This window comes from Diceros bicornis, chromosome 1, assembly GCF_020826845.1.
Source record: "Diceros bicornis minor isolate mBicDic1 chromosome 1, mDicBic1.mat.cur, whole genome shotgun sequence".
Lineage (NCBI taxonomy): Eukaryota > Metazoa > Chordata > Mammalia > Perissodactyla > Rhinocerotidae > Diceros > Diceros bicornis.
In genome coordinates this window covers 25,489,618-25,633,796 of record NC_080740.1, presented here as the reverse complement: position 1 = coordinate 25,633,796, position 144,179 = coordinate 25,489,618, and the positions used below count along the sequence as shown (strand labels likewise).

Genomic DNA, 144,179 nt, shown 5'->3' with positions numbered 1-144,179 from the left:
TACCAAACATTCAAAGAAGACTTAATACCTATCCTTCTCAAACTCTTCCAAAAAATTGAGGAGGGGGGGAAGCTCCCTAACTCATTCTACGAAGCTGACATTACCCTGATACCAAAACCAGTCAAGGACAACACACACAAAAAAAGAAAATTACAGGCCAATATCACTGATGAACATCGATGCGAAAGTCCTCAACAAAATACTAGCAAATCGCATACAACAATACGTTAAAAAGATTATACACCATGATCAAGTGGGATTTATCCCAGGTATGCAGGGATGGTTTAACATTCGCAAATCAATCAACGTAATACACCACATTAATAAAATGAAGAATAAAAATCACATGATCATCTCAATAGATGCAGAGAAAGCATTTGACAAGATACAGCATCCTTTTATGATAAAAACTCTGAATAAAATGGGTATAGAAGGAAAGTACCTCAACATAATAAAGACCATATATGAGAAACCCACAGCTAATATCATCCTCAATGGTGAAAAACTGAAAGCCATCTCTCTAAGAACAGGAACCAGACAAGGATGCCCACTGTCACCACTCCTATTTAACATAGTACTGGAAGTCCTAGCCAGAGCAATCAGGCAAGAGAAAGAAATAAAAGGGATCCAAATTGGAAAGGAAGAAGTGAAACTCTCACTATTTGCAGATGACATGATTTTATATATAGAAAACCCTAAAGAATCCACCAGAAAACTTTTAGAAGTAATAAACGAATGTGGTAAAGTAGCAGGATACAAAATCAACATACAAAAATCAGTTGCATTTCTGTACACTAACAACGAAGTAGCAGAAAGAGAAATTAAGAATACCATCCCATTTACAATTGCAACAAAAAGAATAAAATACCTAGGAATAAACTTAACCAAAGAGGTGAAAGATCTCTACACCAAAAACTATAAAACATTTCTGAAAGAAATTGAAGAAGACACAAAGAAATGGAAACATATTCCATGCTCTTGGATTGGAAGAATTAACATAGTTAAGATGTCCATACTTCCTAAAGCCATCTATAGATTCAATGCAATCCTTATCAAAGTTCCAACATTTTTCACAGAAATAGAACAAAGAATCCTAAAATTTATATGGAACAACAAAAGACCCCGAATAGCTAAAGGAATCCTGAGAAAAAAGAACAAAGCTGGAGGTATCACACTTCCTGATTTCAAAATATACTACAAAGCTGTAGTAACCAAAACAGCATGGTACTGGCACAAAAACAGACACACAGATCAATGCAATAGAATCGAAAGCCCAGAAATAAACCCACACATCTATGGACAGCTAATCTTTGACAAAGGAGCCAAGAACATACAATGGGGAAAAGAAAGTCTCTTCAACAAATGGTGTTGGGAAAACTGGATAGCCATATGCAAAAAAATGAAAGTAGACCCTTATCTTACACCATACACAAAAATTAACTCCAAATGGATTAAAGACTTGAATGTAAGACTTGAAACTGTGAAACTTCTAGAAGAAAACATAGGCAGTATGCTCTTCGACATCAGTCTTAGCAACATCTTCTCAAACACCACGTCTGACCGGGCAAGAGAAACAATAGAAAAAATAAACAAATGGGACTACATCAAACTAAAAAGCTTCTGCACAGCAAAGGAAACCATCAACAAAACAAAAAGACAACCTAACAATTGGGAGAAGATATTTGCAAACCATACATCTGTTAAGGGCTTAATCTCCAAAATATATAAAGAACTCATGCATCTTACCAACAAAAAAACTACCAACCCAATTAAAAAATGGGCAAAAGAGCTGAATAGACATTTCTCCAAAGAAGATATACAGATGGCCAACAGACACATGAACAGATGTTCAAAATCACTAACTATCAGGGAAATGCAAATCAAAACTACAATGAGATATCACCTCACGCCCGTCAGAATGGCTATAATTAACAAGACAGGAAACAACATGTGTTGGAGAGGATGTGGAGAGAAGGGAACTCTCATACACTGCTGGTGGGAGTGCAAACTGGTGCAGCCACTATGGAAAGCAGTATGGAGATTCCTCAAAAAATCAAGGATAGAACTACCATATGATCCAGCTATCCCATTGCTGGGTATTTATCCAAAGAACTTGAAAACACCAATTTGTAAAGGTACATGCACCCATGTGTTCATTGCAGCTTTATTCACAATAGCCAAGACTTGGAAGCAACCTAAGTGCCCATCAAGGTACGAATGGATAAAGAAGATGTGGTATATATACACAATGGAATACTACTCAGCCATAAGAAACGATGAAATCCAGCCATTTGTGACAACATGGATGGACATTGAGGGTATAATGCAAAGTGAAATAAGTTAGAGGGAGAAGGTCAAATACCGTATGATTTCCTTCATTAAGTAGTAGATAATAACAACAATAAACAAACACATAGGGACAGAGATTAGATTGGTGGTTACCAGAGGGGAAGGGGGGAGGGAGGAGGGTGAAAGGGATAATTCGGTACATGTGTGTGGTGATGGGTTGTAATTAGTATTTTGGTGGTGAACATGATGTAATCTATGCAGAAATAGAAGTACAATGATGTACACCTGAAATTTTTACAATGTTATAAACCAATGTTACTGCAATAAACAAAAAATTTAAAAAAAAAATAGAGACTAATATTTAAAAGAACAAGTAAAGCTTTTTGTAAAACATAAAATATTTGTAGTAAAATCAATTCAAAGAAATTTAACTCATGCAGATTTTCTTTCAAACTCTTCAAAGAAGGAAAATGTAAATTATACAAATAGAGGGAAATATTTTTCTAATGGGTAAATTTGTTAAAATTAAGACAAAATCTTGAAATTTTTCTAACAGCATATTTACCAAAAAAAAGAATATTTAAACTAAGTTATTTTAATTTATTGAGACTAGCACCTATGCCTTGATTAGCTTCTGTCTTACTAAGATGAAAACATTTTCCTAAAACTAGTCTGATTCCCATGAATTCAATGCATATTCATTTTCATTATTACATTTAAGTTACGTGGTTTAATCTCTAGCAACACAAGCCATTTGTTCACACATATACAAAATCCTATTTACTCACCTAAGTACATTTTCCTACTTATTGTGTTTATTTTATTTATTACCTGTCATAATGATATCCTGGAACTCATAAAAATCACACATCTGTTTTAGCTTTTTTATTGTTTTTCAATGCATCCATTTACTGAGTGCCAGAAGACTGAATAAAATATGTAAACGAAAAAATAATTTTTATGCAAAAAAAAGAAACTAATCAAAGGATTCCATAATTTCAATTTTCATACCATGGCAATAACTGCTCCCCTTTTGCTCGTCACAATTTATTTACTGCTATTTTTTGGTGCAAGTATTTTACATATATTCCATAATTTTACCCTTACAATAATATAACATAATAAACACGCTATAAACATTGTAGTGTGAAAAAATTGAGGCTCAACAAGTTCAAATGGGAAGTATGGAGTAAATCAAGCGTATAATTCCAGGTTTGGCTGACTTTACACACACACACATATACACAGACACACACACATGTTACTTCAATGACATATGCATTATATGTCTGTCAAGATTTAGCTCAAGACACAGAAACTATTCCAGATGTTTCAATAAGAAACCATTTAGTAACAATAATTAGCCTTACAACATCACTGGACATGCTGTGGGAGAGGTAAGTGGCATTTGGATATTGTCAATATCCAATATCAACATTGACAATGCAATAGTGAACTAGCAGGATGCAAGTCCTCCTGCTGTTCCTACTGCAGCCACCACAACTACCACACACTCATGGAGCCTGTGACTAGACTCTGGAAGATGGAAACTGGCTATTGTCAACTCTCATTTCCAACCTGGGGTGCCAGCTGACACAGGAACAGCTTTGGTCTCAGCCGTCTTTCAACTTCCAATTCTGAAAGAATAAATCTCACTGGCAGAACCCTAGACACAAAGGAATCTGGGAAATACAGTTTTTAACTTTATATCCTCAGTGATATCCAGGAGAACACCAAGTGGGTGGGAATGCTGAATTATAATGGTCCTTATTGAGTACCATATGGTATGTATTTTTTTAGGTGACTTTCTTAGTCCCAGAGGATAGCGAACGCAAGTGCAGCATAAATTCTGGTACCCTATTAGGTGTTCAATTTTCTTTGTTGGAATGCGTGTGTAAAAATAAACATTAGGACTGTATGACAGAGACAGAATTTGAGACCGGCATGTATACTGTATGTTTGAGTCAAGGTTTTTTATATTGTGTGCTGAAACATGGGAGAAAACAATCAGCATATGCCAACAAAGAAGCAAGAAAGATATCCAATTCTTTTGTGCACCTCAGATATTTAATGACTAGAACGTATTTATTTTTGAGGAAAAGCTGATGTTCAATTAGTTGAAGAGAGTTTTAAAGGGGAATAATCTATTGGAATTGGGAGATGTACTCACTTTTATTTAAATTTGTTATTTAAGATTCAGGAATGTTTTAGTATCCTCTCCATCATGCAACACTCTTATAGTTGTCACCTGGGGATGAAACAATAATGCCTTTATTGTTCTAGAAGGTGTTTCATCTTTTGACTACTTGATCATGTATAATCTACATAATTTTGGAGTTCGTTTAAATGATTGGTACAAAATATGAGGAAAAAATCAAGTTGTATGGAGAAAATTTCACAAGCAACCCAGCAAAAAGAAAAAGTAATTTCTAAAGGAAGAAGAAACAGCTTGAAATTAGATTTCTCATCTGCAACACTGGAGGCTTATAAGACAAAGCCACACTAGGTACAAACTGCTAAGAAAATAGGACTGCAGCCCAATCTTATATTCAGCCAAACTATGGTTCAACCATCAGAGTTAAAATATTTAACACTATGTCGCCCATATACCCAATCTTAGGAAAATACTTGAAAAAGCACTGTAGTCAAAATTTAAATAATTCAGAGAGAAGACCTCATTATGGAGGAAATGAAGCAAGTAAAAAGAAAAAAGGTGAGTAATGAATCAGGATTATACGTAGTTAAATCTAAATGGCTGATAATGATTATCATTGGAAATTTAAGGACCAAAAATATATTCTAGCAGAAAAGAATGTTTTTAAAACTAGATGAAATCATATTCTTTCCCATTTGGAAGTTATTTACTTGGACAATTAGTGAAGAGAAACAATTAATTATTGGTGATTTTAGTCTAATGAATGTCTGTTGATCTCTCTACCCAATATCCATGATAACAACAACTTGAATTCCCTTTGGAGAACTATCATAACCCTGCAAATACAGACTTGTTGAGAATGACAATCAAAATACAGCATATATTTTCACGGCCAACTAATGGACACGTGATCCAAGCACACCAATTAGACACTCTCTTCTCGGAAATTATATTTTGAACAACGTCTTAAAATATTTGACAATAATTTAATCCTCTGACAATACCACAAAGATATTACCATGTATGCCAGCTTCCAACATTCCCAGAGCCGTTGTTTCTAATGCCTGATTATTCAGTTTCCCTCCTCTGCTTTTGACTCTGTGGACAATCCTATATTCATCCAATGAATTTATTTATCTATTTAAATTAGCCAGAGGTGGTTGCAATTGTTGCAATAGAAATAATATACTAATCAACTTATTATGATAGAAAAATATCAGAAAGCTTAGTAAACAATTATACATATTATGAATATACAACAATTTTTAAGGGTGATATAAATTATACCCTGATTTCTAATGTTTAGAAGGTTTCAAAAAGATAGTTTATGCATCCAAGTTTGACAAGAATATTTTCATGATTATTTTTAATTGTATCAAATAAATTATCAATCACTATCACTGGAAGTTTTTAAAAGTAATGCTTGTTTCAAACTCTGAGCATAAGAAAAATGTTAATTTTGATTATTTTTCAAATTATTTGCATAAATGAGACTTAATCGATAAAAGGCCATTGCAGGCTATGCAAAAATGTAATTAAATTTTTATAGTTAAAAGAATGGGTAGGGATAATGATGATTATGTGATATGATGGAGGTGTTAGTTAACACTATGGTGGTGATCATATTGCAATATATAAATGTATCAAATTAAAAAAATGGGCAAGGAAATATTCTTAAATATTTAGTTAATTTATTTTATTTCAATTACAGCATTTAAAATAACTAAGAGATAGCCACTAGGCATTTGCTGAGTCTTAGCTGTGGTCATTGTGTTATAACCCAGTGGTTAAGAACATAGGTTTTGGGGTTAAATATCTTCAAGATTGATTTTTAGCTCTCTCTTTCACCTGTGTGAACTTTGGCAAGTGACATAACTTCTGTAATCTCCAATTTTCTCCTTGGAATGCAAAATAATAGTAATAGGAGTAGATTTGTGAGAATTAAATGAATTATATATATGTAAAGGGCTTAGCACAGTTTCTGGCATTTAGAAATTAAAAAAAATGTTTCCAACAAAACTGTTATTGTTATTGGGATTGCTGTTGTTGTCATTGTTGGAGAAATTGCAGGCATCTGATTTGATCTTTCTTGGTAGATTATGCCAGAATAAAAAAATATACAAGGCCAATATAGATTTATTGACATGACACAACTGTAAATTTTAATCTGAACTTCCCCATTTATTTGCAAATTGATTTAAAAATATTCTTTTTACCAGCATGTATCTAAATAAGAACTTCTTTATGAAACTGTAAGCAAGGGTAAAGCATAAAAGTGAAGGTATAAGAAATGGCTCCTTCACTCCTGTAAGTCAATTTGAAACAATATCAACAAAAGAAACTTGTTTTCCACAAAGAATCAGAGATGGGTTTATAAGAGACACCACTCTCATATTGTGCAGAGTATAACTTATTGGTAACAAAAGTGGCTATCTATTAAATCATTGCACTATACCACAATAGGTTAGAATGGAATAGAAACATCACAATATCCAGTCCAAACCAAGAAAAACTTTAATCTTTACAGTCAGGTGGAATCATGTGGAATAATGCTGTAACATTACAACCATAGCTAATCACTGCTGGAAAAGAAAAACTATCTCTTTTGTTAATCAGCCAATGATCATATTAGTAACCACAGGAACTCTTAGTGAAGTATAGTTTGGAAAAAAGGTTCTTATGCAGAACCACAAAAGTCATTTATCTGCTACATTACATTGAAATGTAAAATACAGACTGCAGTTGCTACATGGTATAAAGGCTTTATTTTCATCACCATTAATTTCGTTAATTTCAATCGTATTGTATAATGGGTTGATAATGATAACTGAAGATGTTTGATCTAAATCCAGAAGACTCAAAGACAATGGCTAGAGATCAGAGTCCCAAGGTCAATATTTTTGTAAAAAATCCTATTTTTGAAATGAATCCAGTGGTTTCAATACAGAAAAATGTTGCTGAAATTTGAATAATAATCCACAGCAGTATAATTCCTCAGGATCCTAACTTATAGCTCTTTAGATTCACTATCACTATCATAATTTTAAGATGAGAAAGGAGACAAAAAATTAAGGACATGATGATAACTTTCAGAGTTCATTAATTTTCAAAATATTGCTAGAAGTATCCTTTAGCAGACAAAAGAAAATTGAAATGATCTTAATAAGAGGAAACAGAAATTGATACAATTGAGTAACTTGACCATGAACTGAGTGTTATATGACTGAGTTGGCCACATTTAAAAGCATGAGTTCAAAGCAGACCAAGGGTTCTGATAAAAATCTAGGGAACGTAAGCATGGTAGAGTTAAAAAGTGGCACAAAACTTCTGAGAGAAGCAATATTTACACTACAGCTTCCTTTATTCAAATGAAATACTAGTCGAAAATCCCTTTACCTCACTCACAGCCACCAAGGTTCTCTGAAGCATACTGTCAAAATGTATGGAAAATTGAAAAAAAAGAAACCAAAACTCATGCAAACCTACATCACATCTATGGCATTTGAAGGCAAAATGGTGTAGATATTCAAGCCAGAGCCCAGGAGGCCTGTATTCAGATCTTGGCTTTCTCACAGGCAAGGTGTCCAACCTCAGTGAGCTGTTTCTCCATTTGAAAAAAAGGGGTTAATATCATCTAGTTTGAAGGGTTATTGTGACAATTAGTGATAATGTCCATGAAGTGCCTACCACAGTCTCTGAATACAGTAGTTGCTCAAAAAAAATGGTAACTTTTGTTATTACATCTGAGTTTAAGCCTCACAAAGTACACATTCTTTTTGAAGTCATTGTTTGGTAGGTAGAAGTTTATTGCTCATTTTTGTAAAGGTTGTATATGCTATGTTTGTGTGTATACATAAATTATAAATATAGATATATACACCTATGTTATAAACCTATGCTAGGAAACCTGTTGATTCACAATGTCCTAAGACTGAGTACCTTTATAAATAATTCCTAAAATATATCTCACTGTTCTTCATTTACCGCCATTCATCCACTGCCTTTTTGTTATTCACACTTCCAACCAGGAATACATGGGCAAAATACATGCTTCTAAGCGTTATTTTTTTCCCAACTTCTTTTCAGAGGATTCAACGAAGTTTGATAATATGAACAGCTCTCAAGTGCTCGAGTTACTTAACTCAGAACCTGTTTGGAAAATGGCCAGTATGAATAATTCTTCAACATAAATGCTCTCTTTTTTGTGTCCGACCATCACTGAAGCACTTAGAGTTGTGAATATTTTATATATAAAGAGTGATATTTTATGTCCGAAAGGGTACAGTTAAATTTCTGATCGCATTTTTAACTTGCCCCCAAGAAGGAGGATTCCAATGGAAGGAAAACTGTTGATGAAAAGGGAAATTGTCCCTACACATGAGACAGAAAATCTAAACCTCTCAAAATGACCCCAAATCCACTATGACCACTTAGCTTGCCTATATAACATAGCAGAGTTCTAACGTTTTAAAACCAAAATTTAGAAATCATCAGCTTCTCCCTGTGGAATAAAATGAAATCAAAAAGACACTTAGAACAAGGCCGACTCTGTGCAGCTAACTAGGACCTTAAAACAAATGGAGTCCAGCGGCCATGACAGGACCAGGATGCCGCCACACACTCTGTTCTCGGAAAAACCACAGAATGCGCTCTTAAGCTTTTTGACTCTGCCAAAGTTCCTGATTTTACAAAAGTCCCTGACAGCCGCCTGGACCTAACCAATAAAACTGTGACCCGCGCCAACCAATCAGGACTAAGCTGGCTTGCAATTCTTATTTGCACAAGCAGACCTGGCTTGCATCTCTCATTTGCATAAGCGGACCTAAGTGGAAACCTGGGCAGGCACTGGGAACCTGGGCAGGAACTTTTTCCATAAAGACAACCCCCTTTCTTTGTTCTCCCAGAGCGTACTTTCAGTTTGCTGCCAAAGGCTGTGTCTCCCTGGTTTGCCAACTGTATGAGCAATAAAGCTTTCCTAACTAAATGCTTGTGTTCCAGAGATTTTTGTTGATATCCCTCAGGTGGTTTTCAACTCTTAAGTTAAGAAGTAAACCTAGTATAAATCCACCGTCTATTCTGTACTGTTCCATCATGCCCTCAAACAAGGCATAATATTATTTATCAAACTTTGATGCAAGTACAGAGTATGTATATAAGAAATCTAGGAACTCTAGTACAAAATTAAGTGAGTTACTTTGCCTGATTTATTCTCAGTGAAATAATCCTAATGATCATCTTCTTTTTCTGTATTAACTATCAGTTTAATATGCCGTACTAAAACGTTTGCATGTGAATTAAAGTAAAGCTAAGAAGTGTATAGTTTCTGGGACATCCCTAAAACCCATATATGAAAGTATAGGCATTTGCCCCATCTTTTCTTTCGGCAACTCTCAGTATCCCTGATTTCTCAAATATTATTTAGAGTAACCTATGGCATAGATTCACTGTGGCTAATTTCCCCCCCACCCCCCACCGCAGGTGTAAGCAAAAACAAAATGGACAAAAGATAGGAAACAATATTTTTAGACATTCAGTACATCAGATAGAGGAAATAATAGAAGGAAACTCTTTTATCATCCCAGCTTTCTGCTTGGAGGCAGTTCTAGACCATAGTGCAAGGAAGATGATCCCAAGCAAAGCATGTGAGTATTGCTGAGCTGAAGAAATAGTTTAGAGTCTGAAGATGATGAAGCAACTAGACATTGCAAGACAGAGAACAGGAGATGGGATAGTTATGCAATAAGAGGCTTTAGGAATCTGCATATAGATACAATTAAGTGATCTAGCCATCCACCTTAAGAAGTCAAGAGAAGACAAGCAGGCAGGAAGTAATAATGAACTGAGTAGAAAAAAAAATGAAAGAGAGAACGGAAAAAAGAAGGGAAAATTCAGAGACCAATGTTAATTTTTAAAAAAATTGCTATAAAGTTGATAAATTTCTGGCTAGATTTATCAAGGGAAAAAATAAGATAAATTAACAATATAATGAATAAATGAGGAGACATCGCTATAGATTCCAAAAACATTAAAATTTTAAGGAAATATTATAAACAATTTGATTCCAACAAATTTGACAAAATTTAAGATTTTCTTGAAAAACACAAATTATCAAAAGAGACACAAGAAGAAACAGAAAACAAGAATAGTGCCATGTCTATTTAAAAAAATAAATTCGTAGTGTAAAAACCTTCCTACAAAGAAATCTTCAGGCCCAGATGGCTTCACTGTAGGAAGTGAAGGAAATTATAGGAAATGATACAAATCTTTCACAAATTATTTCAGATACTAGAAGAGGAAGAAACGCTTCCTCAGTAATTACACAGCATTTGATAATTGAAAACACTCAATTACTTTTAGTTCTAGATCAACCAATGATAGGACGTGTATGGTGGGTATTTTTTTAAAGTTTCATTTTCAACAGCCTAATATTTATTTTTTCACTGTAGACAGAAAGTTACAAATTCAATAAAATAGAGAATAATCACAAAAGAAGGAGAGAAGACATACCTAACCCCTGGGCCCGAAGTCTTTGGAGCAAATTCCACATTCAGTAAGATAATATATTTGAATGGGATGCTTGATTAGTAAATTAACCATAGTAAGCTCACAGTATTCTTTAAAATGTTATCTCCCTTTTTCCCAAAGGCATACCTACATGAAAAATACTGACAATTATATTAAGACTGTTAGTTTGAATACTAATATGTTGTGGCTTCCTTATACAGTTGAATGTTATTTAATGCCGGTGCCTTGACCTGTAAAGCACTGCACTGAATGCTACACACCACATGCAGGGCATTGGTACAATCGTGCTCTACCTTTGTCTCTAAGAGAGATCAACTGGCAGATCTTAGGAAAGTAATTTAAAATCTCTATGCTGAAATGATTTCTTGGCAAAGTGCTCTTGGTGGTAGTCTTTGGGAGTGGAGTGCAGGAAACCTGTGAGCCAATGAACATAATACTAATCTACTTTCTTTGAAAAGAAGATTGTAAAAAAAATAAAACAATGCAAAATGTTTTTTTCTTAATAAAGGTATAAGGTGAAACTTTGGAGTGGAGGTCATCCTATGAAATAAAATTTTGAGTAAAAGGATAATTATGTTGTAAAAGAAAGTGAGTGAAAAATTTGAATAATAAAAGGAAAGTATATTAATATTAATCTCAATTTTGAATTAACATATAAAAATCAATAGGAACTATATACAATAATCCAACCATCATTAAAATTTGTTTTATAATTGTATTTAAATCTAAAATCATATTAAATCTGAAATTATATTAAATAGTGTAATAAGAAAAGAACTTTGAATATTCCTTCCATTTTACATTTTGTAAGAGTATACACTATGTATGTATCATTAAGGCTGTTTGCTTATAGTATAGTATGAATCACAGATTTAGAAAGTTGTGGAATTAATATGATTAATTATCCTAATAATTTAAAACAGCATTTTGCATCCTAAAGTTTTAATTAGTTGACAATTTAATTGTCACGTGACAACTAACCAACTTAATTGTCAAGTTAGCACGTTTTGTTTGGAAACTTGGAGAATGACTGCAAAGATATTTTAAGTGTAAACAGAATGATAAAATTGATAGCAATTTTATAAAAATATTAAGTATCCTCTTACTTATGCATTTATCCATACTGCCTTCATCCAAAAAGGTTTTAAAATGGCTTGTTAATTATATATAAAGCTGAAAGCAAGTTAGAAATTGTTTGAATGCAGAAAACGTTTAAGCACTTTTTATCTTATCTCTATCACTGAAGTCCTTCTAACCTCACTGTGACGTTGTAGAACTTGTTCTCCAGGCCCAACTATACTTAAACCATTAGCAAAGTCTGAAGCCATATGTTTTTATTGGGAGAAACCAGTTTGCTTTTATTAAAACTCTAACAGTGATTGTGAAATAATGTTGATTTCTCTAACATCAGAGAATTTCTGGGGTGTGTTAAATGCTTTTATGTGATTTGTCCCTCTACTCAGCCAGAAAAAAAAACAAGAATTGATTTAACAGTGAAACTAATGTGAACTATTCTTAAGAGAATTTATATTGAGTCTTGCAGACCCCCGGTGACCATTAAGTCACATAATGGTGCTATTTACTAAAAGTAATTCAGTGACTTAAAAGGGTCTGCTGAATTATAAGTCAATAACTCTGCAAGTGAATACACACATATTTGCATTTATTTTGTTTTGGTAAAAACAAAAAATAAAAAACAGAGAAGTATTGTGGAATTGATATACTTACATGTATTACAATTTATAACTAATTGCCAAACAACAGAAATTGAAAAAACTGTTCTTGAACAGTTAATTATGATTTGTGTATGTTTTCCCTAAGAGAAAGTTTGCTGCTCAGCCAGTTGCTTCTATACACCTAGAATCCCTGACCTATCTTTCTCTAATGAGTTTCTCAGATTTTTTTTTCAATGCTCACAGTAAGCGTTTTGCACTATATGGTACAAAATAGCAAATCCAAAGTAGGCAGGGCAAAGTAGCTGCATTCACAATTCACAACAACTCTGAAGACTACCTTTCCACCTCCCTATTTATCTCTGTCACTGGAATTCAAAAACTGCTGTGTTGGTTAGGAAAGGCCAAGAAGAATTATCTACTGATTTATATCATCTGTACTGGTAATAAGCTGAGAAATTACTCCACAAAAAGCTTAGATAAGTAGGAGAAAGCTGGATATCTCTTCTCAGTAATGAATAATCTATAAGTTCACATCCTTCTAAATCATGAGATGCTTATCAAGCAATACTGCCACAGACATTGTTGAGCCCAGCATACACCAGCCCTCAGATAGACAGAATGTAACTGGAGAGCCGTTAGCTAACTTCTTCCATTGATCCTCTACATTTCATAGACAGTGCTTGAAAACAGACACACACCGCTGAAAAGCAATCACATAGGCAATCAGAAATAACTATAATTTTATTCAAGATAGCATGAAGATATGTTCTGGTTTACCAGTTTTCACCTGTTATTCCAAAATCCCATCTTGTTGACTAATTTTTGTCCTAAACAAATGTAGCATGATTTAAACATCTATCTAAAACACAAAAGAATTTTTGGAAATATTTTTATTTCCTTTGAATATGTTGATGTTTTCTGAAATGTATGTAGAGAAACCATATAGAGGTATTTAAACAAAGCAAACAGTATTACACAGCCAAATGGGTGATCTTTCAGAATTATCACAGCGTAAGATTGTGTTGGTAATGGAATTCAAGTCAAATGATGGACTAAATATGTACTGAACTGTCTGTTGCTCAAAATTTGCTATGGTGTTCCTTTATGTTTATCATTTCTTAAAAATTCCCCAGAAGCATTAACCGTAAAAGTAAAAACAAGTATTATTATGTAAAAAATGAAGCATTTCTCCTTAACCAAAGGCAACATAAGTAAAGTTAACAAACATATGAAAAGATTACCAAATGATAAGTACACTTGTCTGAAATTACAAAATAAAATAATAACAGGTGCTGGTAGAATATAGAGAAATGGAAACACTCCCTGCTAGTAAGAGCATAAATCAGTGCAACTATTTTAGAAAGATTTCTGGATTTTCTTTCTAAGAAATTTGATTGATGTAAGTAAAATTGTAAAGCAAACTAATATATTTTTCAAGTATATTCTTATTGAAAGATATACTTTAAATATAGTAATATGATTTCTCATGTGGTGTATGGAAAGGAATAGTACTGGGGAAGAGAGAAGAAGAGGAACAATAATTAAACACAATAAAAAATGTAACATTTTATATATTTATGATAATGATATGCCATGAACTGAAGAATTTTATTAACTACTCTATGTAAGAATCATAATAAACAAATTAAATATAAATAAATTAAACACTGATGTTAAGTCTATACAAAAAAGTTTCCAATAAAGGACATCTACTAAAATAGAGAAAGTCACTAATAGAGTTTAACTCGTTAAAAAAAAAAAAGCATATTACCTAGCCATAGATGTCACCCACTCTAAGAGACAACTTGTAAACTGAAAGTAAGGAAAGTTGGTAATAACTGGGTACATTGCACGTTTGTGCTGAATAAAAGCTTAACTGAAATTTAATAACCTCATTGTAGTCTGTATGAAGACAGAGTGAGAAATGTAGTTTTGAATCTAAGAACACTATGTGACAGTTTGTCTCTATGGTTACCTGGTAGAATTGGTGCCCTGAGCAACGTCCATGTCAGAAGATATGTCAATCCTTTCAGTGATGGTGGGACCATCAAACCATCGTGGCTCAGTGGCACTAGCCCTTAAAATCACACCATTGTTTTTATTTGCTCTATTTCCACACTAGCCCTGTGATTAAATTTCTCATGTAGATTTACCAACCAATTCTCTCTAATTTATCTGTCTCTTAAGAGTTGAGTTAGGATTTTGTGCCTCTAAAACTCATCAGATATGCATGTCATGACAAGAGTCATCAAACCGACTCAAGTAGACAATAAACACCCTATGGAGCCCATCCTAAGTAATGTGCGTGACTCTGTCATTTTGTGTGTGTAGATACACCAAACTCTGACTTTTCATTCTATTATAAAATAATTATGATTGCAAAACACTCAGACAGTACAGAAAAAGATAAAAGATAAAAGCTAAGTACCATGAACCATAGTGACCATCAATTTCTATGTATATAAACCTTCAGATACATAACAACTGATACTGAAAAATGTATACGCTCCACATATTCGTCAGACCTATTAGCTGTTAGTTCTTCCTAAAGCAATATATAAAAATCTGCAAGGCTTTTTTTAACAGTTACATAACATTTCCTTTTATAAAAATTCATGACACGGAAACAATATTTGAGTTTGAAATTTTTAGTTTTTGTGTTTTGTTTTCATTTGAGTTTAAAGTTTTTCTTTGTTGGCTATGTCAGAATTATAATTATAAAAACTTTATATTTAAAAAAGAAAAAAAAAAAGCTTTGTATTTAGCTTCAGGTTGTGGATGTTTAAACGCTCACTGAAGACTCCATGATTTTCACTTAGCTTACATCTTTATAGAGACTGCTTCAATACCTTGTTTGAAAAAAAGAAAAATAAAGTATATAATGAGAATTTTTCTTTTTAAACATGCCAAGGACACTTTAAAACACACACCACACACACAAATTTCTTATCTTAGAGTTTTATAGGTCAGAAGTCTGGTAAAGTTCTCACCAGGCTGAAATGAAGATGTCAACAGAGCTGTATTCCTTTCTGGAAGCCCTAGGGGATAATACGTTTCTGTGCTCATTTAGGTTGTTGGCAGAATTCGGTCCCTTGCCATTGTCAGGTTGAAGTCCTTGTTTCCCTGCTGGTTGTGAGCTGAGAGTCATCCCAGGTTTCAGATGCCACCAGCATTCCTCAGCTCATGGTCCCTTTCCTCCATCTTCAAAACTAGCCACAGTGGGTTGAGTCCTTCTCATGCTTCAAATCTCTCTTGCCTCTTCTTCCACCATTAAATCTCTTTGACTATTCTACCTCCCTCTTTTGCTTTTAGGGGCTCTGTGATTACATAAAATCCGCCAGGATTATCCAGGATAATCTCTTTGTTTTACGGTGAGCAGATGAACAACCTTAGTTCCATCTGCAACTTTAATTCTCTTTTGCCTTGTAACAAATATTTGGGGTGAAGATTATGGAGGCCAAAATCTTGTCTCCACACCCTGCTTACCATCACTCCCAGTGACTCTTTTTGTGTTCCTTGTCCCTGAATCGTTGGCCTTTGTGGATCTAGGGGAGTTGTTTTCCAGAGGGAGAATATTTTCAACAGAGTTGACACCCAGATTCCCATAACGATGTAAACACTGTTACCACTTGGTCACTTTGGGATCCTGTGCAAAGAGACCAGCAGGCAAGAAAAGGAGCCACCATCTTGGCAGCAGTAGTTGGCCATGATGGTTGGGAGGAGGTTGGGCTGCTGTCACACAGGGAGGGCAGGGGAAAATATCTTTCAGGGTACATTCTTTTACCTCCTTGTCCAGTTTTGACCATAAATGGGTAAATACGACAAGGTTAGTATGAGAATGACATTGGTTCAGAGACCTGAGGGATGAGGGTCTGATCAGACTATCAGGCAGACCTAGCAGAGTTACTAGGGGAGAATGAGAAGAGTCAAAGTGTGTGGGATGCAGCAAAAGTTGTTTTTAGATAAGGACACTTTTTTTAAAAAGTTAAAAACTTAAAAGACAACTAAAACTATTTTAAGAAAGACCTAGATTATCAAGATGTACCCAGCAATATTTTTGAATAAAAATTAATATTAAAATAAATTATAAGGATAATTAATAATATATAAAAATACTCTCTCAATACATTCTGGGATGCTGTACAAGTAATAAAAATGAAAAATAAACAGGCAAAATGCCCAGTCTAGCAAATATATTTGAAGCAATACTGAGGGATTAAGAAAAGTTCTATAAATGACATGCTAGTGAATAAGGAAAACACCCGTGGTTATCAATACCAGTGGAGGGGGAACACATACACACACATGCACACTTTTTTGGGCAATGTCCACAAGCCAATCCCTTGGTAAAAATCAGAGGAAATCTTCATAGGGTCTTGCTGCATCATAGACAAGCTGCTGACACCGATCTAATTGAAGAGAATAACTAAAATGAGCTAAGAGGAATTACTTTTTATTTGCAGTGCCAAAATTTTTATACATCTTTCTCTCTTATTCAATTATTTATCTGCTGGATAAAAGTGGTATGCACACTTGTCACTAAAATTCAAAACTTTATCTGAGACGATAGTGAGATGATATACCACTGTAAAACATGCCTGCACCTCACATATAGTAAAATAATATAAACAATTCAGAATTATTTTGGAATAAAAAATCTGAACCAAATGGTCAGCCATGGTCATTATTTAGTCATCTGCTTACAAAAAATAGGCTATTTTGTTTCAAAATTAAAGTTTTAGTTTGAAAACTAGATCTGCAGTAGTCTTATTCTCACTTTTTCGGAAGAGAAAATATTTCATTGGTGGGAATTTCTTCATTAAAAAAAACTAATCTGGGCTTCAATACGTTATAAATGTAGGTTGAGATGCGTACAACAACAGTATAATGTTATTCTAAGAGCAGACTGCAGAACCTGACTGTCTCAGGTTGAGCCTTGAAGGCTGGGGTTGAGGTTGGCAGAGTTTCTTTCTTTGGGGAAGGAGAGAAGAATAAAGAAGGGAGGAGAGCAGTTTTGGTGTGAGAGCAATGGAGGATATATGAAATGAACAATATTTCCCCTTTAGCATGTTTGAGAAATATAAATAACGAACGCAAGTTTTTGAAATTACCTTGGACTACAAGATTGCATTCTTTTGACACCAACACCACTCTAGACTGAGCCAGAGTGATTGCAGCTTTATAATTCTGACTCAGACACACCCCTTCACACACACTCAGGGAAGAGAGACAGAGATAGAGAAATATAGTATATATTACACAGCATATATTTAATATAGCATATATGAAGTCTATATCATTCATGTTAAATAAATGTATTAAAAGCTAAAAAGTAAAAGGACATTAACAAAAATTTTTTTGTATGATAAAACAAAGAGAAAAAATTAAAAAAAAAAATCCCAAGTTTTCGAAATTGGGTTTAATTTCCAAAATGGCAGTGTTTACTTGGAAATTACTAGATTAAGTTTCCTCTTTCTAGGGAAAATAAAGATTTAATAGTTATATAACTATTATTTCCATTATATAGAACTAAAGACTATTACATATTTGAACCCCTGAGTTTGTGCTACTGTAATTTATTATGAGATATAAACTATGACATGTAAAAGGAATTCATCTAAGTTTCAGAAGGATTATTATGCAAACCATAACTTCCCTGCAAAATAAAACAAAAGAAAAACTCCTATACATAGAGACAAGTTTTCTAATCTTGGTGATGTGTAGCCTATCTCTGAAAGTCTGACTAGCTAACAGAACAGAATGTCTTGGTAGAGAAAAAATAGTAAAATCTAAAAAAATCATTTCAGGTTGTAAGTTTGGTGACTTTGGGCAAACTGGAAGAGACAGTACTTGGGGGAAAAAGCAAGACTGAGGGAGAAGAACCCATAGTCATACAGCAGACACTCAGGATGGCCTGGAGCTTTCAGGACCAGAGACTGCAGAGCCATGTGGAGTCCACGAGAGCAGAACCTTAGCCAGTACTCACATCCCTCTCAGATCTGGATGACTCAGCACACGAAGTTTTTTACTATAAACCTTAGTCTGAAGAAGAATTTATGATGATATAAGGTCATTTTTCGAACCCCAAGAGAGAAAATAGCTTGATATGTGGCAAAAGATTGAGGGTCAAAGTATATATTCGTACAAAAAGCAAACTTGGATCTCCCTCTATCCTTTGGGGCTGTAGAGGAAGTGGATGTCAGGAGATAAATCTCAATAATTTTAAGAATTCTGGGGTAAAGATAAGTGGTGTCTTGTATACTATGTGAAACTTGAGGAAACAAAACTAAAACAAAATCAAATAAAGCAAAAGCAAATAAATAAAAAAGTGTCACTCTCTACATACCTCCACCATCATTCTCTTTTGAATCTGAAATTGCATGAAAGAATATTCCCAAGTACTCTGCATCCCCAAGACTGTGGCTGAGAGTAGAAAAGTAGGCATGAGGAGAACCTCTATCGGATAAAGGTAACTGCACGGACATGGTGACCAGAGTATAAACGTGAGGACAGTTCAACTGTTGGGATGTAAGTCCCTGCCCCCATCACTCACCTTCCAAACCCAGAAGAGAGAGAGAAAAAATAAGAAGGCAGAAGGGAAAACACTGAATTGACTGGTTATCCAACTACTAGAATAGAGAGAGAGAGACTGGGAGGGAGAGGAAAGCAGAGACAGAAACAGACAGACAGAAATGCTTTTACTTTAAGTTGGCACTAACTTTCTAATAAAAGCAGAAATTGGGACCCAATACCTAAATATAGTTATGAAAAATAAAGTTTTACTTTGGCAATTTTTGTTTGCAGACTGAACTTTGTACCTGCTCTACCAGTGAAGACATCTCAATACAATAATGAGCATCTCATGATATGAAGTTAGTACCATTATATGACAGCAGTACTCACAAATCGTTCCTCATGTTTTCAGAATGTTTGAACAAGAGAAAATGCCAAGGAAATAAGCCTAAAAGAAGGAGAAGGAGAAAAGGAAATAGTTCTCTGTGAGTATTTTAATATGGAAATAGGGTAACTTGCGAGATGGTGGAAATGCCATCCATGTCTGCTTGAGGAAAAGGAAAAAAAATGTATACGATAGTCACTACTTAGACTGCAGTTATCAACCTTGTAGAAGGAGAGGGATTAAACTAGATGATTTCTCAAAGTACAATCTGGGGCTGTCATTCTATCCTTCTATGGCTCTTTGATGTCAGAACACAATTCAGAGCTTTTGAAGTATATTAGAAAACCCAGTATAACTTGCTGTCTCCTGGGCCACAAGCCAGCAGAAGTCTTATGAAAGAAAGTGTCGAGGATGATATTCACTAGGGATGCAAAAATTACCCAAAGAGGTAGATGAAAGAGGGAATAAGATAGTAAAGGATACATTAGGAAGGGAAGTAAATTGTGGAGATGTAAGAAACTCAGGCAGAAACAACCTGAATTAAGATGGCATATATGAGAAGTAGTGCTTATCTGGTTTTATTCATTTCAGATACCTGAATTTTGAATGTTAATTATGAAGTATGTTTCAGATATAGCACAGGAAACTATAAAACTGTCTAGAGGAATTTCTTAAAACAAAGGACTACAAAGAAAACAGCTTTATTGAGAATATCTGAAATCCTGGAAATAACATTGTGTGTATGGGTGTGTGTGTATGATAAAATATGAATACAAATATGGAGACAATGGCATCATTAATCCTTCAAATAAATATTTATGAGCACCTACTATGAACTAGGCACAAGGCCATATTCAGAAAATAAATTTGTAAACAAACACTTCTTTCTCTTCCCAAAACATACGGTCAATGCTGATCACATGTATCCCCATCCTTCCCCTCACTGTCTGTACCGCAGTGGGACTAATGCTCACTTCTCCCTAAGGCAGCTCCTCCCTGCTCCCATGTCACCAGGCCCCAGTCTGAGTCCTGCCACAGAGAGGTAGTGGTGGGAGGTAGGAGGGAGAGAAGGACGGAGAGAGAAGCTAGGGCATTCCTTGCCCTCTCTCTATGTCTGGCCACAATTCTGCGAGTGCCTGCGTCTCTTTAACAGTTCCCACTTCTTCCAGACGGCTATTCTGCATGTGGTCCCATATAAGACCATGGACTCATTGGACCATCCCATCCATGTTTTCAGCTTCCATCTGGTCATCTTGGATTTTGGGCTCTCAGAGTACCACGTTTTCCTTTCGTTCCTCAAGATTCCAATTGCTGCTAATATCTTAGTAGCCTTATTGTCCTCTGTTTGGCTTCTCCACTCTTCCAAAACCTCTATTAATTAAACTATGTCATGTAGACTCTGTTTTCCTGAGTTAACACCAACTGATCCACTGACTCATAGAGTAATTAAATTAAATTGGATTTTAGAAGACCTAGGATGCTACGGACACTTATCAGTGGGGATTATCTTATTCTTAGATCAAGGAAATGTCTCTCAAGGAAACTGACATTTATGTTGGGACCTGAAGATAAGTGGGCATCAGCCAGTTAAAAGGAAAGGAAGATTTCAGACCTGGCAATAGCATCCTCAGAGTTACCATTTGTGTGTATGTGTGTATGTGGTGAGAACACTTAAGATCTACTCTCTTAGCGAATTTCATGTATACAATAGATTATCAACTATATTTGCCATACTGTACATTAGATCTCTAGAACTTATTCATCTTATGAGTAAAATTTTGTACCTTATGACCACTGTAGGAGAGGAAGAACAATTCCCCTACCCTCCAGGGCCTTCTGGCTGCTCTGAGAATTAAATTGACATGAGACAGATTAACAGGAGAAAATCAAACAAAGTTTAATAACATGTATACGTGGGAGAAACCCAGGAAAACTGAGTAACTCACCAAGACAGTGAAAGCCACCACCTTACATACTATCTTCAGCTAAGGACAAAGGAGGATGCTGGGGGCAGTGGTTTGGGACTACAAAGGGGAGGAAGGCAATTCACATGCAGATGGAAAAGCGAATGTTTAGTGAACAAAAGTTTGCTGGGCCGTCTATAGACAATATAGACAATGTGATGAGAGAGAGAGAGAGAGAGGGAGAGGGAGGGAGAGGGAGGGAGAAGGAGGGAGAGGGAGGGGGAGGGAGGGAGACGGAGGGAGAGAACTTTGATAAAAATGAGCTTAGCAAGGTTCCTCCCAGTCTATCATACCCAGAGTTATCTATGGTGATAGCTCTTTCCTGGGACAGGCCGTCTACGTTAAATTCTCTTAGACAGGGGAAAGATCAAAGTTTCTTTCTGAGTCTTTTGTCCTTAAAAATAATCAAGCCAAAGAGACATATTTTGGGATGGCAAATTCTGATCCCCTACACCAACATTTCGCCATTTCCCCCACCTCCTAACCGCGGCAACCAACATTCTGTTCTCTATTTCTCTAAGTTTGACCTTTTAGATTCCACATGTAGGTGATATCATGTAATATTTGTCTTTGTCTTTTTGTGTCAGGTTTATTACACTTAGCATAACGTCCTCCAAGTTCATCTATGTTATCAGAGACGGCAGGATTTCCTCCTTTTTTAAGGCTGAATATTATTTAAATTTAGCTATCAGGTTTCAAGAATTCTGGAGATGTAGGACAGGACTGGCAGAATGCTAGATACAGTGTGAGGTAAGCAAGTGAGGGGTTCAAACAATGAGAAGTGGGTAAGGAATGGCAGGTAAGGAACTGCATTCCACTCGCTGAAGTAGTGGAAATGTTAACCCATGTTACTCCCCATAAAATCCCCATTATAACCTTTTCTAACACTCATCTTTAATTTTCGTCCCCCAGATATCTAGATGGCTCACTGCACCACTCATTCAGGTGTTAACTAAAATATCTCCTACTCCTTTCATCATCCTATTTAAATCTCAGACTCTACCCAGCATTAGCTATTCATTTACCTGGCTGTATTTTTCTCCTTAATGCTTATCATCAGAATGAAGCTGATTTTACTCCATGTGTTTTGCTGCTCTGTTGCCAGCATCAGAACAGTGGTAGAAAAATATAGTAGGAATTTAATAAGTATTTCTTTAATTGAATTCAATTAAATTATCCCAACTCTGCTGATCTTTTTTCTTTGGACAATGATTTTGTGAGCCATCATCACTAAATACTTAGCCTTTGAAATAATAAAAAAAGCACAGTTCACTTTAAGTAGAATCTACATCAATTTATTTCCACAGAGACTCTGTTTCCCTCTGAGATGTTCTACAATACGCTGACTGACAGCTTTCCTTAGTTTCCACAGGAATAGTGTCTGTCTGCTTAGGCTGCAGCTGTCTCTATCCTGAAATTCTCTACTTACTTCAGGGTCCTTTGCCATGTTAAGTGTGAGGGCAAAAGAAAAAGACTTCTCTCCTGTGACGTTTGAACTGAAAATGGGCTCCCTTTCTTATATGGGACCTTAACATTTCCTGTGTAATCCCAATAAATATTCCCTGGAAGCCCTTTTTGTATAATCAGTTTACATGTTCCCTGCAAAATAGACCCAGAGACAGAGATGTGTATGCAGAAATTGTGTTGGGCCATGTTTTCAGGGACAGTATCTGTGAGAGAATGCACGAAGCAGGATTGGGAAGAGAAAAGGGAGGAATTGGATGCAGTAGGAACAGAAGCTTCAGACAATCCCACAGGAGATCTGAGATGGGGATGATATTCAGAGAAGTCCTGAATCAAGGCACAGGCGCTAGCCATCTGTAGCCCCGCGTTAGCCATCATTGGACACTGGCCACTTCCAGGAAGGGATCGTCAAATCTTGGGTGGCTCAAGTCCCTTCAGACAAAGGCATTTCTAGGGGAGGCACTCAGCTGCCAGCGGTCATTATGCAACACTTTCTAATGGAATGAGTGCCTCCTGAGGGCACACCCACCATCCACCACAAACTTCCTACTCATTTATGGGATTAACAAAAGAAGATAAGACAGAAGGAAATTAGAGGTACCAGAAAGAACAAGATTCCTTTCTTGGAGGTAAATAGAAGAATGGATATAAAATGAAGCAAATGGATCTAGGAGTTATAATAATTAAAATATATAATAATATTTTGTCATTAGATCTAGGAGATATAATAATAGTTGGCTAATATTTGTGTCTGATCTTAGAAAACATAAAGTTTTCTATTGAAATAAGCAATTATTAGTATGGTATGTGTTAAATAATTAATATATATACTTTTCTTTACAATCATTAATGATACTTTTCTTGCAATTATCATTGTCTTATAATAGTCATACACATTTATCATGAAAACTTTAAAAATATTAAAAAAGCGTAAGAAGGAAAATAAAAACACATAACCCCACTACCTAGATGATGCTTGTTACCATTCGGTTATAATTCTTTCAAGGTTATAACTAGCAGTCTCTCTTTCTCAATTTCTACACATACTATATGTACGTATATATGCACACACTACATTCACTCACACTATTTTTATCATAGGGTACATATTGTTCAATAACAACTGTATTTTACTTGATATATCATGAACATTTTAATAACTTCAATTATTATAAAATACTCTTCTACTGGTCATACATTATTCTATTACATAGATACATCTTAATTTCTGTATTTCACAAGGCTACCAAAATTCATTTAACCTATGAACTACTGCTTTTAATGTAGACAGATAACATTTTAAACTGTTATTTTTTCTTAAGCCTTTGGCAAGTTTTCCGGAAACCCAGTTACTGCAGAATATATGACAATATATTTTACACGACATGTTTATAATTTCTCAATATGTTCCTCAGCATGTAAGGAGGCTTTGAAGCAGAATATATCTTTGAAGGTAATTAACACATTAAAATATTGAACCACTTAAACATATGATTATTTGTATTGTTTATATTCTGTTGAATCCGATTTTGCATTATTAAAGAAACTGAACAATTACTATCAACTTCCCTAAGAGAGAATATGCACCACTTTAATCTTCATTCACATAACTGAGGATTATTAGATATAAAGTTCCTTTTGCTTTGTTTAAATACTTCCTTTAATAAAAAATGCACAGTATCATTTAAATATCTAATCCTTGGTAGCTTGTCAGCACCATGTATTGCTATTGAAAGCACATTAACGGGGGTAATTAAAGAAATTGGTGATGCACTAGATAGGAATTCTTAACATTCTTTTACAGTAAACTCATTTTGTGTAATAATAAGCTTTGCCATTACAAATGAAATGCACCACCTGGCACAATTAGTGTTATGCCTCTTATTTTTTTAGAATATTTCAGAACTGTAGTACATTATGATTTGCGTTGTTAGAGCTCAAACAAAATGCTAGAACTTGATTCAGAAAATGTCTTTCATACCAGGGTCTGAGGTTATTTAATATATCATATTCCAGCTAGCTATGAACTTTTCAAAGACAGCACAGTATTGGTAAAATCATGGCAAAAGTAGCTAAAACTTTAAGGTAAGAGGATGTGACTCATGTAATCCAGTGAAAAATTGAATGTTATATTAAAATATAACCTCAATACAATTAATCACATAAGTGTATTAAACTACCTAAATGCAAAGTTTTATAGATTATCCTTCCAACACACCATGGGAAGATGGGAGGAAATCTAAAAGGAGTAGTCTATTCAATGGGCATGGTCTTATTAACTAACTTGAGAACAGCTCTTGGTAGGATGAATATAGCATTGCAGCAGTTAAATTTAAGACAATGATGATTCCAATAAAACAATTGTCAAAAATACGTATAGTCAATCTCTCAATTATGAGGTAGGTTAGTAAGAGTATCTCATTCTCTACCTCCCAAATTCCACTAAAATCGTTATGTAACATATAAATGATAATAAAAATCGCAAAACCTCTGCAATCTAAAGATAAAAACAGGAACAAAATAGTGTCTATATTTCTAGATCTATACTAAATTAGAAGCCCGCAACTCTCAGGCAGCACTTCCAAAGTATGCAGATGGACACCACTCCCCACCCCCCCGGCCCTTTCAAGGAAATACTGGGAGATGGGGGATTTTTTTTTTTATTATTGAGGTTAAAATGGCTTAAAACTTTGTATAAATTTCAGATACCCATTATTATATTTCAGTTTCTGTATAGACTGCATCGTGCTCACTGCCAACAGTCTAATTTTTATCTGCCACCGTACATATGTGCCCCTTTATGCCTTTCGCCCTCCCCCTCTTCCCCTCTGGTATGTACTAATCTTTTCTCCTTATCTATGTGATTGTTTGTCTTCCACATATGAGTGAAATCATATAGTGTTTGTCTTTCTCTGTGTGACCTATTTCGCTTAGCATAATACCCACAAGGTCCATCCATGTTGTTGCAAATGGCATGATGTTGTCTTTTTTATGGTTGAGTAGTATTCCATTGTATATATATATACCACATCTTTATCCATTCATCTGTTGATGGGCACTTGGGTTGCTTCCACAACTTGGCTATTGTGAATAATGGTGCAATGAACATGGGGGCGCATAAATCTCTTTGAATTGTTGATTTCATGTTCTTTGGATGAATACCCAGTAGTGGGATAGCTGGATCACATGGTATCTCTATTTTCAATTTTTTGAGAAATTTCCATACTGTTTTCCATAGTGGCTGCACCAGTTTGCATTCCCACCAGATGGGCGCTTTTGCCTGCTCCCTCCACACTGAGCCCTGGGGTGAAGTGAGGGGGTGAGTAGTGGCTGGGAGTACCTGTGCCTCATTAACAACTGCTCTTTTTGCTATAGTCTTGTAGGTTTCACGGACACCAGCCTCAGCAAAGCTGGCAGTTGGAAGTTCCTTCCCAACTGTGAGGCACTTTATCACAGATGGGGTTTATGGCAAGAGTGTGTCTCAGTCTTTCCTACCTATTTTAACGTATTTTCTTGTTTACTCGTGTGTCCCTGGGAGGAAGAAGTTCAGGAGCTTCCCATGTTGTCACCTTGGTTGAAACCTAAAAAATTTTTTGATTGGCTGGCAGGCATTATAAATTTTAAGTTGTTGGTTACTGAATTTTGTTGTCTGACTTTTAACAATGTTGGGCTTCGCTCTGACAGGCTGTTTTGCATGAAAATCCTTTTGATCAGGGTGAGTCTAGAGGAGGAATCAGCAAACTTTCTGTAAAAGGCCAGACAGTATCTATTTCAAGCTTTGCAGGCGATTTAGGCCCCTATCTCAACTAATCAACTCTGTTGTTGTGGCACAAAAACCTCCATAGATAATATGGAAATGAATGAGAAGAGCTATGTTCCAATAAAACTGTATTAACTAAATCAGGCAATGGGTCAGATTTGGTTCTTAGTTGGCCCCCCGGCCCCTAGTCTAGAGTAATCTATTCTATAAGAGCAGTTCAGCCCAAATACTAGAGCATGACCTTTCTTGCGGCTCTACTAAATGCCCCATGTATTTAATGAGGTGTCTTTACTTTGGTTGATGGGTTTTGGAAGGATCCATGGGTCTGTTAGGTACAGCAATTATTTGGCTTACAAGTACCTGGTAATTATTCTTTCCTCTGAAATTTTTCTTTGCCTACTCTCATGGAGTTTCACCCTACACATGCAGACTGCAGAGGATCCTTATGCAGATTTCCAGAGCTCTTTTTCTTTTTTTTTTTAAATGATATTTATTATTTTTTTAATTGTTTTACTGAGGAAGACTCACCCTGAGCTAACATCCACTGCCGATCTTACTCTTTTTGTATGTAAGTCACCACTACAGCATGGCCACTGACAGAGGAGCAGTATAGGTCCACACCGGGGAACCGAACCCAGGCCACTGAAGCGGAGTGCACTGAACTTAACCACTAGGCCACTGGGGATGGCCCCAGAGCTATTTTTCTATGTAACTCCCTCCTCACTGGTAATCTGCTTCCAATTACTCCAGCCACCTCAACCTCTCCATTCTCCAAACGCTGATTCTTCAAATCAAATAGTCCACACGGGTCTTTTGTGTTGGCCCTCCCTGCTCCAGGATTTAGAAATGGCCTGTAGGCAGAAAGTCAGGGTGATTGAGAGCAGTTACCTCCTCTGTTTCTTTTATTTCACAGTTTTGTGTTGACTGTTTTCCAGTATTTGAAAAGAAATGTTGAGTCTAATTTTCTAGTTGTTTATGGAAAGAAGTAAGACCTTAACTGGAAGCATAAGTCCTCTTATGAAGAGAAGAAATTCGCTACCTATTCATATTTTCTCCGAGGAAAACTGTTGGACACTTCTGAAAAAAAATACACAACAGGTAGATTACTGTTCTTCCCTATAATCTACAAGAAGTTAAAGGGGTGTAGAAGTTTTCCAGTGTTTTACGATGGCCGAGTTCTACTTTTGAAGTATATCTTAGGAACAGTTACTATAGCCAAAATGCTCTTATATATTAAGTTTGTGTGCTGCTTGTTTGGAGCATTAAAACCGCAATTATCTAAAAATGTTAAAAAATTTTAAATTTCATTGCATATTCTGACTGATTCTCCCAGCTAGAAATGTGGTAAGCAGGGAAATTTAAAAGAAAAGTCAAGTTTTAAGAGTGACTTTAGGAGTTTTTGCCTTACTGGTTGTTTTATATCTACATATTGTCACTTTGTTTCTAAAACAGATTATATTATTTTTAGTCTTTTTAATTCCCTCTTCCTTTTCCATTTGCTATTGCTGTTTTGGGATTTCAAGTATTAAACAAACTGCTTTCATTGTCACTTTCTTGAGAGAGATAGCTGGTGTATAGTCATAAACCTGCCCTGGCAATGTAATTAGTGATATAATCTCTCCTTCAAGCAAGCTTTTCTATCCAAGCAGAGAGAATTGAAGGCCCTGGTTATAATCATAGAGAGAAGCTAACAATGTAATCATGGTTAAATTTCTGAAATATACTTTGATTTAATTTGAGTATCCAAGTTTTATCTGGATTATTCAGGGTTCTCAAGAGAAAAAGAACCAATAAGATATATATGGAGAGAGAGAGAGAGAGAGAGAGAGAGGGATTTATTATAAGGAATTGGTGCACACAATTATGGAGGCTGGTGAATCCAAAATCTGCAGTGTGGACCAGCAGGCTCAAGACACAGGAGAGCCAATGGTGCAGATGAAGTGCAAAGGCAGTCTGCTAAAGAATTCTGTCCTGCTCTGGGAGGTTGATCTTTTTGTTTGTTCTATTCAGACCTTCAACTGATTTGGTGAAGCCCACCCACATTATAGAAGGCAATCTGATTGACCCAAAGTTCGTCAATTTAAATGCTAATTTCCTCTAAAAACAGCCTCTAAGTTGACACATAAAATTAACCACCACAATAGCATTTATATTAGTCCCTTAGGCCTTATTTAAATACTGACAAGAAGATGGACAACATACAATGAACATGCTTGATAAACTAACAAAGAAATGCTCGTTTTGTAGGATGTAATGGAGAAGAGGTGTTGTGAGGAAGAGGCAGAGGCTATAGAAGATGCATTAGAATGGGAAACATTCGAGAAGTTGAGATACAGGAAAACAGTAGCATATTTTTTGTTTTATATCATTAAATCTTTAGAGGGTCTACCATTGTCCCAAAGGCCTTACATGCTGGTGGCATATAAGAACAACTGTGAAGACTCATGAGCACTAATGACTTCAGATAATTCAAAGAATCATATGTGAAAACCCTACAATTAGTATGAAAATTAATTAGCAGTTTTAATCACGAAAGGGATAAGAGATTTTTCAACCTTACCCTTTGGTGTAAACATTCCTAAAGAGAAAGCACTATTATACACAACAATAATGAAATAATTAAACTTTGTTAAAGGAGTTCCTATTCTGCCTCCCAATCCACAGGAATCAGATTGATTTTTTTTCCGGGGCAAGGGGGCTTTTTCTGAACCTGTCTCATTGGTCCTAAGGCAGGAGCCAAAGAATTAGTGTCTTCCTGCCTGATTTGTGAGGAATTCACCACAGTTACCTTATTTTCTTTCTTCTTCTCCAGGAATACTTAGAATATGTAAAATTCCTATGCTCCCTTGATATTTATCTTGCACCCTCAAAGCTAAGTGCTTTCTCCAGCGATTAGGAATATTTTGGTTCATCTGTGCAGTCACACTGGGTGAAACTAGGAATAAAGAAGCAGAATCTTGCGCCTTTTGTGTCAAACGCAACACTCTTCCAGGTACTCCAAGATAACGGAGCCACCTCCATTTTCACAAGCTTCTAAAACTTTCGTTCAAAAACTGCCTCTCTTCAATATATGAAAAAATATGAAAACGGCTCTTAATTCATTTTTACTTTTTGTCTTCATTCTTTCAGAATAACCTGTAAAATATTCTTATAGCTCTCATACCACATTTTATTTTTATATCTGGAAACAATACCAAGACCGATGTAAATATCAGAGTGAATAGATGATGCTAGAGTAAAATCAACTAGATCTATTTTTATTAATCATTCAGATGTGCACTTTTAGGCTTTATATAGGAATCTACCCCATGGCAATATGAAAACATTTAGGTAAATGTTACTGAACATTATGTGCAATCATGTGATCCTTCATGAACATTTATATGAATCTTTCATTGCCCATCCAAATAAATGCCACATTGAGCATTCAATATGTTTGAATGTGCAATCTCTTACAACAAAAAATACTTTCTTCAAACCATAATGTTATACATTACCTTACTATGGGACTTTCCATATCATATTAGAGTACGATTCTGCACATATCATCTTGGGGATTTTATGCTATGCATCATGGGATGCTCCTATACAGTGGTGCCTGGATCAAGGGACCTGAGCTTTATTGTCCCACTGCACAGAGAATGTAGAGCAGAGGTGCTTGCCACTTACATGACTGTCTCTTATTTTGATAGTTTCATTTAGACAGTAAATCTCAGTGGCATTAAATGTGATCTGAAAGTCAAATATTGTAAAGGATTTACAAAATTAACAATGGGCTGCTTCAAACAGCAAGACGAACAAAATCCACTTAAAACTATAGATAGCATTTATTTTTTTCTTCATTTCTTTTTATTTTCCGTTAAGCCTTCAAGAATTAAACAGCCCATTTTTCTAAAGCTGACAGAGATATTGGGCTTGCTGAAGTTAGCCTTTGTAAGAAGTGTCAGAAATAAGCTGCCTTTTTGCTATAAAATCCTGGGTTTCTTGAAAGAAATATATCGTCTTTCTCATAGAAATGTTAAATAACAAAACTCAAACATGTGTAACTTAAAATAGCTGTCACATGTGTCACCGTTAATGACAGTACAGAATAAACCTAATGAAACCTGAACCAACTTACTTAATACTTCCAGAAATTATAGTGAAAACAAGAAGGAGAAAAGACCATAAAATCCTTATGAATGCAAAATCAAGAAGGAGTGACCAACAAATACAACGTCATTCTCAATGGATTTCTGTAGTGGATAATATGATGCACCAGTCAGACTCTCCCTGCAGGACTGAGACACTCATTCCTCCACCTTTTGGGAATGCCAGCAGCCGAGTCCCTCTCTAGAAATTTCCTTTAGCTGAAGAGAGCATTTATACTCAAGTCATGTCCCATCCTCAAGTGGAAACCTACCCATTGTCAACTCAACATTAGAGTGTTAAGTCATGTCTCCCTTGTCTCAAGGCCAGGCCACTCTAATGGACCATCCCAACTCCACTGCTTCCCATGAAACTATATAGGTTCATCCTTGTAACTGCATTGAAGTTCAGCTTCTCTCTCTGTCCAATTCCAGAGCCTCTACTCCTACAAAATGTTGATATTGAGAGTACTGCCCAAAATGCTTACCAGATGTAAATCTCCATCTCTGTTTTCCAGAGATCCTGACTTAAGAAAATTAGTGTCAGCAATGGTCTAAGTAATTAGTTTTTAATGTGGGATATTGAAGCTGGATGCCCTGTCAGCAAGCTGGCAAGGAGGACTCCATCGCTGGCAGTAGATGGAGCACTGCAATTAGAGCAGCGCATTTGTTACAACTCTCACCTGTGGTGGATTGCTTTGGTATGATGGTGCAAATGAACACACTCACAGGTGCATTATCTCAAGCTTTTGAGTGGCTGAGGGAAGTATTAGTTAGAGGGAAATCGCATCAGATGTCTCTGACTGAGTGGCTTTGATGCATCAGAGACCAATGAAAGGCTGTGGGTGATTAATCACCAATTGAAGGTGAAGTGTAAAATTCAGAAGGCCTCCTCCTTAGCAGCTTATAAAGAGACTCGTATCTCCTGCAGCTGGAGGCAGGAAAAAAACTGAGAATTTGGCCCAGGAATTAATTATAATAGCAGCAGAGAACCTTCCAGAGAATGTTGAATTGTCAGTCTTTCCAACAAAGGTTGTGCCAGTGATAGATTCCCGGTTGGAAAGAGTGAGACCCTGCGGCTTGAGTTGGGGACATTTGGGTTGATGAACTCATAAACATTAACTCCAGATCCCTTGAATCCTCTGGGCTTGAAGAAGAGGCATGCTTCTTCCTAGTAAGGGCTAGCATGCCACTGTTTCTTGAAAATGATGCAGTGATCACAGCCTCACAAGACATCAGGAATACCCCTCAAAACCTAGATGTAGCTCTGCTTTTAGCCTCCAAGCTGGGGAAGTGCTAGGCATGCTAAGGAAGATAAGGGACATATATCCCCAAGGGCACCTGAGGGGACCTCCCAATAAACATCTAGTAGGTTCCGCAGCTCCTAGTCAATATACTAGGAGCAGTTGCCTCCTGAGAGAGACTTGTTAAAAGTAAAGAGCATAGAGACAATGTTACATGAATACATATAGCTACATAGCCATAAAAACATAAATGTTAACCTGACTGTGTGGATTAAGAATGCTAAAGAATAAATCTGTCCATCAGAAAAGGTTAATATTAAACCAGAAACATCACAGACTAGAAACTTGAAGTTATAAGATTTGGCAGCTCCTCGGCAAGCACAGTCTTATGGAACTAGAGCTTTGACTATCAGCCTTCAAATACATTTAGCCCACTGGCAAACCCATCCCTATGCTGAGATGAATAAAACAAGCTATTAGCTTCAAGGGCTTAATAATGTAAGTCTCCCCTTTGACACATGGAGTACATGTGGAGTGATATATCTGAGTCAGTAAATTTGGTGGCCAGACACTGGATCCTGAAAAATTTACTGTAGAAGAATTGCCACTTTGTGAGGATTTCAACGATATGGACCAGCTAACCTTTCTTTTCTAACAGTATTATTCCTATTGCTTCACCTGTTTTTATTTTCTATGATTTTTTACAGAAAAATATTCTTGACACTTATTCTTTCTTTAAATCTCCTCTCCCTTTGGATCCTGCAGACTTTGTCAGCATTTGGATTTCCATCCACTGCAGATATATGTCTCTCCTCCAGTGTGGATTTATCTCCTGAGTATTAGTCTCTTAATGATTTACGTATTACATCTTTTTGTCTTGTGTGAGGTATCAATGCCACCTTCCAGTGCTAGATCTTATTTTTGCTGCTAAATTTTTGCTCTCTTCTCTTTCTAGTAAGGGCTTTACCCTGCTCATTTATGGATACATGGCATGCAGGGCCTTCCTGAAGGAGGTGCTACTTCACTCTCTCACTGATTTGGGGCTTGGCTACAGCACAAGCTTTAGCCCAAGGAATGTGAGAGAACATAATGTACAGAAATATCTGAGAAGAAACTGTAGAAGGCATCAAGAGTTTCTGCCAGCTTTCTTTTTGGATGTCCTAAATAAGGCTCACTTCTCGAGGCTGGAATCTGGAATGAGAAGACATGTGGAACAGAGCCACAGAAGTTGACCCATAGCCACTGGCATCTATCATGAGCAAGAAATAAATGTTTGTTGTAAGCCACTTTGATTTTGGGGTTGTTTGTTATTAAGTAATAACTAATAAAATTCACCTACTGGATAAGGAAATAATCAAAAAGAAATATTTTAACAGCAAATTTGAATCCATTTTAGATGATGTGTAATATGAGTGAAAAATACACTATTGAAATGAAAACAAAAATAAGATTAAGTTTATTTAAAATTCCTACTAATACAAAATAAGAAAAAAATCTTAAATAAGAAGGCATCTGCAATCCAGAGTTACTAACAAAACGATTTCTTTGCCTTTTGATTGTAATAATTTAGGATTAAGTAACTAGTCTTATGAATGAAATGATCACTTCTGAGCATTTGAGGAGAGATCTGTCCTTCTCCAGCAAGCCCTCACAAGTGAAGTCTGTTTTTCTTTGACATGTCACATAAGTCATGGCCAGTAATAGGGAAGATATCATTTTGGATTCCCCATTACATATACAAAACATCTCTCTATCTCCTTTGGAGCTTATGCCATCGATGGTATCTCCTTCTGCCACCCCTCATGCTGTCATCTACAAATCACCTATTCACTCCCAATAATTAAAGGCCTGCTCTGCTCATGTAATCCATCCTTACTCCTGTCATCATTCTTAGTGACTTTAAATAATCGTATAGATCATCCACCCAAAACCCTAGTCTTTCTCTGCTTCTTGCTTCTCTCACCTCTAGCAAAATTTGATTTCACCTAAACTTAGTCTCCCATTAGTCTCCCATTCCCACAGAAATTCTGTATCTTGCACTGGCATTAACTTATTTTCCCCTGAAATCCAAGTTGCAAGTGTCTCACTCTCTGAGTATATTCTCTCAACTTTTCAGCTCTCTTTCTCTGGTAGCCCCTTAAAATTACTTCTCTGTATTGAGATTTCATCCCATTGGGTTCTAGACTTTATCTTTATGCATCTATTCCCTTCTGTTTTAAACTCCCCTTTATGCCATCCTAGATTTGGTGGTTCATCATTATTTTCATGAAGTTTTAAGCACTTTCAACTCTTGTTTTCTCTCTCTCTGCCATACTTGTCTGGAAAACCTCCACCCTGCTTGAACCCAAGTAATACATTCTGTATCTAAAACCTGTATAACTCAACTCAACCTAAAATAGTCGTGTAACCATATTGACAGGCGTCTGTTTAAACTTGTGAGCTCAAGCCTCAGACAAGTAGCATTGCCTAAAAATAATACTTCGTGTCCTAAATAAGTTTGTTTTCCCAGGCTTTGGTATAAATATTTCAGAAATTTGATCTCAACAAATACCTTCTTATATGGTCTTCTATTTTGCTTAATTTATTATGCACAGTATAATGGCTTCTATGGTTTTCTGTATTTTCTGACATTTCTGCCTAGCCATTTTCTCCTTTTTGGCCTTTGTGCTTGCTATTCTCTCAGTCTATAATGCTCTTTCTCAGTTCTGTGCATTGCTAGCTCCCTGTTATTCTGCAAGTCTCACTTCAAATGTCACCTCCTCAGAGAACCCTTCCCTGATGATCTTATTCAAAGAACTCCTTTATTACCCTCTTTACATTGGCCTGTTGACTCCTTCACAGCGCTAATCACAATATGTAATTACCTCCATTTTTTCCTTTTGTCATGTCTTTCTACATCTAGAAATTAAATTCCTCAAGAGGAAGACATTTCTCTGTTTGTATGAAGATACATTTCTCTGTATCTTCAATGCCAAGTATAATGCCTGGCAAACAATATGTACTCAAGAAATATTTTTTGACTAATGATAAATGAATGAATACCATATGCAAATCACTTGATAACACTTTAAATCATTTTTTTAATCTGTAAAGTGAAAAGGTGATAGTACATGGTTTCCAAAGTCTCCTGTGGGATTCTCGTCCCCTCTTCAGCCCCTTGACTATTAAGTGGCTAGTTGAATCAACTGTTAGTTTGAAGTATCTTTTTACACTTGTTCTGGCATTTGTCATCAGAGAACTGATGTTATAAGGCTAGTGTTTGTGCTTCCCATAGGTCACTTCATCTTCAAAGGGATCTGAACATCCATGGACAGGAATCAACTACCCAAACACCTCTGCTGACCTCAACAGAGATATGACAGGTGTCTGTAATCCCAAGGACACACATTCAAAATTCATGGGTTCTAGGTTAGTCTCCACAGGAAGTCTACACATCAGAAATGTTATAATAATTTATTCATTTCTGAGAATTCCCTGTAAATTTACTCCTCTGTCAAAACCATTTTAAGTGGATAAATCCAATCTACTTTCTTCTCCATATCTCCATCTAACACATGTGGCCAAAACGTAAATAGTTTTGAGGGCCTGCCCACTGGTGTGGTGGTTAAGTTTGCTCGCTCCACTTTGGAGGCCCAGGGTTCGCAGGTTTGGATCCCGGTGCAAACCGATGTACCACTTATCAAGCCATGCTGCGGCAGGCGTATCACATATGAAATAGAGGAAGATGGGCACAGATGTTAGCTCAAGGCTAATCTTCCTCACACATACAAAACTAAATAGTTTTACATTTAGGTCACAAAAGAGGTATAAAATCTCCAGATATTTTGGATCTTACCAGTAGAATTTTAAAACATATTTCTTTGTTTTTCTAATGATAGGATCACAACTGTAACCAATATAAGCTATCTCAATTTGCATAAACTGTGTATTGGTGAGCACATATTTAGCAGCAATACTTACGTCATCCATAGGTATTTACATGAAGTTTTCTGGCAGAATGTAGGGAAATATGATTGTGGTAATGTAGAAGACAGATTAATTATTTATATTATGAAGCACAGGTCGGATGTGAATTAGACTCATTCTCTTTCCTTTATTCCAACAGGCTCCCTTTAATAAGTACCTATTGATTCATTCTCCCAGAACCACTTTCTCCTGCTGACAGATTAGGCATTTCTAGACTTAGCATTCCAAATTTTAGTTCGTAAGGGCTTTATTTAGTTACTTGCTCAACTATTCACTTTACAAAAGCTGAGATTATCAAAATTTCAACCTATTAAACAGGTAAATTGTGAAGTGTGTATCCTTTAATAGAATTATTTACTCAAATGCATGCAGGGACCAAGTAGATAAAATAAATGAATAAAAAATTCTTGAATAAACAAAAATTATGGCCAGAAATGAAACAGCTGCTACTTCACTCCACCTAATTGTCACCATCAGAGTAGGTGAGTCTGGCATTAACAAGTCTTAGGGTATTTTTGAAAAAAAACTTAAAGTACTGGCAAATAATTGTATGCGTGTGTACGTTTGTGGTATTTTATTTAGATCCATTGTGCTGCAAAAAAAAAGTCTTCTGCAGTCTACACCCATCATCAGTTTTCCAGTTAATAAGGACTTCTATATTATTTTTCTTTAAAATCTTCAAATAATAAACATTAATAAATCATTTAAAACGCTTGCTTCACAAAATTCAATTTACATAGAATTGTTCCATGTTATAATATGTATATTGAAACAACATTTTCCAGAGATATTCATTGTATACTATTGTAACTATAAAAGCAATGACATAGATATACATATCTAGAAAGAAATAGATCTACACAAATAATTTTTTAGCCATGAATGATTTATACTACTATTTATTTTTGCTTTTATTATGATGAATTGAAAATAATATAAAAGGATGATGGGTTACATTAAAGAAGAAAAGAAGTGGGTGATTTGTATTGGGCAGTATGAGAAAAGAAAGATAATAAGAGAGGAGAAAGAAATTGACTAAATCAGATACAAGAGAGACTTTTAGAAAGTCCACAAAGATTAAAGAAATTACAACCCTAAATAATAAATTCTCTAGATAGTGATACAGAAAATTTCCTAGTACGTGACCATTGTTCAACAGGAGAACAGCTTGGGGTAATATTTAGCCTGATGATTACTCTCTTCCTACATGACAGTTCCTCCCATCACCACTGAGCACAGAAACACAGCAGAAGGAGAACACAGAAAGAATATTACTAGGTAATAAGGTAGGACATCTAGGACTTCCCAAAATATGCATTGTGTATCTGTTTATTTTAGCATTTCAGGGGTCTGTGCAGTAGGAACTAAAACAGCAAGAGCTAGGGTTATAGAACTAAAAGAGGTAAGTGTTTATAAACAATTAAAATGTGGACTGTGAGCAAGTGAAGTGCCCATTCCAAACTGGGATATATTTGACTCGCAGTAGTTAAAAGATGTCTCAGAGAACATTTCAAATGGATATTACAAATTTAAGATTTACTAACAGTACATAAGAATTGTGTTTTCTAAGGACATTCGTGTTTAAATATAATCAAGTACTAAATGCAAAGGAGAATGTAAACGGCATGGGTTATATAATGGGAAAAAATAGAGAATAGCAATGATGGAATTTTTTCTGTTGTTCCAGAAATTATACTAGACTCATGATTGTATCTTATACCTAAAGTCAAGGTCACCCTTCTTTTGTAAACTTATTTTATTTGGTTATTATGGATTAGAAAAGAAACAAAAGTAACAGAAGGACAATGAATATACAGACAGAGAAGAAACTGTGAAGGTTTTAAGGATATTTACATGGGCAAAATGAACTAGTTTAAAATAAAATTTTAAAAACTAGATATTTTGTCCAGAAAAAAGTAAAAGAGATTGAGTTGCCAAGTGGTGAACAGCTGAATTTTGTCATTCATATGCTTCTTGCTTTTCCTGATCATTGATTCATAGCTAAAAGTCTTTGCATTAATAATTCTCACTATGTTGTAAAGTCATTAGCAAGAACTTCAACCAGCTCATCTGTGATGATTTTACGTGTCAACTTGATTAGGCTATGGTACCCTAGTATTTGGTCAATATATTACAGTCTAAATGTTTCTGTGAAGGTGTTTTTTAGATGAGAGTACTATTTAAATCAATAAACTACGAGGACAGCAGATTATCGTCCACAATGCGGAGGGAGCTCATCCAGTAAACTGAAGACCTTAAGAAAAAACAGACTGAGTTCTCCAAAAAAGAGGGATGTCTGTCTCCAGATGTCCTCAGACTTGAGTTGCAACATCAACTCTTCCCTTTTCCCCAGTTTCCAGCCTGCCAGCTTACACTGCAGAGTCAGCAATTGCCAGCATCCACAATCATGTGATCAATTCCTTAAAATAAATCTCTTTCTATATACACACATGCTATTGGTTCAGTTTTTCTGGAGATTCTTGACTAAGACATCAAGATTCCCTTCATTAAAATGTCATGCATACTAGCGAGGAACAATTGGAATTTGAAATTAAAAAATAATTTATATTAGCATTCAAAAAATGAAGTACTTCACTATAAATATAACTAAATATGTACAAGATCTATATGACAAAAAACTACCAAATCTGATGAAAGGAATCAAAGAAGAACTAAATAAATGAAGAAACAATTCATGTTCATGGAGAGGAAGACTTAATATTGTAAAGATGTCAATTCTTCCCAAATCGTATAAAATGGGAAACTATAAACCTCCTAAAGGTAACACATAAAGAAAATCTAGATGACCTTGGGTTTGATCATGACTTTTTAGATACAACATAAAAGGCATAATCATTGTAAGAAATAATTGAATACTTGAATAAGTAAATAAGCTGCACTTAAAATTTAAAACTTCTGCTCTGTGAAGAGAATGAGAAGACAAGCCGTGGACTGGAAGAAAATATTTGCAAAAGACTAATATGATAAAGGACTACTGTCCAAAATATACAGAGAACACAAATTTAGCAGTAAGAAAATGAACAACCTCATTTAAAAATGGGCAAAAGATCTGAAGAGACATCTCACCACAGAAGATCTATGGATGGCAAATAAGCATATGAAAAAATTTCCACATCATATGTCACCAGGGAAATACAAATTAAAACAACAATCAGATACCCCTACACACCTATTAGAATGGCCAATATCTAAAACACCAGATGCGGGTGAGAATGTGGAGCAACACGAACACGCATTTATTGCTGGTGGGATGGAAAATAGTACAGCCATTTGGAAGACAGTTCAATTTTTTTACAAAGGTAACCATAGTCTTAACACCAATCTTACCAGTAACTGCACTCCATGGTATTTACCCAAATAAGTTGAAAACTTATGTCCACACAAAAACCTGCAGATGGATGCTTCTAGCAGCTTTATGATTGCCAAAACTTGGAAGCTACCAAGACGTCCTTCAGTAAGCATTTGGATAAACTATGGTATATCCAGACAGTAGACTGTTATTCAGTGTTAAAAAGAAATGAGCTTTCAAGCCATGAAAAAAATATGGAGAAATCTTTAAAGTATATTACTGAGTAAAAGAAGCCAATATGAAAGAGCTATATGTTGTATAATTCCAACTATATGGCTTCTGGAAAAGACAAAACTATGGAGACAGTAAAAAGATCAGTGGTTGCCTGAGGCTGGGATCAGGGGAGTGGCATGAATACCCAGAACACAGAGGACTTTTAGGACAATGAAACTACTCTATATGATACTACAATGGTGGATATATGTCATTATACATCTATCAAAGCCCATAGAATGTACAATAGCAAGAGTGAACCCGAATGTAAACTATGGACTGTGGGTGACAATGATATGTCAATGTAGTTTCATTGATTTTAACAAATGTACTGCTCTGGTGTGGGATGTTGATAGTGGGGGAGGCTGTGCGTGTTTGGAGATCAGGGTATATGAGAAGTCTCTGTACTTTCTGCAGAGTATTGCTGAAAACCCAAAACTGCTCTAAAAAATAGTCTTTTAGGAAAGGTCATGGGCCATTAAAATCATACTATGAGACTCCAAGTATTTCCATTTCTTTCCAGCTAAAGTTGAGGGCACTGCCAGCAATTAAAACATGATTTACATTAAGTTAAAGGATAAAGTAGCATTTTAAAACCAGCTGCCATTACTTGCATTATTTATTCATAGGGTACTGTGTAATTGCAGAATTGTGCTGAATAAAGACAAATGAGTTCTCTTTATTGAAGAACATACAGTCCAAAGATATAAGGGAAATTTAGGAACAACTTTAATTTCTCAAGATCATCAAAACGGGCATTTGAATGGAAGGAGGTGAGTCCAAAAGATTCTTGTATGGACAAAACTTCTTACCCAATATTTATGGTTCTTGTACCTAATCGCATAGTGAGAAGAACATATTGTCCTCAATTTGGCCTAAGTGTTGGCATACATGTTTTTTTTACTTGGCAATTTGTTATGAATGCATATTTCATGAATCTAATAATATTAAACAAATGACACTAAATTACACTCTAAACACAAAATTGTTCAAATATGGGAAGAGAATCTCTTGGGTCTAATTGAACCATTATCTGTCATTCAGAAGTGTTCACCTCAATATAAACGGTACTATGCCTAAAGAATTCAGAAACGGCAGCATTATACAATTGGAGAGCTTGTTTTTTCTCTTCTAACATGTAAATTTGTCCTATGTATTCCCATAACTAATTCTTGGTGTGCTTTAGTTTTGCTGTTGGTAGGTAGGCTTGTTTTGTTTTGTTTGGGCCAGATGAACAATTTCCCCTAATTTAACTTAAAGCTTAATACATGAATTAAACACACTTTCCTCTTGAAGATTTTCTTGTTGTGACTTTCCCATTAGAGAAGACAGTTGACAGTGCAGAACCATAGAATATTACGATCACACTGAGAACTTATGTCTACTACTCTCCCTTCTCACTTCCTGTTCTAACAGTACTGAACAACTTCATTTTTTTCCCCTCTGAAGTCACACGTACTGTTTCCTCTGCTTGCAATGTTCTACCCTCTCTCTGCCTGGCTTACTCCTTAACTTTGCAAACCCCAGTTTATGTGTGTCCTCCCCCAGGAAGCTCATCTTCCTTGCTCCCAAAGACTTAAACATTCCATCTGCTTCTACCCACTAGCTTGCCCAAAATGCTGTTGTTGGTTCATGGTGCCATATTGCATCTTGTTGCTTTTACAATCTGTTCCCTCTGAGCGAGTGAACTTCGTGTCTGGTTAGACGCTATATTTCATTCATCTCTGTGTTCTCATGTTCTCACACATTGCTTAGCCCATAGTAATTGCTCAAGAAATGTTGGATGAATTTAAGTAAGTAATGCATATTACTCCATCGCCATCAGCAAGTGGTGTTTTATTTAAAATTCAAAGTATATTTGTTTACTGTTTAAAAATCAAAAGTTGACCTAGAGATTTTAGCATCCTGACCTGCCTAACTGCCCACTCCTTCCCTGTCCCAGTTCCTTTGTAACTTAAATAAGAAGCCATTTTATTCTTGCAGTTTCTGCTAGTTGAGAAGTCAGTGTGACAGAGATGCATTAATGCAGGCAGGATTTGCCTAGACATCAATAATCTCGAAAGGCTCCCAGCAGGCCACTTGTAGTGTCAATAAAGGCTCATAATTACTTGCTCCTTTGAGCATTTTAGATCCAATCCCCTAGTTCGCTCTGCTGCGAATACGAGGCTGGAGAACTGAGAGGTTCTTAACTTCCTAAACCTTAGGCGAGGAAGGGCACACATCGGCGGGACCTCGGGATGCTAAGCAAATGTGTTGGCTGTTAACGTTATTTTAAGCTGTCAGGGGACCGGTAATTCAGAACTCTCCCTTTTGCTCCTCTCCTGCGGAGGATTGGTGGTGGGCCTCTCCATTTCCGGGCTCCAGGCGGTATAAACCCCAGGGGCCAAGAGTGGCTGACAGCTGGAGCCACTGCTCAACCTGAAGGAATAAGGAATTCAACTGAGAGTGGCTGAGGGGACTGTGGGGGCGGGGGGCGGAGAGCTTTGAGGCGGCACACACAGACCGGGGAAATCCTGGCTCGCAGGCACTGTCTCAGTTAGCGGTGCCTTCTGACCCATCCCCACCAGCCCCGCGGCGAAGAGCCAAACCACGGCGCGGTACAACCAGAGTAGCCAGCTTCTCTCCGGGGGAGGGCGGAGACCAAAGCACAGCGGAGGAGTGCTCAGACTGAAGACTCCAACCCAGGACTAGAAAAGTGCCCCTGCCACACAATTCAGTAGAAATAAGGAAAACAGTAGAGGGAGGAGAGTGTGACAATCAGAGGCTAACTACGTATCATTGAGACTTTTTGGAGAAGAGCTTGCCCTTCTTTCCTTTCTTGGTTTCTTCCTATCTTCCTTCCTTCTTTCCTTTCTTCCCATCTTCCTCTTTCCTTCCTTCTTTCCTTCGCACGTGTATGGGTGTACTTGTGTTTAAAAAGGAGGTTCTTGGTGGCTGCTTTTTCTTAGAATCCTGTTTCTCCGCAATGAAGTTTAAGTGGGATTGGAGTTTCTTTGACTTCTGCGTGAGGAGTTTCCAAATGGCAATGAAAGAGTCACATAAATATCCATAAAATTTCTAATGACACCTCTGTCATCACTTGCTTCCTGCAGGATCCTGAGCCAGAGTAGTCATCCACCACCCACCCTGAGTGGGCGATCGGCTAATCGGTTCATGTGTGTATTTGTACTTCCCAGATTGAGCTGTGTATAAAACATCCTCCTCTTCCTTCCACCTCCCTCCCCATATTCTCTACTTGGGAGGGCGGGCATACACATGTGCGCGTGTGTGCCTGTTTGTGCTTGCATGTGTGTATGTGTCTGTATGTTGACCAAAGCGCTTGGAAGAAGCTACCCGTCTTGTAACACACCTCCAGCTCTAACTGAAGCATCTCTCGAGCAGGACGCGTCTCTAATCTGTCCCCAGTTGAGATGCCCTCTCCACGCTGATGCGGACAACCTCGGCGCTCCCCTGGACAGAAAGCTGACGCCTTGGTGTCCAGGGAGGGCGACCTGACTTCCTCCTAGCGCGCTGCGCTCTCTCTCCCCAGGGTGTGCAAGCGCTGGTGCGTGCGAGTGTGTGTGTGTGACTGTGAGCTTGTGAGCTTGTGAGCTTCCTCTCTGGGCACAGCGCAGGCAGCGCCGGCGACGTTCCTCTCCAGGCAGCCGCCAGCAACGCGAGGCAACAGCAGCCTCCGCCTCCTCAGTCCGGTGATTGGCTGGTTTTGCTCATCATTTCCCTGCTAGAAAAAGGGAAGGGCCAGTGACGCCCCCAACCCAGCTGCAGAAGCTGCCGCCACCTCCAATGCACAAGGTGTCTCATCCGAAAAGAAACCTGAGCCCCAGGGAGGCGGCGCGGAGCGTCCCGGGCAAGGCTGGCGCGAACGGCGAGGGACAGTGCTGGGGAGCGCCTGAGGACCAGCGGGAGCTCGGCCGCAGAGGACCCTCGCGACCTGCTCCTGAGATCCCGGCACCACGCTCTCCCGGCATCTTACAGAATTCCCCCCGCGACTGTATCTCCCCCAAACGGAGCCTTTATATCAAGAGAAGGTGAGGGAGCTGGGGCAACCAGGACTTGACCGGGCACCCAAGATGCGCTCCATTAGGAAGAGGTGGACGATCTGCACGATAAGTCTGCTCCTGATCTTTTATAAGACAAAAGAAATAGCAAGAAGTGAGGAGCACCAGGAGACGCAACTCATCGGGTAAATGCAAAGCTTCATTTCAGGATATGACAAAAAGTCAAGCCATAAATGAAATGTGAACATAGACGGTACAGTGAGGGTTGGGATAGTACGTGCGTTGGTATGAGCTTGTGTGTGTTTGGTCTCATGAATTAAATAACAAAGGCTGTTGTTGAGGTGTGTGTGCTTCTCTACAGCGTGTTTTCAGTAGGAGTTCAACTTGCCCTGTGCGGTGGTAGTGACAGTTGTGTTGGCGCCGGGGCTCGCACGCCAAAGGAGAAGTCACTGCAGAAGTGTCAACAAAGAACGTGTGCCCTTGTCCTTTAAATCCGTGGGCAGAACTCAAGCGAGCTGTCTTTATTCACCAGCTGGTTGCCCTTCCTTCTTTCTCTGCCTTATCACTCTATGGAGATGCTAGAGAAAGCTGGCTTCCTGGAAGGCTGAAGTTACAGCCCAGAAAGCAGGAAATGAGCCTCTTCTGTTCTTTACTCTTCTTAGGCTTCGGGTAGATCTGTGCATTTTAGTTTGAATTAGAAACTCCAGTACAAGCAAGGATACTTCCTTATTCGCTCTTTCGTGGGTTAAACGCATGGGCGTCGTGGTTACAATTTTAGAAGCTGGGTGCTGTCGCTTCACACAGACTGTATTTCTGCTGGCTCTTTAGTTTGTCTGGATGAGTTCAGACTCTCCCCCCGCCCCAGTAAGTTCTCTAAATATCACACTTCCTTCCTCCCTCCCCCTGGCCTCTGTGTCTTTGAAGTTTACTCAGGAGGTGCCTGCAACTTTGTGTTGCTTACATAGCTTGGAAGCGTTTTTTGAGAATGTGAACCTGGTTGTCAACTCTGTTCCAAGTCCTGTTTCGGAAATCCTCCCTCATCCGGAGGCGTCCGCTACTGGAAACTCCACACTGACAGAGATGACCGTCTGCTTTTTATTTTCCCTGACGTTTATTAAAACGAAGAGAGAACCCTTGCGTCTATGTGTGTGAAGTGTGTGTGTGTGTGTGTGTGTGTGGCATAGGACTGCTAAAACGCGCGCGCGCGCGCACACACACACAAACTTCACGCACTCCATTTCTTAATATTTGTGCTCCTCCCTAAGTAATGAGCGTTGAAGTGAGCAAGACGCAGGCTTAGCCTGACAGAAGGAATTGCTATATTATAGAAAACTAAGCAGAAATACAGTCGAAAGGGACTGGAAGAGAATGAAAAAGCTAATGAGGAATGGGCTTGATGTTCGTTATACATCACCAAATCTATAAATGGTCTATTCTGGGGGGAAAAAAGCCAAACTGTATGAGGTCCTTTACACAGGGAGTGGGTGGGTTGAAAACACAGCCTAGCTCAATTGTCAGAAAAGAAGGACTTGGGGCAGGAGTGTGGGCATCTCCGCCAAACCTGCGCTTCCCAGGCAGACAAAGGGGTCTTTAGGAAGGTGATGAACCGGCGCGTGGGAGAGAGGCGGAGGCTGGGGCGTGGGAGTCGAGGCTCTTTGTTCCTTTCTACCGGTGGGCTCCGAAGATGAGCCTGAGCCCAGACAAAGCGGCCGAGGCCCGCCGGAACTCAGGGTTCGGGCCCTTGGCTGGGACCCTGGAGAGCAGGAGTGGGCGGGGCGAGCGAGAGGCGGCGCCGCAAGCTGCCCAGGCGCCCTCTCCGGGCCTCCCTAAACCGCCGGCAGGAAGGAGGAGCGCACCCCGCGTCCCTCGGGGGGGATTAAAAGACCCGGGACGCTCCACGATTCACGGGCGACATTCCTCCCGTGGCCCTTTGCTGGAGGCCGCCGGCCGGTGGGCGCTGCCCGGGGCGCCGAGGGAGAGGCGGCGGCGCGGGCGCGGGCGCGGCGGTTGCGCTGGCCCGGCTGGGTTTCGCTCGCACCCTTGTGGCGCTGAGCTGCGGTTTCTAATCTGCTCCTCGGAGAGAGCGTGGGGCGAGCGCCCGAGTTAATCAAACAGGAAGAGAGGTGCGCACCGGGTCCGTCCCCTCCTCCCCGAGACGTGGCAGCGAGGGTGGAGGAATGAGACAGGGGGAAACCTTTATTGCAGGAATCAGGCTCCCTTAAAAAAAAAAAAAAAAAAAAAAAAAAAACAGATTTTTGCTGCTCAGCCGGCAACCGGGCTCCTCCTGTTTAATTAAAACCCGCAATTACAGCCCTGCGGGGCGAGGCAGAGAGCCGGCTGCCGGCGTCGCGCTTCTGCTCGTGCCCCGCAGCGTCCTGGCTGCAGCGGCCTCGCCGACTCTTCCCTGAGACCGTGGAGCGGACGCTGCCCCGAGCAATGCGAGAAGGACAGCTAGTCCCCCTGAGCGCTCTGTCCCTTTTCCCTCGAGATGAAATGTTCAGTGGAAAAGCTTGTGATACTAGTTCGTGATTTCGTTTCAACTCCGAAATAGTGCTTGTGGTGGAGTTGACTCATCAAACGGTCTAATCATATCATTGACTCTCTTTCTACCCAAGCCACGTGGAAGGGCTAGCTTTGAGATGAGTCAACTAGGGAAGCGGTTTGGAGCCCAGGCCCATCATCAAAAGTGAGGTAAGAAAGGCAGTCTCTGACCTTTGGGGGGCACTGCGTGCCTTCCGTGTGGGCAGTAGATTCAGTTAAGGGCCTTCCCTAGTCCTTGTATCTTAGAACATCCCCCTAGATTCATATTTAGCTTTCCTGCTACCATTTTGCAATAGGCAGGCAGTTTCTTTAGCTATTCGACCTCCCCCTCTCTTAACTGGAGTCCCACCTAGAGTCTGTGCACCATTACTCTTCTTATACAATACTGAGCAGTCATTCCACGCAGAAGGGAAAAGAGAGAACACCAACACCATGTCCCTACCAGCCATCCACATTCTCATATCTCCAGAGGAATACCAGCAGCATGTGTTTTATGAGAAATCATTCGAGAATAGGTCAAGTAATTATTAGACATTTAAAATTCCTATTCCCTTCCATGCAAACCTATGAATTGCCTGGTTTGATGACTAGTTAATAAAGTTTAAGTCAAAGGGCATTGGGATATGATGTGGTCTATTCTTGACTGACATTTTTTTCTTAATGGAAAAAGGGCACTTGCCTCGCAGTATGCCCATGATTTTACTGGCTCTGTGTGTGTTCTTTGGGTATAATTGGAAGTGTCTTCACTTAAGGGTCCTACAGATAAAAAGATGTGGGTATGCTCATTTAATGAGATAATGTATTTGAAAGTTGTAACATAGCTTTAATATCATACAAACATTTGTTTTGATTGTTATTCCTTAAAATTTATCGCATACGGTTTTCCTGCTTGACCACAAATGAGACTTTAATTTACTTTCCAAAGTTCATCTAGAGATCTCCTTGTTAATTTGTGTACTTTAGGTTGCCTCACTAAATGACCACCAGAAGTAGTTCTGAAACTTATGATAGAATTGACAGTGGAGATAAGCATTCAGATTTAGAGTATTACCATTGTCAGCAAAGTTACTTCCAGTTTGTTCCAGGGTAGAGCAAACTCTTGTGAATCAGATTCTACACTTTACTTCATATTTACTTTTGGAATTCTACTAAAAACCATAAGAAGTAAGTTAAAGTAGTACATCCCATCTGTATTTTTAGTTGTTAATGAAACTAAGCTTAGGTAATGAAAACACAAAATTGCCTGCTGTTTGTGTTCAGGTTTAGTTTGAGGCAAGTTCTTTTCGTTTAAATGACTTTTATAATCTTATATTAAGGAGGAAATTTAATCTAGTTCAAAGGGAATACATTCATTCCAAAGCCAAGTTATGAAGAGTTTTCAGTGGGGTTGAATGCAGGGCTTTGGGACCTAACTTTATGAAACAAAATTAATCATATTTGTTATGTACTGCAGAACTGATAGAACAAATTGTAGTGATGCCTAGCATCTCGTATTTCAAAGAGAAAAATATTTGTAAAGACTAGTAACATAACTAATCATTAGTTTCTGTCACTGGTATCGCATAGATGCCCATCTAAGTGGGTTTTTCTTAGCTCCATATAAGCAGGAATGCTTTATAACATATATTGCTTATGCTGCCTTATTTCCTTGATGCGTTTTGTAATTTTCCCTTTAGCAGTACATATTGAATCTTCCTATATACAGCCCTATGCAAGAAATGTTTTCAGTGCAGCTGTTTGGCAATCTAGTCTGATCTGGAATGAGAAACTAGTAGGGGGTGGCAACATCCTTCATGCCTTGCATTCACAGGAAGGAAAAGCCTTTCCTAAGACAGAACACCACCAAGGTCACAAGTGAAAAATCCCTTGGGACCCATTTAACTTTATACAAAGAAATTTGCTCCAGAGCCTAAGATTGTGCTAAGCCTGGCCTTCTCACACATGAATTCCATTGACTTCAAGAAGTGTGACTAGTTGTAGTTATTTTAATTCAAAGTTATTTCCAGTGATAAAAGTCAGAAATTTGGCTTTTCACCAATTCAATGACAATAATTCAGAATAGAGTAACATGGTAGCATTTCATTAATATAAAACTGATTTAAACTTTTAAACTCCTTTTTTTTTTAAATCTTAGAGATCCTGAAAAGGCTCCATATAACTAAGTACATCATAGCTATCATTCTGCCGTGTAAAAATGTATCTGTACCTACGTGTCAGTAAAGCAATCTTCCACAGAGATTTAAACATGCCAATCCGTGTATATGTTTACTTCTCATATAAATGTTTATTGGTGGTAAAAATAATTATCATCATCATAGCAGACTGTGGTTAGAAAAAGATTATTTTGACAGTCCAGTTATTAACGAGATGAAGATTGGAAAGATCCCTACTCCTAGAAATGGTGAGGGTTTGTGCCCATTTTTTGAAAGGCACATCTGAAAAAGTGTGAAGGTTAACTTCCATGTATATCCACATTTTCATTCATATGTAGTCATTATCATTAGACATGTAATATAAAAAGTAAATTCCGGGCCACTGAGTAGTAAATTGCACTCTGTGTTTCCTTGCATCCTAAATGACCTCTATAAAGTGATTATCATTAGCCATGCATAGGCATACAATGTATCATTTTCATCAGCAGGATGGTTTAAAATATTAGCTTCTATAGAGTTCTAAATTTCACAGGGAGTAGTTGAATATGATGCTTTGAATTGCTTCATATTGCAACAACATGTTTAAAAAAGAATGCAAACGAAAATACCAAACTATAAGCCTCCAGTTACTGAATTCATCTAACAGCTGTTACACAGGCATGTTTCCATTGATAGTAGGAGAGGATTGCCTACATAATAAACACAGATTTAGACTTTGTGACTGAGCAAATAGTCATGTTACTTTTTAACTATGTTTTTGAGATCCTAAAAAATTAAAAGGTAACATGTAAAGAAATAAATGCACATATTGAAAGGCTATGCCATAAACAGACGGCTTTTTGATTTTTCTGAGTCTGGGTTTATATCTATAAAGTACCAAGAAAATAGTCTATTGAACAATGAGCTGGTTCAGCTATAAATGTCCTGATGGCATAAATGCTATTGTAGGTATCTGTCGCCATCATCACTACCACCAGCACCCCTGCTACCATGCCACATGGTATACTTGCCTGACACTATTGATTGGAGGGAGTAGCACAGTTTATTTTTTCGATGTAGTAGAAAATACCAGTAATAATGGCTATTGAATGAATTTTCTCCTCACTACAATCGTTGTTTCCCCACCACCAACGACTGTCAGGAAAATGTCTCCTTGAGATGTTTTGCGACTCAATGTAATTTTAGAAATTAGTACTTCTATCAATAGTACTTTATAAATTACTTTCACGTACAGAGTCCTACTTAATCCTCACAAAGTCATTGCATATTAGATAATGTTATTGCAATTTTCAAGGTAAGGGAAGGCCACTGTGACCTAGAAAGAGAATATATGTCCTGTCCAAGGATGTATAGGCTAGCAAGTGATAGAATCACCAACATGCCCAGATCAACTGATATTCCAAGGTCTTCTTACTCTAAAACAAAAGCTTTTCCCATTATGTCTATATGCCTTCTGTGAAAATAAAATTACAATCTTGGGAGTCACAATTATACAGATGCAGGAGAATTGGCCAAACATCCTGTCTCTATTGTCTAAACTCAGCGGGGAGGGAGGGGCTTAAGAGGAACAGAACTTTGATGAGAACTTTTTTTCTTTAAATACCACAAAGGCCTTTTCTTTACATGAAAATGGTTTTATTTAAAAAAGAATAAGTATAAATGATTGTCCTGATAAATCATACTCACTTAATCCTTATAATACCTTTCATCATGTCATACCTCTTTTTCTAACATCTAAAAAAAGTTGTATCTACAATTTGTCACCAGTGATCTAAATCTAAATCTCTTATGCTACTTATACAAAATGCTTCTTACTTTCACAAAGCTGGCATTTTTGTTTTGTTTCAGAGATGGTGAACTGTGTTTGAGTCGATCACTTGTCAATAGTTCTGATAAAATCATTCGAAAGGCTGGCTCTTCAATCTTCCAGCACGCTGTAGAAGGTTGGAAAATCAATTCCTCTTTGGTCCTGGAGATAAGGTGAGTTTCTTTAAAAAGGCATGATAAATTTCACATCATGTTCTCGAATACGTTGGGCTTGGCAAACTTATAATGAATGCTTGATTTATAGTTTAAGTATGAATACTTGAATAAAAGAGTGAACCAACTCTACTTAATGTTGCTCACTGAAGGATGTGAAACCATAAAACTGAAATCTTTACACAGTCAGAAATTTAAGGATGAATGTGGGAGTTTTGAATATACCATCTTCATACTAGTCGAATTAAATATTCAATAGAATAATAATATTTAACATACTTTACTCTATTACTCACGATGGACATATATTTTGACAATTATCTTTAACTTCTCTATTAAGTCTTCATACTGTTATTGTGTTTTCTCACACTAGATAAAAATAAGCCTAGTGAACTCCTATTTTGCTGACAGTTATAAGTGAATTTGACTAACTCTATGAATGGATATTTCTATGTGAGCTCCTGTAATAAAAGTCTCAATAATTATATCCGAAATAGGTAAAAATCAGAAAAAAAGCTTTTTAGAGTACTGGTTTATTCTTTGTAAGATTTTGGCATTTTCAGCTGAAATAAGCTCTTGAAATCAAACTCATTGCCTACATATATCCATTATATCTTATTTTCTTCAAATATAATCTTATTACTAATAAGAAAATTAGGGCCAGACCTTTCTAATTACGGAGGAAGCAAGCAGATCATTTTTCTCTATAGTTACATTGCTGTGTTTGTTGGTATGTTTAAATTAGAACATTTCAGTAAATCAGAAATATTTTTAAAAGTTCAAGAGAACAACCATCCTTTACATAATAAAATCATTGCATTTTTCTAATACTGGCAAAATGTTGATTATTAAATGACTCGATATTAGCACATAGATTTTATAAGAGTAAGTTAGTGGTTATGAGGATAAGCTCTTGATCTGTCTGTCTGGGTTTCTACCTACTCACTTCGTGGATCATACCTATGTATAATGTAGATTATAAGCCGCTTGAAGGAAGAATGTACTACGCTCATCTTTAGAGTAAGAATGTATTACAGCAAAGGCACTCACTGCATGTTGAAATATACTTGAAAGAACGTCTGGAAATTAAAAAGAGACGAGTGTCAGGGAAATGCAGGAATGGTTAAAGTATTTTGTTTAAAGCTTTGGTAGTGACTGGAAAGGGAAACAGGAATCAAACCATGGCAATGTCAAGTGGTATATGTTTGGTGGCTTTTTGGTTTAGGGGGAGCTTTGTATATTTGTAGGCAGAGGAGATGAGTAGAGAGTCTGATGATAGAGTTTGTAAACTGGTGTTTTCTGGGTGGAATGTGGTCAGCAAGCAAGATTTATTTCAACTGGTTAAGAAAAAACATTTAAAGGCAATATTAAAAATTAGGAGATTCCTCATAAAAGTACAGATTTTCATATACTCTTGAGAAATTGAAAAATTTGACAACTCTGTACCTGTATTTCTCCTGAGCACTAGTTGGCTGAAGCCAATACTAGCCATGATCTCTCCAGTTTGAGATTTTTACATCTGGGGCTCCCTTCTCTAATAACATCTACCTAGAATCTTCCTCACTATCTCACACCCCTATAACCACATTTGAATTTAGAAACCCTATAAGAGATGAGATAATCAGGAGGAAAAGCTACAGGATGTGGGACTAGTCAGGGTCATAAATACAGGTGTAGTTTAGTTTAGAACAGAGTAAGGATTCATATTTCTTGGAGGTAGATTGAGAGGAGAGAAATATGTGTGACTAAAAAGGGAAATATTTGATGTCTTGAAAGAGAACTTTCAAATTGAATGATTTGGCAAGAAGAGAGCCAATTAGGGAAAGCTATACAGATCAGGTAAAGGAGAGTAATGGAAGAAAGTAAAATAAGAAATTGTGTAGTTTAATTAATATATCTAGACATCCTAAATAACATATCAGATAAAGTCTAATAAGTAAATTAAATAAGTAACTGGCAATAGTTTAATTAATATATCTGGCCATATGTTCCTAGTATCTATACAAAAATTAATACTGTAGATGTGCATGAAGCTACACAGGTATGTTTTGCTATTTTTAAGATATTCAAGCTAAGGATATTAAACACAAATTGACTGAAGAAATTCATTATCGCAACTTTACAAATTAATGACGATTGCATTCGTATCTTTGAGGGTGACCTATTTTCAGTTATAACAGCTGATGATATGAAATGTTAGTACTCTTTTCACATCATTCTCCTTAGCATATAAAGAAGTAAACAAGAAAACAGTGAGCCAATATTGAATAATACTCACAAAGTTGTCACTTCCTTACAAGGAAATAATAATTTGTAAAACCATTATTGTGCAAACAGTTCATAAGAATTATAATTGCCTATAGCAGTAGTGACTAGTGAGCATTAATCAGCTTGACACCTGTAATAAAATATTTAGAATACAAAAATATCTGATTGTTAGTTTAGCTTCTGTTTATCTTGTCATACTGGAAACTGATCATAAAATATTAGTTTGGATTATTATTTTGGATTATTAGATTATATTAATAATTATCCAATTATTAGATTGGATTATTATTATTCTTTGTTTCTTCCCCACATCTATAGCATTTATGAAGAACCATATTACTTTGTGTCTGTGAGTGGGTATGGGCATATTTTACAAGTGTTTTTAAAATTCTCCTTTGAAGTTTTTGATTAAGACATTATAACTAATCATTTTTGATCTTACATTATTGAACCATGCTTACAAATCTTTCTCATTTTAAAAATCTCATTAAACTTATAATGCTCTTGTGACATTCCTAATAAATTATTTATCTATTTACTTTAAAATGTGAAACAGTCACTGAAGATAAATTGTTTTTCCCTACATTTGTAGACATGATTTTCTTTCTTATTACTAATTCTCTCAGCCCTATATGTAATCTGCTACTTTCATAAGCACGTCAAGAATTGATTCATATATATTCATCAAGCAACTGTACCTCTGGGAGTTGTCTAAGCTTGGTTAAAGGCTTCATTTTATTGGTAGTAGTTTGTTCTTTATTATTGAAAGCTAAGAAATGACACATTTGATATGCATTAGATGTTGTGAGTAAATCTGTGAATATAGCACTGAGAGATTATTTGGTCATGTCTAACACTTGTGACTTGACTTTTTTTCCCTTCTTTGGGTTGTTTTCTTTCTTTTTTTCTCATTTTTTGTATGTCAAATAGAAACCTAAACAATTACAATACCAAATTGGAAGTATAGAAATGTACAAGGTCATCAGGACACATTAAGCACATCATAATTAGTCAGGAAAAATATTTTCAACTCTTAGTATCGACATATATCAAAGTTCTTGAATTGATAAGGCTTGCAGGTCAACTAAACGTAATTGCAAATTTATATGTGCTTACCTGTTAAAAAGAATTTGCTGCTGCATGCATTGATTTACTTTAGAAAAAAGTCCACATACAATTCTTCTACTTACTTTGTTCAGTAAGTGACCAGTAGAGCACGTTTTGGTCACACACCTTGTTAGTGGCAGAGGCAAGCTTCAAAGCTAGGCCAGACTATATAGTCTTATACAGAAGACTATATTTAGTACTAAAAATGCATACTATTAAAATGCATCTTTATGAAGTACACCATAGTTTTTTTTTGCTCTAAAATAATAAAACAAGATATTATTCATCCAGTGTTACCAAATGCTGGTCCAAATATCAAATGGCCATCTGAGGCATAAATTAAACAAAAAATGCTTTTCTTCAAGCATTTTGAGACAATTTTGCTTTTTCATTTGGTTGTGTTGAGGATTTTTCTTTTGATACTGGAATATCCTATAACAGCTAAGACCCTAAGCTCAGAAACTCTAACAAGCTACAGGTTTTGTTCTTTCAGAGCTTCGAGGCCTGTTGCCTTATGGAAATAATCTCTTGAGACAAAAAAAATCTGTATGTTCTCTCTGCTTTTTGTAGGCATAATGAAACACTTGGCATTTCTTAAACATTTTTTTCTTTTTAGTAAACAATATCAGCAACAATTGAATTGATTCAGTGATTTTTGTCTGGAGTCAAAAGTTTGCACAAACTGATTCCTAATATATGTATCATAACCTAATTTGCTTCTCATCTTGCAATGCCTTCCAGCTATAAGATTTGTCTTACCATACTTGCTGATGGAGTCAGCAATGTTATTTAGATTAGATTTTAGTTGTCACAGCACGTATGCTTGTTGTTGACAAGAAACCTACAGAGAAGAAAGAGTGGCACCTGGTGATAGGTTAGCTATATTTAACATTTCACAAGTGAAAACAATGTTTAGTAAATAAGTTCTCCAGGACTCTGCAGCTGCTATTTCAAGTGTTGAGTGATGTTGAAAGGGAAGTTCAGTTGAAAATTCGGTTGAAAAGTTTCTGTATAGAATCTATTCCTGTCAGTTTAACAGTCTAAACCGGCCTTTCAGTTTAAGTCAACATTACCTAACAAAAAATAATCTTTATGACTAAGTTTTTTAGTCTTACTGAAAGTGAAACATATTTTCAAATTCTTTCAGTTATCTTTATCATTAAAATAGTTGCTGAATTTACATTTGCTTATCAAATTGGGTTTCAAAAGTTATACTATGCTCACAAAATGACAGTTAAAGACCAGTAAGGAATCTTTTTTGTTGTTGTTGTTCGTTTAAATCACACACAGAAAACGTAACCACCCTGCTTTAAATATCTGGTACTAACCTGACCACATATTAAGAAAACTTGTACTGGCACAGCATGCATATTAAACATTAGCTTTTGTTGATTCATGTTTCTTTAGAATCCAGAAGTTAAGCTGAGTTTTCTTTCTCTCTCTCACTCTGAAGTAATTTTGTGTAACCTGCTCTTTTCATTTACGTCAGTTATCTTCTGAGCAAAAGCATATATGTTCTCCGTGGTGATACTCAGTGTTGTTTCAGTTCCCTGTAAGTACAAAAGATTGTCATGCTTCCAGTGACATTTAGTTAATTATATTCAAGCACTAGTTTTCTTCTTTCTATAGTCTGAACAACAGCTAGACATAGCAAATCCCCAGAACTTTTTATAGTCCATTACATCTATAATCTAAAAAATGCCTACAGCCTGCTAGGGAGAAAAAAGAAAAACTAACCTTTTCTTACTGTTTCTAAAAAATTATTAAGCATTGAATTCAGAATATTCTTCATTCATAGTAATTCTGATCAGTCTTTCTTGCATCCAACAACAGGAATCTTGGCTCAGATAATTTTCCATGCATAGATTTAAGCCCTAAAATAGAAACTAAAAATTTGGTTCAATATAAGATAAAAGAACACACTGGAGACATTCAAGGTTTCCTTTCCCAGCCCCCGCTTTCAGTTTAAAAAAGCAAATACTACACTAACAATCATTCTGAGTTTTGCCCAACAGACGTTCATTTTTATATTTTGATATCTATATGAATTGGAATTTTTTAATTATGTCTTAGAAAGTGCTTTTACTATTTTTACTGCTGCCATTAAAAAGTAAATAAACTACTGTTGAGTCTCTAACACAGCATTGGAAGAACACATACAATAGTATCATCTGCACTTAATAATTATTTATTTTATTAAGCTATTTTCTTCCAAGAGTTAGACGCTATTATATCTTTTGAGAGTTGGCTGAACTTATAGTCCACTTTTTTATATCAATTTTCTCTGAGTGAGCAAATTTAAGATGTTCTATTATACCCAGGAATTTAGAAGATGTATGTTTGAAAATATTTTTGCTGCTAACTTTCCAAATGTGCTGTTATTGGAAAGCCCCTCTTGCAATCAGTTGACAAGCACGTAACTGTTAACTTTTTCATCAGTAAAGGGATTTTCCCTTTTGGATTTTCAAGCTAAAGAGTCTTCTTTCAAATCTGGATCTCTAATCTATTCACATCATGCTTGCAAACATGCTGCTACTTGTGAGTTACATCTTCAGATATCTAAAGCAACCCATTTAAATTTCTCAAAGGAAAATGATAATACTATCTAGTTTGGTGATTTGACCACATCCGTGCAGTCTTTATTTTAGAGGCAGCCTTGTCATTTTCACAGGAAATGAAAAATTTTTGTTGAAATACAGGTGTGAGGCATTACTTTTTTTTTGTCACCGAACAAATAAATGGTAGTTAATAAGTATGGTACAAAAATTTCTATGGATTGCTGCTCTTGGTGTTAGTTGTTAACTTTTGTGAAGAATCATATTATGCTTAACTAATGAAAGACTTCTCAGTTTGCTGCAATTCATTTGCCCTATAGTTGCTGATTTCACTGACAATTCTCTTCTCATGTAATCTGTACTTTTGTTAAGATGAACTGTTATGGTATCTGATAGTATTTCTATTAATTTTTAAATTTTATTCATAGGGCATTTATACAGGTTTTCCTGTACAAATTTCTCTCCTTATGAACCTAATATTCCAAATATTTGAGAAAAAATATCAAAAAATATTTTTTTTTCAGAGAGCTGATGGACATATCCCTTGTGTATAAAATCTGGCCAAATAAAGTTTCAATCACCTGGCTTTCTAATTAGACCACGCATTAAATTGGTACCTATTTAAAAGCAAACTAAAATAAAGAAAACAAAAGGAAAAATGTGATTTAATTATTTCCATCCCTCCTTGCTAGTTACGCTTCTGGCTAGTAAGTGTGATTTGAGGAATTGCCCTTTTGGTGGAGATGGGAGAAGGTCATATTTTGTGCTCAGTAATAAAATTTACAAATTGTGTGATAGAGCTTAAACAATAATAGCACTAGAAGAAAAATATGTCTATCATATCTTGAATGTTATAATAATGGCATTATTTTTAGCACTCTGAAAACACAAGCTTGCAATAAAAGCACTTCAGGAAATAATATCCAACTTCCAACCTAGAAGAGAGCTTTCTCCGATTCCTTCTAGCTAGTCTATATTTGGTAGCTTGAGGATCAAGCAACCCCAGACTTTTGTAGGCTGTGTTCATAGTTTCTTGGGGAATATAATTCTCTCAAAAACTTACTAGTCTCCTGGGCTATTTCCTTGGTAGTTAGTTCCTGGTATAAATAACCCTACCCACCGATTTCTTCTGAACACAGTTTTTCAGCCTTCTGACTCTCCTCAAATTATTCTGCCCCATCCCTCCTTTCCCTCAACTTAAGGACAGCTGCTCTTAAGTCAATTGAATCTCTAGATTTAGTTGGGAAGGCAACTTCCCTCTTGCTGCTGGGATGGCTCTGATTTATAGTTGTATCTCTTGCTAACTGGGGTATGAGAAACATTTGGGAGGTCCCAATTAATAGACTCACACAGTTTAGATTACAGGCTATTGCCAGAGATAGTCCCTTCCATCTCAGCTTGGAACTTGGCTATTTCATGCCTGACTTTGACTCTTTTAGTGCCTTGCTAAAAGGAGCAACCGATATAAAATGACAAACACTTTTTAACTGATTCTCCAAAAGCAAACAGCCTTATTAGCTATAGGGTGTGATTCCCAAATTATCACAGGCAACAGTTTTAACAGATGCTTTGCTATGTCATGCCAAAGGTCACCAGCTTTCCAGCCAGCTATATCTATTTTCTCATTTTCCATCATCTAACTTAGCATATGCATATTCGTATGCATATGTAGCATCTCACATCTGTTATCAGTTTCTTTATTAGATGTGGGATAGGCTAAGCTTTCATAAAAAGGAGACCTTAAAAGACATTGGGTCAAACAAGTTGGAAGTTTATTTTCCTCTCATATAGTCATGTGCATGATCCAATCTTTCCCATTTAAGAAAACTAAGTCACATCACCGTGATTGACAGCCACACTTAGGTTTGGAAACTTGGAAGTGTTCTAGCTGAACATCCATGTATCCAAGTAAAACTTAGAAGATTCAAATACTAAAGCAAGAAGGGAAGAAAGAACACTAAGGAACAATTAGCTGTCTCTGCCATGCATAGTCCAGTGTTCTATCTGTCCATCTTTTCCTCTAATATTAACCATCTTACTTCCTAGATTCTTGAGTTTGGAATAAAACTTTCATATACATATAGTGCTACAGTTTTGTTTTGTTTTTTTGATGAGGAAGATTCACCCTGAGCTAACATCCATTGCTAATCCTCCTCTTTTTGCTGAGGAAGATTGGCCCTGAGCTAACATCTGTGCCCATCTTCCTCTATTTTATTTGTGGGATGCCTGCCACAGCATGGCTTGATAAGCAGTGTGTAGGTCCATGTCCGGGATCTGAACCTGTGAACCCGGGGCCACTTAAGCAGAGCATGCAAACTTAGCATCCAAACTTAACCACTATGCCATGGGGCCGGCCCCTGTAATGCTATAGTTTTAACTCTTCTTCAAATAATTATAATATGCACATAATTTGGATAATGTATATAAACTTCTTGGAAAGTACAATCCTTTTAATAAAGTTTTCCAAAGTATAATTCTAAACAATTTCATGTTATTTCTCTTCATCTTAACTAGACAACATTAAACAGAGTAGATGACTATAGAAAATTATTTAAAACTAGGAGAATATATAGTTATGCAAAGTCAAGTCATGACAATTATATTTTATTTAATAAACTAACTTTTCTATATATTTTGATAGATAGGGGACTTTTTTTCACTCCACAAATAGATATATATATTGTATCTATATACAAAATCATTGAGAAACTATGTGCAAATGATTTTTTAAAAATATCTTCTGTTTTCTATAGAATATACTTAATTGGTTGGTTTAATTACCACCTGAAAATTTAAAATTAGTAATTTACCAATTTACATTTTATCATATGTATTACTTTGTAAGTAATATCATCAGTTCTTGGATATGCTGTCACTAATGGAAAACTTTGCTTATATTTCAAATATAGGAAGAACATTCTTCGTTTCCTAGACGCAGAACGAGATGTCTCAGTAGTCAAGAGCAGTTTTAAGCCTGGTGATGTCATACACTATGTGCTCGACAGGCGCCGGACACTAAATATTTCTCAGGATCTGCATAGCCTCCTACCTGAAGTTTCACCAATGAAAAATCGCAGATTTAAGACCTGTGCAGTTGTTGGAAATTCTGGCATTCTGCTAGATAGTGAATGTGGAAAAGAGATTGACAATCACAATTTTGTAATAAGGTGAGCTTTCTTCTGTTGTTGAAGACTGTAATTTCTTCAAAGATGTTTCACTTAGGAGTTCAAAACTGGCAGAAATGTTTAAATCTAGCATTAAGATTAAGAAGTATTGAAAACTCAAACAAATATTTATCTATGATATCTTTTTCTGTGTAGTATACAAATTTACATTTACCTGGAATATAAAATTAAAAATTATTGTATTATTGAAAGAAACGGTGATCTTATTGTAGCAATAAGATTCATGCCATCTTTTTTTTTAGCCAAATGGCAATTTTATTAGATTTAATACTCACATAGGAAAACTATTTCTCTCAATATTTCTTCTTTATATTCATTTTTTTAATATTAATTTATTCATTCACTAATATAAAAAGTAAATAATTATATTAGCGAATGAATGAATTCACTTAATTAATTATATCCATAATTCTCTTTATATTCATAAATTATATTTATTTATTCATAAAGATTATGAACATTGCTATGCAATGATGTAATAGAGGTAAGTTAATTTTACTTTTTTAATGATAATTATTTAGCAGATTCTAAGAACATATTTTAACAAGTTTATATTTGATATCTTGGGCCAAATTGCCTTCACTACTCTTTGTATGTGGTATTTGTGTATGTGCGTATATTTTAGTTTTTGAGTTTTCTCACATAATTAAACAAATCTGTTTGTTTTTCATTGATGGTCAACAGATGTTTGGTGAGTCATATGATTGGTTAACTTTTAACTGAAAGAAACACAACAGTAGAAATGGGATTGTGATGACGTCATAAACATTCGCAGTTTTTAATTCCCAATTCATATATCTGAATTGACTTTTTGGTTTGTTTTAGTTTTTAGAAAAATTTATTGACTGAATGAAACATGTATATTTAAAAACGAAATAGTGCGATGTAAAGATAGATAGGAAAGAATGCTGATTTGCCATGTTGTTAAATAACCTGAAGTCTTGAAGATGTGCTGGAATCCAGCCTGTGAAAGTATAGATCTTGAAAAAATCTTTTTGAAACATTGTCTTAAAAATAAATATAATTAATTATATATGTATTAATCATAAATAGGCAATACCTTTTTCATAAAACAATAATAACCATGAAATATCACACTAGAACACTATCAGGTGAGTATAATTCATAACAATGAATATAACTACAAATGTTTTACTTTATTATCTTAATTTTTCTCCATTGGATGCAGGGTCAGAGATTGATTTAACATCAGTTGAGACTTTAAAAAGTTGAACTCCTAAATTGATTAGACTGAGAGAAAAACCCTGTCAATCTGTAGATAACAAACAAAATTGTATCCAAAGAGGAGGTAGAAATATGTGATGAGAGAATGTCAATGGAAGCGGAAGTAATGAGCTTCAAACCCTAAAGTCTGTGGGAAGTATAGTTGTGAAGAAAAAGTAAGGCTTCTAGAATTTCTGAAGAGACTAAAATCACAGGGCAGGTAAAATAAAGGAGTAAATGTTTTAGAGCATAATAGAAATTGTTGCAATGTCAAGAAGAGAATTTTAAAAGTTGATTAATATTGGAGAAATACAGGGTCCAAATGTGACTGATTTCTGGTTCCTACGTCCCTCTAAGCTTTAGCATTGGGGCCCATATAATCCATTAGATTTGGCCCCACCTCTGACTCTGAAATTGACTGTAGTGTTAGCTAACACTTCTATCAGATCACATAATTATTGCTTCTTTTTTGTGGTGAAAACAATTAAGATCTATTCTTTTAGTAATTTTGAAGTGTATAATACGGTATTGTTGACTGTAATCACTATGCTGTGCATTAGATGTCCAGAACTTATTCATCTACCTGTTGCAAGTCACTTACTGATTGAGCATTTGCAAATGGGAGAGTCTTTTTAAGAATAGAACTTCAGGAGGTTCTTTATACTTTTCTAAGCTATGATTATTTTAAAAAACTTATTTAACAAGAACACAATAGGGACCAATCCTATGAGTTTATAGTTGTGTTATGGTCTTATCAAGAAGTATATAAAAAAATGAAGATAAGCATCTTAAAGATGCCGTAAAAATTATCACCATAATTATTTTTGTTTTCTTTTCCCCCTATTTTTACTAGTTTCCAAACATAGAGGTTGGATTTTTCTAGATTAAAGTATGTACTAGGGAAATGTAGCCCAAGATTGGGTTTCTGATTTTCCAAGAAAAACTTTAGCAAGAGTCCACTTATCATTAGAAACAAATAATCTCTGCAGAAAAACTGTCTTTGTTGTACAAAAGTTAGTTAGGGAATTCATTCCTTTGAATCTCGTGGACACAAGGGTCTCCAATGACACATCATTAAACCAAATTTCTTGTCTTTCTCATGGCATTCTGGCTTATCATCTGTGTGCCAAATACCATTTCCTTCCTCAATTATGTGTTACCTTTCATTATTGTACATGTGTCTCTTCTACCCAAGAACATCAAGAAAGATTTTCGATTTAAAACTCAATTAAAACCTCATTCCTTGAAATAGTTTCCCATCCACATCAAATTGGTTCCCATCCATATCAAATTGTTGCAAATTTTGGTAACAATCTTTAGAATCTTTCAAATTTCTCAGTTTCCCAGAGATGTATCATATATGTGTCTGCTTAGCTAGAGACAGTTTTGGTCGTTGTTTGCGTATGTAGCCTGTGTTCCCAGTTTGTTTGTTTGTTTCTCACTTTTCCTATTAGATAGTAAGTTTGATAAGGGAGAGATAAATTATGCCTGGTCTGCTTGCAGAGGGTACTAATTAGTTCAGTGACTCCTCAAGGATCAGATTCAGCCAGATATTACTTTCAAGTTGACCTCTAACTTTACAAACCAAAGAGTTATTTTTAGATAAAATCTTCATTCAACATTAACTAAATTTTAAATTTACCTTTATTTTTTTGCAAAGGCTTTAAAGAAATAAAATGCTGTTCCTTTGTTTAATGATGTACCGGAAGGCATTATTACATGCAAACAGGAATCTCTTGCTCCAAACAGTTTCCTACTGCGGGAGGAGGGCAGGGGGACATATACATGACATTATTGTCCTGTGAAGTGTATTTTGGAGAATGTTATTTTTTAAATCCCACACAAATGTTTTAAAATAAGCCTGTGAAAAGTGCCCACGTTGTATGTTTGCACATATAATGGTAGCTATACCCAAATACAGACACACACACACATTGGCTGGCATTTCCTCTTCTAGAAGAGATTCTCTCTCAGTGGCTGTTTGTATCATCAATTAATCAATTAAATCAAATGCTGATATCAGTGGGATATCACACAAAATAGGAGCTCTGATCAATATCACTACATGATGCTTAAAGTAAAAAAATATTAATAATGATAGGAAAATCAATTAAAGCCTAATTTTGATTCCCTAATGACTGACTAAATATTGAACTGATTTGTAAAATCTAGGTCTCATGTACGTACGTATGTACATAAATAACAGAAAATAAACATAAGAGAAATAATTTTATTTCTTAATAAAAAATGCGTAAGATCATAATTCAAATAATAGAGTTATGTCCACTTGATCAGTGCTTTTTGTATGCGCAACCCTCAAGACATCTAGTACGTGATCCTCCAATTAATGAATGCCATGTTGCAAGAAAGGAAGCTTGGCTAAGATAGAGAAACACAGGGGGTCAATCACTCACTCAGGTTGAAAATATCTTACTTCTCTTGACTGGCAATCCTCTCTGATAGGAAAGATTCATATAGGATGATAAAGTTTTTGTGATGTTAAAGATGTTGTCATATGGCTCCAGATGAGCAAAATTTTAACTAATTTAATCTGGCAGTGAAGTGTCAGTTATATATCTTCTTCCACCTTCTTGAGAAGGAAAGAAAATGGAGGCAAAAAAGGAAATATTTTAATTTTCCAGCTTTATTGAGATGTAATTGACATATAACATTATGCAAGTTTAAAGTATACCATGTATTGATTTGATGCACTTACATACTGCAGTATGATTACCACCATAGCGTTACCCAACACCTCCATCAGGTCACAGAATTACCATTTCCTTTTTGTGATGAGAACATTTAAGCCCTACTCTCTTAGCAACTTTCAAGTGTATAATACGATATTGTTAACTATAATCACAATGCTGTGCATTAGATCCTCAGAACTTATTCATCTTCTAACTGGAAGTTTGTACTCTTTGACTGACATCTCCCCATTTCCCTCACCCCTACCCCCTGGTAACTACCATTCTACTCTCTGTTTCTATGAATTTGGCTTTTTTAGATTCCACATATAAGTGAGATTATGCAGTATTTGTCTTTCTCTGCCTGATTTTTTTCACTTAACATAATGCCCTCAACTTCCATCCATATTGTCACAAATGACAGGAGAGGAAATATTATTTTAGTATTACCCGTTAGACCTCCTTCTTCAGATATTGATAGGTATTTTGAATTCTCTGGATGTGCTGCCTTGAAACTAGAGGAAACTATGACTTACCTTTATGTGCTTCTGCATCCATAGAGTAGGCATAGGCCAGGATCTTTACAAAAGAATGTTCTGCAGGGTATATGATTTTATTTCTAACACTCTCTTTTTCCTCTCTGGGATAAGCTCTTCTTTTCTTCAAATAACATCTATGTCTATGGTGTTTTTAAGTAAAGAGAAGTGCAATTTTAGGCCTAACAATAGCGTTGTTTTAATAACTAATAAAAAGACATTCCAGATATTCAGTTGACTAATGTTACACTTATAACATCAATTGTAGTGGTATGTATAGACAGATAGAAGGAAAAATATATGTGATTTTAAAATTATGAAACACTCCTTCGTACCAGTACTTATAGGACCAGTGAATTTAGAGGCCTCCACAAATAATTCCCTAACGTTCTTTTCTCATCAGGTGCCACATTAACTACAGTTCTACCCACTGAAACATATTTGTTTGGTATTATTCTTATGGCCATTTAAAATGAAAATAATCTGTTAAAATGTAAAAATTAAATTGTTCTCTCAATAACTTATTACATTAGTTTATTAATACAACAAACCTTTATTCATACAATAAACCTTTATGGGTGCCAACGATGGGCGAGTCATTAGTGGAGCACAATTATAGAAATAATATTTCTACAATCCTTCCTGAAGTGAGGCCTGGGGATGTGTGGGTCAGGAATAATCACTGAAACAAGAAGTCTCTGAAGGCACATGATAAATTTAAAATATTTGTCTATGGTCAGCTCTATTATTTCAAATTATGCAGAATAATTTACAAAATAATTGCTTTCAGTACTGAATGAGACTGTTCAAACTCAGAATTTACCTGAAGTCTTTGAAATATCTCAGAGTAACTCTAGACAGATAACTAATCTTTAGATATCTGTAGTATATCTTCTTAAAACAATACATTTTAAGAAGATATACTAAAAAGGTATTAGTATAGTACCACGAACTGTCTGACAGCCTGCCATACGCTAACCAAAACACACCAAACACCTGCACACCTTACAGAATTAGCTAAACCCCCAATAGACTCAGTTGCCTTTACAAGATCTGGAATGATATTCAACTCAGTTTAAAGAGCATGGTAATTTCTGCTATAGCTGGATTTTAGGATGATTGGACCCACTTTTAGACTTCACATACAGTTTATGGGATATTCCAAATAGTACCATCTCTGAGCCAAATTTAACTTGAATAATTCTTTTTAATGTCACATAAAGAAGAATAAAGATAATGCTAGAAGCTTCATAATTAAGTTAAAAAACTGGTAAACATGAGAGAAATTATTCTATTGATATTAATTTTACATTTTATATTTGGATGGCCTGACATAGGCTAAATATCAGCGAGAGAGAATCAACGTAGCACAGGAAAACCATTGCTCAATGTAGAGTCCGAGGGTCCAAGCAGAGTCCATCGTAGGTGATAGTGGATGAAGTCGTATGCCTTTCTATACATTACTTTTCCAATTTAGAAACTGAGATTATTGTACAAACTATTTTTCTCTACCTAGAATGTTACAACTTACCTACTCACAGAGCCCACAGAGTGAAAGAATTGCCTCTACAAAATCTCTGCCCTAATTTTAGCCCACATATACTTACTTATCCAAAAGTATGCTGTAAAATTTCAAGAAATTAGGTTTAAAAGACAACTTAAATCATTTATATATCACCATAGGCAGAGGAAAACAGGTAGAGGTAGAAAGCTACCTTTATGCGATCTGTTTAAAAGTTCTTTTGAAGCCTTTCTTGGGTTATTTCTTTTTACTTTATGAAGATGTAAAATTATTGTAACAGTGTATATCTTACATTAAAGAATACTGCTATTTAATGGTGAAAATTGTTTTGGATTTTGCAAAACAGTATTTAAAGTGCTTTTAAAGTTTCCTACAGTTTTTTCAAATTTTTCAGATAATTTTTGCCCATGTGTATTTACAAAAAAGCACATTCTAATATTTGTACTGTCTATCCTCAAGAATTTCACAAGCTTAACAACAGTGATTTTCTAATGAGAACAAAACTCTATTCATATATTTCCTAATATTGATGCTGAGAGATGGTGGAAACAAATCCTCATTCCATCTTCCCTCTTCTTCTCTTCCCTCACCTTGGTGTGGGAAACTGATGGTGCATTTGTTCTGTTCTCTGGGCTATCCAGGGATTGTGGGAAATGTCAGGCAGCCTGTTAGCACTGCTTTTCCAGAGAAGAGAGACTGTGTCCAGCCTGATAACAAGTAAACCTGGTCCCGCACTGTCCTGTTTTTGATGTTATATGGAGAACTCTGGGGGAGGGGTTAATTAACAGTTGCAATTGTCAACTGATATTTTTTGACCGTCAAATGCCACTTCTCATTGTGCTTAAACAGAGATACTAGAAGTAGTGAATATGACTTGAGCGATTCAGAAATGGTTAACTAAGAGTGACAAAACACTGTTCCGTTCTGGCTAGTTGGAATTTAAAATTTAATTTTGCTTATTTATTTTTTTCTTTGTACCTCCCTTTTTTCCATTCTATATTATCCTCATTTTCCCTCTAGCCTAGACCACTTTCTTCTCTTTCCTTCTTTTTTACTTTGTTAACCAACATTATCAGTTCTTGCCATGTTTGACCAATTCCCTCCTAATTTCCTCTTGGTTCATAGTTTTTTCCCTAAAAATTTAAGAACAGTAATGAGAGATCAATTAAAATATCCACTTAAATATTTACATATTGTGTAAGCAAATCTTTGCCACTCAAATTGTGGTTCTGAGCTACCAGCATTGGTATCACCTGGAAGCTTGTTAGAACTACAGAATCTCAGAACTTGCATCAGACCTGCTAAGTCAGAATGTGCATTTGATCACAATGGTCAAATGATTCTTATGTGCATTAAGGTTTGAGACATGCTGGACGTTTCAACACTCCTAGACAATAAGATCTAGGCATGCTGGAACTTTCCAACATGTCTGATTTATTTAGCCTGTATCTTTAGGATTTAGCACCAAAATTGATACAGTGAAGTATATGCTATTTATTGACTGAGTGAAAGAATTAATGTAAGATTTGAGAAAAATTTGGTTTGTGTTTATGTCTTGTTGTCTTAGAATTTATACAACACTGAATTCTGAAGTCAGTATGTAAAAGGAGTCATATAAGTAAAGATCATTGAAATCCTAACAATTAAAAAGAAAATACAGAACTATGAAGAGGAGTAGAGAAACGTCCTAGATATTGGGGATCAAAAAAGCTGGGTTCCTGACAATTATTATAAAAGTAATATTAGACAAATATCTTAGAGTTCTAAACATCATCATTTCCACTGTCCAGTGACAATAATAATAATAGGCTTGTCGTTTCAAAGTGTTTTTCTAAGTATCAGATGGGAAATAGTATAGTAAAGAAATGCATAAACTGTAAAGCTAAACTACTGATGAATGATATTAAAACATATCTTATTTGAGTTAAATGTTGTAGTTGAAAATTAAATTTGTCACTGCATTCCCTAATAGCCACAGCTATTGACTAGAAACGCAAATTCTCATTGTCTGATATAAACAAAAAGACAAACTTTCCCCAAGTTTATGGAATTTATGAAATATGTATATAGTTGACAATGAATAAATTATTAGATAATATGGAATCCAAAGACACAGAGACACTGCTCAAATAGATAGAAGTGCCTATAAAATTTGAGTACATAAAATTAGGAGTAATTGTAGTGAAGATGTGTATTTCCTCAGGAATCTAAATCATAAGTTTTACTTTATGATGATCTAGCTTCCTAAGAGAAGGAATGATATGTTTCACAAAAGAAAAAGATGGAGGAATTGACTTGCCTTGACTGATACAAAGCACTTTTATAACTCAATCAATTTTTGATTCTCCACTGGTGGATAATTTACGGCAAACTTTAAATCTTCCTCTTGACCTTCTGTGAATGCTAATTCTTTTATAGCAAAATAGACTCTTTTCAGAAGAGAAAAAATATGCCTGCTTCTCTACATTCACAAAAATGGCCTTAATTCTTCACCTCCACTCTCACAGCAAATATATTTGTCCTTAACTCAAATGTTTTAACTGCAAACAACTAAGTTTCTGGTAGGGAGCCAAGTCCAGGGCATTAGAAGGATTTTTTTTTTAATTCTTATTGATTAAAATAACCACTTTATATGTTGGAGATAGCAACATTGTGTATATGATATTTGTATGTGTGTGTGAGGAAGATTAGCCCTGAGCTAACATCTGTTGCCAATCCTCCTCTTTTTGCTGAGGAAGATTGGCCCTGGGCTAACATCTGTGCCCATCTTCCTCTCCTTTATACGTGGGACGCCTGCCACAACATGGCTTGGTAAGTGGTGTGCAGGTCCGTGCCCAGGATTCGAACCTGCGAACCCCGGGCCACTGAGGCAGAGCACGCAAACCTAACCACTACGCCACCAGACTGGCCCCTAATTCATACTTTTGATCTATGAAATTTTATAGTTTTATAAAACTATCCTTGTTGTTTCTATTGATTTTAATCAAAAAATTCATGTTCTGAATAGAAATCAGAATTTCCATTTTATTCTAATTATTTATTATTTTTAAAATTTAACTTAAAACTAAATATGGAATTTGTTATGGATTGTGATGTGAGGTAAGGTTCTAACTTTTTCTTGCAATCATGTCACTCCTTGGATAAAAAGATAATTGGATACAAGAGATAATTTTTTTAAAAGAAATGACAATGATGAACTGTTTTAAATTTTAAAACATAGTTTTAAAATGCTTATTCCATTTTCTAAAAATGTAACATTATAAACAGATACAGTTTCTCATCTATCACTCTAGCAAGGATTTTTATGATTCTTAATACTTAGTGCAAAGTTATTTTGATGTTGGCACTCCCACGAAATGCTTTCACAAATGTAAATTGATACAACTTTTCCAAAAATCAGGTTGATAATATCTACCAAGCCTTAAAAATAGCATATTCCTGTAGTCACCATTTCCAGTTCTAAGAACCTACCAAATGTGAGCAATTGTTTTAAGTATAAAAGTGTTTTATAACACACAACAAAAAAGGAGAAGTAGATCATCATACATCTGGGTGATTAGTCATTCAACACATGGAAAAGAGGAATCTAAGGCAAAGAGACCAGTGAGCACAAAGACAAATGCTTTCCATGGTCTTAGGATAAGACAGAGTTTGGAACTACTCTACTATTAGATTCATAATGGGGAACAATGCGGAAGAGGCAGTGGCAAGATACATTGAGCTTAAATAATAAAGGATCATTATGGATTTACATGGCATCCTGTAGTCCAAGAAAGTTGCTTAGAATTTGTTGGTTTGTTGGTTTATTTGTTTGTTCCTGTTGGAATTTTGATGTTGTTGTTATAAGCAGGAGAGGAACATACTTAGAGGTATAGAATCAGGAGCATATTTGCAGATGGAAGAATCATGATGATAAATAAATCAAAGATAAGAAAGAGAAAGGGCACCCAATAAGGAAGACACTAGAGGAGGCAAAATGTGATGAAATCCAAGTCATAGGAGAGAGTAAGATGATAAAGCAAGCTTGGATGGTATGATTCACATTAACGTAAAGCTGTAGAGATTGTCCTTTCCTGACATCAAACGAGCATTAACAAATGGGCAGTGGATGAGTCCTTCCACAGATTTTCAAAATATGTCTTCAGTTTTGGGTTTAAACTATTTGTTATTTTTCAACTATCAAACTTACCTGTAAATAGACATAGCCCAAAATATGTACTCCAAAGCTAAACACGAACAAACTTTTCAGTACCTATTATGTCAAGTGCTACATAGCATAGCTTTGATCTTTCTTATAATTTATCCATTAACACCTTCACTCTTTTATTCACCTATTTAGCAGGAAGTGGAGATATAGAAAGGGAGAGCAAGTCTCTACATTTGAGATGATCACAGTCTAGTGAAGGAGATAAAGTAATGAACTAATAATGTGCAAAGTGCTTTATTAGAAGTATACAGAGCAGTAGTCACTGGTAATGAGACAGAGAGGAGACATAAGCTGGATGGCCAAGAATGATTTCCTGAGAGAAGCAGTACTTGAGTTGAGTCATGAAGACTGAGGAGGTGAGTATAGAAAGGAGAGAAAAGAGAGACCTAGTTCAAATTGGATCTGTGATATGCAAAGGGGCCTGGGCTTGGGAATGCATGGCTTTTCCGGGCCTCTGAATAGTTTGGGCATTCTGGAATAGAAGGTTGTGCGGACCAGTGGAAGCAGGTGAGACTAGAGAGGGAGGCTGGGAGACAGGTAACGCAGGGTCCATTGTGACTTGCTAAGTAGTTTGGACTTAATTTTGCAGGTAGTCTGTGGAGCCACTCAGTAGGGGAATGGCATGGTAAATTTAAATTTCAAGAAGATTTCTAGATGATAGATAAATTAGAGGGGGACAAAAATGGTAATACTGACAACAGTCTAAAGGTGGAGATAATAAAGGACAAAGATAGTGACCGTGAAGATGGATAATGGACAGCAAATTAAGAAAATCTAGGAATGATATGAATTGTATAATAAATGAAAAGTGTTAATGATAATGAACATGAATATGCTATGTTTTAAAATGTGACATTTTTTTGGATGACAGAAAATGAATCTAGAAGAATCCAAATTGGTTCCCATTGGTTCCCCTGAGATAGTTAGGCTTAGGTTAACAAACTACATTTTTCCATAGAACAGACAGTTTGAGTGACTTTCCTGAGTGCACACAGTAAATTGGAGAAGGAAGCAACAACAGAGCTTTTTTTCTCTCCTACTCCAAGTCCAAGACTTTATTTTCAAATAAAGATTGGGAACACTTATCTTTTTCAATTAGAAATAAGAGTCAGTCTGCACTAGATCGAGAGGTTGTACATTTACTCTGCAACATGAAGACCAGTGAGAGATTGTCTTAATTAGCGTACATTTCAAATTTTGACTTAGCATGAAAGACAGAAAAGGGAATGCCATTTAATATCTGATATTTACACAAGGTACCAGCCATTCTTCAAAGTCTAGGCTCACAAAACAAATTGATCAACAAATAAAACCACACACAAAAATGGTACCTACGTGAGGTGATCTATGTGTTAACTAACCTTGTTCTGGCAATCACTTCACTGTATATATATGTATATCAAATCATCATGTGCTACACCTTAAACTTGCACAATGTTGTATGTCAAATTATGTCTCAATAAAGCTGGAAAAATTTTAAAAATCCAAGAATTACAAAATAAAAAAATACCAAACTGACTTTATAGTGTTGAGCAGTTTCTCCAGTTGTGGTCTATGGACCATCTTGTGAGAATTCCTTTCTTTTATCAAGTACTTATTGTGTGCCAAAAGTATGTCTAAGTCAAAATATTCTAAAGACAGATAAGTGAGCAGGAGACTCATGACCTTTTCTCTCAAGGGAGCTAATACCTTAATCAAATGAGATAAATCTTTAAATCAGGTTGATCTGATTTCAGATTCCAGCTTTTCCATTTAATATATATATTTAACCTCAAGTGATTTATTTACTTCTCTAAGCCCCAGTTTCTTCATATTTAATAAGAAGAAAATAATCTCTATCTTCTATCCTTTTGTGGGTGTAGAAATAATATGAGATAATATGTGTGAAAGTTTCTAGTATACATTCAAGTACAAATTACTTACTCAAGTGTAAATCTATCTTCCTTCTGATGGCTTAGGGTTAACATAGTTATAGTATATTCGTGGTGTGAAAACTATATCTGCGAGCTAGGTATACAGAAGATGTAAATATCTGCAGTTAAATGCCATTGTTGCTAAGCAGTCTGTTTTCCTCCATGAAGTGTAATAATACTCACTTGAGAATTCAGAAACCTGGATCCTCCTGCTGGCTTTGCTGCTAAATATAGCCGTGTGACTTTGAATGAGTAATGTAAGCCACTTTGGGTTTCTGTTTCCTGACATGCCAAATGAGGCAGTTGAGCTAGATGGACTCATAAATTTCTTTCTGGCTCTGAAACTCTCTGACTCTATTTTCTTATGATTCAATAGACACTTTGGAATAGGTCTTGTCAACTTGCATTGTTGTTTGAATTTTTTTTCCATCTGGTTGCCAGGTTTTATGAATAAATTTCCTTCTTATCAGTCAACTTGTGGAAATAACTTTTTCCACTTAATACTGCATCCTCTAATCTGGCTTTTTGTTTCCTTTGGTCTAGGAATATTGCCTTTCCTTCTTGATGTATGCAAGCAAATATTGAGACTTAAAATCAGGAGATAAGTATCACTTTTAAGCCAAAGAAAAAGAAGGATAATTTTTAATGATTCATGCAAAGAATTGTAAATGTGATGAGGTCAGGGCCTTGCGAAGTCATGGTGTGTACAGAATATATAAAGAAGAACCAGAGTAATATCAAAAGGGAGAGAAGATGTTTTACATCAACGTCATTTAGTATAGTTTTGGGGAAAGGACCCTGACATTATACTGGGAGATAAGCCCTCCCACTTCCCATATCTACTTCACTGGCAACCACGAAAATTTTTGGAACCACAGAATGCAATCTTTTCAGTATATTATTTGACTTATGCCGTTACTGGAAACTATTTTTCAGAATATTAGCAGTCAGTATGGTACCAAATGTTAACACTGATTATCTTTTAGTGGGATCCTTGAAAATTAGCTTCACTTCTGCTTTTGGTAGTGATCGTTAGTGCTTATGTGTGTGTGTGTATTTCCTCATGCAGCGAACACAAATGATGTCTTTAAATTGGGAATGAAAACAATTTTAATTTAAAAAATTATGTTAAAATTCTAGTGTACGGATGGGAAAGGGGATGTATTGGAAGTTAGGAGAGTTGGGCTCATATTCTAGGTGTAACACTACCTGAGTGAAATTAAGCATGAAATGTGGTGGTTGTTTTTTTTAACAAACACATAAAAATTCAACTTATAGAGTTTTGTAGTCTGTGTTTTTGAGTATTCTCTCATTAGCGGCAAGTGTTGTGTGTGTGTGTGAGAGAGAGAGACAGAGAGAGAGAATATGTATTTTGGATAATCAAAATCATTTGAAACTGCAATATTGTACAATAAATTTTGGATTCATAGTGTTTTAGATTCAAAGTTGGGATGAAATCCCAGCTTTGAAGATTTGTCAACTGAAGACTTTTTTTCCCTCATTTGTAAAATATAATTACTAATACTCAATTATATGGATGTTCTTTAAGATTTGAATGACTTGGGTGTGTATAGTATCTGGCATAAGATAGTAATTGATAGCTCTCACTATGTCTATTGAATTAAATAAATGATCAGACTGATGAACAGAGTCTTGAGTCAAAAGCATGGTGATCCTATAAAGAATTGAGAGTGAGTTTTATACTGTGATTCATTGATTGTTGAAGAAATAAGTTCAAAATTCGAATCCCATAATAATTTTTTGAGTACTGGTATAAGCTTTGGCATAAATGTATGGCTCCTAAACATGATTATTAAAATTTTGTTAACCCATTTATTGGAAGTTTAAAAATAGAAGCAGTAGTTCCATTAATATGTTGTCACATTAATTCAACAAGTATTTCTTCCTTCAACAAACAATTATCAAGCAGCCACTAGATGCCAAGTTCTGAGGGATTCAGTAGGTATTGGGGCTATAAAGGGGATATAATTGGGGATATAAATTACGTGGTATTCTTCCCGGAGTTTGCGGTCTGCTTGAAGAGACGTAAGAGAGGAATAATGAAATAGTACAGTAACAGTAATAATAGAACTGGGAATAAAGCATTGCTGCCAAGGAGACAGAAGGAATTAATTATAAAAATCAATGAAACTGAGTTTTAAGGCAGTTCCATTTGGGATAGAAAAAATAACTCCCTTTCCAGGAATGTCATATTTTAACAAATAGTCGTGCCCTATTCCTTGTGCACATATCTTATCAAGGTATTGTATGGATGTGCTTTTCATGCTTTCTGGCATCAGTGATTAAGATCATTAATAATAATCTCACTCAGTTTTCTAACATATATATACACATGCCTTGCCCTTTACTCTAATTCTTCAAGTTCTCCAGGCAGGATCTTCTACATGTCATCTGAGAAAACTATTAATATTTGGAGTGCTTAATTTGGCGCCTTTTACTTTAAAGGTATTTCTGGTCTATTCTTTAGTTATCTGGTGAGATTTCTGAGTCTTGGACAATTTTAATGTATAATAGACTTAAGCATATCTCAATATTTTATGCAATGTTCAACAAAAAGCAGAACACTATCTTGGTTATGGGAGAACGGGTGTTTCATTTTTACAAACCACAAACTGAAATTGTTAAACTTTAATAAAATAAAGGGGGGAGGGATCCTAACGATTGGAAGAATGCTAAACACTGTAGTTTTTTTTTTTCCCCACTTATCGTGCCTATGTACCAGCTCTTCTTATGGGTAAATTTTGACTTCTGGCTGCTTTAAAAAATCAGAGTGAAAAAATATTAGCAGCCTTTAGAACCTCTCTAGTTTCCTAACTTGTTTTGAATAACAATGACGCCGCTTACAGAAAACACTAGTCACCTAAAATAGGTACACCAGTGAAACAGATCCTATTTCTTGTTTTAGTTTAAATAATTCCAACTTAAGGATGATTTTTTTTTTCAATTTTGGTCTAATTTAGTTAGCACAACTTCTGAGAGTTAAACATTTTAACAACTGCAGTTAAAAATGCAGTTTTCAGCTTAACACATAAATTTATTAGTACCTTTTGTTTTCCTTAGCTCACTTCCCAAAACACACACTGTATCAACTTTCTGTTGGAACATCTTGAACATGTTTAATGGAACTAACATGTTAAAAATAAAAATTAAAGTGATGGTACAGGGAATGTGAAGATCTAGTGCAGAGCTCACAAACTGACAGCCCAGAGGCCCAAGCCAGGTGGCAAATTTGTTTTCTTTGTCATTTATCATCACAAGCCCAGGGTAGGCTGTCCCCTTTAAATGGGGAAATATATAAGCAAAATTACCCGTTTTTTCATTATGTTAACCTCTGGTCTGTGGCCTGCATGTTTTCAGGACCTTGTTTCCAGCATCACCAGTGCTCCTAGCAGACTGATAGACCAAATACCATTGTAAATAGGTTCTCAGTTCACATACACAGAGTAACTCTCATTATTATTATGGTTAGCTCTACTAATTTCATTAAAGATATCAACCCTATACAAGCAACTAAATATGACAGAGTTTCATAAGTGGTAGATTAAAGATATAAGTAAATATTTTAAATGGTGCAGTGGAAGCAATTAGTTCTGACAAAGAAATCGTGTAAAGCATTGCAATAGCTATTAACCTTTGAGTTTTAAGAACAATTATGAGCTTTTCAGGTTGGAGGCTAGAATGTCTTAGAGAGGGAGGTCATTCAGGCAGAGACATCGTCACAAGCAAAGGAACACAGACAGAAAAGTACACAGAGTAGTCTATTGCCATTTGGATCTAAGATAGGCAATGGGCATGTAGAGAGAAAATTCTGGAAAGTAAGAGTAAGCACAAGTTATGAAAGCCCTGGACTGATATCACTAAAGATTTTTGCTTAAGATAGTAGTGTGATCAAATGTGCATTTTAATAAGATAATAACACCCTTGAAACAGAGTATGATAAAGTTGGAGTCGTGTTAAAGAACTGGGTAGAACAATATTTTTCAATACTGTTTAATGAATACACGTAGTAAGAAATACAACTTACATCATGATATTCTCCTACTACTCCTTCCACTGCTACTATTACTACACACACGCAAACTGTGAATCTGAAACAAACATTCATAAAACTATGTGCAAGGACCAATGTCATTTTCTATTGTAATCCATGCTATTCTTTTCATTCTTTAAAAATTGCTGATCAATGACCCCCAATTTAATTAATGATCCACCAATGGATCCAGCTAATAGTTTGAAAAATAATTAATTAGGAAATTATTGCAATGATAGTTCAAAGAAACATAGTGGTGGCTAAGCTGAGGAAATAACAATAGGCATAGAGAAGAGAAAATATATTCAGGAGAAATTTTCTGAAAGAAATTTTCAGGGCTTTGTAATGAATCAGGTATGGAGGATAAAAGAATTATGGAGATCAAGGCCTTTCAGCCAAGTGAAAGTGTGACTTTCTGCTAAAATAGAAATGAGAAAGATCCACTTAAAATAAATATAATGTAATGAATGTGAAGTTGCCTTCGCCTACCTTGTGATATTAGAAAACAAAACATTCATTTTTATCCACTCATGATATGATATTTTTCTAAATGCTTGATTGATACCAGAATGCCTAAATCTTCTGGGCATTATACCAACTCTTTCAGGGACCAAGTGTCAAATAAATCATATATATTAAGTTAGAAATCATTTTTCAACCTTGGATTGTACTTTCAAAAAAACTGTAAGAAAAATATTACTTACAATTTAGAATGACAAATCAAATATTTTTATTTTTTAATTTCTTAAACAAGAAAATTAAATGTCAAAGTAATATTATCATGACAAAGTTGATGGTGTAATCTCTAGAAGTTAGAAAACTCAGATGTGTTTCCCACAGCCCCTGTAATGACCCCATTGTACATAGTTTATTAACACCATGAATTGCAAAGAGAAAAGTTATGGTTTTTCTGCCTTGGTTTTCTGGCATGGGTGATTAAAGTATCAGCCATAATATTTCATGAATGCTGTTTCCTTCTTTTTAATGCACAACATAATTTTTATGGACATAAACTTCCTGCTGAATCAGTCCGTCCCTCTGTAAAACAAGAGTAACTGCTCAGCAACTGCTGATCGATGGAGTAGTCCAGGTCCCTGATTATGACAAGAGTGCTTGAAAATACATTCTAAGAATTCTTGCTTGGTTTCCCACCCCCTTGCCTTAAATATTCCAATCATGAGTTTTTACCCAAGACAGTGAACAGGAAATTTCTCAACAACTGCCAGAATTTTCTCTTCACACTCCCTCAGAAAAATTAAAATGATGATTCTTTTTTTAATTACAAAGATTTAAAGGGTATGCTTAGTATTCATTCTAGATGCAATTTCAAGAAACATGACATTTATAATAATTCAAATAAATATTAATCTTGCTACCATATGTATATCCATATTCACTTTTGTAAAAAAGAAAATCACATGCAAGTTCTTAATTGTGATAAAAGGTGAAATAAATAGGTCATATTTAAATTACTTTGAAAATTCATGTAGTATAATATCAAGTATTTAACAATGTTCATGGAGTTTGTAAACTTTTATAAATATATTGTCAAGCCCAGATAGAGAACAGCAGGTAAAGCTCTTACCTTCTATGTTGCTTAATGCACACAACCATGTGTTGACAACCAGAGACTTTATTTTTAATTGAGAAAAATATATTTGCAAACATATTTTTGCAATTTTGCTTTTATTCCTCCCATCATTCCTTTTACCTCTTCCTTTATTTCTTTATCCTTTTTTGAAAAATAGGTGATAACTTGTAAACTTAGTCACACCACTCAAAATAAAGGGGACTCCAAGGAGAAGGATGATAAATGCCAAATTCGAGCTTATTGAAAATGTGGAAACACAGTGAAAATCTCTGACTAGAACCACCCTTCCTGGTTTCCTAGACTCTTATCTATTCATATGCTAGAGGTAATCAGGAGAGTCTAAGGCAGAGGCCTATGGAGTCAAATTTTAGTCCTTAGCTGAAATCTTGGAATAACTCTGCACTTTTAGACCTTACTTTGTTTTTCTTTTTGTTTTGTTTTGTTTTGTGAGGAAGATCGGCCCTGAGCTAACATCCATGCTAATCCTCCTCTTTTTTTTTGCTGAGGAAGACCGGCTCTGAGCTAACATCTATTGCCAATCCTCCTCCTTTTTTTCCCCCAAAGCCCCAGTAGATAGTTGTCTGTCATAGTTGCACATCCTTCTAGTTGCTGTATGTGGGACGTGGCCTCAGCATGACCAGAGAAGTAGTGCGGCGGTGCGCGCCCAGGATCTGAACCCGGGCCACCAGTAGCGGAGTGCACACACTTAACCGCCAAGCCACAGGGCCGGCCCTAGGCCTTACTTTTAATCCATTGCTTTATATGATAGAAGATATTTGTATTTTATATTACATTTAAATTCATTAAAGTTACTAATAGCCATCCAGTACTCTCTTAATATTTTGAAATAATTTCAGTATCCTTTCATTATTTTAAGAAAGATCTGAGTTCCAGTGCTAAAGGAGATTTATCTTTTCAGCAATACCATTTGTTCATATCTAGTTTTTCATAATGGGCAAACACTTTTTAATAAGAAATAAATCTCCAGAAGAGAAAGAGAAGAAACACCTAAATAGTTCAGTGTATTTATTTCAAAATTAAACTAAATGAGTAGATTTTACTTCTCATTCTCACCCAGGACAATTTCCTTAGTTTAGAGAAGAGAATGTAGTCCACTAATTTTACTATAGAATCTCCACTTGAATTCAGGTGTTCTGAATTTTAGTCCCACACTTTTAAATCGTATCGCGTGCCTCCTTGCCTTGTTCCCTCCTTCCAGCCTTTCCTCCCTCCCTCTCTCCTTTTTCTTCCTTAGTATTTGTACATCTACTTTTTTTTTTTAATTTTTTGTTTATTGCAGTGACATTGGTTTATAACATATAAATTTCAGGTGTACATCATTATACTTCTATTTCTGCATAGATTCAGTGTTCCATATTGTTTGTACATCTACTTTTAATTACCTCATCTTTCTTCCATACTTCACTGGTAGGAAATCTCAGGATCAACCTTTTCTTTTCCTTCGCATTCCTTTTCATGTCTATTTGCTTTGGTGGTTTTTCAGAGGAGCACGACTATTTATAAATCCCTGCCTAGGAGTGACCCTCTGGGTGCTGGGATTGTCATTTTCTCCTACCCAAGACCCCACCTTTAAAGAGAAGTGCTTACAAGAGAGTAAGGAAGAATGAAACCTCCACCTTAGCCAACCAGACCATGTGAATCAATTAAATCAATGAGAAGATAAAAGCCACAGCTGTTATCATGTTCAAATGCAACTGAACTTGTGACCAAGTTCTCTAAATTTGTTCTATGGTCTAGTTCTTCTTTTTCATCCACAGGGATTAAGTGATGCACAATGTTTAAGAGCTTAAAACCTGCCTCTACTACTTACAAGCTATGTAAGCTAGTACAACTTACCACAACTGAGTTTCTTCATCAGTGGGGAAATATAACGCTAGTGCCTGTCTCATGGGATTACTATGAGAATTGCATATGATATTACATGCAAAGCAAATGCAACAATTTCTGGCACATAATAAGTGCTCAATAAAACTTAGCTATTCTTCTTACTGTCGTAATGAATGACCATCGCTACCTTATATATGAACTATTTCAAAGTTTTAATTGTAGAGCCTTAGTCTAACTTCTTCTGCACACCTGTGTCATATTCTTTTTAAGTACACTTGGCCATATCTATGAGCTTCTAAGTGTTCACACTGCTTATGGAGTCAGGTTTGTTTTTGCTAATATTCAAGATGTTTGCAATCAACCTTTGAATCAACCATTCAAGCCCCAGTTAGTTTCAGATGGGGGGCTAAATTCCAGACAAAATGGTTTATTAAATGTGCTATAAATAATTTTTTTCCCTGCACTGTTACTCAATAAGTTCTTTCTGACGTGCTCTTTAATTTGCCTGCCTGCATTTCTTTTGCCTCTCACAATAGGTTATGAAAGAAAAGAGCATGTAAAAAAAGACTAGCATGAGCTAATATTTATTACCAACTATAAGCAAGCAATTCTGAGAGGAAATTCAAATATTTTGTTTTATTTGATTTTCTCAAAAGCATTTCAGTCTAGCCTGTTAATAACCTCATTTACAGAAAAAGTTGATCTCAGAAAGGTTAAGTAACTTACCTGAGGTCACACAGATTGGGCCAATGCCCATGTAGCTACTGCTGAAAAGATGGCTGAGGGCAGAAACTAAGCTGAATACCTTTTACTCCTTAAAGTTTAAGCACAAATTGGACATATATTAGGTGCATATTTAACATTTTATTTGATTTAAGCACAACATGTCCATACCTTGGCATAGTTTTCCCTCCCCCCAAAAAATAAATTATTAAATAATATCTCTGTAGTTGTAGCTGATTTGCCCAATGACTCTATTTTGGTTTCGACTGAAGTATGGGAATGACATAGTCTAGCATATTTCTTGGTATTCAGATCTTTGTCTTCTAGAATGAGTTTGAATTTTTTTCCATTCTGTGATTTCCCTAGAAATAATATGACACTGTTCTTCTCACTTTGCCAGTAACGTAAACAAATCTAGTTTTGTGAAAAAATTTCCTCTTCTGTTTAGTCACTTAGTTATTTTCATGATATGTGTCATTTGTATTTATTTCTATCAAGATGAGGATTTTAATTCTTATCAGCACGCATCAACTGTGATATGTGTGTGTACATTTTTGTGTGCATCCATCTTAGTGGAAATGCAAATCTTAAGCATGATGTTTCATCCCTATTTCTTACACTTTATTTACTACATGATGGTATCCAACATGTAAATCAACTCTTAATCCTGTGCTTCCTATTTCAAAAAGTCACATGAATTAGATATTTAATCCTTTTACCAGAATTTTGAAAATCCTTCCCCTCAAGAGATCTGAGGTGTAAATTTTATTGTTATGTTCTAGATACTTAAAACTCTTTGTTTAATAACTGCTCAGGATGTGGGGAATGTCATGGCTGAGTGGACTTGGATAATATGCTTAAGTCCTGGGAGTCTGAGAGTAACACCTAAGACCAAGTGGTAAAGCGCCCTTTCTCCTACAGAAAGCTTGCGGTGAATGATGAACACTTAGACATTTCCTCTGATTCTTAAAGAAATCACATGTGTAAATAGTGTCCATTAAAGCTCCTGTCCTGGAGTCCTTCTAAAGTAGCTGTGCTTTTCTTTTACTTACGCTAGGTCCTTGGACTTGTTTCTTAACCACTTTGACCTTAGTTCCTCATCTCTGAAGTGGGGATGATATTACTCCTTACCTCAAAGTATTGCCAAAACTATTGGTTTCAGTTCTATTTGAGGCCTACTACCCTCACCTCAAGAAAGTCGGGGAGAGTGATAGGTTGTATGTTTCAGCTTCCCCAAGCAATTTTGAGAGGGTAACCACAAAGCCTAAAAAAGACAGGTATCAGAGAGTCTTTGTTTTCTTGGCTCTTCAAGCTCCAAAGCAGAATGGGAATGGGTAGGAACCATAAGCTTCCTCTGGGGGCAGAAAAGAGAAGAGGCTATCTCTCATTTCATGGACAGTAGACAAATGTTGTTCCATTGGTAATGACGGTTTTGGGCTGAGGGATTTCAGTGTTAGTACAGAGAAACAGACAGTAAGATTGGCCAAAAGAGGAAAAGGATGCTAATCATGTGTTTGGAACTTGTCTCAACATTAACTAATGATGAGAAAGAATAGAGTTTACTCTATAATCTACTCAGTATTGTTTTCTTCTCATTTAATCTACGTTATACGTGTAAAGATGTAATTAACAACCTCCCGTATTACAATGCAGGTATTACTTCAAGGTAACTCAGATGACTAGTTCTATAGCCAGCACAAATGTATAGCACACATGGGATGAATACACATATGGCTAAATTAATGAGCATTATCTTATTGATATTACTAGTAATAACTGTCAAGATTATATTTTGGCCGGATTATATTATTGCAAAATAGCGCAAATGGTAAAATAGCTGGAAAAAGAGTTTTGAGCGTGTGTTATATTTGCCCAATGAACTCGCAAGACATATCTGTTGACCTATTGACAGAGGGACCTCCTAATTGCTTAGACCATTGAGCTATAACCTAAGGGAGATGCAGAGAATATTGACAAATCTAAGAGATATGTCTTGCTAGGGAATTCTATCTGGAGGTGTTATACATGAAATAAGCATTTCTTCCATATGAATTTAAAAAATTCATTTTATATAGCCTTTAAATAAATGAAAATACTTTCAATTCTGCATAAGAGGAATGTTGAGAGGCAATCACATCTAGTGTGAGTTCACAGACGAAATTTCAGAGGTCTGGAAGTGCAAGCGGAGCTAGCTGCATTCCTGCAGGTTTTTAATCAATGATGGAAAATAAACACAAATAAATTGAAATTTGGGCACCTTAGAGTACACAGAGAGTTTGGCCAGAATACCTAATTCTATGTATATGTTTTCTTGTTTTTGATATGCCAAAAATAGTTGGACAGTGCAAAAAAATTAATTTGGCTAAAGAAATAGAGCTTGTTGTTAAACATTCCTATGAACTCAGTAGTTTTGACTCATAAAAATCCATCATTTAAAAATTAGCCACTCTTCAATTTTATGAGACTAAGAATAGCATGTGAAATAATGTGTTACTTCATAAATTCTTGCTACATATTCTGGGTCCTTTTGAATATTATAACCCCTAAGAAGATTTTTAAAAAGGAAGATGAAGAATGTGTGATTGCGAATCTATTTATAATCTTACTCAATCAGCGGCATTGCTACTAGTAACGCTGTGAAGTTCATACCAAGTCTACCAAATTGCTGGAGGGCAACACAGCTGGTTGGTTATTTTGGCTTTCTTAATGCTTGCCCTGATTATGTGGCTTTCAGCTAATTATTTGACTGAATTTCTGACTCAACCACAGAATTAATTTACTGGCCACATATGGACATAACGTTAATCTTTCCTTCCAGTGAAGAAGTAGACATAGTCACTCCAAGGAAAATGAACAGGCCGGACTTCTACAGCCAGCATAGATTATATTTTATGATGTGTCCTTCTGTCGTGCTATTTTCAGTACCTCTGTTTCCATCCCTCACAAAGCCTGATCGAGCCATGCTTAGGTCATGACAACTTTACAGTAAAGCTCATGTAAATTGATTTTTCTTGGATCTCCTGGTGCCTTCTTAGTTAGCTAAATGACCACAGTCTTTTAGCATTCTTTGATTGTATCTACTATGTTGGTTTGTCTTCTAGATCAACTCTATTCTCCAGAAATATTCTTATTCTATGAGTTCTCTTTTGCTTCCAAAGTGGAAAGTACCTGTCTTTCAACACCCAACTTTATTGACAAATATCTTAATAGCTCTTAAAAGACACATGGCCAAACAATCATGTTTAAGAAACACGCTGAGTCAATCCTAAAAGAGTAAGTGTTAGCAAACATGGGAGTGGAGGGGTTTTTAAGTATGTGATAAGAAAAAGTAACGAAAAGCCTAAAGTAATTGATTTTTTTTTCCTGAGAAGATAATTCAATAGAATGGTTTTTTGCTTTCTTTAACTGGGTTGGTTCTGATTCTTTTCATAATTATAGAGAAAATGAAGTATAGATATTGTTTTCTACAGTTGAAATCCTCTGAAAAGAATTGGTGAGGGATTGTTACAGCAGAAAGAGATATGTGAAGCCATCTCCCCTGACAGAAACGTGTTAACTGTAATGTTAACAAGTGTTGTCTATTTTTTACCTGAGGAAGGAGAAGTGTCTCTAACAATGATGTCGAGAATGCGTTTTCTCCACAGTATCCAAATTCATCTCACAATCAGCTTGGTTAGAATTTTAGACTATTTTTAAAGCTGGTGTGGAGTGCATTTTAGGACTTTAAAAATTATCAGGTCCTCAATCTTTCATGAGTTCCACAGGAAGGTGTTCACTTTGGCTTCTGTTCACGTGCAACTGTTCTTTTCCAGGGCAGTCCTTTTCAAAATATCCTTACTGAGATGGTGACAAATAATACGTAATCTCAAATAGTGCATGGATCATGGAGAGAGACAAATAAATACTCTATCATATAATATAATAGGTGTAATTAAAGATATATAATTTGAAAAGATTATTTATAAATAATATGATGTGTTAATTTTTCCTTGTTTTCTCTCAGTAGCTCATCCTAGATGGCATAGATTTTGCGTAATTGTGTGAGATGGAAGATATTTTTTGTGGTAGCTAAATGTTGTCAGAGATCTAGGAAGGAATAAGTTATATTAATTAAGAGAGATAATGAAAGATATACAAGCCAGTATTTTTAATAGCAGAGCACACACTTTACTTTTTAATTAAATTTAACTTGAGAATTTAATTAATGTGGCAAGATGCACAAGGAAGAGAAATGTGAAAACTTTCATAAAGCTGTCAAATCAGCAAAAATGCAGAAAGAGGAAATCAGGTTATTTTCCTTCCCCTTAAAAGGCTGATATAAGGAAAGAAAAAGAAATTCTGTGTGTGTATGTGTTTTCATGAAGGTGTAGACTAAATAGAGTCACATGACTTTTTTCCAAATTAGCAAACTCTTGTTTTTTAAAAATTTAGTTTTTCACTTATCAACTAATTAAAATTTGCCTTTTTTAGCAAGTTAAAATACTTTAAAATAAAAAGCGATTTTTTAAGTCGAGTATCCAAAGACCTATGTGACAGAATCAAAGAAGCATCACAAATTGGTTGAAGATGAAATTCGAAGTGCTTTCCAGAGCTTCCTTGTAATGCAAGAACGAAATCAGGTTACGAGAATAAATTCAGGCCCAGGCACTTTGCGAGGCCCTGGAGTTTCAGTGGAGAGAACAGGACAACAAATTCCGTCCCTCCTCCACGGAGGGCACGAGGCCTGTTAGCAGGGAAACAAATTTTAGCAGGATGTCCTCAAAAGGAACAGAAAGATATTTGATCCTAGGGTAGGGGGCTTTCTGCATTATTTAACATCTCAAAAACACATATTAAATGTGATAACTCTAGTTTTCTTGCTTTTCTTTCCTATTTAGGCCTATAGAAGGCGATTACAAATATGTTTGTGGAAAATTATAAGGGATTATACTTTTCACTTAACCTCGGAGTACAGAAAAGCCATTTACACTTACTTATGTTTATAAAATTGTTGAAATGACTTAAGCCTGACAAGTGGTGCAGATTGGAATATCAAGTCTAGTATGTTTTACTTACTTGCAAAGCAGCATGTGGCTTAGATTGCCTACTGCATGGCAACAGAGCCTTTGCTAATTTACCATCATACATTCTCTGATTAAGAGTTCATATTATGTGGTTTTATGAAGATAACAGCAAAGCGTATTCTTACATAACAGGTTGAATTAATAAAAATGACAATTTGAGCCCTATACTAGGAGTGTACATCCTTATTGAAGACACAGTGTGATGGCCGTGTGATGACTTATTGAAAATATAATTTTACCAGGAAGATGATCTTTTTTTTTTTCCACCTGGTGAAAAAAACATGCTCGTTCTCCATTCTTCTTCGCATGTACACCATTTTAGAAGTGATTGTTTCATATTTATTTTTCATTTATCCATTAATTTTTTCCTCTTCAGGTGTAATCTAGCCCCTGTGGTGGAGTTTGCTGCAGATGTGGGAACTAAATCAGATTTTATTACCATGAATCCATCAGTTGTACAAAGAGCATTTGGAGGCTTTCGGAATGAGAGTGACAGAGAAAAATTTGTGCATAGACTTTCCATGCTGAATGACAGTGTCCTTTGGATCCCTGCTTTCATGGTCAAAGGAGGAGAGAAGCACGTGGAGTGGGTTAATGCATTAATCCTTAAGAATAAACTGAAAGTGCGAACTGCCTATCCATCATTGAGACTTATTCATGCTGTCAGAGGGTAAGTGTCTGGAAAGGACCAGTCTGTCCTTGGCGCAATGGAACACATAACTAAACATTTTCCCTAGACAGGCGGGAACCTCAGTAATCTCCCAATGGATATATGTTTCCATTATTTTATAATGGCTACTCTATTCACCAACTTGAATTTTGTTTATGTACTATATTATTTTAGCTCATTCTCTTTCTCGAAAAAGCAAATATTTGAATTTGGCACTTATTTATGTCTGCTCATGAACAAGCTACTGATTTTTATATTTTGCTGTGTTAAAGAGTAATAAGAATTCATAGTAAAATTGATGAATTTTGGGTAAGAAAACTACCAACAGAAGTGCTAAATGCTAGTGGGCAATACTGTGGAAGCATAAATGGTGGGTGTATTTAAGGAGCAATTAAGCCCCATCTGTAGTTAAGAGGCCTACTAGTGATAGAGAAGGCTGGCTGAGATAATATGCCTTAATGCTTCTCCCCAAAAGTCACAGATGCCATTTGTATGAATCAAGTCACCATTTCCCTTTTATTAACACAAGCTCAGAAGAAAAACCTAAGAAATAGACTCTTGTTTAAAAATGGCAAATGACCAGAAGGCCAAACTCAGTCATGCACACACATAAGTGTGTAAAATACATAACACAAAGATAAGCAATAATGTATTTATTTATTGAATATCTACTGAGTGTCAAATACCGTAGGTACAAAAATGAAGAAGAGCTGATCACTACTTTAAAGGAATGTATAGGCTTTATGGTAGAAACAGAGGCATGTACAAGTAGCCAGGGCGTAAACAAATATAAGGGGGTGTATTGTCAGGAGTGTAGAGTCTGTCCCTAAGGTTAACAAAGAAGTCTTAAAAGTCTAACATTTTAACTAGACTTTAAAAACAAAGTAGCGACTGCCAGAAAAAAAAAAAAAAAAAGAAAGCTAGAGAGAGAGAAAGAGAGAAAGACAGAGACAGGAAGAAAGAGAGAGAGAAAAAAAACCAAACAGAAGGAAATGTAATTGCATCATGAGAGCCAACTAAGGCAAAGAAATAATTAAGTACATGGTAAACTTGTAGAATCATGGCATCCATTGAGTAGTATTGGAATAAAAGTTGGAAAAGTCACTTGTGATGTGGTTGGGATGAGAATCAATTTTATCCTGTATGAAGCACAGTTAGATATGTGAATTTAGGAGAGTAAAGCTTGTACCTGCAGGCGCTGCTTTGGCAAGGAGAGGCTAGAGGTATGAAAACCGATTAGGCTTTTTGATTAACTTACTCATAAGATGATAAAGATGTAGGACAGAATCAGTGGACATGGAAAGGACGGACAGTTCAGGGGATCAATAAAATAGAATGGTTCAAAGGCCTAAAAGAAAAAGCTTTGCAAACCCAGAATTAAAAATAGTTTGCTTCCTATACTGTAATTGGGACTGGGCTAAAGTGTTTTCATTTTGTTTTGTTGTTGAGATATTTCCCTTCAAGGATTTACCGTTTCCTTGTTTAAGTCTGGAGACAGTTTCTTGGATTGTGTTATTTGGCACACAATTAAATTGCATTCTTATAATTAGGTCATGGTTATTCAACATTCATTCCCTTGATGTTTGACATGAAGTTTCAACAAAGTAAGATAAAATAAGTGCATTTGGAGGATAAGTAATTTTTTTTGTTACAAAGATTCCCGATAATTAAGTTTGACTCTGAAAAAAAAAGCAATGAGTTCTTAACAAAAACAAAACGTGATGCGTTCTTAACAAAAACTGTATGCTAAGAACACATCTTATTTTTTGATTTGTCAATGTTGAATATCATTTGATTCAGAGAAACACTTACAGATATCACTCTGTCCTATCTTACACATGCACACACTCTGACACTCACACATATATGCACACTCAAGTGATAGCTTATTAAGATTCAAAACAAATATTTTGAAGCAAGTACTCTTTGACTATAGGAAACTAAGAAGGAAATTTAAGATTATTTTGAATTAGTACTTTTTTTAATAGATTATTTTTAGAGTAGTGTTAGAGTCACAGCAAAAAGGAGAGGAAGGTCCAGAGATTTCTCATATACTCCCTGCCCCCAAGCTTGTACAGCCTCTCCCATTATCAACATCTTGCACAGAGTCATACATTTGTTACAGTTGATGAACCTGCACTGACACATCATTATCACCCAAAGTCCATAGTTTACACTACGGTTCACGCTTAGTTTGTACATTCTATGGGTTTCACAGGTGTATAATGACATATATCCACCATTTATAGAGTACCATAAAGAGAAGTTTTACTGCCCTAAAAATTCTCTGTGCTCAGCCTATTCATCCCTCCCTCCCCACTAACCCATAGCAAACACTGATCTTTTTACTGTCTCCATAGTTTTGCCTTTTCCTGAATATCATATAGTTGGAATTATACAGTATGTGGCCTTTTCACATAGGCTTCTTTCATTTAGTAATATGCAATGAAGTTTCCTCAATGTTTTTTCATGGCTTGATATCTCATTTATTTTTTGGTGGTGTTAGTAACGTAGAGTCTAGTCTGACTGCTAGTGCCCTTGAGTACAGCAGAGCAGAACTCTGCCCAGTCTTTTTGGGCCATCCTCTTGCCTCCTGGTGCTGTATCAGACAATGCTTCACTGCTATTTATAGGACTTTCATGGCCAATTTTTTCAGCAGTGGGTGGCCAGGTCCTTCTTCCTAGTCTGTCTTAGTCTGGAAGCTCCGCTGAAACCTGTCCACCATGGGTGACCCTGCTGGTGTTTGAAATACTGGTTGCATAGCTTTCAATTTCACAGCAACATGCAGCCACCACAGTATGATAACCGACAGATGGGTGATGTGGTTCCATGACCGGGAAATGAACCCAGGCTGCAGCAGTGAGAGTGCCAAATCTTAACCACTAGACCACTGGGGCTGGCTCCTTTCTTTTTGGTGCTGAATAATATTCCATTGTCTGGATGTACCAGTTTATTTATTCATTCACCTATTGCATCCAAGTTTTAGCAATTATGAATAAAGCTGCTATAAACATCTGTGTGCAGGTTTTTGGGTGGATGTAGTTTTCAACTAATTTGGGTAAATACCAAGGAATATGATTGCTGGATCGTTCTTTTTTTCTCCCCAAAGCCTCAGTACATAGTTGTATATCCTAATTGTAGGTCCTTCTAGTTCTTCTATGTGGGACACCACCTCAGCATGGATTAGTGAGCGGTGAGTAGGTCCATGCCCAGGATCCAAACTGGTGAACCCCAGGCTGCCCAAGTGGAACATGCGAACTTAACTGCTACTCCACTGGGCCAGCCCCTGATTGCTGGATCTTGTGAGAAGAATATTTTAGTTTTATAAGAAATTGCCAAACTGTCTTCCAAAGTGGCTGCACCGTTGTACATTCCCACCAGTAATGACTGAGAGTTCCTGTTGCTCCACATCCTCACCAGCATTTGGTGTTTTCAGTGTTCTCGATTTTGACCATTCTAATACGTATGTAGTGATATCTCATTGTTGTTTTAATTTGCATTTCTCTGATGACAAATAATGTAGAGCATCTTTTAATACGCTTATTTGCCATCTATATCTCTTCTTCAGTGAGATGTCTGTTGAGGTCTTTGGCCATTTTTTAGTCAGCTTGTTGGTTTTCTTATTGTTGAGTTTTAAGAGTGTTTGTATATTTTGGATAATTGTCCTTTATCAGATATCTCTTTTAGAAATATTTTCTTCCAGTCTGTGGCTTGTCTTCTCATTCTCTTAACATTGTCTTTTGCAGAGCATGAGTTTTTATTTTTAATGAAGTCTAGCTTATCAATTATTTCTTTCATGGATCATGCCTTTGGTGTAATATCTAAAAAGTTATCACCAAAACCAAAGTAATCTAGATTTTCTTCTACATTATCTTCTAAGAGTTTTATAGTTTTGCATTTTACATTTACATCTGTGATCCATTTTGAGTTAATTTTTGTGAAGGGTGTGAGATATGTGTCTAGATTCATTTTTTTATATGTGGATGTGTGATAGTTCCAGTACCATTTGTTGAAAAGACTATCTTTGCTCCACTTTATTACTTTGCTTCTTTCTCAGATATTTGTTGACTATGTTTATGTGGGTCTATTTCTGGGCTCTTTATCTGTTCCATTGCTCTATTTGTCTATTCCTCACCAACACCACACTGTCTTGGTTACTGTAGCTTTATGGTAAGTCTTGAAGTGGGCTGATGTTAGTCCTCTGACTTTGTTCCTCTCCATCAATATTGAGTATTCTGAGTCTTTTGTCTCTCCACATAAATGTTAGAATTAGTACTTTTGTTCTGAGAGTCTGGTTTATATTTCTTCATTCACTACCATTAGCAAAATGCAAAACAAGAGGCATGGTTGAAATAGAGCATATTCAGTAAATTAGAATCCAGTTAGAATTATATATGATTAACAATTGAGAATTCATATAGGCTTTTACAGATATTTTAAACATAGAAAGTACAGAGCCTTTTAATAATTAGTTCATCAATATTCTCCTTTTATGTTTTGTCTTATCCATTTTTCCTCCATAACCATTGTAAATATAAACTGCTTTACTAATTCCTAAGCTTTTTTTTTGCAAAGAGCAACAAGGCCTAACTTCTGACCACTGGTGAAGGTAATGGTATGCTTTCTTTTGATTACTTTGCTTTAGGTGACAAGACTTACCTTGAAATCTCCAGAAAGATATTATCTTGCTACTTTCCTGCTCATACATCTACATAGTCCCTCCTAAGTGTCAGGTGACTGAGTTCTAAACTGTGGCCCAGTGTATAAAAAGTACTTCTAGAGTTCCCTGTCACCTTTCAAATACATTGGAAATTTGTACACATGGTGTATGTGAAAGGTAATTTCATTTATGGTATTAATGAAATTAGTACATTAATGCATGCAATGTAGCATTGTATCATAATGTTTGTACTCTACAAACCTACTAAAGCTCTGAAAGAAAATAAGAAAGTGTGAACACTGATGAACCGAAGAAGATTCACGTGGTATGAAAGCCAGAGCAAAGTTCCCAAAGATCTGCTCTTTAAGTATGTGTTTTACATTTCTGAAATCCTGTGGTAAACACAGTACAGGGAAATAGTCTAGAGAGTTTCATATCCTCTGTTGATTACTGGAGTTTGTTGTCTCTCACGAAAGGTTTAGAACACGCAATACGTGCATTTTAGGGTACACATAATCACGGTGTTAAAATGTGAAGGCCCTTCCAAGTACTGCAATTACAAGTAGCAAGTTTAAGTGATCTGGAAAGCAAAAGATTCTTGAACACAATGAGAATCATTTAGGTACTTTTCATGTTGTCAATCTTCATTATTTAAACTTTTTCCTCTCTAAAAATTATAATAGCTTACTAACTTTAAGTATCATTTAATTATAGTTTTTTTTTAAAGCTCTAAAAATATAACCATCAATCACAAAACTCAAAGAGATTCTTAGATTATGTTTTAATGTATGATCATTCTTCCCAAACCACAGTAAGTGAAACAGGAAGGAAAAAATATAGCTAGATTCTAATTTTAAAATAGTCTTGCAAAATAATGAAAGCGTAATCTCATGGAGACAAATAAAAGATATAATTATAAATTTAAGAGAATACATGAATGTATTAAACAGGTTTGGAATTGCAAGCTTTTCACTGGATTTTTTCAGAAGCCCCGCGTGTCTACGTATATTTATTATTATTTTGTAATTTTCCTTGTGAAGAATGGAAGAATTTTCACAAGTCTTTAAGAATGAAGAGGGGATTTTGAAATTTTGAAACGACCTGTTGAAACTTTAAAAATGATTGTCTACAAGATAAAAAAGTCAACATTAGTTCTTCATCCATTTATAATAAAATTATCAATGTACAACCTAAAATCTCCTGGAAAAAAACATTTCACCCAATGACATAATTTAATATACAATTTTAAATTATTATATGACATATCAAAATATATTTTTATAAAATATTAGTGTTAGGTAAAAAAATCCTATTTTTATAATTACTATAATTTGATTCATAATAGCCAAGTACTTTTTCAGGAGGTGGGATTTTTATACTTTATTTTCTTATTTTTTAACATTATAAATATAAACTACTTTACTAATTCCTAAGCTTTTTATTGCAAAGAGCAACAAGGCCAAACTTCTGACTACTGAAGAAAAAATGAAACAGTGCAAAAAGTAGATCCTCAGTTCCACTACCAACTACCTAGATAAGAATTCTTAAGAATGCTCCCAAGAAATAGATAGATAGATAAATAAGCATATTTTAAAATTATATTTTATATGCATAAACATATTACATATAAATTGTTAGCTCTAGGTTAGAATCATATGTGCTCGTCTGCAATTTTTTGCGTGTGTGTGTGAGGAAGACCAGCCCTGAGCTCACATCCGATGCCAATCCTCCTCTTTTTGCCAAGGAAGATCGGCCCTGGGCTAACATCCATGCACGTCTTCCTCCACTTTATATGGGACGCCACCACAGCATGGCTTGACAAGCGGTGCGTCGGTGCGTGCCGGGGATCCGAACCCTTGACCCCTGGGCCACCATAGCAGAGCGCATGCACTTAACCTCTGAGCCACCAGGCTGGCCCTTGCATTTTTTTTTTTTTTTGAAGTTTGCACTTTAGGGAGTTTGCTCTTATAGTTCTCTATTCTTTTATCCCTTATCATAACGCTCTTATCTCTATTCAGATATTTATGTTTAAGAGCTTAATTGATTTAAACTTTAAATTTGTTTATAATCAGTTCTGGAAATAATATTTAACCATTTATATTTGAATCCTTTGCCCCCTGGCAATTATCATGACCTATTATTAAAATATTTAAACCAAAAGTAAAATATTTGTCTTAGTTATTTTATAAATTTATATGATCCATTAGTTTTATTATTTTAATTCTACTATAACAAAAATAATGTCTTTAACCTGTTTTGTCACTACATTCTAATTATTAATTTGTTTTAATGTCAATATTCATATAATAGGAACTATACTCTCATTAAATTGATAAGTTTGTATTAATCAAGATTAACACTTAGATTGAAGATTCACTGGTGATTGTTGAGATAGATAAAAGTACATAATGTTCTGTGATGTCACCCTCATAGTTAATAATTCTAAAGTTATCCAACAATTTTGAAAACACACATCTCCCCCAAAATGATTTTTAAGGGATAAATAAATTCAGTTCATGTAGATTTTTAGAGTTTTTATACAAGTTCTACTTGTCACTTTTGTTCTTTATCTTTTGGTGGAGAATACATATGCCACCCTTATATTTGACAAGTCTTCCAAATGTTCTTTATTTGAAGAATAATTTAACAACTTCCCAAAAAAAATGTGCAAATGTGAGGTAAATTGACTACATGAGTGCTTTAAATCTGCTTGAAATTAGGAATTTTCATTTGAAATCCTTGGTATACTCCTCATGACCTACAGTAGTGTTTCTCAAGTTAGAATTCATAGATGTATTTTGTAGGTTCTGAGAAGATGTTCTTATTCTCTTTAAAATGTTACATTAATCCAAACTGAGAACACTGGCTTAGAGAATTTTCAAGGATTGTTTAGGAGTTTGATTTCCAAGGAAGGTCAAAACAAACCTATCCTATTCTGCACGGACAAGACTATTTATATTCTTGGGTCTCAGATTTGTATCCTTTAAAATGTGGGTGTTGATATAGTAATCTTTTAGATTCCTTTGGGCTCTGAGTTGCACTGGTTCTGGACGTGAATTGTTCTTACTCAAGTCAATATTCAAACCACCACAATAAACATTTGTACTTAATTTTCATAAACATCCTCAGGAAAGTCTTCTCTAAATCCTAAAAAAGGTTCATTTAACTTTTTGATCATCACAATAAGTGAGGTAGCTTTCTAAAACATTCCTGCTTTAAAATCATTTCTCTTGAAATTTAAATATTCTTTATATTCTTCAATACCATAATTAAGCTAACCCACCCTCCTCTAAATGTTTCCTGTTGATAGTAAAAGATACACACACACATGCAAACATACATGTATACACACATAAATATGTATATGTACATATATATGTAGATATGTCGATATGGAAGATATTGTATAAATGTTTGTTATCAGGTCATTTAATCTGTTGAATTTATTCTTTCTTTGGATTTCTATAATTCTTAAACTTTTAAGAAAGCATACTCTTTCTATAACGCAAATCATGGAAAATTATTTCTGGAGTAGTGTTTCTATGTTGCATATATAAAAAATAATATATAATATATACTTTAAAAAAAAATAAAAGTTATTTTACCAGCAAGTGGGTTTATTTGGGAATGGCAGAGGAATTGCAATTCAGGATATGCAAGCTATGGTGAAACATGGGCAAGTCCGAAGAGACAAAGGGAAGGTCAGATCTTATTAGGTTTTATCAGGAGGAAATTGGGGAGAGTTGTTATGAACAGAAGTTCATTGGAGAAGAACAGGAGTTTGAGGCTGTGTGGTTTCTCACTGGCTACAAGCAGTGGTTAGTGCGTTGTCTGAGGCAGGGAAGGATCTTCTTTCCTTTTCTTAAAAGCAGGAGATGAGGGGCCGGCCCGGTGGCGCAAGCGGTTAAGTGCGCGTGCTCCGCTGCGGCGGCCCGGGGTTCGCTGGTTCGGATCCTGGGCTCACACCAACTCATTGCTTGGCAGGCCATGCTGTGGCGGGGTCCCATACAAAGTGGAGGAAGATGGGCACGGATGTTAGCCAAGGGCCAGTCTTCCTCAGCAAAAAAAGAGGAGGATTGGCAGATGTTAGCACAGGGCTGATCTCCTCACAAAAAAAAAAAAAAAAAGCAGGAGATGAAATTCCGATGTGATTAATGTCTTCCCTTGTCAAAATAATTTTTATCTTCCTTTTTCTTGCTGGTTATTCAGGCTGCAACAAGTGGTATGTGTGTGCGAGTTCTCCTTCAGGGCTTCCAGATTCCTTTTAAGTGAGGTTTCCTTTATTTATTTTTACAACATTTATGCTATATATATACACACACAGCATATAACAATATTTAATATGCTATTAATATTTTATATACACTTAAAATATATAATATAGAATACAATACACTGTTATACATATATACTCTATAATATAGTATATATATGAACTCATTCCATGCACTTTGCTTTACTAGACCTTTTGCATGTCAAACACAGTACCAATAATACATAGACTTTCCTTATAATGATTATACATTGTTGATTCATATTCAACTTGTCATCACTTGGGATTTTCAAAAATTGGTTTTACCATGCTTAATATATAGTAAAAGTCTCCCGCTTTATATTTATGTTGTTGTTATTTGCTGTGCTGTCTTGAATTTATTCCTAGTAATTTCATTTTGTATTGGGAGGGTAAGTATTCTTGTACACTATTACTGTAGGTGACTAAGTAACTTTTGAATTATTTCCTCTTATTCAGAATATAAGATAATATTCTAAAAATCTCCATATTTCAGGAGCAATACACTTATTTCTTCATTTTTGTCATTAAATAAAGTTATGTTGAACAATAGGATATCACTTAATATACCATCCTAAGTTTCCCACAGTTTTGCTGGATCATTGACCAGGGTTTTCTTTTGGCAGGCAGCCCATAAACTAGCTGAGTACTTAATTCACAATGTAATGATTAGGTCATAATTCCAACCTTGTGGATTTAAATGTAGGAAGGAATAACAAGCCTTGCAGAAATCAAATCAAGTGACATCTCTAGCTCATCTCTTATCTGTGTAGCTGTCATTCTGCTGTCAAATATTTTATTCATCAAATATATCTTTCTATTAAAAGAAAAGAAGCCCACATTAGTTGCTGTGTTACAATGTATGATTTTTTATGTGATTCCTAACAAATAAACAGATTGTATTGTCACACATCTTCCAGCATCAACTTTTTTTCCAGTTTTAGACTGACACAAAAATATCATTTCTCAGAATTCAGTTACTACACTCATCTTTCAGATGTGAAAATCTGTCAGTTTTAAACAAGTGTAAAGATAAAAGGCTATATAAAATTAGGATGATCCTCTGCAGGCTAAATTCATGTGAATGGTGTGTGCTTGCAGAAAAATTTGAATCAGACCAGGTTCCCAATAAAGTCCCCAGTAAAAGTATAGGCTGAAATAGATCATTAGTAGACTTCAGAAAATTAGAGTTCATCACTGTTAATCAAATGGATTGTTTTGGGGTATTGAATCAACTCAAAGTCACACAAGGAAAAGCAATTTTAAAAAACAAATTTGAAAATGAAGACATTCACTACAAATGCTTTCTGAAAATGGCTTACTTATTTTAAATTTAGTCTTATGCCAAAAACACTTCCATATGGTTTCTATTTTGACCAATGAGCAACACAGCTGTAATACTTCTTTATAAAACATGTGTCCTTCTTTATGTTTTTGAGTAGCTAGACACTGCATAATTTATTTTAAACCTCATGATGTTTCCATGATGGAATATTTCCTCGCTTGCTGGGGGCTCTGATATCCACCTTTCTGGCATTGCAATGTTCTTGATGTCTTAATCCGGTTACCCTTCAGTCACAATATTATTTCCTAGTGGCTCCCATCATTCATATTTCACTGTGGAATAGGAAAATATAAATGGCTTATATTTGAGAAGTCATTCACAGGTGTATGGCTCAGACAGGAACATGTGGGAAGCAGAGCTGCCAGGCTGTCCTTGGCCAACATGCTTTCCAGTTCTTAATTGTGTCTCATAGAGACTAAGAGGCTCTGCAACGTATCCAGAATGTCTTTAGAGGAGTGGGGAAGCCTCTCTGGTACCCACTGACATTGACATATCTTGGTTTTTCTCCTTGGTATGCATTTTTATCGCTTCTCCACCTGGGTCATTTCCACTCCTTCATGTCTCAGTTTAAAGGTAAGTTCCAATTGGTCACAATTCCTCGCTCTTGTCCCTTTCTCTGAGACTCATCTGGGCATCTTTTCTCCGTAGTCTCTTCAGAAGGGGGTATATGTCCCTAATAGAACAGTCATTGGGATGTATGATTATTGTTCATTTTGTTCTCTGTCTGCTTATATCATAAATTTCTTGAGAGCAAAGATTGATTTATTCATCTCTTTATATATCCAAGAAGAAGCATTAAAGCCCTGTATTCATTACGGTGGAGGTTGGGGCATAGGTGAAGAATGGAGTCATGAAAAAGAGCAAAGTTGTACTGAAGAAAAACTTTGAAGTTTGGTTCAGAGTTAGTTCTTCAGAGCAATCGAAGAAGCAGGGAAGCAAGCAGAATGGAGGAAAGGATTTTTTTTTTATCGATCTGGGTACCACTGGGAATCATATTCACCATTCGGCTTATGTTGGAATAGAGGGGAACCTGGCCAATAAGGAAGGCTGGAATCTCAAATAATGAGGATAGAACCTGGACAGCTTGTCTTCCCAGCAATTTACTAAGTAACCAACCGGTATATATCAAGAACCAGCTTGTGCCCAGTATACACAGAATCCTGAGCCCAAGGCTTACTAAATTTTACCTGCCTATGATGTTTTTAGAATGTACTAAGCTCTGATTAAAAAGTAAGTGGATCATAATAACGAAGGGTGAGACTTGGGATTATCCAGATCGAACATGTACAAATTCATCCTGGTCACCTTAGTTCCATAATTTAGTAACTTAGTGTTATCTCTTGATTTTTGTCTTCAAAATCTTGAGAGAGAGAGAGAAAGAAAGAGATAAATCTATTAATTTAAAAAATAATATCAATCTATTATGGTGCTTTCTAGAAGAAAAATGGTTATTTTAAACACTTTGGCCAGGGAAAGAAATTGATTTTCATCATTTTTTAATTGCTAGACTGAAATTTAGTATTCAGAGCAAAGGTTTATACTGCTATATTTAAGAGCTACAGGAAAAATTCATGAATTCATTTCATAGGTTGTATTCGTTACATGCTTTTGGTTGTTTTATTGCCTTTCTACTTTCAAGACCCAGTCTTGTATTGAATAGTAGAAAGTACATAAGTGACCTTAGAAATTCCCTTGTTTCTCTGACCTTTCTGGAAAAAAGAGGAACACTGATCAATATGCAAAATACATATTGAATTAATCTGCATAAAGCTATTCTAATTTAAGTCTAGGTGACTAGGCTATTACTACATTCAGAGATTTCTTATATACATTAAAATAATTAGTTATGAATTTAAAATAAAAAGCAAATATATAATAATGAATTTTTAGACAGTGAGCGTGACTAGATACTGAGTTTGCTGAGGAAAGTTATTGAATCAAGTATCCCTTAAATCTTTGAAAATGTACAGTTTCTTATCTCCCTAGAATAATTTAGGTGTGGTTTAGCTTGAAGGAGATAGTTGAGATTAGGTGTTTCTGTGTGATTGATCATAGTTCAGTTAGCTAACTCTAGTTCCTAATATGGTTGATAAGATGGTCACAGCCTCAGGCTACAACTTCCTGATTCTGGCTATAGGTATTTGAAATAAACTCAGGATACTAGTAATATATGAAAAGAGAATAAAGCAAAAGACTTGGGGCTTGATCACTTGAATTTTCATGTGGTAAACAAGTTATTAATAGAGTCTGTTGCATATGTCAAAGACCTGTGTGCCAGCACACCATGATTCCTATTGGCAAGAGATCAAGGAAAGAGCCATCTCTCCTCTTTTTCTCTCTTCTTGACAGCCTTGCCCCTAAATCATTTAAAAATCTGGGTGAGTAACTAAGCATAGTGTACCAGAATAAGGACTTTGACTGTGAAACATTTTTAAAGTCCCTTTAACAATTTCTTTTAGTACTGTGTTTATATAAAAACCAGTAATTGAAAAGCACATTGGCCAGAGGCAGGCTGGAAGTTCTGTTTCCTACAGGTTCCAGTTGGAGCCATATACCTTGGATTGACTTCTCAGAAATAAGACGTTTACATTTGCACGTCCCATGGATGAAATAAGTCAAGAAGACTATTCAGAGAGACAAGAGAAGAATCAAAATTATAGAGCCCTAGTAAAAACCAATATTCTGTGGTAAGAAGGGAAACCACATTGCAGTGGTCTGAGTCTGATACCTCTGCCAGCTTGTTCTCATCAATGCACATCCGAAACAGCCAGGGCTCTTCTCTGTTCCCCACTAATAGGCTGAATGACATTCTCTTTTATGTATTAATAAGTGAATGTGCTCTCCCTTCAAGATAGGGCATTTGTGGTTCAGTATGGTTTCCTGAAGACTATATTTAAACACAATATATGTTTGTCGATATATGTGGGAAATATCGTTCAATAGTTTATTTTGAAAACCAATCAAATCACATTAAATACACTTAACACCTTTTTTTCAGATCAGTGTTCATTGTCACAATCATTTCCTCCAAATGGTATTATGGTGGAGCTGTCGCTGCAGGACCCTAAGGGAAAGTAAAATCCTAAAGTATTTTCTCAGTTCTTAAGAAAGGATAGTTTCTATCATATTGTAAGAATTTTAGCCTTCCAATACAATGTTGTTACTACTTGTCAATAAATTAGGGTTCCGCTTATATGGTAGAATTTTTGTATGTGCCATGAAGGATACCTCATCCCTCAGAAGACCTTACTCCTATATGATTTGAACAGATTTTAGTCTCAGTGAGAAATAACCACCTAAACTTCAAATATTCAGAAATAATAAAATGACTTAGATAAATAGTAAGGTATACATTACTGATAGCTAATGGCAAATAAATTGTTGGGAAACAATTACTTGGGAAAGTAATCCTAAAGGACTGATGAATAGACTTTGGAGATTTGGAAAGTAAGGAGTGGAAAAGATGTGGGAGCAGCAGTGCTGCTGATTTCTGTGCTCATGCTGCTCCTCCCCTGTGCATCTTTATCCAGCTGGATCATGAAGTTAGGCATCACAGTTAAGTTCAGTACCGAAAAATTGTAGGTGACTAGCTAATGCTCTTTATTGGGTAAATGCCTGCTGCGTTCTTGTTTTCACATGAGTTTTCAACACAAGACCTCATTATCTCAGCAATGCTATTATTTAGCTATATTTCCTGATTAAATTTTCATGGAGAGAATATCAGTCAAATGCTAGCATATTAAGAACTCAGTTACAATCACTTAATTCTACCCTGCTTCCACTTTTATCCCCCAAACCATCATCCAGTGACCGTATTGGTGGTCAAATGGAATGTGTTGCAGAGAGAGATTGCGCTAGCAGTTGCTATCTTATCATTAATTTCTTACCAGGAATAAATTAGTTTTGTTTCAGACAGTATAGATGTTCATTATCACACCAAATTGTTTTCATAATGAAAGCATGGTTCCTATTCCTTGTCCCATTCTGTAATTACTCATGTAAAGCACACTCTTGAAGAAAATATTGCCCTTTGATGTCACTCCAGAGATAGTAAAATCAGTGGAAGATTCCATTTCTCTTTCTGTAAAAAAATAAATAAAGTAGCAAAGCAATAGTGTAATAAAATAATTAGCGATTCTTAGGTACTTAGCTTGTATACATTCCATTGAATGAGTTATATGGACTGAGTTTCCTTGGTCTTCATAACAATTTCAGAGAAATTTGCCAAAATTAATTAAGCTGTAGCACCAAGCAGCTGAGTTCAGATTTAGAGCTTCCTTGTTTCAGATATCCAATGATATATGTGCCAGTTACAAGCTGGGATGAAATTAAATAGCTAAAACAATCATGTGACATCTGGATATTCTTTATATAATCTAAAACACAAGGGATTCTATATTACGCTATTAATATATATCTATACATTTTTTGGTGAGGAAGATCAGCCCTGAGTTAACATCTGTGCCCATCTTGCTCTATTTTGTATATAGGATGCTGCCACAGCATGGCTCGATGAGTGGTGCCTAGGTCCATGCCCAGGATCTGAACCTGTGGACACTGGACCGCAGAAGCAGAGTGTGCCAACTTAACCACTACACCACTGGGTCAGCCCCTAATATTTTTCGTAATTTAGTCTAGTAGGAACTTCTTTTGTTTTCTCCCTTTGCTCCAATGGATCTTACTTAAAGGAAAATTATTACTTGCAGCTAAACTTATGATTTTTGCATTTTATCCCGTTGATGATCTTACTCCTCTCAATAGAATTCTATAAACTTTCTGCAGAAATTTTTTTTAATTTATGGGTTTTTTTGTGAGGAAGATTAGCTTTGAACTAACATCTGTTGCCAATCCTCCTCTTTGTCTGGAGGAACGTTGGCCCTGGGCTAACATCCGTGCCCATCTTCCTCTACTTTATATGTGAGACGCCTGCTGCAACATGGCTTGATAAGTGGTGCTTAGGTCTACACCTGGGATCTGAACCCGCAAACCCCAGGCTGCTGAAGCAGAGCACGCAAACTTAACCACTACGCCACTGGGCCGCCCCCGGAAATTATTTTATAGCCACATATAACATTTTTACAATATGACAAGCTGATCTTATATTAAAATATCTGTTTCTCAGTAGTCCTTGAGAAAATTGTATAGTCATTATAAATGTTTGACGGTACCCATTTTAAAATAATAAAAATTAAAGAAACAGAGTTGGGGTGGGATGTGGGCACTTTCCCAAAACTCTTGTCTTTGTTTTTGCTTCTTGGTAGTCATGTTAACAAAAAAAAAAAAGAACTTGATACTTTGTAGAATCCATATGTGTGGTAGTCAAATAATCTATCAGCAGGTCTCCATTAATAAAAGTCACTACTAGGAAGAATCAGTGCTGCTAAGCACTTTTTGTAGTTTATTCAGCTGGGAAATATTTTCTCTTTTTCTTTTTTTCCTAGAACAGATGCCTACAACAGAATCGCTGTCAGTGTCAAAATAAGTAAGCTGATTATTTTATGAGAAATAATTAACACAGAATATGTTTCATACAAATATTTTAGTAATGCACAAAGCATGACATTGCTATCAGATTGGATAAAAAATGAAACAGAATTTTTCATTAAAAAGTTTATACTGGAGCAGCAAAATATTTTAAATCACATAATTCCACATTTGGAAAATATAAATAGATGTGTTTCTGCACATTCACTCCTTCAACAACATTTATAGAGTGCATCCTCTGCCAGGAGCTGGGCTAGGTCTGAAACTGCAAAGAACATAACAAAAGCATGTGCTTCCTCGAGTGATAGAATCGCCACCTTCGTAGTCCAGAGGTTTATGTAAGGAAGTGACAAGTAATTTGGGAATGCTAGCCCAAGGGATTTGGCAAATGCTTGAAATACCACCAGTGGGATATGTGAGCAGGGTATGCCCAGAAGAATTTCCAAGCCGGATTAAAGGTCAGCTAAGACTATAGACCAAGAATTTACAGTAGTGCCTATTCACAAGTTATATCATAGCTATGTACGGCACAATAGTCCTCTTTTGAAAGAACTAAATATAATGACTTCAATACCTTATGGCTTGATTAAAAAAAAAGAATATTAATCAAAGTACTGATTTACAAAAAGCTTCAGGATCCAAACGATGATTCTACATGCTAAAATTTATTCTAGAAAGAGATGGAAGGTGATAAAAGGAAACAGTTATACTACTGCTGAAATGAGTAACCTGTTTAGAAATAATTCAAGGTGACAGAACAAAATTATTTTCAAATATTGATGAATCTCTCTTCTTTCTCCACCAGGATATACGGTGGATTTGACATTTCCCTTATTCTGGTTTTCTTGTTTAACTTGGTGTGCACAGGAACTAAGTCCTTGGCTTTCTCACTGCATGTGAGACACTGAGTATGACAATGAGCAGGCATACTGTGACTGCAAATAGATTTGGTGGAGGGCAGGGACTTAGTGGAGAATAGAACAGGAAGAAACAATTGCGAAAGAAAAAAGTGTCACAGTAGACAAACTCTCTTCATTTTGTTTTACTGTTTTGGATCTATGGAATAGGAAAACTTTGGAGATTGCTTTTCTTATATCTTTAAGTGACCTGGCGACAGAAATGTTACAAGAGCAAACAGGCTGACTGGGAAAGAGACTCAAAGGCAGAGACAAAACTATTCAAATGTGTTGCTGCCCCAACTGGCCAAGAGATGATGGAGGCCATGTGGTTTCCTCACCAGCAGTTAGCATGTTAGGAAATGACTTTGCGATGCCCAAGCACTGTGACTCACCATGACGTGAACAGCTTGGGGAATTTGACATCCACCCTCAATTTGCTGGATCTTTTAAAACTTAGGTTTTATTGGGGACTTTCTAACCAAACTGATGGTTGATGATATTAGGGAACATTTTCACAGCTTGTTCTTTATTCCACTCTAGTAATATATTGAAAAGAAGTTTTGTAGTTCTTTGAAAATCCCCCATCTTTTACCCTAAAAAACCTCTAACATTGCCATGTGTTTATTTATGTTCATCAAGCAACTGTATTCTCTGCTTTGGATTTCTTCAAAAATAGCACAGTAATCCTCCCTAAAATAAGTAGAAAATATTTGAAAATGTTGAAAAAAGTGTGTGGAAATTCATAAAAGCTTAGAAAAATCTAAACAAATTTGACAAGCATTAAAGGTTCTCACATGCACCAGATACTTTTGCTGTGTCTCACTAATAAAACTACATATAACATAATATGAAAGTTCAGGATCAGGAATAGTTAAAAAAAGGTTTTAGGTGTAGTGAAAGTATTAAAATTATATAATTATCATAAAATATATAAATTATTATGCATAGCTAATTAATATATATAGAAGAGATTTTAGTGATCCTTTGACATAATCTAGTTACACCCCTCACTGTACAGAGCAGGCTTTTGAGGCCCAGAGTCTCATCTAAGACCAGACACTTCGTTAGTGACAGAGCCAGAATTGCTGATTCCGGGACCAGCTCGCTTTCCGCCAGCATCTGTATAGAAGAGTGTAGCTTTATTAGTATGACAAAATTTGTGCCATTTTATCAATCCTTTTGATGTACGATTTTTCAAAATAATAAAATCTATTAATTTATATAACTTTGTACCCTTTGACAAAATGAGATTCAGAAAGTGAATGCATTCCTATTTATGTAAGTTATCACAAATCTTGAGCTGTTTCTGGCTTGTGTTTCCTGGCCAGAGATAAAAAGAAGATTATTTTTCACAGATAAGAAGAGGAAACAACTAAATAAACCGTCTATCTAGCTAAGGATTTATACCCCAAACTTCAGATACAAGTTTTTAAGTAATTCTAAAATAGAATTCCAATGTTTTTCATTTTTTTCAGAACTCTAAAAGAGATAACACAAATCCTATAGCTGGATTCTGAAGCATTTCATTAAATTCAAGTTCATTTATCCACTCAGGCTTTCAGCTGACATCTGCAGAGCAAAATCAAGATCTCTTCTAGAAAATCGATTGATGATGTGCCATATTATTTGTAAAGCTTAAACCATCTAAATTTGCAATATTTTATTTTAAATGAAATTTGAAACACAATAAGGAACTTAAAATATGTATTTGGCCAGAGAACAAGTGAAATTTGTATCATAACTAAATAGCAATTCTCACACATTCTAAGTTGGTGAAAGGTTATAAGAATAAAAAATAATCTTCAGTTTTTAGAGCAAGCTTTGTCAGCAGGGTTTGAATAATTTTGCTGGGAAGTTTACTGTGAATGACATAGTGTTGGAATCAGAATGCCACTGTTTCACAATTTGCTGAAATTACCTAATGACAATTTTGTTTTCTATTGTACACATTTATTATTCTATAGAAAGCAAATATTCATGAGGATAGACCTGAAAAAAGTACCAGAAAATATATTCTAAGTAACTACAATGTTGATGACTTATACTTGAGTCTCTAGAATTCCAAAAAGTCTTTATTTTAATTTGGGTTAAACTAATTGCATTCTTATAGATAAATAAGCAAATGACTTGCAGTAGTGTGACTGATTTAATATTGCATTTAGCAGGTTTTTTCTCTAGTGATCCCTGTAGTATTTCAAGCATAATCAGTTACTAATGTTTGGACTGGAATGAGAAGAGTATAGTTTAGATATTATTTCTGGTCAAGACAGATTTTTTAAAATATGTTATTCAGTGTCTATCTGGCACGCACTTATCTGTTTGTTAGCAGTCTAAGTAATATAAGGTTGAATTTCATTAAAATCCCTGATTTCTTTCATTTCTCTTGTGGAAACTGCCATTGCTGTTTCTGTTTCTCTTCATGATTATCGAATAGGGGTAGCAAACGGATAACTAACAATTTGATTCCCATCTCCAGACCTGTTTAACCACACAGATATTTAAAAATGGAGTTTGTTGCCAACACTTAAGTATGAGCTTTAAATTAAAATTTCAATTTGTGTTGATTCTTTAAAAAATCAGAAGACCTGGCAGTACTGGACTTTTATTTGTTCGTGGTAACCGTGAGCCAGGGCTGAGTTGTTCTGCCTTCTATGGTCTCAGCATTGTTATCCACTTCTTCACAATCCGCGCACCCCTTTGTCTCTTTCGTCTTAACTATCAGCCTGACTCATCGTGGTTTTCTGCTTTATCTAGCTCATAACCATTAGTTTCACTATTCTGCCTTTTGGGAGGAGAATGAGGTATAGACTTTTATGGTAATTGATTCAGGCAGTCTTAGAACTGCAGAAGACTTTGCATATCGTCTAATCAAAGATTATCATCTAATCTCATTAAAAATAATGACATTAAGGCATATTTGGGCAGGTTAAGTGACTTACTAAGACTCTCTATATAGTAGCTTCATCTGAAACACATATCTTTGACACCAAATGTCATGCTGTTTTCACTAGTTTAAGAAACTGATTGTGAAATAGTTGCAGAAAATTACACAGCATTTCACCAATGGAGGCTCTTTTCAGGCAGTGTATGCTAATAAATGTTTAACAATCAGCTCTCTGGGAAAACAAACAAACTTGAATTACAGCATTTGCCGATTTCTGTAGTGCAAATACTCCCACCATGTCCAATTTCAAGCTACTGATGAGATGTCAGCCAGCTTATAAGATTCAAGAAAGTTTAACAATGGCTCTTGTGAATCAATAAGAGACAGAACCAGCCTACCAGAATACATGTGTGAATCAAGGAGATTCTTGTGCATAGTACAAAAAAATTCAAGCTGTTAACATATAGGCTTATTAAATGAAATCCTTTCTATCACACTGGCAACTCTATGAGAAATGTCTATCTCATTTACTAGAATATTTTCTTTTTATTCAATCTGTCATCATAGTTTAGATTGGCTAATGCAAATGCACTGACAACAATGATATATACAAAAGCAAAATCAATAACTTTTATATAATTCTTCTCTTTGATATATTATACTGATCAAATATAAGCATGCATAATGGATATTTTATTTAATAATCCCTAAAGTGGAGCCTCTGAATGTTATTGACTAAAGAAAAAGTACTCAAATTCTTTACCTTGCTATTGAGTTTGGCCTGGCTAAATGCTTTTGAATGGCATTCAAATTTTATGATGTTTGTCGGAAATGAATATTTATTCTAAACCTATTATTATTTACCTACATATTCATCGTTTTTTCTAAAATGTAAGAACTCCTAATCTTATTAATAGCAGTTATAACATGGCAAATTCTTATATTCTAATTTCTCTATTATAAATACTTGAAAACATTGTGACAGGAGTTAAAATTTTCCATTTTATTCTAGAAACTTGGTATTTTTGACATTGATTCTCACAGATAAGAAATATGTTTACTTACGTAATTGGAAAAATTTGATTTCTTAACTACTTAACCTAAAAACCAAGATGATATTAGTAAAAATGATAATAACCTATCTGAGAAAGTAAAATTATATTAGTCATTTCCTTTAGCATAACTAAATTATAGGAAGAAAAAATAATTTTTGGTAAAAATTTATACAGAAAAAGGAAATAAGTTTTAATGCTGGATAATACATGATTAAAATATTACAACAAATATATATACATGTTTGTATATATGTGCATATGTATGTGTGTATTCCATTTAATGTACATCTAATTCTATATTTAATTCCAGAACTGTAGTGTAGTATCTTATTGAACTGATTATTAATACAGATTGATTCATTTCTAAATAGAAAAAAAAAGATATATGTATGCAGAGTAGCAGTTCAGATTTTTAGGAAAAAAATTTCATTTCATCTGTAATGTTTTACTATAACTTTCAGTTATCTATTTCAAAGATGTTTTAGTTTAAGAAACTGAAATGCTGTTTCTTCCTCATTCCATAATAAAAATCATCTCATCAGCAAAGAGAATTAGAACCAAATCTTTCAAGACAATACTTGAGATCATACATAGTTCATCATTACTCTATTTTCTAGCAGTTTTAATCTTATAATTGAAAAGAGTGATTTTGTCAAGAAAACTGTGATTTTATAGAGCTGTACTGGCAAAATAAAATATGATTGTTTCATCTAAATCCTCTTAAATTCATTTCTGTAGTTGATTCTTATAGTTGAATGTGGTTCCATTGTAACCGCTGCATCTAAAATATTTCACCCCTCTTGCAGGAGGATGACTTGCCCAGTGCCACAAAATTATTGAGTGTTACAGATGGCAAATCTGTGCCATTTGTTTCCATTAATTGTCTCACATGGGTGAAAGAAGCAATAGGAAAACAGGTAAATGTAAATTTGATTTAGGAAAAGCAAGGAAAGATAAGATTTGAAGATGTACATTCAAATACTAGCAAAAGGTTGCTGCTACTCAATAAATGGCACTTTATGAACCCCATTTATTTTATTTTGTCTATGAAAAGACTGGTAAAATGGAAGAACGAGTATGCGTGCGTGTGTGTGTGTGTGTGTGTGTGTGTGTGTTGGCCTGGGAGAATCATAGCGAAAAGGAAATAAACTCTTTTGCTCAATGGTTTGGGGAAAGTTAGGACTTTGAGTTTGGGGTGAGTAGTCTATGAAAGAAAAAAGAACATAAGAAAAAAGTAAAATAACCAATAAAATAGCCTTTGCTCTAGTATTCTAGAATTATCCTTGGAACAGAATTTGGGGATAGAAATGGGTACATAAGACTAAGATATAAATTGGCTTATTATTTTGTTTTATGTGTTTTCCCCAAATTTAAAGAAAGAGTGTGGTATGGAAAATAAAGCTATAGGAATCTATCTACCTATCGTCGATCTATATTTTTTTCTTTCTTTCTTTGTAAACCAATTCACCACTGACTCCTCAAAGCACCTCTGACACTTATGATGACTCAGATTTTACAAGTGGAAAGTAGAGCTAATAATTAGAATGGTCTCTTATTTTTCTCAGGTATCATGGTGTGTGTGTGTGTGTGTGTGTGTGTGTGTGTTTTAGCACTAATGAGAAAATTCCCTAGACTTCCTTTAGAGCTCCTATGAGTAAAGTCAATAGTGATAATAACTGGCATGGGAGTATTTTTACCTGGAAATTGGAAATTAAGTCTCCAAAGTATTCCATTTTAATGTCGGCACAGAACAGTAGCAATTTTCTCTGATGGATTTTATTCTTTTCCAAGTATCAGTGTTATTCTTATTCTTCCAAATATAAGTAAAAATAGAATCTGGAGATGATCAAATACTTCTCCAGAAATTTTTTTCTTATTATGTGTGTAGTTCAAGTTGATTGTTTAAATTGTTTTTTATTGCTAAAAATTATTTGTTTCCCTTCAGATATGGAATGATAGCTTTGATTTGACAAGTTGAAGTCAATATGGGATTTAACATTTGCCTTAGAAAAGTGAAAGTTGTTTAATTCCTGGTTACACTTAGTAAGGAGTACCATATATTTAACTGAGAAAAGCATATTAACCTTCTTTTCTACATTAGATTTTAGAGGAATTTCTACTTCTCTGTGTTTTTTTTTAATCAGGTAATGCAACACACCTAATGACTAATCTCAAAATAATACCCAAGAAAGCTTAGAAAAAGCAGTATTAGACCCTCAATCACATTTTACTTTTTAGTAGTTTAATTTTTAAATTTGAAATTAATGTAATGCCAACTAAAAATGGCATGGCCAAATTAATAGCATTACTAAGATTCAGCTCAACATAATTTTTAGGGCACAGATTCTGGAAGGAGATTGTCTTTTAATTCCCAGGTCCACAGCTTACCAACTCTGTGACTTTGGGCCAGTTCTTTATTCTTATCATGCTTCAAGTTTCTGATCTATAAAATGGAGTTAGTAAGAGTACCTACCTCATAGGGTTGCTGAGAGGATCATGGGAGTTGCGTGTAAAGCATATAGAACAGTACCTGGCACATTGTAAGCACTAACCAAGGCTTAGCTCTAATTAATGCATCACTAAAAAACAGGTTCAATAAATTACCCTTTGGGTAGTTAAGAAAAGCTCATTTCTCTTTCCAGGTATTCCCCTCTCACCTCCTCCCCCTTTATGCTGGTTTATTTAAATTAATAGCAGTTGCTTCTAATAAAATATGTTAAAATAAATAAAAACTTTGGCTAGAAAAACCAATAGGAGACCCAGCAATTACATCTTTTGCCTTACCCTGATATCAGAAATTCCTCTTCTCCAGATGTCTGAGTTTATCTTCCTCTCTACTTTTGTATCTCTTTCAATTTGGTTTGAAGTCACCTGATGTTTATCTTTCCATTTTGGTGTATATTAAAAATGGAGGAATATGTCTAATGCATCCCCAAAAGGGGAAATACATCCATTCCAAATTTGGCAGACAAAACAGCTCTACATTCGTTGTTGGTAAATCTCTATTGTCTTTTACTATGTTATTTCTGAAATACTAATTGGCAACCACAGCATCCATAATGACTTTTTCCATTTTAAACTTCATCTTAAACTTTTTACATAAGTGACAAGTACAACTTCTGATGAGAATTTGGTATGAATGAATACGAAACTTATTTCAGCTACCAGTAATATCAATACTGCATGAAGCAAATTGTCCAACGTTTCCCTTCTATAGCACCATATGTGTTCCAGTTTCAGGTTGCCACATTTATTGTGACTGAAAAAAAAAAAGCATTTAAAAAAAATTAATGCTGGGCCAGCCCGGTGGCATAGCAGTTAAGTTTGCATGCTCTGCTGTGGCAGCCCGGGGTTCACAGGTTCGGATCCTGGGCATGGACCGATGCACTGCTTGTCGAGCCATGCTGTGGCGGCGTCCCATATAAAGTAGAAGATAGGCACGGATGTTAGCCCAAGGCCAATCTTCCTCAGCAAAAAGAGGAAGCTTGGCAACAGATGTTAGCTCAGGGCTAATCTTCCTCACAAAAGAAATAATAATAAATAATAATGCTTTTTCCCATGCATTTTCCTATTCACTTACCCACATAATTTGGTTGTGTGTGAAAAAAAATGGCAACATCTTTCAAAATAAATAGAGAACCATGCTTGGCCATCAGAATATCTAACATTTCCATGAACAATTGACTAACTCCCCATATGGTAGTCTCTGGAGTGTTTTCTGATACCAACAACCAATTTTCCAATTCTCTGGACACCAACTGGGTGTCTACCAATTTAATTCAATTTTGACACAATCTACCTGGAATTAGCATCAGATCCCACAAGTTAAAGTACACAGTCCCATATGCCTGTCCCCACTTCAGACACCAGTCACAAGTCCCAGGCCACCTGTACTTCTGTATAAATCAAGAGTTCTTACAACCCCTTCTTCAGGTTTGATAATTTGCTAGAACAACTCACATAACTCAGGGAAATGCTATACTTACTATTACTGGTTTATTATAAGGGCTGTAACTCAGGAAATGCCAAATGAAAGAGATACATACGGTGAGGTATGGTGAGGGGGAGTGGGAAAAGGGGGATGACTAGGAGCTTCCAGCACCTTGGTGTGTATACCAACCAGGAATCTCTCTGAATCTTCTTTTTTTTGTTGTTGTTGTTGAGGAATATGCACCCTGAGCTAACATCCACTGCCAATCTTCCTCTTTTTTGTACGTAAGCCGCTACCACAGCATGACCACTGACAGATGAGTAGTATAGGTCTGTGCCTAGGGACTAAACCTGGACCACCAAAGCGGAGTGCACCAAACTTAACCCTAGGCCATTGGCCACCAGGACTGGCCCTTGAATCTCCTTGTTCAAGAGCTTTTATAACCCAATCTCCGTCCCTCTTCCCCTTTCTGGAAGTCAGGAGTGGGGCTGAAAGTTCTCACCTTCTAATCAGTTGGCTTTTCCAATCACCAGGCCCAGTCCCGAGGTGTCTAGGGGCCCCACCTTAAGTCACTTCATTAGTATAAACTCAGGTGTAATTGAAAGGGACTCCTTATGAATAACAAAAGACACTCCTACCACTCAGGAAATACCAAGGGTTTTAGGAGCTCTTTGCCAGGAACTGGAGACAAAGACCAAATATATTTCTTATTATACCACATAATCTAAGAAAGAAATGTCACTTTGTATATTTAATGAAATAACCACTTGCTAATAGATCTGAACCTATGGATCTCTTTAGAATTTGTGATTGAGAACTTTGTGTACAAATTGAAAAGACCAAATTAGTATCATGTCAAGAATGCAAAATTGCTGTAGCTATAAATGTAAGGATAAAATCGGAAGACTTCTTCCCATTTTTCCTTTGTTTTATGGCTTTGAAAAAAATTAATCCAAGAAGGAAGGGTCAGTTTCATCAAGAGTGACAACTTGAGAATGAGAAAAAAAAAATAAGGGCAGAAAATGTATTTTTTAAGCATTTAGAAATTCAAAATCATCAAATTAAAATGTCATAATAATTCCTTCCAGCAACTATGTTTTAATGTCCCCATTAGATACCAAATTGTCACAAATAAGGACATTTCTTTTTTATGTGAGATAGATAGCCATGAGGTTACTGTATTTAGTATCCGAGTGAAGTTTTGAGAAATGCTAAATCCTAAGCTGTTGTCCTCTCTTCCCATGCCCCACAAACTAACAACTGCTCCTTTTGTCACTATCAGACTTCATGTTTTTTTTCCGTTTATTATTCTTTTATTTTTTGACTTTTCTAATTCTGTTAAAAATAGACCTCAATACATTTTATATACATTTTATATACATATATATTTAGATTGTATTTTATAGTAATCTTCTTCATTATTATATGAGTACTCACTTGAGTAAGTTGATTTCCTAAACTTCAATTTTCTTCAGTTCTTTCATCTATTCATTCAACTTTTATTGAATATGTGCCATGTGCTAGGTACTTTGCTAAGTCTGGGGTACAAATTTGGATTAAACAGACACAGTTCTCACCTTCACTTGGATGATTATATCAGTACCAGGAAATTTCAGTACAGTGCAACATGTGCTGTGATAGGGGATGGGAAGGTCATTTCTAGAGGAAGTGAGAATAGGGATTGATGAAAAGAAAAAGACCTGCTTGAGAAACTGATGTTTTAGTTAGTGCCAGGAATGGGGAGGAAGTGTTTCAGGCAGAGAAAATGACATGTGTAAAGACAGATGCCTTTTTTGCAGTCATTTCTTTCTGTAGTATTTTTTGTTATTGTTAGTGCCGTCCAGTCAATTCCAATTCCTAGCGACTGTGTGTACAGTAGAGCAGAACACTGCCTGGTCTTCTTATAGGCAATGCTTTGCTGCTCTTTGTAGGGTTTTCAAGGCCAAATTTTTTGGAAGTGGGTGGCCAGGCCCTTCTTCCTAGTTTGTCTAGTCTGGAAACTCTGCTGAAACCTGTCCACTGTGGGAGACCCTGATGGTATTTGAAATACCTGTGGCATAGCTTTCAGCATCACAGCAACATGTCCTCACGATATGACAACCAGCAGACGGGTGGTGTGGTTCCCTAACCAGGAAACAAACTTGAGCTGCAGCGGTGAGAAAGCGGAATCTTAACCACTAGCACACCAGGGCTAGCCTGTATAGTATTACCTAACACTAATATAACACTCACTATGTGCCAGTCATTATTACAAGTGATTTTCACACTGTGTAAACAACCTGTGAGCTAGTTCTGTTATTACTTTCATTTTCCACATGGGGAAAGTAAGGAAATAACTAGTCAAGTAGTTTGTCCAAGTTTATACAACCAGTGAAAGGCAAAGCCAGACTCCAAGCCGAGCAGCTTGATTCCATCATCTGTACTCTTCCTGTCAATTCCATACTGCCTTTTATAATGGGTATACATGAAGTAAAAATTTAATTTATTGTACTAGGCAGTCATTTTGGAGTCCAATAAAACCAGTAAATTTATTTTAAAGACCAACTTACAATAGCTAAAACAATATAAATCACCAAAAAGCCTGTGTGTCATTTATCAAGAATCAGAAGTCTACAATAGACTAGGAATTTTCACTTGAACAAAGACTTATTGTCTTCTGCTACACGTTAAGTTCCCTGCTAGGTCCCAGGGATATAAAGATCAATTAATTTAATCTCTGCCCACCAATTCTGGTTCTCAATTTTGCCTTCAAGGTGATGTGCTAACCAATAAGTGTGTATAAAATTCATGACACATACAACGAGACAGATGCCTATGTGATGTGAAAGCAGAGTTTGTCTTATTCACCTTTGAATTCATGGCACAGTGTCTAGCACCTGATTAATATGGAATGAATGAATGAATACAATAATGTACTATGAAGAGAAGAATCACTTTCATCAGGTTAAATCATGAGTTATTTCATTAAAAGGAGGCATGCTGGGCCCTGAATAGTGGAATGGATTTCCCTAACGGAAGATGGTGGAGTAGCAGGGTAAATGAAACTTGCTTGACACATCGAGGAAAGGATGAACAAAATCATTAGAGTAGAAAAGTAGATACTGAATAAGAACAACGAGAGAATTTACTAAAGAGGTTGACTAGCGTAAGCTTCTAGAGTAAGCCTTGAATGATGTCACGTCGAGCTTTATTTTGAAAGTGGAGAATCGGTAGAGGTTTGTGAGCAAGAAGTGACAAGATCAGAGCTGTACTTTCATAAAATTAGTGTTGCTTTGGGTAACTGGAACCTATAGGAATATTTTAGAGTGTAATTTGTTACACTGTGTGCAAATTAATGATGGTGTGAAGCAGACCAATAAAAACAAGAAGAGACTGAAAGAGAAAGACGTGGAAGTTAGCTAAGAGTATATCAAATTATTAGAATGCTATAATACGTTTTAGTGCACTAACCTACATTAACTGAGAGAGGGAGAGTCACACCTTGAAAATAAAAACAATTTCCTTCACTTCATTGATGGAAATAGCAGATCTTTCTTCTTATTACAGTTGCAGTGGTCCAAAGCATGTTTGAAAATGAAACATCTGTGATACTGAAATATCTTCAATAACGAAGCATCTGTGATACTGAAATATCCTCAATATTTTTTAAGGAATTGGGAAGGCTTCCCTCAGGCATATGTCCCAGATATACAGTATCATATTTTAGATATAATTGCAAAAGCTGTGGTGCCCCAGCAGAGCCCCGAAAGGAAAAACTACTCCATGTGGAGTTAAGTAAAAAAAAAGATAAAACCTAAAGTGTGGACTGATTTGTATCAAAGCTCTTGCTTTAAATATAAATGAACACAACGTATTTAATTTATCCAAATATAAAGTCCCTGTTCTTGATAGTCAGTATTTACTTAGACATAGATAGTGTTTAAATGGAACTAGATTCTGTTTAGAACCCATAGATAAATTCTGTCTTTTCCAGAATCAATGTTTTAAACAAAGTTATGGTTCTAGATTCTGAGAGTGTACTCAAGTATTTTTCATTTGCATATATAGATTCCCATCATGTCTCAACTCGTATGTCACCCATCCATCACCCCCTCCAAAAAAAAAAAAAAAACCCTGTAGGAAAGTTAGATCAAGAGTCAGATGAGAAGAATTTTTAAAATGAAATGATTTGTTTTGGGCTTCCCCAGAGATGATCAAACATGACCCATCTAGGAGCACTTTATCTAGCTAAGAACTGGACTCCAACTCCAACGGAAGGTTAAGTAGTGGAGCAGAGATAGTGGAGAATGAAGGAAAAATGAATATGATGAACCAGAATGGAACTGGAATGATATGCTTGTGAAGAGTTGTGTGTCTCTGTCCGGGAGGAAGGACAATAGCAGTAAGAATAACTTCATTTACTGAAAATTTATTTTTTTCATTTAATCCTCATAACAAGTAGGTTTTATAGGTCTCTTTTTATGATGAGAATTATTAAGGCTCAGAAAGAGTAAGAAACTTGTTCAAGAATCTAGGTAGGAAGTTGTATAATTGGGGAGTATTTAATGTCATAAGATATAATCTTAGTATTTTTATGGTCACATATCGGAAGTTTTCCTGATCTGGCATCTTCAAGGCATTCCATGCATTCCTTTGTTTGACTTGTAAACAGCTTGCTGGGCGCTCACGTATGGGATGGAGATTATCTGTTTCCCCAGAATGGTAAACCGTATCTGTCCTGTTCTGCACTGGTTCCCCAGCAGGGTACCTAGTAGACAGTAGACCCTCAAAACTAGGTGGTTGCTGGAGGACTGGAGCAATAAATGAAAAAAAGAGAAATCTTTACAAAGTTAATTTATGTAATTTATGTTACATAAGTTAATTTATGTATTATACAGGTAAACTGTATAATGTAACTAATGATCCACTGGTAAAACCAGCAACTTCAATTTCAACTCATACTATTAAAGAGAATTGTCAATGGACACTTAAAGCAAGTCCTATGTATATTCACAGTAGGATTTATTTTGAGAAACTGGGTCTAAATTCTGAGAACTAGTATATTGGTAATATTATATTTTAGCAATTTGTTATTAAAACACTGTACATACAGGCATAACTTAAGTAAATATAATAAAAACTAGTAATTAGATTTGAAGTCATATGCAAGTATGGTTATATAAATAGATGTGATTGTTTACTTAGTCCTCTGTAGAAATCATTTGTCTGTATCTTTTTTGAAATTAATTTTAGTTGTATTTGCACCCATATGTTTTTTGCATGTCTACACACATATGCACATACATGCACACACACACTTAGCCAAATATGATGCAACCATTCAAAAGGATATGTTTGCTGAAAATAATAACAATGAATAATAACAATATTATTCTTAATGAGGTGTCCTTGACTGCTTGCCTAAACTCACTAGTATTATTACAATATATTACCATCTAGAGATATTACAAGACATAAAATAGGTCTACTGAGGGTTTGTAAGGGTATCCTAAATTCAGAAGAATAAAATCCTTGTTTTATATAGATATTTGCTGCATATGCACAGTCTCTAACTTAGAAATGGATTGAGCTTCAAAAATTTGCTTTCTTATTGCCTGTTTTATTCGACGATAAATAGTATAATGCCGGGCGTTGCTCGCAGCACTTCACACACTTTAACTTATTTAGTCTCCATAACAATCCTATAAGGTAAATATTATCTCCATTTTATTGATGGTGGAGTGAGACACAATGAAATCACATATCTTGTCCAAGCGCACACAGTAAGTGGTAGCACAGGGCCTTGAAGCCCATCAGTCAGCTCCAGTGTGCCCGTAACTACTGCACAGGGACACATCTTGCTCGACTCTGCTGCTTTCACTTGCTTGCCTTTTGGAACAGGTCGTCTTATACAACATTTTTATAATTTTGTTGACTGAGACACACAAGCCCCTTATCTTTAATCTTGCACATTCATGGCTAAAGATTGCAAAACTATCACTACTGCACTCTTAATAGTACACCATAAATAGTAAACAGATGAGACTTTATTCTTGTTTAATTGTACTTTAGAAATTTCAGTTTTACTTAGACGAGAATGTGTTGCTAGAGAGAAACATTGAGGTAATTCTAAAGCATATGTTCAAGCATTTTAGAGGTTAAGGACACAAGTAATTTATTATGTCCTTTTTCTGTTTAACTTATGACTTTCCTTTCCGTATTATAGATCTATCACTGTCAATATCCTTTGTTTTTCAACCTTTTCTTTAGTACTCTAAAGCAAAATTAAGGCAAAGAAAAAACTTCAAGTGAATGGAAAGATTTATCAAAGCATTTAGGCAATAATTGGGAAGAGTCAAGAAAAATGGATCAAAGACAATATATGTGCTTATGTTTGAAAAAGGATTAGGATTAAATTTCTAATCCATGAGAGGGAAAAAGACAAAGGAGAGGGCATCAGGGCTAAAGATAACTGCTTTGAAGGGGGATAGAGATGGTGCTGGGAAAGAGTCCTTGGCTCCCAATGCTCTCAGAGGCTCACCAGGTTCTGTAGTTCTCTGGGATCCTATCGGTAATTATCCCGAGAGGGCAGAGCACAGCCGGGCTGTGGGGTGTGAGTGCATACAATGATATTTCTACATGCAGGATAGCCACAATTCATAGGTAAAGATTTGTGACTTGGGAATATTCCTATACCTACAAGTCCATTTTCCCACACCCTCCATAAGATGATCATTACACTGCGTTTGGGGCTTAAATATTGTCTGCATCAGAAGTCATTGGCATTGTGTAGCAGGTCGCTTGACAGGGTTCTGTTCTTTTCGTGACTGTAATAATTAAGTTAATGAAAATTCTTCTCAGCCTCAGACTTGCTAAGAACATTTCACAGGAATCTGGGCCTTTGAAAAAACTGAACTCTTCCCATGCTCAATTAGGGAGTAGTATTAACTGAAGGCTTTTACCTCTTTTGACTTGAATTGGCACCGATGGACTAAGGATCTCCTACACCCCATGCAAACTGCTGAGCCTCCTTTATTAGAATTCTGGAGCTTTCTACCTAGATATTTGACAGGCAAACTGAGGGTTTAGTCATGGGACATGGCCCTACATGTCTCTGGAGTCCCACAAATGAGAAAATCTAGGGCACAATCTCGGCTTTTGGCCTGAGAGGAGCCTTTGTGCAAAGGTGTGCTTAGAAATCTTAAACTTAACCTATGTTTCCATCTAACACAAGAACTTTTGATTCCATTATGAGCCACTTGCAGAGGTTTTCAAAGAGGTATTGCTTTTTGAGGTCTCAGAGATTGAAAAGCAGAGCTTCCCGCCTGCAAAAGGAGTAGCAGACAGTTGCTCTCTCAGGTGCTCTGACTGAATGCTCTGAAAAGATGCTTGCCTGGCACAAAAGAGGGACCCTGGAGGCTGAGGGAACTATTCCTCACGTCAGCACGTATTCATTTATCACCCATCAGCTCTTGAGGATTTTGCGTAGTTGTTGGTTTATGCAGGCCCCAGCTGGTAATGAACTTGAGAAGTGAAAACTCACCCCTAGAAGGAAGCAAGGACTCACCTAGGACAGGTGATTTACTTTCCAGTTAATGGGAGTGGACTCGTGTTTTGTCGTTCAAATCACAGATTTGCTGATGGTGAGGTGTCCCAGAACTGGAAATTAAGGTGTTTTAATTTTTACTTCTGTGTATACATAGATAAATGGATGTAGACATAGATTTCAGTGGGAAACTTGAATCACTTAACCACTGTTTAGCAACAGTGTACGTGGTGCTGATGCTGCACATGGCGTCAGGGAAGAGTGCTCCCATGGAGCACAGGAAGTCTGTGATCTTAAAAGGCACTTTGCACTGTTCTTATAGAGCCACAGAAATTGCTGCCGTGACGGTCACTGCTGTTTAGGGAGCTATTTAGGGAGCAACTAGAGTGACAGAGATACATCTTGGACTTCTTAGAGTGGCCTGTAGCCACACGTGCAGCTTGTCTCTGAAGCCAGGGAGGGTGAGATTAAATACAGAGCCCACGCACTGTGAGAAAACTCTCTGGCATCCCAGCTGCCATTCCGAATGTGAAATCCAGGATATGACCTGTCGAGATTGAGCCACTTCAGCATATTGTGGCAATGCAGCTGTCACTGAGACACATAAGTCTCCAGAGAAAAGCGTTCAAACTGTTTCCATGGTGGAATGAATACAAATGCACAGCTCTGGTCCCATTTGAATGTGATCTTTTCAACAGGATCATCTGCACTAAATACAGAGATGAGTGGAAGTGATCCCAGTACCTCTTCTTATCTTTCATTGCTGAGAAGTTTCTGGAAGCAAACTGGTTCAGTGATTCTCTTGGTCTCTATTTGAGAGGGGCAGGGAATATTTGGAAGCCATACAGAGTTAAGATATTCAGTTGTCTTTCTCTTTCCTCATTGAAGACAAAATTCCTCTGGATCCCCAGAGGTGTTTCAATGAAATGTTTGAAAAAGGGAGCTTTCCATAACCTAGATTTAAAAGAATTATTTCATATTTAGTTCTTGATACTGAACTTATTCTGTTCAACATTTTTATCAATTTATAGCACTAACACCAAAATTTATAATAGAATTTGAAAACTTCTAACTTGTACCATTAATGTCAAGAGAAGCTCATGAATAAGATAAGCGATTATATAAGCATTTTCCTAATACAGAATTAACATACATGGTCCCTCAGGTGTGTCCAAATAGGTGGCAATAAATCAATTTGAGAGCCAATTTCTTTTCTTTTAATTTAGTATTAAAAGTTCCTGAAAAGTAGGAAACAGGGTCAAGTACCAAATTCACTGTTGAATTTGATAAATTGTTGATAAAAATGGTTGAAATACATCTCATAACAAAAATTTCTCATCTTGGGCAGACATTTATCAGAAATTGTGCAGATATGCAATGTCAATCAACAGGCTTCCTTCTAACAGTAAAAAGGAAATGAGAGAAACATTTGATTCAACTAACACTAGTTAAAAAAGTCTTGTGATCCCAAATTATTTTTGATTTCAAGGCAATATTGTCAACTATGTATTCTGATATTTAAATAATTATAATATACCTATGGGATGTTTGTGTATATATGTATATATATTTGCATAGCAAACTAGAGAGATATATTTACGTATGCATTATATATCTTTATTTACATATGTATTTGTACATATTAACGTATTATATATAATTGTATATGTAAATATAATGTGACATAAACTATATATTATATAGCCATACTTAATAATATACTTATAATATAGAGATTCACTTTATTAATTAGAATGAAATGTCCTATTTCCTAATCATACCTGTAATAATTTTTCACTTATCTCAGAAACTCTTGATTCCAATAATTCATTAATTTCTTTAACAAATATGTTCATGATTACTACATAAAATTGTTTAGTAGATTAGTGTTTCTAGTTTGTGTGTATATAAAGTCAGAACTTGTCTATCTTAAAATACCTGAAAGCCATCACTGAACTGTGAGGTAACCTTGAGACTTTCACACGTGCCATTTCTTCATTTTACTGTGACAGATTTTTTTCCCCCAAACACCTATCATATTCCCCAGATGGCTTAGCCGTCATCACTGGCAGATTATGAATAATGTTTTAGGTTGAACAGATGCAGGCAATTTGTAATTTTTCCCCTTTCTGAACCAGCTTTGTTTTGATGGATCATCTGGAAATTGAAACTTACATAGAACTTCTGTTTGAAAAAGAGCAACGTTTTCCCACATTGGAATATGTAGTCAGCTCTTAAATATGGACAAGATAGGGAGCAGGGAAACTGGCCAGAGTGTGTGACAGTAAAAACTGGAAGTAAAAACTGTAACGCTAACATAGCGTTACAATGTAGTTCCTATTTCCTTCGTTTATAGAACCACATATAAAAAATAGTTTGAGGTCATTCCATACCAAAGTTTCATCACATTTTGAAAAGAGGGTTTTTAACTACTGTATATATCAAGGTGCCCGTGTTTCTCTCTGGTCAGAATACTTTTCAAAGAATTAGAGTCCTGGAAATGCAGAAAGTGCTGATGAAATATTGAGAGAAGGAGATGAACTGTTCTTTTGCAAGGATTTGTTTATCCCGCCAAATTATATTTTATATAAATTATATAAACTATATTTTTGACCTTAATATAGCCAACTTAAATTGAGCCTTACTGGCAATTCAGTTTCAGGGAAAGCTCTCTACACGCTATAAATTAGTCAAATGCTCTTTTGTTTAAAGAAAAATGACAAAAAATCTACCTAAGGCAGATAGATCTTAATTCTGTAGCTATAAATTAAACATTTATTTATACATTGATATTCCATTTGTAAACAATATAATTTATTTTCCTTACCATTACCAGTTGCCAAACCCAAAAGACCACTTATTGTCTATGGTTCAGTCACTGCCCTGCACTCCAGAGCCTGTGTCTCACCTAATTCTTGCCATGAGAAGAACAATCATAGCGAGCATTTTTAGCTTTCTTTAAATTAAGGTTTATGAGACCAAACTAATTGGCAACTGGTTTAGATTAGATAACTCTGCATTCTTGAACACTGAAGAATTTGGGAACTCCATGTGCTACAGAAATGCAAACTATCAAAGACAGCCATCAATGCACTTCTTATTTCTGCATTCATTTCCACATTTCAACATCACTGACTCAGAAAGTTTAATGTTATTAATATTTTTAGGTAGAATTCATAGACCATCCTCAAAGCTTTTATAAACTTTGCCGTCTCTTGAAAACCATGAAATCTCATGCCCTTTTTAAATTATATTTGGAATTTCAAAATAAATTCGATAGTATGACTTAAACCCAATCTAAACAACTATAATATTTATTATGCTTCTTCTACTTCCACTCCACTCCAGAAATCCACCTGTATCCCCTTCTTCAACAAATAACCACTGGTTCTAATAAGCTGGTAAAAGCATCTTATTTACGAAGTCTCTCATGTAGACGGCCATTTTGAGGAATTCATTAGGTAGATTTTCTTATTTACTTAAGGAATTCTACAGGATAGCCTACATTGGCTTTTTTTTTTTCTCTTAGATTCTATAATTTAATGTTCCTCAGATATATAGTTCAGTCCCTGAGTTCCTGATTTTGCCTTCATACACAATTGTTAGGCCAAAGATGAAAAGGCTTGTTTCCATGCCTGTACTAAATAAAGGACCCTCCCGACAGCTCTTACAGAGTGCCCGTGAATTTTAATGATTTGCAGCATTTTTGGTGTTGCATTTCATTTATCCTCTTTATTTGAAGGGGTGAATATTAAGACAGCAACTGAGACATTTTAGAGGTCTTGTATTAGTTAAGCAAGACCGTTAGAGATTCAGTGTGAGATTTTGTAGTATTTTAAACCTAATCACTCTTATTCCAAATTTAAATGCAATTTATTCTCCAGTAGTGTATACTCCTTTTCTGAACCTGTGTATTCCCCAGATTCATCTCCTGCTTTCTGCACTCCATCCATGTTTCGTGCATTAAGGAAGTTTACAAATGAAGTTTGAGTCAGCATACAGAACAATATTACGTGAGTGTACTAACACAAAGAGAAGCAGATGGTCAAGAATACTGTACACGTGCTTTGTAAGCCAACTCCCAGATTGCCCCTCTTGAGATTTTTTTTTTCCTAAGTAGAATCAATCATCAGACAAGTGATTGAGATGCTTTATTATGGAAATATTCCTCTTGAACAACAAACAACAAAAAGCCATTTCAATTACATTTCATTTTAAAGAAAGTTATGTTTCACTCTCTTGATAAGTTTATTGTTATGAAGTCTGAGCTAATTATCTCCATCAACTTATATTCTTATTCAAAGAGTCTGGAAAAAAAGTTTTGTGACTCTCATTCCTGAATTTCTATTATATCAGTATAGCTAAAAGAAAACAAATCGTATGAAATAAATGGTTGTCTTTAGGCAGTGCCTCTAAATTTCTGTGAATTTCATGATTGCTGTATTCAGTTGAATTGTATAGTTCACATTCTAGATGGAAACTTAATGATCATTTCTCCTTGCCTTTTAAAATTTATGAAGTTTAAAAGAAGTAACTATTGGGTTTTTTGTTTGTTCGTTTGTTTTGTTTTGTTTTGCTAGATGATTTTTAAGCGCTAGTTGTATAATGCAGGCAATAATTCACAGTTCTTTAAACCAAAACAAGAACTAAACTAAACTGAACTCAGATTCACCAGTTGAGTTGAGTGTTATATAGTCACGTGTACAGGTAGTGTGATTGACCTTTCCTAATACAATTGCATCAGCATGATATATTGTTTCATGTGCATATAAATTAATAATTCACAGTGAACTGTTGTTTGTATCATATCATTCAATTCCTCCAATATTCACAGAAGGTAAGATCTTTTAGCTCAAATTTATAGATCAGGAGACTGAAACACAGACATGAGAAGGAGCAGCAAGTCTCAGAAAGCAAATGAGAGGCAGAGCTCACTCTCTGAAAGCTAACTGCATTCTAAGCCCTAGGATTTTCCGTTGACCAAAGCTGCTCAACTGTACAACACAATAAGGCCAATTTTACGCTTGTTTCTGAATTAATTTTTTCCATTTCTTATTTTGAGGAATGCTATAATATTGAAGAGAGGATTCATATAACTGATGTATGTATAAATGATATAGGTAGAGAGATGATAGATATCTTGATTTTAAAATTCTTCTTTAGTTTCTTTAGGGTTATAATTCCCTATTCCTTAATTTTTGAGAATTGTAAACGATTTATAACATTAAAAGAAAATAATATATTTGACTCAGAAATTTATCTCCTTACCAATGTGAGGTATAAATGCTCAATATTACATTGTTTTATATAACAACTTTATGGCTATGTAATTCACATACCATATGATTCACCTTTAAAGTATACAATTAAATCCATTTTTAGTATATTGACAGTGTTATGCAACTATTATCACAATCATTTTTAGAATATTTTCTTCACTCAAAAAGAAACCCCATACCTATTAGCAGTCACTCTTTATTTCCCCCCAAACCCCCAACTCCAGCTCTTGGCAACCACTAATCTACTTTCTATCTCTATGGATTAGTCTATTCCAGACATGTCATATAAATGGAATCATGTAGTAACATGTGCTCTTATGTGACTGGCTTTTTTCACTTGCTATGATGTTTTCAAGGTTCATCCATACTGTAACATGTATTAGTATTTCATTTTAATTACCATATAATGTTCCAGTGTATGAATAGACCACATTTTGTTTATCCATTCATCAGTTAATGAAAATGTGGGTTGATTCCACTTTTTGGCTATTATGAATAATGCTGCTATAAATATTTGTGTACAAGTTTTTGTGCAATCATATGTTTTCAATTCTCTTGAGTATCATCAAAGAGAAACAGAGTCAGACGCTGGTTAAAAGTGGTAAAGACAGATTTTATTCAGAAACTGTTGCAATGGGGGAAAAGAGACTTCAGTATAGAACTGAGCTCAATTCCAAACATAGCAAGGACAAGTGGAGATTTATAGCCCAAGAGCAGAGGGAAAGATGGAAAATTAATAAGAGAAGACATCAAAGGTAGGGAGAATCTTGCTAAATAGGCTTAACAAGATTCTGCTAAAGATAGGTGAACTTAGACATCAAAGATGGGGATGAGGAATTTGATCCGCTAACAAGGGTGGTCAGATATCAAGGGTGGAGCTATTCTCACTAAATTTACTTGGCAGAATTCTTGCTAAAACTGGACTCAGCAAGGATGGACACAGAAGGACAAAGTTGAGGCCTAGTTGAGGAGAGGGCTCAGAGGAGCCTAACTAAAGTTTAGTTGAGGAAAGAATCTTATACCTAGGAGTACAATTGCTGCATCATATGGTAACTCGATGTTTAACCTTGTGAAGAACCTCCAGACTGTTTTCCAAAGCTACATGATATAACTCTCCTACGCAGGCATCATCAATGTATGAGTTTGCAATTGTATCTTATTATTATCTGTCTTTTTTATTATAACCATTCTAGTTGGTGTGAAAAAGTATCTTATTGTGGTTTTGACACATTTCCCTGGTGCGTAATGATGTTGACTGTCTTTTCATGTGCATATGGCCATTTGCATGTCTTTGGAAAAATGTCTATTCCTTTGCTTATTTTTTAAATTGAGTTTTTTTTTTTCTTTTTAACATTGAATTGTAGAAGTTATTTGTGTATTTTAGATACAAGTCCCTTATCAGATGTGTGATTTGCAAATAATTTCTCCCATTCTGTGGGTTTTTTCGCTTTTTTGATGGCATCGTTGAAGCACAAAAGTATCTAATTTTGGTGAAGTCTAATTTATTTTTTCTTTTGTCACCTGTGCTTTTGGTCTCATATCTAAGAAGGCTTTGCTTGAGGTCAGAATACTTTACTCCTGTATTTCTTCTAAGAGTTTTGGAGTTTCAGCTCTTAAATTTTGGTCTACGAGCCATTTTGAGTTATTTTTTGCATATGGTGTGATGAAGGGGTCTAACTTCATTCTTTAAACATTGCATTTTAACTGACTATTATGACAAACATCATTATAGGGGCAGGTCTCGGGCAAGGTATAGTTTGTTACAGAATAAGCTGATTTCATAGTACTGTTTTCACTTTCATACTTTTCCATTGCAAAGAATAGTATATTACATAATTTAATTGTCTCTACAGGGGTATTTCTGATTGTTTTATTTCCTCAGAATAGCATGAATATTATTTATTTTAAATATCTACTCATAGCCTTTCATTCAGCAACTGTTTTATAAATGTGATTTATTTTTAAGTGATTATGCCTAACAATTTGTCGAAGAGATCAGCATTAAGTGAGGCTAAAAAAGAGAAAAGGGAGGAAAATTAACATCAATTCCATTAGATTGGATTTCATCAAATAGAGACTGACATCTAGAGGGAAAAAAACCCAAGTATTTACTAATATTTGACTTAATGAAAAATATTCTATATCACCTTATAGCCCTTCAAAGTTTCAGGAATAAAAATTTTAAATTATCTGCTAATTAATCTTGTGGAGCAGAATTATAGCAGTAGTATTTCTAGTGACAGTTAGCTTTGGAATATAATACAGATGCCAAAGCCTGCATTCCTGGCATTGCCTCAGAATATTCCTTCACAGGGCTTTTCCCTCAGCTGGAAATCCCTTTCTCAACTTATATGCTTATAGAAAGCTGTTTATTGAGTGATACATTTATGCAAAGGACAAGGTAATTGTCTAAATGGGCAGTCCCCTCAGCATTGCACCCTTTATGGCAGGAATACAAATAGAGAATAATGATCTAAATTTGCCTAACTTCTCCAAATGCTATTATTTTGAAACTTGCTGGGAAGGCTTCAAAGAATACTTTGAACTTGCTTATGGCTGTCTTGATTCTATTTCTTCACTGGGCTTTGAGAAGATCTCTGATCTTTGACTGATGTTTACTTCGTACATTTGGCTAGCAAGCATTTTATGTTATTGAATGGATTATAGATCGCATTTGTTGGTCCTTACTTCTCTTGAAATAGATTTTAGCACAACTCCTATCTGGAAGGTTAATGTAACCTGACTTATTGATGTAAACTGGGCATATCCATTTGTAAATAGTCCAAATAAAGCTAAAATAAGATCATCAGACTGTTAGAAGAGTTATTTACATTTTGTCATCATAGGAAAATGGACTTTTATTGAGAAACTGCCCTTATGTTGGTTTGGGAATGTGGAAGTATGATCTCTAAGTGCCTCCTTGGAATAAATGTTTATGTAAAGGAAAAGTTTGCATGGATAAAACACTGCTATCATTTTCATCTTCCAGTATCTAACCCATTTTTGCTAAGCTTTAAGATTACCTACCCCTACTTGTTTTTGATTCTTCTTTCTTTTCTTGTAAGACTCCATGTCTTGTGATTAACGAGTTCACTGCTCTCTTTTAACCTTAATAGGAAAAAATGCAAAGTTTCCATAATTTTTGATTTTTAAAAAGCACTCTGAGGGGCCTGCCCAGTGGCATAGCGGTTAAGTTCCGGGTTTCCGCTTTGTTGGCCCAGGGTTCACAGGTTCAGATTCGGGGCGTGGACCTATGCACTGCTGGTCAAGCCATGCTGTGGCGGCATCCCATACAAAGTAGAGGAAGATGGGCATGGGTGTTAGCCCAGGACCAATCTTCCTCAGCAAAAAGAGGAGGATTGACAACGGATGTTAGCGCAGGGCTAATCTTCCTCACACACACACACAAAAAAGCAATCTGATCCTAAGAAGGATCATACACAAGGCACTTGGGCATTAACCTCCTTTAACTCCAGCATCATGCTTCAAAAGAGCATCCCCCTTTCCTTGTTTCCAGTATTTCACCTTTTGAACGTCACCAATTCCTCATTCTGGCAGTTTACATTATAAATTTCAGGTTTCTTTCAGAATTCAATCGGGTTAAAAGAGAAGGTCATTAAAACCTGTGGCATTACATCCGCTTCATTTTTTGCCACAGCCTCCATGCACCAGTTCAAGTTTGTAAGCATTATCTTTGAGAAGTCCCAAAAGATACTTTCTTAAATACAGTTAGAATCCATCTATATATGATAATTATTTTTTTAATTCTCCTTCACCAAAATCTAAGCAACATATGATGTGGTTTTGGAGTGAGCCATTTAAATCTCAGTCAGGTTTCTGACATGATAAATAAAGTCTAACAGATTACATCTGTGTATTTTTGTTTAATTTTTCTCACTTCTCAGCAAGATTCCATTTTCCTGTGACATCATTCTCTTCCATTAGCTATATCTTTGAGATTATTATGGATAATTTTATAATTTTTAGATAATCAAAAATCAATTTATTATGAATTTGTAAGTAGAGAAAATTTTATGTCTTCTAGTTACAAGTATTACAGGAAATTAGAAATGATGCTAAATTTTTCATCAGGGATGATTTTATCGAAGAGCTCTAGAACATTATTGAAGGGGAGTGCTGCTTGTTGTGTCAGATCACACATTATAAAAGTATGAGTGGTTAAATACTACAAGCAAAATGTAAACATTAGACCACTGCTATAGCTGGAGAGTTTTAGATGTAGTAGAAACTGTATTAAGAATCTCATTTTTGGGGCCGGCCTGGTGGTGCAAGCAGTTAAGTGTGCGCGCTCCGCTGCGGTGGCTTGGGGTTCGCCCCTTCGGATCCCGGGCGCACACCAACGCACTGCTTGTCAGGCCATGCTGTGGTGGTATCTCATATAAAGTGGAGAAAGATGGGCATGGATATTAGCCCAGGGCCAGTCTTCCTCAGCAAAAACAGGAGGATTGGCAGATGTTAGCTCAGGGCCGATCTTCCTCACAAAAAAAAAAAAAAAGAATCTCATTTTATTGGTGAGTAAACTGAGGCTGAATAAGTTTAAGTGATTTGTCCAAGATCATATAGTTAGCTAAGGGTAAAATAAAGCCAAGACTCTGGCCTTTCCAATGCTTTCCCACTATGGAATATTGTTACTCAGAGACAGCCAAACCATGAGTATACTCCATTTTATTAACACTAAAAATGTCTAAAATGCCAGCAAGAATAAAATAAGTAAGCAGTCATTAAGTATCTACAATGTATCCAGCACTGTGCTAAATGTCATAAGAGATAAAAATAGAAGCATCATTCAGCTCCTTCTATTTTCATTATATAATAGTGTTGAACTTCTCGATTAGTATGTAGTGAAGCTATCTTTACAAAGACGCAAGTTATACCCTTATCTTTTCTCTGTCGAATGGAGTATACATAAAAACTACCTGCAAATTTTTCTAAGACAGGTTCTTGAATGTTGAATTTTCTTGTACAAACCTTGTGGGACTGTAGGTCAGGAGAATATTTTCTACAGCCAGTGGTGTACTGGCACTGGCTTGTACTGGTTGGCAAGAGCTGGTTGTGCCATCTCCTCTCAACTCAATATTCACTGATGTTAGGTTAGTAGCTTGAAATCAGCCATAATGGGAATATTTACACCCCAGCAGCTGGCAAATGCTACGGACACAACCCTCTCTCCCCTAGTCAGGGTCTGCTCCTAAACATTTATTAACACACCAATGTACAACGCATTGGCTGAGCAGAATTGGACAAGTTATTTTACTTCTTGAGCTATTAACTGCACCCTCTGTGAAGTAAGGGTGATAATATATACTATAGCATATTTCGCAGGATTTTATTAGGATCACGTGAAAGTACTTTGAACCCGTGAGTATGATATAGAATTGCTAATATCACAATAATGAGAGTTATAGGTTCACCAATAAAATATGAGACACTTGGCAAATCATATATAGTATAGGTACATCTACAGTTTTTTAACACTGTATCTACACTCAATCTGACTACGTACCTGGCCAGATAAAAAGAAGAAGGGTGAAATTAAAAGTTAAGGTCAAAGCCTGATTCCTCTAGTAGACATCAAATAGCATAAACAGGTACCAAATAGAATCTAGAGATGATTGGGCCTAAAGTAATATCCTCACTCCTTATCCCACTCCATGAGTCCTCTATCCCTCTAATGAATTGGGCTTATGAGGGTTGATAACATTTTCTGTACATATACTGTGAAGGATGTCTAAGGAAAGGATTTTCTGTTTTTCTTTTGTCACCTACTTAACACAGAGCTCTGCATACAAAGGGCACATAGGGAAAAAAATGCTGACAGATTGACCTCTTGAGGCGACAAATTCCTGTTTCCATTTTAATGACACTTCAAAATACTTTAAGAGGTCTTATTCAAATCTGCATGGAAATCCCTACCCTTTGGTACAATGTCCCTGCCTTTGGCATTTGCAATGTGGTTAAATACGTTACATGTTGAAACTACAAAATCATATTCTGACTTCAAACACTTTAGAGAGTGTTCCTGGGAAAAGTGGATCCTATATACTGGTCAGCTCTCATTTACTTTTGAAAAAAGCCAAAAAAGCTCCATGTGTTAAACACATCACCTTTGACACCGGACACCAAAACACATACCAATCTTTATTTTTCCGCATGTGAACTCTGTACTGAGAATGGTCCCAAGCACTTGCTATTCCAAGCTGAATGCTCTTGAGAAGCTAAAGAATCCAATCCCTTTTTAGTTAAAATTGAAATCATCATAACCAAGACAGATATGGGCTTAAATCCTGGTCCTGTCACCTACAGTCTCCGTGACCTTAAACTGGTTATTCAACCTCCTCAAAGCTCAGTGTCCTCATCTGTGGACATCTATTAATAGGTCTGTGGCGAGTATTAAATGAAAAAAACATACGTAGAGCTCTTAACACTGTCTCTGTCCCATTATAAATATTCAATAAATTATTATTATCATGACTATCTTTTAATAAATTGCTTATGTTTTTTACTCCTGGGTTTACTCCTGGCTTGCCAAATCACATTAAGTATGCTTCTCTGTCCCTTTGTTTCCTCACATGAGAAGCAGATTTAAGATCTATCCCTTTTTGCTTCTCTGGAATAATATAAGAATGAATTCATGGTAGACTGAATTATTCTCAATGAGTACAGTGTTAGAAGTTCTATTTTGTTTTTAAAGAAATTATCACCAACCCTACTTTTGTGGCAAGAGAAGCCTATCTCGTAATCTTAAAAGGTATCATGAACTTTACCAAAACAGTTTTAGAACAAAATTAAGTTTTGTTCACTTTAAAAAATGAATTCATATTATGTAGCATGCTGCAGACTGGGAACACCATAAAGGACTATTTGAGCAGTTGAAAACAGCAGAGATATTCCATTTCAATATGCCCAGGGATGATAGCTTTAAGTTTTATAGTTTATAGCCTATACACATATACCCCTCCAAAGAATGAACGAACATATTGACAAATATCGAGGACAGAATCTCTGAAGATTCATATATAATATTCAGATATTATAAAAGAACTAGTTCTGGGGGAGTAGAGTGTAGAATTGGGGAGATGCAGACATCTTCTGCAAAGATGAATTATAGAAAGCTAATTCTTTCATAATATCTCAAATTTCTGTAGATGGTTTAGAACCAGAAGCTGTATTATTTACCCTTAACATAATCTTGCTGTGGAGCCAAGCACAAAGTTCAGTTGAGAGGATAAATATGAGGGAGAAATGGAGAAGAATCCCCTGAACCAGGAGTGCACAGGCCCTTCAGGCTACGTACTTCATCTCTCATTCCAGATCAAAGAATTTCTGGACTCACAAGTGGAAACTTGACATATAATATAATATTAAGTTAAAACTGTTGACATAGTGGGATTCCATACTCTATATTCAAATTCTTCTAGAAGTTTTCATGTTCGACTTTAGGAAGAATATTATTATTTTAAAAGGAAAACATATTACGTTACTTCTAAACTTTTAGACTTCTTTGTTTAAATACAAATACAAATTAACACTCCTTGTTTACCAAAATGTTGAGTGTGAACTGTCCTAAGTATATTAAATGCTGTCGAATATAACATTTTTGCTTTTATTTCTGAAACATGGGTTGCTTGAAATAATCATGTATTTTGGCTCATCAGGAGATTATTATCTAATTTTATTATGAGTTAAAATCTAACATACTGCTAGCTTTAAAATTAAGAAGCATTTATTAAGTATCTCCTTTGCTTTCAATATGTTAACACCTGAGAGAAGGTAAAGGGAACACAATGGGCAGGAGGAAGCAGAGCAGGACCAAGAGTGTTTCTCACAGTTTCAGAGAGCGTGGAGTTTCATGGACAGAGAAGATTTGAAACAGCAATAGAATCTTATAGACAGAGGAAACCCCAAAGCCGTACAATCAGATGTTTTTGTTTCTCAACTAAGGAAACATGCCCATTGGGGTTAAATGACATGACCACAATTGTCCAGCCAATATGCAGTTACAGGAGGTGCCAAGAGAGAAGTGGGATGTGAGAGGGGGAGGGACCTTGAGGGCGTTATTCTAAGAGAAATAGGTCAGATGGAGAAAGGCAAATACTGTATGATTTCATTTCTATGTGGAAGATAGAAAACAACAACAACAAACAAACACGGACACAGAGAAGAGGTTGGTGGTTACCAGAGGGGAAGCATGTGGAGGGGGAGGGCGAAAGGAGTAAAAGGGCACATGTATACAGTGACGGATGGCAATTAGACTTTGAGTGGTGAACACGATGTAGTCTACACAGAAATTGAAATATAATGATGTACACCTGAAAAAAAAAAAGAGAGAATGTGTTGTTGTGGGATATGTCGAAATTCAACTACTATTACTTACTATGTGTCAAGCTTTATGCTATGTTCTTCCACACTTACTATCTCTTTTGCATTATCGTTAACAACCTTATATGTTAAATATTATTAACCGAGGTCCAAGGAAGTGAGGTAGCTTTCCCAAGGACTCATAAACATTATATCACAGACTCACACCACGTCTTGTGACCATAAATATGGCCTTCTACAGCACACAGATTTGGTGGGTAAAGGCGTTCCAAGTGTTGAGTTTGTTTGAAATAAGAAATGGGACTGTTATGTTGGAGGAAGAGTAGATAAGACACCTTGCTTAGCAAGAACAGAGCTGCAATGCTGGCAAGTAGTGAGACCTAGGGAGACTGTTACATCTATAAAAAGCTAGATATGTTCAATTTACACATAAAATTCAGAGTTTGTTTCATACAACAAGACAGAGTATTAAAATATTAAAGCAGAAAGGAAGGGAGAGAGGGAATTAATGATACCTGAAATAAAACTTAGACTAACTGATGAAAAATTTTATATGTATGGCTATGAAGGATTGTAATGTATATTAAGATCCAAAAGAGCCAGGAAAATAAAAGGATGCAGCACATTGTAACAGTAATTACCTATATGGTTGGATTATAGGTAATATTTACTTCCTCATTCATTTCTTTTTTCTTCAAATTTTCTACTGGGAGCCTGCATTGATTTTATAATTAAAATAATCAATTTCTATAAAAATAAATAGATGCATGGAAACTAGATTATTTAGATTGAAAACATTGCTAAATTTTAAACTATAACAGATATGAATTTGAGGCAAAAATTAGAAGCTTGTACTGAATTGGAGTATGACTAGTTCATTATTTTATCAATGCATTATTTTTAATTCAATTTTTTCCTAATTAGGAATAAAAACTTAAGTTAATCTTCTATCTATTTCTGATAAACTCCTCACAAGAAATTTGTAGTTTTTAAATGTCAGCTTGTATATAAGTGGATAGTTTCAGAAATGGATTTTAAAATATACTCTGGCCTTATAAAGTTGATAGATATTATCTAACTGTTTATGCTAATAGAATTTAAAAAGAAAATCCATTTTTGTCCTTCTCACATGTGGAATGCGTTCCTGGGCAAATACTGAATCTCAATAATCTAGGCTGGCCTATACAATTTCAGGCACTTTAGATTTATAATAAACACATACTAAACTCTCGCTGATTGTATTTGGATCACCTCCTGTGTTTTTTAATTTCACAGAACGTTTTTAACCATAGTTCTTGTCGTGCTTCAAGGTTTTGTTTCAATTTATCTGTTATGTGTTGATGCCATTTGTTAAGGTCTATTTTCCTGTGATATTTTTTAGAAATTCGATAAGATAAATGGCATTTATTTTGTACTTTTTCTCCAAAAATGTCCTGGCAAATGGGTAGTTTATTTTTCTTTGAAATTATTCAAATTGTTACAAGCCAGATATCGCAAAGCTTAATTTCTTCTTCTGTTAACATTTCTAAAGCAAAATTTATTAATACCAGTATTTTAACTGCATAGGTTAAAACAATACAAGTTTCTAAAGCTTCTCTACCCATTATTTGCAAATAGGATGCTTAGTGATGAGAGTTTAGTTTTCAAAACACGATTTTTGTTAATATTAATTAATTTATATCCTAGGTATATCCTCTCTATTAAAAAATTCACAAATTTGTTTCCTCCATAAAATCCTCACTGAAGTCACATCACAGAGTTGAGAATTGTCCCAAGAACTACATTTTTCTATCATTTTCTTCTGGATATATTGATGTCTCCATAATGCTCATTGGCCTACTCTCTTTTAGATGTCAGGTACTTGAAGATAAGAAGACGACCTCACTGATTTTCTGTTTGTGGTATCTCATGTGGTGCCCTGGATCAAAAAGTGTTGAGTGATTGTACATCTCTGACACTGTTTTGAAACATTTAGGCCAATAATTTTGCCTTCAGCTTTTCTTTCTAACATTACAGTTGCTTATTTGTATTACATATAGAAGTTGCTTTGGTATTTTGTCTATGACTGACCATAATTCAGTGGATTTCCAGAAAATCTCTCCAGAATTAGGAAATGGAAAGCATTTATTTATAATGTAATCTTCAAGTCACATATAATATGACCTTGGAGCCCCATACAAATAATATAGCATTATATTATTTTCTGCTAGTTATTTTTTTCTCACTTTAGAAATAAGGTAATTCAGAATCACCTTCATACTGCCAAACTATTGCCAATCATTGACATTCTCTGATGGAAATAATCATTTTTTGACTGAGTTTGAACTTGGTTCACCCACTTTAAAAATTTCACCCATTTTTTTAACTGACCAATTCATCAGATGAGATTTGTAACCACACACAGATCACGCTCACAAAACTTTCCTTTTCCATAATAATCATTTCGTATTAAGAACACCTGCTTTCTCAAAGCTGCGAGAGCTTCAGGCTGTATCACAGTCTCTTTCAAGCCTTCAAAGTAGTTTTGCTCTGCTCCTTAAATGGAGTCGAAGTCTGTGGTTTCTTCATGATGTTAACAATATATGCACTATGGTTTTTGCTCATTTGGCTACCTTTGGGTTGTCAGAAAATTCTTAGATGTTCTTTGAAAATTCCTTACAAATCTTCTTTACTGAGAATTGGCTTGCTCAAAACGCTTGTGATGACAAAAGGTCCATGATGTGTTTCACATTGCTCAAAACATTCAGCACGTGGCCTTCACCCAATGAGAAAAATGAAAAATGTGAAAGGTCAATCCTGGTTCAAAGGAGTAAGAAAAAAAAAGGAAAAAAAGGGAATGATAGGGGCCGTCCCGGTGGCATAGTGGTTAAGTGCGTGTGCTTTGCTTCGGTGGCCTGGGGATTGCGGGTTCGGATCCTGGGCGAAGACTGATGTTCTGCTTGTCAAGCCATGCTGTGGTGGCATCCCATATAAAGTGGAGGAAGATGGGCACAGATGTTAGCCCAGGGCCAATCTTCCTCGGCAAAAAAGAGGAGGATTGTCATTGGATGTTAGCTCAGGGCTGATCTTCCTCACAAAAAAAAAAGGGGGGGGGATGATAATGGCTAAGTATATTTTCAGTTTTGGATATTGGTAGTGAGGTTTGAAAGTCCAATATTTCTTTAACCAAATGAAATGCAATGAAATTTTGATTTTTTCATATTCAATAGTCTAGATGTATTTGGCCTCCCTTGGAAAGCTTCATAAATTATTAGTTTTTTTTAAATAAAAAGGAAATTACTTCTTTTTTATTTTAGTGTTTAAATACAGCAATGACGAGAATATAACAATCGTCCCCTTACGTTTGGATAGCAGAGTATATATTTTCCCGAATAGGAGATAATAATAAAAACAAAAATAAAAAAACCAAGCCATTTATTAACTTTATTCTATTTATAATTGGACAACTTTGAAAGTAAAAGAAAAGCCACACTCTTCCTCTTTTAGCTGTTTTCATATAAGATAAGGAATATGCCAAGAAGTATTGGAAACCCCCATGGTGAGTAACTTGACTGTGCGTGCTTTCAGGTGAACAGAGTTTGGCCACAATGATGGATCTGAAAATTTTGGAGTGTTTTATTGCCTTTGAAAATTAGTAATATAAAATACTTATCAGCATTGGAATATATTTTACTCACTAAAATGTTAAACTGCATGAGTGATGAACTGTTTACAAATATATGTTATTTGTTTAATGTTGTGGTTCTTCTATGGGTTGAGGCAATATTTTTAGTTAGCTTTAGGAAAACGTTCCTTGGACAATTGAAGTTGAATAAGTCAGTTATTATAATGTAGGCAAAGCATTATTTGTTTAGATTTTTGATTGAAACATTAGAGATTTTGAAAACCTATAGGCATAGTTTCAAATTCTCTTTTTCTTGGAGAAGTATTTAATCACTGCCCAATTATTATGACTTTTGCAGTCACATTTAACCTTTCTAAGAAGATTCTACTCTCTATGACATAAATGTTTGCTGCTTAATCATTTTGAATAGGAGATTCCACGGTAATATTTACCAACATTTCAGGTCCCGTGGCTATTTATATGACCTCAAAAATAAGCAAGAAAAGAAAAGGATAAAGAAAAATAAAATAAATGCATTAAATTTTCCAAATTCTTAAGAAGTATGTTATTTCTTCAGCAATTTTTTTGATTGTTATTCATGAAGATACTTTCCAAATTTTATCTACTTTAATTCTACATAGTATATTTGCTCTAGAGCATGTTGTATACTTCTCTAAATTCTTCTCTTCTGTGTGTGTTTTTTTTCCAGTTACTGGCTGACAAACAAAGTTCCCATCAAAAGACCCAGCACAGGTCTCCTCATGTATACGCTCGCCACGAGATTCTGTGACGAAATTCACCTGTATGGGTTCTGGCCGTTCCCTAAGGATTTGAATGGAAAAGCCGTCAAATATCATTACTATGATGACTTAAAATATAGGTACTTTTCCAATGCAAGTCCTCACAGAATGCCATTAGAATTCAAAACATTAAATGTGCTACATAATAGAGGAGCTCTGAAACTGACAACAGGAAAGTGTGTAAAGCAATAAAGCACATTTGAAACCGTACAAACTGAATATGCACTTCTTTTCTGAAGATACTTCCTAGGATTTGAAAATAGGATCCAAAACAAGACTGGGTTTCAGTATCCACCAATTATCTGAAAGGTGATAAAGGACATTCAGGACAAATCCACTACCAGCTGATGAAATACCTGCAAAGTGCTCTAAAAATCAAATATTCTGACTTCAAGGGTCCTAGTAAGTGCCACTTCCACTGAGAACACAGTTTGAATGTATAATCAGTAGTGTTTACAAGATCCAACAATGCACTCGTTGTTAGTGAACGAAGCAAATATGTTCATCACTGTTGGGCTGCCACTGCAATGCCAAGCACATTAGAAGAGGAACCCAGGAACACAACTCAGCCCTTGGGGAAATTAAACCATCCTTGTCATCAGAAATCAAGATGGAAATAGTTTGAGCAGTGAAATCCATAAGGTTGAACAACTCAAGTAAATGCCTTCCGTCAGGACTGAGTCTGATCATGAATTTTATGTTTTTGTTTCTATTTTTGTTTGTCTTCTGGAATCTCTTTTGGTTTGGGTATTGGGGTGCTTAGAAATCCTTTCTGAGATAAATATGAATGAGATAACCTTCAAGTAATCATTTTTAAAGTTCTTATATTTTTTAGGGTGCATTCACACACAATGACTTTGTAAAAACATTTTATTTTGCACAACTGTAAACCTCCAGATTTTTTTCCAACAGTGTAGAAGGTACCAGCTAAACCGTACCAGTCAGTAATCTCGAGCCATTCTGAAGGAAAGATGTTCTATGTCATCTGAGATGATAAAGTTAGCAGAAAAAAATGTACTTTTGGTACCAAAGATTATACTACACAACAAATCATTCTCCTTTCATGAAAAGAATATATTAATATGTTATTATGTTACTAATGTGAAAGTTGTCTCTAGATATTTTAAATTTTCCAAACTCAAAATTTATTTTCATTCGAAGGAAGACTTCCACAGCTTTTACACTTCATAATAATTTTGTGGAAGCATTTTGCCCTTTAGAATAAATGTTTGATTGGACTGAAATGTGACTTCCAGGTCTTTGATATTCCCCTTATTATTCAAATGGAAAGATCGGCATGCTCTTTATATCATTGTTAAGTTTTCTTAGTGCAGAAATAACATGATTAGCAGAGTGTTGTTTCCATAACACAGATGATTAATTTTAAGAGATTTAACAATGAAATTATTTGTCAATATTTTGCACTTCAAGTGAATTAAATTGACCAATATTTTTTCTGTGGTTATTCACACTACCACATTAATATGCTTTTAAAACAGCACATGGAATTATTAATAAAATGATTTTAAAATTTTAACAAATAAAAGGATTGACTAATAAGCCAGTTTTCTGGTAACATGCTACACTGGTAGGTAATTCTGATGGTAAATTGTTTCTTTAGAAAGCAGAAGCACTGTGTTCCCACTTCTACTCTTGGGCTGAAACAACTTAGATGACTTCTTGTTTCTTAGAGAAGGCAGTCTGAGGAAAGAAGAAATAGCACGGGGAATATGTATGTTTTGTTTCTTAGGAAAGACAGTCTTAAAAAAGAATAAATAGCATGGAGTGTGTGTGTGTGTATGTGTATGTATATATATGTATATATAATCATGGAAAAGGATATTCAGAGTAGTGCAGTTCTCAATATATTAATAATATGTGATATTATTTTAAAAAATATGGTAGACCTTTGGGATACAGAAGACTATATTTTCTGAGGATTCATGTGTCTCTAAGAAAACAAAATAGAATGCATAAAGGAGATGCATAGCTAAAAATAGACAGAATATGATATACGTTTATCAGTAACCTTTGATCTATTGGAAATTGTCAAAGAATTAGGTACATGTTTTGAAAGTAAGGTTGAAAAGTCTGATTTACTTAACAAATCAAAAGTAGATGATTTATAGAACCGTAGTTTCAACTATTTGCAGATAAGTTGTTTGAATAGCCTTTAATTTGAATTCAATAGATATTTTGAAGTCACAAGTAAATTCTTACAGGTAAAATCCATCTCAGAATTCATTCAAAGTATGTCTTAAAAAGCAGCAGCAAGGTACCTTGACATTTTTACTGCATTTTCAACAAATGTATTTAAACAATTTTAAGGCCACAGCAAAAGCATCCCAGTCATTCACTGTTCTGTGCATAGATTTCTATCTCATAGATGCATTGAGTAGTGCCTTTTTAGCTTCACATTGCTTTGTTACCCAATACTTTATGTTCTCTAAATACGTTGCCCAGTTCTGCAAATGTTCAGCATGTAAAAAGGGCTTCAGTATCGACTGAGACTACTTTTGTTCATCTCAGGGAACTTTCAATACTCGAGAATGAATTCAATTAAAGGCATTTAGTGTTCAAAGAAGACAAACTGTGCAAGACCATTTCAATCCCTGCTGTATACCTTTCCATCTACCCTCCCCCTTCATGATCTACTGTGGCCTTCTGACAGGGATAGGGCAAGGAGATCAGTGAAGGCTAACAGCAAGAATAAGAAAAAGAATTGAGATTTAACCAATAAGGGGGCAAAAGAGATCATGATAAAATCAAATTATAAATGCACACTTGAAATATCTGGAGTTTTTTTTCTTTTGAGACTATCATATGTTCATAGCTTTAATTTTTTATTTCATTTTCACCATTTAACCCTGTACCTGGCAATGCTCAGGCAGCTGGTTGTGAAATATTCCTGTCCTTTAGAGAACATGGTTGTTACTGTGCTGTTGACATGAATAGGCCATGGAAACATTTTCATCGTTATTACCCAGCCTGGTCTATGCTTAATATTAAGTTGCTGGAATAAGAAAATGAATCAGTAACAGATTTTTCTGGGAAAATCTAATGATTCAGCCCACAGGACTGACTAAATTACTGTGGAAGTTTTTCTATCTAAAAGAAAGTGCTGGGCATTCAAATGTCTCTGTGTATTGTATATCATATGAAATGTATACCAATTGCTAATGGGAATTTCTGCGTATATGCTTACAGAAGCAATTTATTTAAATAATGCTATGGGTAGTGTACATACCAACTAGTTATTAAGCTACTACACAGGAAAAGGGTGAACAAAGTAATTTATTTCTAATTGAGTCAGTTAGTCATATTGCACACAATGTGGTATTTGGTTCATAAAAGAGTTGTTTTCATGTGGTTATTGTTGGGAGTAACTATAATTGTGGAAGGGGTGTAGGAAGAGTTATGTATAGTTAGCTGTTACCTCTACAAGTCTGAAAGTTTCCCCGTCAGACATTATCAATATACCAATGTTTAAAAATTGAGTGAGAGTTATTGTTCATATTTGATGAAAGGAAATCCAAATAAAGCCCACCTAGAAATAGATATTTTATTATATATGTGCTATAGCTATATCTATATAGTGCAAATAGACGTGTGATGCATATATATAATGTTATATATGTGTATCTGTGTGTATACACACACTAGATTTGTGTTATGCGAGCATCTTCAGGGGCTGTGAAGCACTCTGGAGATAAGACCACTTTAGAATAAAGAAGTTCTTTTGAGACTTCCGTTACTAACCTGCTTTAAGAGGGATCTACTTTATAACTGAATTCTATGTTGTTCATATCTAGAGTTACAATAAGGATCTAGTTTGTCCAAATCTTAAAAAAAAAAAAAAGAAAAATTAAAAAAAAAAGTCTTCAAGCTGGCAGTGTATGTGAATTGCAGTTTTCGGATTGTGGCTCCAGGCCGTGTCTCCCATTTAAGTAGCACCTTTTAATAAATACGGTTTCTTTGTGTAGGCAAAAGCACAAGTGTTTCAAATGTATATAGCAGGAAAAAAAAGAGTTTACAGAGATAGCACTGCTGCACAGGATAATTGCTACTGAGTATTTCTTATACCATTTGTGGAATTGAAAGCTGAGGTTTAGTCTGTCAAGTTCATTCTGTCCAACACTGTTTCCCTATTGTTTATGTATAGCAACTGAGTGTTACTGTTTTATCATTTGTAAAATTGTAAAATAAATTAAATCCCTTTTTTTTTTGAATTTTTCTCTTATCTCTTATATCCAAGCCCTTGGTTCCACTTCATATGTCAATAGAAGGTGATTGTTTTTAACAAGGTTTAGTGAGTGCTTTTCTAATCCCTGCCTCTCAGCCCCAGTCATTGGCAATTTGGCAAACCATTTATTTTAAAGTGTAAGTGTGGGCATATGAACAATATCAAAAGCTGCATGAACATCGGGAAATCCTTAACAATTTTTGTGTGGTACATTCTGTTTGTGGTTGAGAGAATGGAGAGTTGCACAAGTTACAGTCATTTATATCCGATTTGTATTCCCACTGCCTGCTGTCAGTGAATCACTCCAGCATCACGCTGGAGAGACCAATGGCTCCTTACACACTGCACAAGCTATGGCTGCCCTTTGACGTGATTTCAACTGCTGTTACATCCACTCGCTACTGTTTGCAGTTCACCTTCTAGGAGGTGATTCTGAAAAACCACATGTTTAAATCTTCTTCCATGCATTCTATAACTGGCTAGTCTATCTTTTCAGACTCTGCACTATTTTCTCCAGAAATTATTAACTCTATTTTAATGAGGTCACTTTTAGTGTTCTGTGACTTTGAAACATTTGCTAGAGACCAACAGTGAACCCATTAACAATGGTTCATGAATGTAGATCTTATTTATATTTGTGTAATTACCTTTTGCTTTCGAAGATCCATATGGTCATTCGTATCTATTCTTGGGATATAATCAGACCTCCTCATGAACCTATAAGATGGTACTGCAAATTTTCCAGTTTTACAGATGAGATTAAGTGAGATGTTATGTAACTTGCTGAAGGTCACTTAGCTAAGAAATGAGAGAACCAGGATTTGAACCCTATGAGTCTGTCTCACTTCAATGTCCACTGTATTAACCATCACATTTTGATGCCGCCTCTTTTTAATTGGTAAGAAGTTCCCTGGGAAACTTAAGTTTGCAAATAAATTACTTTTAATGAGCACAGATCAAAAGTATAGGTACGTATATAAGGGGGATATATAATTTAGACTTTGAAACAGTCTAATAAGCAATCCCTGCCCCAAATTAGAACAATCACCTCTAATGACAACATCTGTGCCTTCCAGGGCCGTGCCTCTCCCGCTGGATGCTGCTGCCTAAACACTGCCAATTCTTGATCCCAATTCGTCTGATATTTTTTTCATGCAAGCTGGATTACTCTTATGTTAGAATCTGACTTTATATAATAAAAAATTTATTACATTACAGCTATTGTGAAGTCTAATTATAAGGTTCTTATACAAACATTTTGATTGGATTTGGGTGTTTCGTTCATCTCCATTAGCAACTATTTACAGAAATATCTTAAAGTTTCACTTCTGCAGATGGCTAAGTTCATCCATTTTACAGTGATTTTTTTTTTTTTTACTAGTTTCCCTCTTTTCCTGCGAATGAGAATAACCTAATCTCCAAATTAAGGGGGCAGATTAATGATTTCCTCTATATACTAGCCTCATCATGCACAAGCCCAGGAAAGCAAAAATAAATTCTCAGATACAAGAATAAAATTGTTATTTCATCCATTCTTAAAAGACAGATTTTAGTCATTTTGTTGCTTAATTTCTGGAATTTCAACAAACAAATTATTTGGAAGAATTGAATGCCAATATAAGTATCTCTTTTTTAAATTTTTTTGCCTCCAGATTGCCGATTTCTGACTCAATCACCAAAGTAGAATTTCTCAAGTAAACACCAGAGAATACTAGTCCAGGACATGCTCCATGAAAAAGTGCTCAGTAAATGACAATTCTATATATCACTCCCTCCGAGATTCAAAAAATACATTAACAGAAAAAGATCTGAGAAACCTTGAAATAAAGAAAATTCTATTGTTTAAAAAGTCATAGATAATTTTGTATGTAACTTCTATTAAGCATGAAATTATGTTCTACAGAACGTATGTTGGATAAAACTTCTGAATATAACAAATAGTACAAGAGAAGAGAACAGGTAAGAGCTTCAGTTAGAAAAGTTGATGCTTACTTTATTCAGTATTTTCTTTTCCCACAGAGCAAAATATTTTCTTAATAATATTTTCAAATATGGAAATATTTTAAGTTCATATAGCTATTTATTCTCTATACTTTTTACATTAATTTTTACAGTAACAATTATTCTTTTCTAAAATATTAATCATACCATGGCTACTTTCCTAGGAGCAGTCCCAAACCTGAACTTTATTACTCATTCTAGGCAATGCACACTAATTAGTTAGCTTTAAGGCATTAATAACACAGGAAGAAAAAAATGCTATAAGGTTCTAGTTTGCACATTCTAGAACAACTCAGTATGTTACAGGAAGCTCTCTCTCTGCTGCCTGTCCAGGCCGGCTCCTCAGCTCCAGCCTCCCATCACCACACAGATGGGCTGTCTCCGAGCACATCTGCCCATGCTGCCAAAATGTAAATGCACTCAGCTGGCAGCAGATGTTTTCCAGGAAAGATCTCTGCCACTGGAGTTGTTCTGCTTTGCATTCTGTTAGTAGATCTCCATGATTGGGCATGAGGTGATTGTGTTCAAGTAGATCATTTGTCTCTCAAGTACGCTCCACTGTTTGATATTAACCATGTACATATACGTAGAAATGTTTCTGAAGGCTCTCCAACCAAGTGAAGGTTTTTTCTTTTTTTTAAAATATGGGCCCTTATTTTACTTTAAGACCTTATTTGCTGAGCTCTTCAAAGGTAAAACAGAGGCTTAGTAAAAGGAAAAGAAGTATACTATACTCTTGGCTTTCCTATGGTCATTGTTTTATTTGTTAGTGTTCTTGTGAGTTGTTATAATAATTGTCTGTATTCATAGTTCTCAGTCCTGCTTTTTACCGATATACTAGGCATTCACTTATGGGATAATTTTATTTAATTCTACAGACACTGACGGCATGTTTTTCTTATGTGAGTTTATAAAGTCAGTTAATACATATGTATTATCAAATCTTGATGGTATGTAAAATCTAAAAATACTTCATTTTATAAAATGACTACATTTATTCAGCATTTATAATTACTACCAACTAGGCACTCTACTAAACATGAGATATGCCTTTCCTCATGGTTTTCAAAATTTGGAAGGAAGAGACATACAAGAAAATAAATATTCATATCCTTTGGTGACAAGTATTCTACTCCTAGAGTGACCAGAGAGTTAGGGGAGAAGAGAGGAGGTCAGGCAGAGGACGCAGGCTACATTGAACATGGTTTGTAGTCGGGTGGTAAAATCAAGACAAGTAACACTTCATTAACAGAGAAGACCCAAAGAACAGAAACTAGCTGCATTTTTATTATTATTACTATTTTTTTTTAGTAAGCTAAACAGCAGGGTCTGAGAAACTGTTACCCAAAAAAAAAACTGAAGTACTCAACCATCTCTACTTATGGAAATTACACAATTTCCACTCTGTCTCCTGACCATACGTCCCCAGAACCATTGTTGAATTGCGAGTTTAAATGAAACTGAAGTCCACTCTAAACCAAGCACTTACACCAAGACCAAGTAACTGCAGACCTATTGAAATTATCCATTGTACAAGACCCTCCGCTTCCAAATATCTCTGTCTTAATATTTACTTTGGTGTTTCTAGCTTGAAAGAATGCACCATAAAAGGAAATGTCTTGTGCTTGCTTCCAAGTAATGACTTTTAAAAATGATTTATTTCGGTCACTTCAATATGTATTTCCAAATTATCATGACTTTTAAGTTTGAGACAATCCCAGAATTTGAAAATCCAACTGCCCAAACTTTCCAAGATGTAGAATGTGAGCCCTCTAATATTACTTCTCACTCAGTGACCATGCCTTCTCTCTCCTCGGTAGGCTCCTTCTTTTACATCCTTATCTAAAATGTGCTTCTGTACAATTTTTCTTCAGACTTCTTTTATCTCCCCACCTCTTAGGGATCTTATCTATTCTAACGCTTTGTAAACTGGCAGATGTATGGAGACGTGAAGATAATAGTAAAATTAAGGAATCTATTCATAGAAAAATGTGTACATTCATGTCATATTCATAGTGCAGGTTCCCTTTAAAACACAGCTCAGAGGAGTTTTAATGCAGATAATCTGTTGGGCAAATGTTCCCAAGAAGCAGAGTGATGAATCAGGGTGCTACAGACTGAATGTTTGGGTCCCTCCAAAATTCATATACTGGAACTTAATCCCCAGTGTGATGGTATTTGAAGGTGGGGCCTTTGAGGTGCTTAGGTCATGAGAGTGGAGCCATCATGAATGGGATTAGTGCTGCTATAGAAGAGACCCCAGAGAGCTCCCTCATCCCCTACACCACGTGATGACACAGCAAGAAGATGGTTGTCTTTGAAGCAAGAAGCAAGCCCTCACCTAACACCAAATCTGCTGGTGCTT

At 35.5% G+C, this 144,179-nt stretch overlaps 1 protein-coding gene across 1 annotated transcript; it reads left to right on the top strand.

The window, feature by feature from the left end:
- Positions 1–43,333: 43,333 nt before the first annotated feature.
- ST8SIA4 (ST8 alpha-N-acetyl-neuraminide alpha-2,8-sialyltransferase 4) lies at positions 43,334–137,388 on the top strand. Its single transcript, XM_058535739.1, is given in 7 exon segments — positions 43,334–43,554; positions 43,556–43,627; positions 43,629–43,834; positions 50,192–50,323; positions 59,163–59,420; positions 85,180–85,473; positions 135,480–137,388. Coding segments are annotated over 7 exon segments (1,365 nt in total). The 5' UTR covers positions 43,334–43,434; the 3' UTR covers positions 135,763–137,388.
- The last annotated feature ends 6,791 nt before the right edge of the window (positions 137,389–144,179 follow it).